The sequence below is a fragment of the Coptis chinensis genome, chromosome 6 (genome assembly GCF_015680905.1).
Source record: "Coptis chinensis isolate HL-2020 chromosome 6, ASM1568090v1, whole genome shotgun sequence".
NCBI classification, from domain to species: Eukaryota; Viridiplantae; Streptophyta; class Magnoliopsida; order Ranunculales; family Ranunculaceae; genus Coptis; species Coptis chinensis.
The window spans coordinates 636261-742488 of record NC_141461.1 but is presented as its reverse complement, the minus strand read 5'-3'; the positions used below and the strand labels follow the sequence as shown (position 1 = coordinate 742488).

Sequence of the window (106228 nt, the reverse complement as noted above, 5' to 3'; positions counted from 1 at the left end):
CTTTTTATGCTCGGTAGAAAACTGTAAACTCGTATATATCGAAATTAACACCCCGATACGTTCCGATATGATTTGCAGTGCATATCGACATATCAATTGATTTCAGAAGTCGATATGCTCTCATTTAATTAACTTTTGTTATTTTTCATATATTTTAATATTGTTACGAAATAGGTTATCTCTTGCAAATCACTGCCCATCTGGATATGTTTGATATGAGGAAGAGAGCAGCTGATCGTTCACTTATATACATCCCCAACATAATAGTTTGTTTAGTTGGAAGGAATAAAAAAGATATATAATTTTATGTGATTGGTTATATAATTGATTAAACAATAAAACCAATGACATTATCTACTGTATCAATGTTTCCAACAAGTTTAATTTTTTAAATCTTAACTTCATTATCAGCGAAAATAAATTTTGATTGCTTTTGTTATTTTATATTAGTCTTGTTTCAAGTTCATTCACTATTTGAAAACCTTTGATCACATAAACAAATATATATTTTATTGGCAAAATTTAAAATTTCATAGCTGATAATACAAGCAAAATCCTTTATGTCTACGAGGCAAATTCATCATAATTTTATTTTTAGTATGATCGTAAAACCTCCTGATTTCGTCTACCTCCGAGCTTAAAAATGAGAGATAGACATCACATCTTCTTGAATATCTTGTTTTTTTTAAATATTATTTCAACTTACTAATAGGTTGATTAGGTTCTACTTGTTTTGAAACAACTCCTCTCACATATCTAACTATATAATTTTATTTTATTTTTTAAAGTAGATATTTTTATTACTACTAAGGGCATCTCCAATGGGGGTGAGACTCCACGTTTTAGGATTTTACACTACTAAAAATTGTATGTTAAATATCCACACTCTATTCCAATGGAAGAGTGAGTCGACGCCCCTCTTTAATTTAGTGGCGTCCGAAGTTAAAAAAATAAAGCTTCAAGCGTGTGTTGAAGTGGCGTCCGAAGTTTTTTAAGTTAAGCAGGCGTTATTTTAATGGCGTCCGGGTTTTTTATTAACTAAAAAATTCCCACATCTCTATTAGCTATCTACACTATTACCTACGGTTTAGCACTCCCATTGGAGAGTTTTTTATATTTGGGGTGTAAAATTTCCACTCTATACGGTTTACACCCCCCATTGGAGATGCCCTAAAAATGTTTTGATTAGAGGGTGATATCGAATATTGAAAAAAAAAAAAAAAAAAAAACCTACATTCCACAAAATTAGAATTGTTGCAGTGAGCCGGGGGCGAGGGTACACCTTGGCGTACCCTCACTTTCCATAAAAATATATAAACTTTTCATACATACTAAATACTATTCACTTGCACCCAAAAACTAAAGACAAATAGGGAAAGTCAAAAAAAAAAAAGATAAACCAACCAAAAACAAAAACCTTCTCCAAAAATAAAATAAAGTATCCTAAAATATTCTCATACCCTCTCTCCCACAAATATTCCACACTATTCTCTCTCCTTTCTACTCAAAATGTAAAAATGAAAATTGGAAAAAAGATATTCCAAGTAGAACTAGTGTAAAGAACTTAAATCACGACTTGTATTCAGTTTTCCTCACTTATTTACTCTAACACATGGCATGTTCATGATAATCTCATTACTTGCTAATTCTAGGCAATGTACCTAGATCCCGAGTTCTCGCGAAAGATTGGGCAAATTGTTCTTCTTATTTATTTATTTTGTTGTTTTTAAATCCAAAACCCAAAACCCTCACGTACTATCTTGGTCTCTACCTTTTTAGTCTCTACTTCTTCACTATTTTTTTTTCCAAACAAAAAAAAAAAAATCTTCAAACTTAAGTAATCACTCTACCCTATAGTCAATACTACAATACAAGATTTATTGTAGACACTTAGTAAGTTTCAAGTAAATTTTCTAAACCATTGGCTTATTTTATTTTTATTTATACTTTTTGGATTCTCTTATTCTTTTTCCTAATACACTTATTGCAATCGTTTTGTACGCTTTTTGACGTTCATTTTATACATGTGTTATGTGATCGGGTTTCAAATATTAGTTAAACTCAATTTGTTATTTTTTGTTTTTATTTTAATGGTTGGGCTCACTCTCACTCAATTTCCTGGCTCCGCCAGTTATAATCTTATAAGCAATTTTGTACTCTAAATAATTACCATACCAAATTGAAACAAAAAGATACATAATGAGATTAAGAATAAGAATACTTTAGAATTAGCTATGCATGGTTCTAAAGTCAAAATGGTTGCAAATATCCATCCAATTTCCTTCTTAAGGTGCAAATATCAATAAATATCACGAGAACTTAAACTTTAAATAAAAAAAAATTTCCCTTCTCTCTCAGTTGTGTGTGAAATTTAGGGTTGTCTCAATTTCTCGATCAAATTCTCTTTCTCCGGTAATTTCACTACTCTCGATTTATTAATGTTTCGAAATATATCGCAATTCAAAGTATTGTTCATATATGTTATAACTTCAAATTTGAAAATGATGTATTGTGTAAAAAAAAAAAAAAATGACTGAACCTTCCAAAGTTATTCACATTCGAAACGTTGGCCATGAGATATCCGAGGTACTTAATATAGTTTAAAAAAGATAGTTTTTTTATTGTTTTAGTTACTTGATACAATGTATGTGACCATGTTGTTGTATTTGTAGAATGATTTACTTCAATTGGTTCAGTCGTTTGGTGTTGTTACTAAGCTCGTAATGTTACGTGCCAAAAACCAGGTTGGAGTTATGAGGATTGGTTTTGTTTATGTTGTATTGGCCCCATATGATGTTTGTAGTTATGATGGTTTGTATGCTTTATATATATAGGCTCTTCTTCAGATGCATGATTTGAATTCTGCGGTTAGTGCAATGCAATACTACACGAGTGTTCAACCGAGTGTTAGGTACAATTTTACAGCTTGCTTCTCTGTTTGGATATAAAACGAGATATTAAAAAGCAGGGTTGTGTGTATCGAAAGTGTTCCTTTGCAATATCTAATTTGGGGAAGGTGGGAAGTTGAGTTTCGTTTTCTAATTGATATCTCAACAATCATCTCCCCCACATTCTGATTTGTTCCGATTATAACAACTTTTAAGTCAGTCTTGTTGCGTGGATTAAACTTGTGATTTTGCTCTTTCAGAGGAAGGAATGTTTATATTCAATTCTCTTCGCATCAAGAGCTTACAACAATGGATCAAAATACTCCAGGGCGCAATGGCGGAGACCAGGTTGGTACCCTTGTTTTGTTAAATGTTTTAACGCATTTGGTTTTGGTAGTTGCAGACACGCCTGTTTTAAATGATATAATATCAAAAAAGAAAACAATATGTTTGGCGATTTGTATATAGTGTTGGTATACTTAATTAAAATACGCATCTGAACCTGTTTGTTACTGGCGTATGGAGGTTGTTGTTAAAAGCTTAATATCACTAGTACCACTTGATTGACCTCCTTTCTGGTCAAGATATTACTTGTATGGGTACACATGGAGTGGGATAGAGTTCCCTCAAACTATATCTGGGTTCACTTGCTTTTAATCTATAGACACTAACTCAAAAAAGTTGCAATGCCAAGATAGAATGTACGGAAAATAAGGAGGCTAAAATATCTGGCGTGTTTATTTTACAGTTACAGTAGCAAAAAATGAACTAGAAGTCTATAAGGTAAAAGTTATTAGAAAAGCAAATTATGAATCGATAGTTGGATTATGTCGATGCGTGTACGACTTAATGGCAAACTGTTACGATGATATTCATAGTATAGAAAGTGTTTGTTGTAGTAAGTAAAGAATTTTGCATAAGTAAGTTATGGAGAGATGATTAGATCATGGTGATGCCAGCTTGACCAAATGAAATAAAATTCTAGTAAGGATATGTCATTGAAGAAGATCTATGTAGTATATGTTGAAGACTGAAGAGAAACGTTGTCTTATACTTACTTTCTTAAACAGTCTGATTCACTCCGGTCTTCAGTGGAGTGCCTAAAATACTACTGCCAGTTTTGGAAAGAAAGTAACTATATCGAATATTTTACTAGACACCAAATCTTATATTTGCATTGGAAGGAAACTAGAAGAAAAAAATCGGTAAAAAGGAGGACAAAGAAACCAATTGCTAGATTGAACAAATATGTTTCATTTTGGTACTTTTGTTAGAATATAGGCCTGCCATGAAGCTTGCTTATCATAGAAAAAAGTTTAAAAGTGGTAGCTCTATTTGATTGTGATTTTGTCAGTTTGGGGACGGTGGGATTCTGTTGGTTTTATATTAATATATGTCTATTAATTTATTTTTTAATTTTTTACATTGACAACTCTATGTAATTCATAGATTCCACTCATTCCGTCACAGGTAATAATACTGTATAGGAGCGGCTTATAGAGATTAGGTTATATCTAATTTTATATGAATGCTTGCCTACACTGTAGTTCAAAAGTATTAGATGGTGACAAATGAATTTTTGCATGGCTTCATTTGCCTTTGAGTTGACCTATGGAAACCATGTGTGGATCTGTTGAGTATGCAATATGGATTTAAACTTTAGATGCTTTACTGAATTGTTATGTTGTTATGTCAATAATATGTCTTATTGTCGATCCTTCTTTTTTTCCTGTACTTCTTTCTCCTTTCTCTATATATTCTTTTCTATTCATTCTTCTCTCTCTCTTTCTCTCCTGTTTCTATGCTGTTTGCTGTCGGGCGCTCTCAGGATACACAGCCCAATCGAATCTTGTTAGTTACAATACATCACCTGCTCTATCCTATAACAGTGGAAGTGCTGCATCAAGTGTTTTCTCCTCATGGGTTTGTGGAGAAGATCGTCACCTTTCAGAAGTCAGCTGGTCAGCTTCTTCAAGTCTTCTCTTTCTTTTTCCCTCTTTTCTGTACATATAGTTGAAAAAGTCCTAAATATTTATTCCTTTTTGTGAATATGAGTTCTCATTTATTTTACAATTTACCTTTTGGGATGATAAGGTTATTTCAATTTTCTGGAGGACTTCATCCAAATCTTTCCGAGTCCTTTCTGATTGCTCTAGAACCTGATCCTTCTGAAGCTGTGGACTCCTTCTCTTTTCATTTTCTTATTTGGTGCTAACTTTGTAGGTTTTCAAGCACTTGTACAATACCAAACACGCCAGAGTGCTGTTACAGCAAGAACTTCTCTTCAGGTATATATCATAGTTCTTTGTGAAAAATGAGTGCTGTTTGAGTGTTCACACTTAGTGGTAGATCTTAAAACTTAGAAGAACTCAACACATAGTGATTCGTTGCAGGGACGTAATATATATGATGGTTGTTGTCAACTAGACATCCAGTTCTCGAAGTAAGTATTCCGTTTAGTATTTTCTAGGTTATGTTTTTTCCCTCGATGTTTTGAAATAGTCTAATGTGTTTTTTCCTCTCAATCTGCTTCTGACTTCAGTCTAACCGAACTACAAGTGAACTACAATAATGAGCGGTCCAGGTGTGTCTATTGCGTCTTGTCCTCTTTGGATTTAATCTTAAAAGTGTAAATTGTTTATTGCCCCTGGTCTTGTTATGTCATCCCGACTATGCTGTTGAACTGTTTCTTTCTATTTGCAGGGATTTTACAAACCCCTCTTTACCGTCAGAACAAAAAGGCAGATCCTCGCAAGTATGTTACCTTAAACCTGCACCTGGCATTTGATTGCTTGCCATACCTGAGAACTTCCTGTATTGTTTTCATTTTTAACTTTTGTGGAATTAAGTTCAATTTTTTACCTTTCTGGTTTGTTTGCTGAATATGTTTCATTTTCCGTTACTTTTTGCTGAAAGCCTGGGTACGGTGATGCTGGGAGCCTGTACCCACTTCAACCTGCTGGTGCCAGAGGTGCATACTCTTACTCCATCTTATAATTGTTTTTACTTTCATTTTTCCAATACCTCAAGGCTCAAGCGCTGTATTTTTATTACTACTCAAATTTTGCTGATGGAAATATTGTTTCTTCTCTGTTTCAGTTGCTTTTCCACAGGTGGGTTCAAGCTCTATTCAGGTTAATTTAATTTTGCTTCTTTTCTGTCATCCAGTTTAAAATTTATTCCTTTAGGAATAGATAATCAAGATGTCCTTCATTCTGATGCCTCCTTCAGGGTTGGGGCTTATCATTCCACATGATCCACCACTGATTTTGTTTTTTAAAATTCATTAACTGGAAGTGTGGATCACTAGTGGGGTTTAATTGTAGGCATAAAGCTTGATAAAGAGTTGAGTGGATGAATGCCATTCAGTCAGCTGGACTTACAACATTGAATAACATTGATGTGGACAGTAGTGAGCGGTCTTAATTTTACTGATCACCTATGTTGATTTTGGAGACCTTTGGGTAGGCTTAGATAATCTTCCATGTGCTCCATACTGGATGTAGCTAGTAAGGAACCAGGTAGGGATAGTAAGGAACCAGGTAGGGAACACTTGTACACTCCTTGATTAGGGTATTCGTATAAAATATTTAGTGTATTCCTTTCTTCATTTTGCTTTCCTTAGAAATTGCTCTCTTTATGTATCGATGAATAACAAGATCAGTCAATGGAAATATTGTCTGAGACGTGCATATGAAGTGAAATTGTGTTTTTCATTCTCTAGATGGGCAATGCTGCAGCTGTGGCAGCTGCATTTAGTGGAGGATTGCCTCCCGGGATAAGTGGTACTAACGAAAAATGCACCGTTCTGGTCTCAAATCTTAATGAGGATGTAAGTTGTCTTTTGTATATTGGATGCTTCATCTTATCATCTCCGTGTCAGTTCATGCCTACATGGTTTAATGGCCCTGCTTTCTTTTCAGAGAATTGACGAGGATAAGCTTTTTAACCTATTCTCTATTTATGGGAATATTGTGAGAGTGAAACTTCTCCGCAACAAACCAGATCATGCACTCGTTCAGATGGGAGATGGATTCCAAGCTGAGTTGGCGGTACACTTCTTAAAGGTTTGATATACTCTGAAGCTGTTTCAACTTTTCAGGCTTGGTGGTTTTCAATTGTTTGGTAGTTTCATGGATGTAATTCTGGTGTCTGCTGAGGAGTGCTTATGAAAAAAAGGGTCTGAACTTGTTTAATTACGATGGTCTAGTTCATCTTGGTCAGATAGAGATTTCAATCCCAGGTGTAAAATTGTAGTAAACATCTCGATGAAATGATGGAATGGCTTTTTAAGTTTTGGGCACTTATTGCTATATTTTTTTCCGTGACATAGGGAGCGATGCTGTTTGGGAAGAAACTAGAGGTGAACTTCTCAAAGCATCTCAGCATTACAGCAGGAGCGGACACACATGAATACATAAATTCAAATCTCAACCGTTTCAATCGGAATGCCTCAAAGAACTACCGTTATTGCTGTTCACCAACAAAGATGATCCACTTGTCCAGCCTCCCTCAGGATGTCACCGAGGAAGAGATTGTTACCCTGCTGGAGGAGCATGGCAGTATAGTCAACACGAAACTTTTTGAGGTGAATGCCAAGAAGCAGGCCCTAATTCTGTTTGAGACCGAGGAACAGGCTACTGAGGCCCTTGTCTGCAAGCATGCCACTACAATTGACAGATCAGTGATCCGAATCTCCTTCTCTCAATTGCAATCCATCTAAAGAAGACTGTTTAGCAAAATATTGTTGTTGCTGGCAGCAGATTTGTATTATTCTCCTTCTTTTGCTTGTACTGGTTGTGTAGCCTTAGTGGGTTGCTGTGGGATACTGTTTCCTTATTCTGATGTTTATTTTCTTTTTATGTTCAACAAATTGAGCACAAGATTTCGTACTATCTGGGAAATGAACGGTCTACTATCTGGGAAATTAACGGTTCTTGTGATTCTGGTTTTCGCATCACTATTAGGGCAATATTAAGCGTTAGAACTGTTGGCATCTGATGTCCTATGGCAGTCTGATTTATGTAGTGCTTGCTGAGTTCTACCATTGATACGAGTTGGTAAACATTGAACTATTGATACGACTTGCTAAATCATGCTTGCATTGTCAGCTACTCAGCTCTAGTGGAAACATCAAACTATTTTCATTTTTCTTTAAAAACTATTGCCATGGGGAAACATCAAACATCAAATTTGCAGTATATAAATCATCAAACTGGCCCTTCTTATACATGAAAGAATGCATCATGCGACAATGTCCCAACTCATGTGACAACCATTGTTAACTTACTCTGCATAAATTTACACCTCCGAGTCCCACAGGTGACACCAATCAAGAGTGATTCTTTGAAGGAAACATCTTTATCCAGTTTGTGGACTAAAAATATTATTAGACGTGTATATAGTTCAAGATGGGTTCCATTTGAGATATTACAAAACCAAATAATGACTGAGAACAGGCCACCTAAGATGTATACCTACTGATAATGGAAAGGCTTAATCGAGTTCAAATACAAACATGCTAGGCAGAATCCCCTTCCGACTGGTCCTCACTATCTCTAAATGGTGTTACTCAGAATACAACACTCCACTCGTAAACCTAGCTCTCCAGCAAATTCTCATCTCTTTCACAACAACATCAAGCACAATGCACTAGCCATATGCATTTGGTATGGTGTCCATCAAACAACCTGCCTTCTCTCTCTCTGCGATCACATTGCATTTGGCGTACCTTTGAATAATGTAATACTGCAAAAGAAAATATTGTTTAGCACCGAATTAATAAGATTAATAGTAATAATAATAATTAAAAATAATGGCAATAAATTGCTTCAGTGAAATGGAGATAGTCATTGCATTACCTGACATGCCTATGTAATCTGTACTATACTATTCGGTTTAGAGGAATTCGGTCACCCTGACGAGGAATCCTTTCTTGAGGAGAAATTAGCTGTGGCATCGTCATACCCCCAGATACAATGATCTCTGATCATTCACATAAAGACCAAAATAAGATGTTTGTTTTTAGCTGCTGTACCATGAGAGCTTCAGTTTGCATTCGATGATAAGTTCATTAATTTGCAAAACAATGATTAAAATTAAAATTCTTAGATGTATGCAGGCTTTGTTTTACAACACTCAGATCCAGAGATTGGCAACAATAATTGGAGTTGCAAGTGACAATTCTAACAGGTCTCCACAGCAGAAAGTGCAACACAGGTATGAAAAAGACATCTTATTAAGATAGGACAAATTCTTTCATAGGCAATTTACAAAGCGCCTGATGTAGTAGACACTCAGGCTTTTAATTCGCATATTTTCGCTTTCAAAGCAAACTGGTGCTTAAAACGCGCTTTCCAATGTCACACTACACACACTCCTTAAATTTCACCATATTTTGTAAGTTTCTAAGACCAAACTACATAACAACACGTTTTTTATTTGACATTGTCAATTACTTTCTAATGTATAAAACTGAAAAGTCAGTAGAACATAAATTTTCTCAGGTCACCTCAACTATTCAATATAAGTTAACTTTTATAGTTTACTTTGTTATAAAACTTCACTTTTAGAAAGATGATTTATTTGGATAGTTCATAGTTGGCTCTTTCAGGATGCTGGTCCTTGCTACAAGCCTATAACAGGAAAATGGAAAACCAATAAATCTTGTGCAATGCTTTGGTCCTTTTTTTTGGACTGACAAACCTGTTTTAAATGAGACCAGTAACTCTTTGATGCTGGTGGGGTTCGAGCCCCAGACCTTTGGTATCATCACCCAAAGGTTTTACCAACTTTGCTAGTCGGCACCTGCTGCTTTGGTCTTTTTTATCATTGTATTATTAAAATTTTAAATAATAACATTATTGTATTATATTACTGTATAAAATATTGTTAATACACGCTCTAGAGGCGCTTTTAATAGAGGTCATTCTTAAGATTGACACTTTGGCGTTCAGGCTTTCAGTCTCGCTCTACGCTTTGGTTGCTAACGTATAACACCTAAAAACCTTTTAGAATGGAAGGATGCTTCTCTGGTTCGCACATAGAAAAGGGAAGGGAGAAGGGATAATAAAAAGGTCGGGAAAATGTACACTATAAAGGTCGGGAAACTACTGGGATTTAAGAACTACGCAAGGAACAACCAAATATAGTTAAGAGAAAAGATAAAAACAAACCTATGCCTTCTCGGATGGACAGATTTGGTCTTATGATTTCCTCAGAACTAACCAGAAAAATGTCACCAATGTATAGATGGTTTGTGGGGACATACACACTGCATAACTCTTCATCACCATGATCTCTCTGCAACCAAACAATGTTCAAGAAGCAATTAGTCAAATGAAAATTATGGCATGCTATGGGGTAGTAGCTGCCAACCAAAGGCCATCTTAACATCGCATAACCAGACAAGCATCGCTTCATCTGATGCTATATCACCTGGGACCCCAAGGACAGGACTTGTATATTGCACTAATATGGGTTTACCCCTTAGAGTTATTCAAATTGGACACCACTTCAATCATTAACAAAGCACCGAAGCAACGGCCTCACAGATCTGGGTGATCTGGTAATACTAGAGAGCATGTCATAGAAGCATATAGAACTAATTACATGGAGGACGTATCTATGACATCCTTCTACACACTCGATCCCCATGCAGCCCCCTCTCATCTGAATCAACCTTACATCAAATAAAGTGCATATCTCCAGTGTGTAGACTAACCTTTGAAAAATTATCTCCCGTACCAATTTTATTATATGCACAACTCAGAACTTCAATTATAGAACCACGACCTAACAACGTAACTCACATTACATTACTATAATCAATCCTACAGCTTGCTCCAAATTCAAGTAGTCCAACTCAATTTCCCTCAATAGTGACTCTCATACTGATAGTAAAAATACTCAGCAACAACTAAGTTTACACAGCTGTTCAGGTGATAGATATAAACATGTTCACATTACAAGCTCCTTTTAACAAGACACGCCCCTATTGAGAGATTACCTGGAGGACAACTGATGACGTGATAAATCCGAAGGCATATTCACCAACACGTGGATGACGGATTATTGCGACTTCTTTAAAAGCCATGGTATTCTGGTCTGCAAAGTACAAAAGTAAAAGTTAAAACAGGTCATTTCAGGTAAGTAGGTAACAAAGTAAAATACTAGCACGAGAAGTCCATTTTTTTTCCTTTAGTTCTCTTAGCACATACGATAAGGAGAGTACAAAATGCACTGTTGTTGGGAAAAAGAAAAAGAAACAAGTAATCTGTAATATACAATGTTCAGTTTAGAATTTTCACAACACACTACCTGGAGAAATAGCAGAACTGATCTGTTTGGAAGCTGAATATATGTGCTTTACAAAAGGCATTCGTTTTATAAACCATTCTCCAATCCAGATAACAGTGGATCCCACCCATGATGAAACAAATATACCAACAAAAAACACAAACACCAACGACGTAATGAATCCAAGACCTGCAGAAAGATATAATGTCTTGAGATATGCAATCACTGAAATATTTAAGCATGACATGCAAGAAAATAAACCATTAAATGAGCAGATTCTTCTGAATGTTTCGTTATCAACAGTCAAACCCCATTATCAATCAGTACAATTTTGAAGATACAACCTACCTACAAATGCTGAACTTGTATTATAATGCTTTTAAAAAAACACAAGGCTCGTGCTGCTGAGAATTCAAGTAACCTAGTAATTGAAAGGAAGAATGCTTTTTTAACTTATTTGAAGGTGCTTTAAAATTTCAAATTTAATGACAGCCTCAAAAACTGCAAAAACACTTCATCTTCATGGCGTGCAACCGAAACACAATTAAAATTGGTATGCTTCCCTAATTCAATTCCTGAGAAGTTTAATCCTGAGCACGGCTTCAGTTTAAGACGCAATACTGTGAAAGTTGTACAACTTTCAAAAGAATAGCAAGAGATGTTTCAACTTTGTAAAACATCCAATCACATCAAGAAATCATGCAACACAGTTGGTAAATATGTGACACAAAACTTTACAAACTTACCAAATATGTTGATGCCAAGCCTAGCGTATATTGGACTAAAGAAACCATCCACGAACTGGATAAACCACCACGTAATAAAAAATGTCACCGCAACAGGAAAAAGAACTACACTGCAACATTAAACTTACAAGTTAGATTTCACTATAATGTTTGTGACATGGTAAAAGAGGGTAATATCTGAAGCAAAAGTGAACTTCTTACCACCCAGTCATAAACTTCTTGGAAACCCAACTTTGGAGAACAACATAGCAAGCCTGGAAAAATGCAAGAAAAAAAAATGTAATGTGCCTAGACACTTAGTTGAGTTCAAGCCCATAGTTCGAGTCCATTAGTTAGTTAGACACATGTCGTGTTTCTATTGGTTTATGTTTTCTAGGTTTACTTTAAATAACGGGCTTGTAGTTAGGATTTCAGTAGTTGAGTTTATGTGTGTGATTTGTGATCGAGAGTCTTTTAATTGTGTTTCAATTAAATTGAAGCTTCCGCCAGTAAGATCTACATTAGTTACCTTATTAATTCGAACCCACCACTCACGCCCCCACTGCTCCCTCTACATGTTATGAGTCCATTAGTTAGTTAGACACATGTCGTGTTCCTATTGGTTTATGTTTTCTAAGTTTACTTTAAATAACGGGCTTGTAGTTAGGGTTTCAGTAGTTGTGTTTATTATGTTTCAATTAAAATATAGATTCAATTAAATTAAAGCTTCCGCCAGTAAGATCTACATTAGCCTCCACTCACGGCCCCACTGCTCACAATTATCTTATAAACTAAATTTGTCATCCTTAAACTTAGCAGTAGTGATTTAATAAGTAAAACTAAAACACAGATCAATCTTAAATTAAGCACGTGATAGAAAATGATAATTAAGATCCGTAAAAAAGAAGACAGACCTTACGAGTGGGAGAATTAGGTGGAGATTTAACTGGATCTTCGGCTTCATCATGAACACGATCACCATTGTTAGTTTGACTACTTTTTAATGGTGTTGTTGATGTTGACGTTGTTGTTGATGACGTGGACTCCTTTTCTTCCGCCATTTCTTCCCACAGCAGCCACAATCTAAAAAGTCAAAACTTTTTCTCTCTCTTCAGACAATTGAAAACATTTACTTTTGGGCCAAGCCCAACCCGAATTCAATTTCCATGGGCTAATTTGTTTTGCCGTCGAGCATGGATTGGTGTGGAAAATTTGAGCTGCCCATCAAGGTAGTGTTATAAAAAACGCTAGGGTGGTAGTCGCGGGGGGGGGGAAGAAATGAAGAAAATTATTTACTATAATTCAAAAAATAAACACAAATAAATATACTTATTATAGAAATGCGTAATAGTTGAAGAATATTGACTTCATATAAAAATATATTATTTGTTATAGTGACATATAATTTACATTAGATAACCAAACCACATTTTGGGCCTCACTTGATAAAAGAAAGCAAATATTGAAAAGATTCATCAACAACTTTCTAATTGTGGACAATATCTATACCTAAAACCCGTCAACACAATTAATAATCACAGTTGATCATAGGAAAAACGAAAGTAAATGGGTTTTGAAGATTAACATACCTTATTTTGCAGAGGTTGAAAACTCGGGATTGAGGATGCTCGTCGATTTGTTCTTCAACAATAGCCGTGATATTACAAAGTTTCGACAAACTGAAATGTTGGATTCACTTTTACACTGCTTTGTCGGCATACGATATTTCGGAAGTTTCTATATTTCAGGAAAAATGGTCAAATCTTAACTCTACACGGACCTTTAATTTTCGACATTTAATTATTAAAAAAAAATGATTGGACCGCCTAGAGGCCGCCTAATCGGTCCGCCTAGTCAATCCACCAATTTTTTAAACGATTTGGGCCTAAGGGAGTCAGTTGGGGACCACCTAGCACCTAGAGACCGCTATAGACCGATTTTTAGAACAGTGAATCAGGGTATGTTTTTGTAGTTGGGACTATAGACGAAACGTTTCAAATCCATGCCAAGACAATTTGGACGTCAGCTTGGGGTTTTATGTTCACCAGATTTAGCTCAAGAGCTTTCAAACGTACTTCTGTATGTTATGTTTTGTTTTTCTATCCACTGTCCTAACTCTTCACCAGGGCAAAATTACCTAGTTGGCACGTACATTTCAGTTCATGGATTATTGAGTCTCATGTCCAACACCTTTGTGGTCTTCCCCCATGGATTAAATTTGATGTCCGACGGTGTCATATTTTTATGAAGTGATTATAAATCTTTGTTGCCACCCTCCCGTCTCTCTCTCCAACTAATCAGTGTTTGAGTGCCTACTGACTAGTGTTGGCCGATGACTTGGTTCGGGGCATGATCGATATGCAATTGAATTGGTGAATGAAAATGAGCTGCAAACTCGCAATACTGATCTAAAGCTTTATTAGTTTGTACTAGTGTCTGTACTAGTGTCACTACTCACTAGTGCTTGTACCGCCCCTATCTGCACTTATACAGTGAATACAGGTTCATATCCGGTATTTTCTACTACGTCTGAAGCTTGTTCTGTTGTTTCCTATAATGCTTTGATACAGATTTCGCGGAAAGGGGATTGGAGTTTTTTAAATTAAGAGTGGGAGACGAATTTACTTTGGCGGATTGTGGTTCATTGTAGAGCAATCAAGCTTGGATTAGATTCCACTTCTTTTGTTGCATTGGCAATGTGATTTTGACTATGTACTCAAAATGTTGTCTGGTTGAAGGAATGGAGAAGGCATTCGGAGCAATTGAAGAGAATGATGGTATTTCGTGGAATACTGGAATACCAAAATATCTGTGCATGCTCTCTTTCTGGGGATTATGCGATGGGATTGAAACAATTTGAAGAGACGACGATGTATAAAGGAATTGGCGTAAGACTTGATGATTTCAAGTTTGCAATTGCCCTCGATCGCTTCTTGTGTAGGGTCATCGTACGTGGAGAGCTGATTCATGGTCCTATAATGAAGATGCGGCTGAATTTGGACGTTGAGGTTGACAGTGCCATTTGGCGCATGTATGCTAAATGCGGCAGCATTGGGTATGCATGCTATTACCATTTTTGGTCGAATGATCGATGCACCACACTCTTGTATCATGGAAGTATGGAACACTAACATAGCGATGACACTTGGAATTGAAATCACAGATTGGGCAGAAGAGCACTTAATATCTTTGAGCAGATGAGAACACTGGGACTTGAGAGCCAGATTCTTTTACATTTATTGGACTATTAGCCATTGTAATCATGCATGCAGGTCTGGTGAGGAGGGAGAAGCCTGCTACAATGCAATTGAGGAGCTTTATATGGTATTTCCCCTGAAACTGAACATTCATCTTGCCTAAGTGATCTGCTGGGGAAAGCTGGGAGATGAAGCAAAGCTCTAGAGCACGTACTTAGAGAAATCTTATTTTGGGAACTACGCTTTCTTACTAGGAAGCTTAGGATTTCTGCTTCTAGTAGGCTGCATGGGAATGTTGTAGTTAGTGTGAATGGGTGACTCACTGGCTTTTGGAGCTTCTACTTGTTACTAGCTCACCTTATGTCATGTTGTCATGTTATTGAACTTATTGTTGGGAATATACAATTTAATTGTATTTACTCTTTACCAATTACCAAACTATACAAATTTTTTTTTTTTACGTGTTTTGTACTTCTTAATTAAATCCGAGCCTAGTGTAGATACACTATGTCCTTAAGACAGATTTTTCTCCTTACGGTGTTTGAAGATTGATGGGAAACTATCTCCCAAGATAGAACGAGTTTCCTTCTATAGAAAGCTAGCACTTCAATTCTATAGAATCAGCGAACACAACATAATATTTGACTAAGAACAGAGGGAGAAGAGAAATATCAGAACTCTGTGTGATCTGGTGTGTCTTTTTCTCTAAATTCATCTACTATTTATAGGTGAGTGTTGTCTCTTCAAAACAACACAGTAACTCTTGGAAAAAAGTAAGTAACTCTTTGAAAAGTCTCATGTTTCGAAAAGACACACTATTTCAACATAAAGTACTGTTTTGAACCAGTGCCTATTTTGAAAGACCACACTTTTTCGGCATGATGCACTCTTTCAAACAAGTATACATTTCGAAAGGTCGCACCTTTTCGGCATAATGCACTGTTTCGAACCAGTGCACCATTTCGGAAAAGTTTTTCTTACTTGACGTACTGTTTCAAAATAAACCTATTTCATCTCAATGTGGGATAACTTGGAAGACAAATTACTATTTATATCTCAATGGATTTTTGCAAATCCATTTTTCTAACACTTATATTATCCTTTAAGTGGGAAGTGGAATGGTATTGCAGATGCAAGGAAGATGTTGAAAAGCTAGCTCCTTCGCAAGTAATATTTTTCACTCGTGTTGTTTTACCCTTTGGTTAGGGCTGGTCATCAGGCTCGATGCTCGTGAGCAACTCGGTGCTCGACTCGTTTTGGGCTTGGCTCGAGCTCGCTCATTTTAAAATATGAGTCAAATATGAGCACGTTTTACAGCTCGAGCTCAAAATCAAGTAGCTCGCGAGCTACTCGAAACTATTCGTATTTTAGATAATTTTGTTAAAACACAAGATAATTGTTATAATAGTGTGTTGAATTTTAATAACTTATCACATATTGATTGCAACAATAATGTGTTCACCTTATAATACTTGTTAGATAGAGGTTCATTGTTATTTCAGTGAATTGTAATCACACTCTCGTATATCGTGAGATTGTCTCTGTATATTATTTTGATATTTAGTAAGTATTATATATCTATTTTTGCTCACTTGTATCTAGAATATGTTCGAATTCAAACTTATGAACAAAACAAATCAAATAAATATTGAAAACTTGTGATGGAGTTCGAACATATAGCTCTAAACCGTCAAGATCCAGACTCGAGAGCTACTCGGATACTTGATGAGCCAACTCGAGCTCGGCTCGAAAGAATTTGAGCTCGACTTGAGCTCGCCTCGATAGACAGTTAGACACACGTGCTCGACTCGAACTCGCTAAATCTCCACTCGACTCGCTCGATGACCAGCCCTACCTTTGGTAGTGTTGGCTTTTGAGAGGTATGGTGTAACTCTATTTTGAGTATTTTCTTAAAGTATGTGGTTTATATAATTGTATTGATTTAGTGCCCTGTGAAAAATTTCACCAAACAACTGAATAAAGATATATCTGAGACATTATATATATGCTACCATGCTTTGAAAGCTTCTTAGAATGTTTTCTTCAGTAATTAGTTTAGTGATTTAGTCACATTTATTTACTTAAATAAGTTTAATTTAATCCTACTCAAGATCGGATTAATTACATATAATGAGTCAACCCATATTTCAGCGCGCATATATGTAACTGCGCTGTAAAGTTTCTCTATAATGTGCAGGGAATTCTTCAACCAGACGTGCATGGGTGTCACCCCATCGGAGGAGTGGGATTGGGCTGCTTTTAAGGAAATAATCTCCAACATAGTATATCTATGTACTTGTTTTACTTGTCTTTTGTAGGGGTTTCACATTTCTATAAACAGAGCCCTATAAATGAGTTTACTGTGTGATATGATGTTATATCAATCGATCTGTATTGTAAGGACAAGCGTTTGTTATTGTCTTTGCAAAGATACATGGATTTGCAGTGTCTTATAATTAAACGGTTTGTTCCTAGGTGATGTGAACTAGCATATGGCTCTTCAGACGAGGGATCACTTATGTTGACTCGGGTGATCTCTCCTCAGCCATATCCTAATTCGTATGTGTGGAGATGTTTCCATTTACGTTGTTTGGCTTGGTTCTAGTCATTGAAAACTAGTCTTGCCCTAAGCTCAACATTTATTACATATATTTTAATAAATTTTTTTACAATATATTTCATTTTGCTTAAAAATCATGGCTGTAGAGTTCTTAGATTTTATTATTTTTAACTAATAGTTTTAAATTTATTTTAGGAATCAATTTATTGTTAATTTAAGTCGCAAGGAAAGATGTCTTCAAAACTAGCACAAATTTGTCGGGATCTTGTTTTAAATAAACTATCGTGAGTTCAAAGTCAATTATTTGAAGAAGACTTCTAAATTCATCTATTTCATTTTCAGTTTATTCTCTTTTTTTGTTGCTTTATAAATTTCTGGATTAAGTAGTATTAACCCCACCCCACCCCCTAGATGAGCCAATTAGGATTTCTGTTAACCATGTATCATGTAAGCGACGCAAACAAAGCCACACACGCGCGTGCAATTCAGACTTCTGGTTCTATCAGCTTGCACCCTAGCTGGAAGTTTTGTATTTGATATATTTCATGTGGATTACCATTATTAGTTGTCAACTAGACCTTTACCTATTGATGTTGATTTACATAATTGAATTGAGAAGACCACAAACTTGTTTCCCAACTCTTTGGCTTGTTTGGCATATTGGATAACCTGTTAAGTTTTAAGTAATTTTTCTTAGGGTAGGAGTGTCTAGACTTTCTAGTTTCAAGTTTCTACTTTCTACTACGTGCTACAAAATAGCATTCCAAACAATTATGTTCAGAATTCCTATTCTGTTAATCACTTTAAGGCTTAAATTTATTTACAGTCGCAATACCAAAGATTATATTAAAGCAGCTTCATCTTTTGTAACTAACTTTTATTATACAAAAGCCATTAACATCCTGCCTGATCTCTTCTGGTTCAAACCTGCAAACGAGCTTGAACTTTTTATTACCCAAGTATTTTCAAGTTTTCGAATCTAAGCTGCTGGGGCCATATTTACTCAAGCCTGAAGGCCTCTGTACTATAATTGAGCACTACAACTCTACAAAGGATTTGTGTGGGACTATCCAACCTTTGATCCGTTGGTAGCTGGTTGACTATCAACAAATTGGTCATGGAATCAAATCGTGGTGACTAAACAAAAAGAAAAACAAAATGAAAAATGAAAAAAGTTCAACCTTCTGTTCACCCTTGTACTATTACGTGTCACTCTCTTTGCATTGCTACATTTGTAGAAAGTCATACATACTGTTTTTCAGAATGTGAATAATGATCTTCTTTTTTATATTTTTTTGGCGAATGTGAAAAATGATCTGCACTTTTACTTTGCAAATTTAAATGATAAGCAATCATACTACTTATCACTGGTTTCTTTTAGAAAGTAAAATCGTTCACTAAGTCACTTTCTATTTTTCTTCGTTCTTGCATTTCTCTTTAATCTTTTTTGACAATTTTGAGTACTTCCAAAACTATTGTCAAAATATGACTTGGACAATATACTATGGTCTTTGTCTAGCTTAGGAATTTGGATATTTACTATTAAGTATTGTGCACGCTTGTTATTCCATCCAAAATCTCTGTGCGCTGATGGCTGCAGCCCGATAGGGCTCGCACAAGCTGTTCTCAGAAATAGAACTCATGGCCTCCATGTCACAATGGGGCCACCTTACCATTGCATCAAGGATTGATCATGTCTCATGATTTTCTTGCAAGCAAAAGAAGCTTAATTACACATTTTGTGATTTTATATCTTCATGTACTAAGTGTTATTGGAGCACTAATTAAGCTTGCAGGATTCAGGTGCTCATCATCTTTTTGTGAAGCTCCCTCAAGATACACGACAACACATGAGGTACACTCTCAAAGTAAACTGAACGGGTTAATGTGGCTGAGCCGCTTCGTGTCACAGCCAATAAACGAACTCCTTGTGAGGCTAGGCAATTCACAATTGCCCTCAATCGGTTGTCATTTAGTAGTTAAATGATATGTTTTGTCGTAACATTACATACATAGCAGAACATTTTGTCTGCACAAAGTCACAATATTAACTGTCCAACGGGAGGGTCAGATGAAATTCAAAAGTCTACTAACTGAAGTGCAAGTATCAAACGCTTTCACAATATGGATCAACAAGAAGCTCAAAATTGTCAAAAGGTACATTGGAATATGATGCAGCCCCAGGTATGTACCCCTTTTACGTGTTCTTTATAAAAACCATTCTTTTCGCCACTTAAAAGTTTCCTAGTTTCATGACTTTCATGTTTCATCTTCCACGGGTACACAGTAGTCAGTACCCTCCATTTCAACTGTTCTTTCAAAACCCACAAGTCTTCTCTTTATCCATTTTTTTTAGCCCATTGGGCTAAAACTTTGACTTGGACTGGGGATGTTTAGTTCTGACTTTGACTTTCTGCTAGGCCACTACCAAGCACCAAGTACTCAACTGGCCCGTGAAATATAAATCTTTAACCTTGTTTTTTTGAGGTCTATTATTTTTTTCGATAAAATAAATCTTTAACCTGAGTAGATGGTGGCTGAGATTTACTCGACCACAAGCTGTAAATTCCAACTGTTAGGATGCATATAACACTCAATAAGTACATCATGTAGTTCTTTCTCATTACTCGTATATATTCTGGTTCCCTGGTGCCATTGCTGCCTGCTTGCCTACTCAGGCAGCAGCTAAGTTGGGACTTTCATGTTGCTCAAGGGAAAAAAGAAAATAAAAAATGTATTGGGTGTTAAGCCTAAATTACTGTTCACTTTATTCTTAAAAATTGACTCGTACTCTTGAGAGTAGAGTCTTGATGTGAGATCAAGAAGAGGAGTGTTTTGACCAACTAAACCTTTGGCTAAATCAATTTCTCCTTTGACAATAAATCCATACTAAAACCCATTACTCCCTAAAAACAATCTTTTAAAAAAGAAAAGATTAGAAAAGACCATGTTTTATGATTTAAAACGGTCAGTGAACGAAAAAGAAGCACAATATGATAAAAAACGTGTTATAAGCGCACAACAACAACATGAAAGTTATGCATACCGTCCATATCTATGAAAATATATTCATCTGGGACCCAAGAAATTTTGTTCCTCTCAACTGGATCATGTTGTTATGCTTGAAGAACCTTTTTCTGGTACTTCAAAATTCTGCGTACAGGGAGTTAATGGACCACGCCGAAATGACAATGTCTTATCGTGCTCAACTTTTTGAAATAAAATATATCTCCTTCTTTCCATTTTTTAAGTAGAAAAAAAAATGATTGAAAGAGAATTTGAGAACTGGAGGTGGTTTGAGGTTAATAGTAATCAAGTAACACTGAGCAAGCTTCTACCCTTTAACTGCACTTGAGATTAAAATTTTATTACTATAAACTCAGTAAAATCTTATAAGTCATAACAAATAACATAACAACTGGAAAATTGGTTTCTGGCTTTCTGCCACTACAATATCTGCCTCCACAAGGAAAAGATAAAACCAAACAAAAAAAGGCAAAAAAAAAAACACCGTAATTTGTACCTATCAGATAAGTCAAAGATAAAATCCTAATACCACTCCTCGTTATGCATTGCAATCTGTGTAGATGAGCACAAAACTAGGGCTATCAATGGATAAATTTGGATTGGATTTTGGAAAATCTAAACCCGAACCGATATAAAAAATTTGGAAAACACGAAACCAAACTATTTAGAAAATTGAGAACCTAAAACAACCGATATATTACAAATTAAAACCGAACTAACCTGAACCGAAAACTATAAAATCAATTAATTTCAGCTACACAATTGATAAATATATACAAAATTACTCATAAATATTACTAAAATGTCATTTTATTGGTTCAGATTCATATTGGTTCGGTAGAGGATAAATCCAAAACCATACCAATATTTTATCGGTTCGGTTTCAGATCGGTGAAGGTTAAAACCAAATTACCAAAACCCAAACCAATTTTTATCGATTTAGTTCGGGTCGGTTTCAAGTTATCGAAACCAAGGCCTACCACAAGGCACCTCAATTGTCTCTATCAATTACCTATAATAGAAACAATGCTACTTGACAAATGACAACTACCTATTGACAAATACTACTTTGCTTCTTTCTGTTTTTAGTAAACTACTAGGCTACTGAGCATCTCTAGTTGTTCAGCTCCTCATAATTTCATGTATCAAACCAGTGTTTGTGATTCCGAACGAAACTTCGAAATTCCATCCAATATTTTGGTTTTTAAAAAAATTGGAATTCCAAATATAGAGTTGAAATATTTGAAATTCTGAAATCATTTGAAATTCCAAATGTGATAAGGTCGAAATTTAATGAATTTCAATTTTTGGATTTATCGAAATTCCGAGAATTCTGAAATCCCAAACTAAGTTGAATGAAATGTCTAAAAAGGGCACTAGTATTTAACCCAAAGTGTAATTCGAGGAGGAAAAGGGAGCTAGTCACGCTTCTGTTTGATTGCAAGAGAACGTACTAGGACAAATCAACAATAACCGGCCACCAATAGGCTTCTCTGCGAGAATTGCTAGTAGGAAGAAGACATGACTAGCCCCTTTTTTCTTAATGTGTAAATACAACTAAGTAATTGAATTTGAGGGTGCGGTATGGTAATAGAACTTCTCTACATAACTTGAGGATGTGAAAATGTGAATTCTTAGAGTTTGACCATTTTCTAGCAAATTACTAATACGTAAAATAATACATGGGATATGTAACTTTTCTAAATCTTTGGAATGCGCCCCTAGTTCCATTTTAGGTTTGGCGGTGATGGTTAACTACTTAGGCCAAGTCCAATGGCTCTGTACTCTGCATCTCTATCTCTCCAAAAAACAGTGTTATACAATAGAGAGGAGATTTCGCTGAATCAATGGTCTGAACAATCTACGCCACTTGAACTGGCGCGGTTTGAAACCCATGTGTTTTTCAACGCCACTTCGACCAGCACCGTATGTATTTCAAAATCGATTTTGTGGGGACACTTCACAAACCACTCAACTTCAAATGGCGCCGTATCAAATTGTTTTTACATTCCACGCCACCTTTAAGTGGCGCCATTTAAATTTTTACAAACCACGTCATTTCAACTCAAGTAGAATGCACTTTCCATTCCTCGATAATATTCTCAATATATAGATAGTTAAATGTGGATAAAGAGAGAAAACCATCACAACTCCCACCGATTTTGAGAGAATAGAAAGCCATTACACCCAGCCTTAACTCTTGATTCTTATACTGTTTTTAGGCTATTTCTAGCATACAACGAAGTGATTCATATATTTAAAAATCACTTTATCAATAGCATAAAATAGTTGCAAAAAAAAAGTTCCTATAATGATCTCGAATCCTCTATACCAAGAAGATCGTCGTCATAAAAAAACAAGTCTTAGACAACCTTACCAATTTGGCAATTTCCCCACAATTGCCAATAGTTTTAAGCATTTTTTAACTAATATAAAAGAGGATAAAATAAGTTCAAGGGCATTCTTGTTAGCACAAGTCACTATACTAGAGCGGTAGGTCCTACCTGGATACATAACCTACCTCATATAAAAACAACTTCTGGAAGGTTGACTACAGTCCACCTTTGCCATCAAAACTCCATCTTGTCGTAATCACTTTCATCAAACGACCCGTCACCATTGCAAATCATATCGTACCACGTCAACTTACAAAACGACAAGCCCCACCGAATCATGAAAGGTTAACATCGATCTTGAAAATGAGGCAAACGTGTTGAAAATTTGATCGTACTGAAAACTAAGTCGGCACACTTGGACTGGGCCTGGAATTGGGCAGTAAGACATATTGGAGGAACATTTCAAATGCACGTTAACTCAGTATAACGAATTGAACATCGACTTGTTCAACAAATGTTCTATTCTTAATTTCTTATAATAGAAAAAAGGAAATAAAATAATAATAATGTACAAAACATGTTTTGACAATATATGTAATATATTGTTATAATTGTTAGAAAAATAAATTTACACAAATTTATTGAGATATGAATAAGTAATTTGTCTCTTAAGTTATTCCATTTGAGATGAAATGAGTTTATCTTGAAACAGTACGTAAAGTGAGAAAAATATTTTCAAAGCGATGTATTATCTTAGAAAAAAATATGATTTTTCGAAAATGCCATTTGGTCAAAAAAGATATATCATCGAAAATGTGTAACCTTTCGAAATAGACACTAGTTTAAAACAGTGATTTATACCTCAAAACATATGACTTTTTAAATAGTTGTTTACTTTTTTTCCAAGAGTCACTGTGTTGTTTCGAAGATGCATCACTCACTTATAAATATTGGATTAATTTGGAGAAAAAGACATACCAAATCATGCAGAGTTATGATTTTTCTCTTATCCTTTTGTTCTTAGTCAAATACTATGTTGTGTTCGTTGATTCTATAGAATTGAAGTGCTAGTTTTCTATAGAAAGAAATCCATTATATCTTGGAAAACAGTTTTCCAACAACCTTTAAGCACTGTGAGGGAAAAAATTTGTCTTAAAAATATAGTACATCTACACTAAACTCGAATTTAACTAAAAAGTACAAAACACTTACAAGACAAAAAATTTATATAATTTAATAATTGGTAAATAGTAATTATAATTAAATTATATATTCTTAACAATAATAATTTATCAAACATGGAAAATGACATGGAAAATATGTGAACTATTGAAGAATGCTTCTACGCAAATGTTAGTTCTTCGAGGACTTAGTCAGTGGGCGAACTTTGTTTTCTTTTGGTCGGAGAATTTTAAAATGCAATTGTGGTTAGGCATTTCTAAAATAAATTATCAAAGGAAAATTTTACTCCTTTATGCAATACAAATAATTAATCAAACTTGTCCAGGATATTGTATGACTGCAAGAAATGTTTGGTGTCCATTAGCCGACAAACTAGAAAATTACATTAGAATTTTGAACTATGCTAAAGGCAGTGTTTGAATAACGTGTATTCTCTCTATCCATTAAAAGGAAAATTCGCATGCATGCAAAAATATATTTATATTTCTCAATTAATAAGCTTTTTCAGTTGAAGTATTCTCTCGGCAGATGCAGATTCTACTAATTCTCACTTTTTTTTTTTTTTTTGACTATTTTTGGAGTTAAAGGGGCTACAGTTATTGTCAGCGGACCTCCGCCGATTTATGTATTCCAATTAAGAGGGAATATTGAACGATTCTATACCTAGCACGTGTACATGACAATTGAAAATTGTTGTCAATTATAGACAACGTGATGGCGGTCACAGTGCAATGAGACTGAATAATGTAAACTCAATGCTTTGTGAAGGATAATAATGTTTGTTGACATTTTGTTGTAAACTTGTAACATCACCATGTCTGACGAAATGGTATTGACTATAAGAGAAAAAATAAGGTTAATTTGATGATTCGTGATCGTTAAAGAACAATTGCGTTTGGGAGAGGTGTAAGGTTAATGCCATTTTTTTATTTGGTCAGGAAAAATGATTAATAGACTTATGATTTAATCAGTGCAGCGCAATATAATATACCAGTTCCTGGTTCACACACACCAATTTCCACTTTTTTATTACTATTATTATTTCTTTTTTATACACGTGTGTTGGAGGGCAGGTACATTTTAGGCCACTCTGCATACTACGTAATTCTGATGGAACAGCACGATGCTTAAAGTGCCAAATTGTACATTGGTTGGTAACACAGTAACATTTTGCTGCAGTGAAAACTAACCCATGGCCCAGCACAAAAAAAACCTCGTAAATCAATTCTGATTGGTGTATTGAATTAAAATAAAGAGTTAAATTCTCTCTCCTCTCTCCTCACCAGCCAATCACAGCTGACTTCTGAAGTTTTTTTTTTTGTGCTGGATTATGTTTGAATTAAAATAAAGAGTTAAATTCTCTCTCCTCTCTCCTCACCAGCCAATTACAGCTGATTTATGAATTTTTTTTTTGTGCTCCCAACACAAAAAAAAACCTTATAAATTAACTCTGATTGGTGTATTGAATTAAAATAAAGAGTTAAATTCTCTCTCCTCTCCAGCCATGACTTCTGAAGTCTTTTTTTGTGCTGGGATATGTTTGACAGTGGCGCCCAAATTTTTAACCAAACCAAACACCAAACAAAAAAAAAAACACCAACTAACTTTAAGAGAAATATCAAATATTCGACATCAAATGATTAGTTTGAATAAACCACCCATATTATCTACACAAATCAAAACTTTATTAAACCTTTTTCTTAAAAGCCTTTCCCACTCTCAAGACGGTTTCGCAAAACCGTGTGATTAAAACTCACATTCTAGCCCAAGCCCATACGGTATTAAAAAAACTGCGAGAGAGATTTGATACAACACCAAAGTTGAAACCAAATTTTAGCCAATTTGGGGTTTTGTTTAGTGTTTTTATCAACATGTGTCTCTCATGGAATTAAAAAAACACAAAATTATTAAAATTTGGTGTTTGATGTTAGAATAGTATCTCACCTAAAGATGCTTTAAAAAGAAGAATCTAGTTAAGTAAGCCCCAAATAAGCCCTAAAACGAAGAAACAAAATAACCCAATGGGCCCTTGTCGGCAGAACTCAAGTCATATGAAAACTCTCTTTCTTTTGTGAATCTAAATCTTTGCTTCAAAGGCACCGACTCATGTAATTGAACAGAGACCACTCCTAGAAATCAAGAATCCAGTCAAAATCTTGGTGTGAACAAAACCCCAAGTTGGCATTTCGTATGTATCTTCTTATCTAATAACACTATTAAAAATCTATAGAATTAGAAAACATATTAAATAAATAGAGATAAAATAGGAAGCACTTTTTATCACATATACGTCCATAATATATAATAAGGTGGCAAAAAGTTACTATGTCAATGGCGGCGTAGCACGTTTGAATTCCAACTTGTTTATATAGAAGTTACTACTCAGCAAGTTTTTGAAGTTTGAAGTCGGGTACGTTTGTTGGAGTTGTGATAAATTATACCAAGTTGTGCTACTTGTGTTTTCATGTGTGTGTTAAAGGTGGCGAACCAAGGAGATAAAACTGACCAGTTTGGTAGGTGTAGTGTTGAAGATGAAGAAAAAAATGAAGAAGCATCTCAAAGTCAAGAACAATTTCTAGCGCCTCAACAACAACCAAGTATGTTTACAAGTTATGATCAAAATAGGAGTAGAGAGATGTCTGCAATGGTATCAGCTCTAACTCATGTTGTATCGGGTGAGGGAAGTGGAAATGAATGGGGGTATGGCGGCTTTGATTTTGGTGGTTCTGTTTCAAGGACTAGTTCTGTTTCTTTGTCTTCACCGTCTTCCAGTTCTTTTTCTTTGCCTTCACCGTCTTCCAGTTCTTATTCAACTTCTTCTTCTTCATGGGGTGGACAGAAGAGAGGTAGGGAAGAAGAAAGTGGTGGTCAATTAAATGAATCAGTTTTGAGGATGTATAGAAACTTTGGTGATTTTAGAACTTCACATGGGGAATCATCTTCTGGTATTCCAGGTTAGTCATTTTGATTCATTCATTAACATTAATGATCTAGCTTTCAAATTTTCATATTGAATATCTTCAATGGAACAGTATTGTTAGTCACAAGGGGAGAAAAAAACATATAAAATTATAGAACATCGTCATTCATAATTATCCTAATAATTTTTTGGTACTTGTATATCAGTTCAACTCTATCTGAACTAAATATAGGAAAAGTTAAAAGATGAGAGTCTCTAGGACATCTGAACATTACCTCATAGGTTTGTCAGCATCATTATCCTTTCATTATTGATATTATTTCTCAAATGGATATCAAAGTCTAATACTAAACAATAATAGTGTCCTTTTTATTATTCCTGTCTCATTTTCAATTATTTGCTTCATTTAAATTTTCCTATGAAACATTTCTTTAACATACTTTTACAACACTGTTGGTGAACTAATACTATTTCATCTTTATGGAACAGTACTATTTCTCCTAATATATATATTCACTTCCAAGTAAAAATTAGGCCACCTCATTTGAGGGAATCAGGTGTTTGTTTTGACTTTATTTCCTCTTTCTCTATACAGTAAAACAAGAAGGTGGAAGCATTACATCAACTACAATAACTACCACAGCTGAAACTCAAGTAGCAACTCCAAAAGAAGAAACCACTACTTACAATGCAGGAGGCCGAGAAGGAAGTGCTGCTGTTGTTAGTGGTGGTGGTGGAGAAAGTAGGAGAAGATATAGAGGAGTAAGACAAAGGCCCTGGGGAAAATGGGCAGCAGAAATAAGAGATCCACACAAAGCAGCTAGAGTTTGGTTAGGTACATTTGATACAGCTGAAGCAGCTGCGAGAGCTTATGATGAAGCTGCACTCAGGTTCAGAGGAAGCAGAGCAAAACTAAATTTCCCCGAAAACGTTAGGCTTCTACCGCCTTTACCCGTTTCTCCAGCGACTCATTTCATTACTTCTGATTCTCCAGCAACCCTTTTGCCAGTTTCTCAAGCAGCACAACCTTTCTTACAATCTCATCATCAAGATCTTCAGCATCAACAACAACAACAGCTACAGAGTTCTGATATAACTAGAGACTATATTCAGTATTCCCAGTTGTTACAAAGTTCTAGTGATTTTCAGAGACAACCTACTTCTCTATTAGAACAAATGTTTTATTCTTCTTCTTCTTCTCTTTCTTCATCTTCAATGTTCTCTTCTTCTTCTTCTTCTTCTACCTCGTTTCCTCTGCTTTATTCAGATCAACAGTTCATGACTTACTTTCCTGCACCTGAAAACATTGATCAGAGTAGAGAAACAGGCTTGCCGTCGCCATCTTGGACAGATTCCGCACGAGATCCTCCTAGTTCATCAGGTTGAATGAAAAGCAGAAATGTTGTTTTGGTTGAAAATATTCTTTAGCCTTCCTCTTGTTTTTTATGTTCTTTTGAGTTTGTTTTTTCATTAGTGAATTTAATGTGTTCTTTGATGAACTACAAGACCTGTTTCAAATTTCATACTGAAAATAAGATAAACAAGAATGATTTTGGTAGGTTGACGCTGATATTTTACATTTGTGTTTTTTATCAGGCTGTCTTGTATGAGCTCTGAAGTTGGGGGTCTACACTACAGTTAAATTTTTTCTGATGGTTCAGCTAGAAACTGGTTCTATGTCTCTTCATTGCAAGCCATTTCTCTATACAAAAGAAAATTTTCATGGCAGTCCAATATTGTCATACTTACCATTCATGTGTCAGCTAAAGCAGTTACAAAGAAATCTAGAATGAAACATTTGTGGCCTCATATTTTTTTGTTTTATTAGTTACATTAGCAATTGTCTTAATTTTGAGCAACAATAAGAAAAAGCAACACGCCTACAATCGTTTTAACCCACAAACTAACCACTATATCATTGTACCCTGGCCTAGAAGTGCTCCTCAGTACAACTGGTTTTTCGGAATAAGAACACGCCATCTCCCCATATAAACGAAAACTTCCATCCGAGTCCAATGTCGCTCTGTACACAGGGTACTAATGCCATTGAGCCATCGAGGTCCATAATCTCCTCCTGCTGGTAATACACGTTCTAGATGACAAAGTAATTCCAATCAACAAGCCTCAATTAACCCTTTGAATCAAGATTCAAAGAAACAGGGTTCTGTGTAAAATCACCTCCCAGAACATGATTGTATTTCTTACTCACTATGTCGTAGATCTGAAGTGCACCGTCTTGTTGCATCACCAATATGTAACGTCCAGTAATAATATAAGGAACTCTAGAGTCGCCATATGATTTGAGAATCCGAATCATATAAAGTGAAATTGTCATTGCCAAGCATTAATGCATATTGATGCCGGGGATGAAATCATGTTTCCAAGCAAAGGTTTCTTGTTACCTACTTGAACAATGAACAAGCCATCTTGATCAAATACAATAAATGCAAGATAACACCACTAAGCTTCCAGCTGCATCAGGATGTTTAGCTTGTACCAATACGTATGGCCAGAGCGTGCAAAACTAGAAAGAACAGTAGGTAACACAAAATATTACAGAACTATTTCATAAAACTGACAGTAAAAGATTTACACAAAAGAATTAAGCCAGAACTAAGATTCAAAAACTGAGTGTAAAAATCACATATCAGTTGACCCAAATGGTACTGAGAAAAATTGGAATATATGGTGATCTTCAACAACTAAAGACTCCAAATGGCTTCCAAGGGGTACATTTTGCATCCCCAAGAGGATGATATTCGGTTTCAGAACAGATCTCAAATGCTTCCCAGGGGCACTCAGGTCCATTTCTATGTGATCCTGTTAAGCAAAACCATGATAAACCATCTGGATCAGCATCAAAATGATTAAGGTTACTTTGAACCACCTGCTTTCACGTGCATGATCAGAGTAACAACCACGTTACTGATTGTTGTCGTTTCTGCTCTTCAGAACTGCTGGGTCCATTGCATGACTGTCCTGCATAATGTCCCAGCTCCCACTCCTGCCCCGACTTGAGTAGTGAGCCTCTTGCCGATTCAAACCCAAAGCAAACTCTGCTTCAGATGAATCGCGCTGCTGTTTTCCATTGCTGCCTCTGCTGCGCAGATCTACATTTTCATCAACTTCTTCAAAGTTACGGCGCTGAGAAATAGCCAACAGATCTCCACCAATCTCTAGATCATCTTCTACCTTCGAACGAGGGTTCCCACCGGCATCATCTACTTCTGGTTCCTGAGTATGGACAACGGGAGGCATTTGTACCTCCTCTTGCACAGATGCACGGAAGTTGTTTCTGGAATGTTTTGTTCTTGCACAGAATACTTCGAAAAAGTTACTGAAGCAACCACGGTTGAAAACATTTAGCCGACTGTCAGCTCTGTACCGGAAATTCTCATATGTGGTCTGAAATATTACAGAAGTAGTAAATTTTCAGAAAATTAAAATTACAGAATGGTGACCATTGTAGGTTGGAGAGAAGTTAAGTCCAAACCACTAAAGCAAACAAGAAAAATGGTAAATGAAAGTTGAAAATGTAGTTTAAGATGATACGTTGGGGACAATGACCACATTAGGTCATTAAATTGCTTAGAATAAATCAATTTTCAGGCATATAGACAACGTCTCGTGGAATGTCTACCAGTTTCTTCTAACACTCCTAACCCCTCACGTCCTCACCCCTAAGAAGAAACAAAACGCCTCCAGTTTGAATAGATTTTGGAATACCAAACACACATAAAAGCAAATGAAGATATGGGAGTACACTTTTCAACAGATAGAGGTTTTTCTATCCTAGAGATAGCCAGACAGACATCAACTTCAACGACAACAGACGACATGCTTATCAAGTTATATCCCATGCATGAAATACTTCCATGACAATACACAAAAAGAACTGGCCGGCATGACCTAAAACTATAAGAAACTCAAGGAGGGATGCAACCACTGCTAACAAAGTTTTCAGCTGATGTAATATTTTAAACTCTATAGTAGAGGAAGATGTAATTACAACCTATTTGAGATATTAATACAGGTGGGGGTCTGCCAAACTTCAGCATCATTTCAAAAAAAAAAAAAAAAGTTTTCAGCTGATGGAAGAATAAACTTCACAACCTGCAACCTCTAAAGTGAACCAATCGACGAAAAGAAAATAATACCGTCAAGTCTGCACTGTTTCCTTTTTTTTGGTAAAACAAAATCCCAATGATGATAAACATCAAAGAGAGGGGGTACGTAAGCACCCCAGCCTCTTGCTTCCTTAACAAGTCTTCCACTAAGTTAAGATCAAGACTTGCATACTTAAACACCACTCAAAAATTGCATTTAGTGAAGGCAATTAACCAAACATGGACATTTACCATTAACTTCGAGCCTTTCAGCAGAAGAAAAGAAAAAGAATATCAAATTAATTATACTTGAAGCCAAAATCGTAACTGTAATTAAGGTTCCTAACTAATAGAGAAGTTGCAGAATCCATGCAGGAGAGAGAGACTGACCTGGTTGGTGCCAATAAGGTACGAATGAAAGCCTGTGAGGCCACCAACAAACCACAAGGAAATGAAACAATAAGCCATGAGTACCACTGATGCAGGAGAATCTCTCATTGCCGCCCAAACTGTGCCATGACTGTTATTCATGAGAACCTTGATGTACAATGCTGACATGGAAAATATGTAGACACAAAGTATAGTTGAAGAAGAAACGAATAGAAAGAAGTAGCGGTAATTGCGCTGCACATAAATGGAGGTAATTAGACATCCAGAATTACCAAAAAGATGACTTTAGCTACAATGAAAATGGAACTAATAACAGACACAAACGCATAAGTGAATACATTTAAGCCAACAAAGCAGAAAGAATTTGAAGAGCAAGGCTCAAGTAATAAAACTTCTGAGGTGGGTGTTGAAGGAAATACCAGTCCAATGCATTGGCCAACCCAAGGGCAATGGTGATCAAAACGCTCTATACAATTATTGCAGATGGAGCAATGAGAGCAACGGGGAGGACGATAGAGCATGCATGTTTCACAATATTTGACCCTCACAGCCACGCCATTCACCATAACTTCTTTTGTGCGAGGGAATTGTAGGCTTGGTGTGCGCCTTCCACCAACCTCAACAGATGCTGAGGATTCATAATGGAACTCTTCCTCTGGTGGATGGGAAGCGCGTGGAATTATACCTGGATCGCGGGCTGAGGTAACAAGAAGAAGGACCAATACCTGCTAGGACCAATGTACAGCATGAGAACAATTACTACAAAACCACTCAAAATGGGGAGAAAATGCAAAAGAAAATATAAGATGGAGCACGAAAACAACTATAGCAAAGGAAGAAGGAGACTAACATAGATAGTAAATGCAATAGCGACAACTATAATGGCGTATCCTGCATTATAAGCTCGAAACTTCGTGGCGAAGATGCCTGGCAACAAGTGCACAAAAGACAATAACAGGCACAAGGATAAGCAATAAGGTGACGAGCAACGACCTAGCATCAGGTCCAAATATCAACCTCCCTCCGAAGAAAAATTTCTGCAGAAACAGACATAAAAATGAAGTTATAAAACATACAAGTGCTAGAAAATAAGAAAGAAGGGTAACATAATTAAGTTATATCTGACTTAGAATGGAAAACAAAGAGTCCCCAGAACTTCAAGAGCCCATAAACAAGTTACTGCAAACAAATTGACGAGATGAGGTAACTTACATTGCAAACTATCATAGTACAAGTTTGTATTACAATATGTACCATCAGTATATCATCTATCTATGGTATATCTACTTGTCTCTCAATAAACCAATAATGATTTGTATCATTTTTAAAAATACAAAAAACAAAAAAAAACAGTTGGGATTTGTTCTCATCTCCATCTCCAAATTTCTGCTGTCATCAATGCATATAGAGAAACAACGGACACGGCCTTAAATAGTTTCGGCCTCATATCACTTCAATATATATATATGAAAATAGAAGGGTCTTACCAAAAATGCAGCCCAATCCTTAAATCCCCTCGGGAGATGTCCTCTTAAAACTCTAACACATATTTAAAAACCCGCTAAAACAGGATAAAAAGAGATATTACTTAAAAAACAGGTTCAGATTTTTTAACTATAATTTAATGTAAACACCAAGCAAAGAATTTGAACTTTTGCTCGCAATTGTTCCCCGCTGGACTGTGCTTCATATAAACCGAAAGATTGCCAAAAGATTAAATAGTTAAGGGTTTCTACTCTTAAGGTGTGATTATATCTTTGTAACACCTACCAAGACTCTCCCTCAATACACTTATCCTCTTCTCTACTCTATGTCCCTATATTTTGCCTGGAATGCAATCCCCATAAAATAGTCAGTGGTGTACCAAGAATGAGTGAATGAAGCTCATTGCAATCTCATCTCAATTGGGGATATCAGTAATATTAACCAAGAAATCAAGAAACAACATTTCTTAAACCCCAAAGTGCAACAATCAATCTAATCAACTAGCAAACCAACCCAATCCCAATAACCAATCAAATTTCTAACTCAGTAACTTCAACTCAAAAAAAAAAAAAAAAAAAACACACAATTCAATTCAAAAACATGAAAGCCCATCACTTTATACTTCAATTAAGCTTATTAAAACAAGATAAATGATGAAATACAATGAAATGAAGAGTAAAAACTTACATTGTTTCCTTTCCAGACTTGATAAACACGCTTGGCCATTAGAACTCAACTCTTTACTACTACTACTACTACTCGGGAAGTGAATCAAATATTTCAAACTTGTTTCTGTTCATCATCATCTTCTTCTACTACTACTACTACTTCAAAACTCGTGAAAAATGTGCGTTCTTTAAGTTTGGAAAAAAAAAAAGGAGCATTTGATTGGTCAGTTTTTTTGGTGTTGGTGTGCTGCTTGTTCAACAAAAAATTTCTTTGCTTTGAAAAAAAACAAAAATAAAACTGATGTAATACAACCGGTTGTAGCTATTCATCTTTTGAAACTGTTTTTTTCTTTGCTTCCACTGGTTTTGATACAATGTACAAATTAAGTATAATAATCATCATTCCACACCTCGCCAATCTATTGTATTCATTCCACAACTAAACAATCCACTCATCCATTCAACACGCATTCATTCAAATAAACAAAGTCTATTAATTAAATATATGCAATTCAACTCGTTTATTAAAAAATTATAAACTAACTTTGGTTTGAACTCTTGCTAGGTTGTCTCTTATTCAATTTACTCCCTCTTGTGATTTTCGCAATGTCATTTCTATCAAATGCGCTTCTAACTCCGCGACTCTATCTCGCGACTTTTTATTTTCTTCTCGGTTCGGACAACTAAATAATAATAGTACTCATCGGTTGTAGCCATAAATGAGTCACGCATCCCATGCATCACTAGATGTGATTTGGCATATCACACTCTAAATGTAGTCCACAAAAAAATCAATAACTTTAAGAAAAATTATCGCTATAAACCAAACATATATAATTCGAGTTTCAAAATAAACCAAATATTAACCTCATCTAGAGTGTCAAAATTCAAGACAAAGTTTGGAATAGAATTTTGATTAACGTGAGGTATAGGTATGGCGACATACATTCCCTGAGATGTAACCATGTCATAACTCTATAAATTATCTAGATCGGAATGAGGTGGAGCAAAAGTTTCGTAAGGACCTTGAGATGAAAAGTAGGGCTCAACGAGGTGTTAGATACGCAAATCACTTCAAATAGCCTTGTGTCCCACAAAGTCTATGTTAGCAGCTCTATACATGTTAGTAGGCAATATAGGAACTCTTGAGATATGATCATAGTAATTGTATTAGTCACCATTCAAATCTAAACAAAGTGAAGTCTATGTGACCACAAGTCTCTATTATTTTAAGGTAGAACCTCTGCTGACTAACTCTTCCCAATGGGCATATATTATCCGGAAGAGAGTGAAAGATGAAAGGTGTCCCAACGATTTGGTGCCAACACCTATTGCCCCATGTACTACACGATGATATCTACAAACTCAAAAATGACTTGGCGTATTGTAAGATCATATAAACGACATACGCGATGATGTTGCACTAAGAAATACCATTACAACATCAATGTTGCACTATGAAAACCACTGCAACATCAATGTTGCACAAAAAATAAGATTGCAACGTCAATGTTGCACCGAGAAATACCACTGCAATATCAATGTTGTGCCATGAAAACTATTATAGCATTAATGTTGTACCATGAAAATTAAAATCAATGGAATGAATGGTTTGTTATGAAGAAAATATGATAATGGAAATAGAAAAAATATTTTAAGTGAGAGAAAAAATATTTTTGACTTTTGTTATCCTAATAATTCTACACTGACACAGAGAATTTGACATAGTTGACCGACACAGTGACGTGGCACTACAACATCAATGTTGCAATATAAAAAACCATCACTGCAACATCAATGTTGCATCGAGAAATACCACTACAATATTAATGTTACACCATGAAAACCACTGCAACGTCAATGTTGCACAAACAAATATCATTGCAACACCAATGTTGCACCACTTGCACAATGAAAACTACTGCAACCTCAATGTTGCACTATGAAAAATCAATGAAATAGATGGTTTGTTATGAAAAAAACATAAAAATGACAAAAAAGGCAGAGGTATTGATAGAGAAACAAAAACATCGCAACTGTCCTTCAAAACCTTTCAAAATATTCATGAGGTAGTCAAACAACATCAAAACATAAGAGTACGTCATTTTCTATTCTCTCAGCATCCAACCAAGCATCAATCAACACTAACTAACAACCATAAAAACTTTATATACATCTAAGTATCTAACTAACACAGTACATTTATAACCCCATAAAACACATACATATACACATTCGTCGAGAGGCGCTAGTACAAAAAAGGGTTTTTATAACTGTTGTTTTCGAAACGATCACAAATAGCAAAAAATGATTTTTGTGACTGTTTTAAAATATTTTTTGTGAGAATAGTTTTCGAAACGGTCACAAACGTTTTTTTTATAGGAAAGATGGTACATGTGTGGCGTATTATTTGTGACCAGACCATATTTAAGGTCCAAGTCATATTCGGATTCAGGCTTCGGGCCTAGCTCGGCCCATTAACAGCCTTATTGAGGATACTGGATAGCAATCAACTAGACAGAACAGGAGAAGAAGGAGGGCATGTAACCATGGAGAAGGTAAGTGATGAAACTCATATGCAATGGCATTAATTTGGTCTAATGCTAACAAATGATGTATATTCTTGTAGGCTCAACATACTGATGGATTACCAGAATACATACACATCCAACAAAATGATTTCTTGCATCGAAAGTGCGTTTTTTTTTTTTTTTTTTTTACTCTTCTTATTTCATATATATGCTCTTGTGCTACAACAATGTTATGATCGTGTGTTGCCAGGCACAAGAAGCAGAAAGAAGAAGACATTGCTACGTGTGACTGCATATATGATGTTCGTTACCCCGATAGTGCCTGTGGGGAGCGGTGCTTTAATTTTTTAACCAGCACAGAGTGTACACCTTATTGTTGTCCCTGTGGTAGTTTTTGTAAAAATCAGGTATAAAGAATGGATATTTAAGGTTCTCAGTCTACTGCTATAGAATCTTTGTATTTGACTAAGCTCACATTTGCTTGACAGAGATTCCAGAAATGTGAATATGCTAAGTCAAAGTTGTTTAAAACTGAAGGACGTGGGTGGGGCCTTTTGGCTGATGAGCATATTAAGGTTGGTATTTTTCAAGAGCTTCCATTAGTTTTTGAGATCATTTTCACGGCCCCTTGGATATACGTTCGCCTTTTGTAATTGTAACTCCAAATACTTCTCACTGTGACGAGATACATGGTAGGAGATATAGCACTAACTAAGATTTAGGGGAAAATATGTCTTAAGTAGAATTCATCTAAAGTGTCTGGTTTTTTCGTACCCATAGGAGGATATGATCTCAAACCTTTTGTTATTTCGGTGTGTTTAGATCCCATGGCGTGATTACCATATTTTCTTTATATCTTTGGATTCACATTATTATTCTCACTAAAATTTATCGAAATCCAGGCTGGACAGTTTGTTATCGAGTACTGTGGAGAAGTTATATCTTGCAAAGAAGCAAAACTGAGAGCACAGGCTTATGAAAAACAAGGTAATGTACTTGTTTACAGTCATTTGTTATATTTATTCATTTTATATAAATGTATCTCCTATACTTATTGAAAGTTTGTTGCAGGTCTGGTGGATGCTTATATCATATCACTTAATGGATCTGAGTCAATTGATGCAACTAAAAAAGGAAGCCATGCTAGGTTCATAAACCATTCATGGTAAGTTATCTCAACTAGAAATAACAAGCTACAAAAGAGTGATGTATTAGGTACTATCCTGAAACGTGAACAATCTGAATTGCTTGGCCGTCTATATATATTGGAGAAGTCAAGTGCAGGAGCAGATACTGGCAATGTAGGAGAAAACTAACTTGCCTTAGTTGACTCTATGTATATTGCTCACTACTTCGTTTATGCAGTAGGTCTTACACAAAATGTATTTGTCACGTTAAATTAGGCTCTAACTAGGGAGCATTTTAATAGATATCTTATGGCCCCACTTACTGAATTCTACCTAAATCGTCTGGGCAACCACCACTTGCTACCACTATTTATTATTTATTTAATATTAATATTGTTATTTATAATTTATTTATTTATTTTAACTTAATCAGATGAGCCACTGGCCCCCTTGCTCATCTTTCGAATGCGAAATATAAAAAGAAAAGAATTTATCTAAGAGGCACTCCTATTTAAACTCATGTGGTCATTTCTTGTGTTCTATTTCATACTTTAGATTTTCAGGAATTACTAGAGTAGGTCATTTGGCTCTAGAACACTTGTTTGACTCTCGGTTCATACTTTTTGGAACTTGCAGCCAACCAAATTGTGAAACAAGGAAGTGGAATGTGTTGGGGGAAGTTAGAGTTGGGATATTTGCCAAACAAGATATACCTGCTGGAACTGAATTTTCCTATGATTATAACTTTGAATGGTATGGTGGTGCTAAAGTTCGCTGCCTATGTGGTGCCCCTTTCTGTTCTGGTTTTCTCGGGGCAAAGTCTCGCGGTTTCCAGGTGAGTCTTTTAAAAGAGTCAATCAATGCAATCTTGCTGTTGCAGATTATAAGCTGCTTAATGCATATCTGGTTTTGTTGCATGGGCGTGGCAAAACTATATTGCTAATTAGCACAATACTGTCAATACGATTTGGTTCACATGGAAACTTTTGGTGTTATTTCTGTATGCAAATGCTAAGTTGATTTGCGGTTATCTTTTTTGACATTGTATTTGTGATACTGGAATCCAGGAAGTGTTGTATGTGTTTCAGTCTTGTGCTCAAGACAATTAGAGCAATCCACAAGCGCAAATCTTTGACCATGATTTGTTCCATTACCAATGAATTCATTTTGAGCAATAGTTTGAAACTATTGTACTTTTAAGGCCTTGATGTATTTGATATTGAAAGACAACTTCTGATTGTGGTTGTTGTTACTGTTGTCATTCTGTTAAAGGGTTTACCTATACTGCTAGTTTTCTTTTGCTTTTTTTGTTTTCTTTATTATTATTAGTATTATTTTTATGGTTTGTCTGACAACTGAATCTGTTCATTAGGAAGATACATATCTATGGGAAGATGACGACGACAGGTAACTGATTTTTTGTCATTTGTGAATATGCTTTTTCAATATCATTCACAATGCGTTATGTTTACTATTTTGTTTATGTGTGTCAACATCGAGACTCAATAAACTATTGCTTTGCATTTTTACATGCATTTGGAATTAGGATTTTATCAATCTACTTTTTGTTATTATTATTAATTTTTTTTATTGGCATCCATTTAATGTATATGCATGTTGATGTACCTGTTATTGTATAGTTAATACTACAGTCTAATACCATCTCAAGATAAGGCTTACGGAGAATTTTACAATTGTGTTGACCGAATTTCAAGCCTTAATTATTTTATCATCCTTGAGTAAATTTTGTTTTTAATATTTTTATATATTTTCTTTTTTCTGGAAATAATGTAGAGAATGCATGTAAATCAGTTACCTGTCCTTAGTGTGACATATACGAAAATTAAGGTTGTAACCCTCTCGGTGGTTGATTTTATACATTCTCCACATGTTTGTCAGTGGAAATTCTTTTTGTGAAGGACAAATTACCACAATGATGGATGGTCCAGCTCAGATGCTTCTTAAGGAGTAACTGATGGAAGGGGCAGGGAGGAGTAAAATTTAGATTAGAATGCATGCAATTACTCAAGACCAACTTAAGGAATCCTTGCAGTGGAAATGCACATCCACTATTATATTTTTAAGACAACAGGCCAAACATAGAAGGATGACCTTTAAGAAAGATACAACAGAAACTGATGGATGTACCATATTGCTGCATGCTGTGCATCACATTTAGTTTTCTCTTGATACGAATAACATTTTCCTCTTAACTTGGTTGATGTATGGCAGATACTCAGTTGAGAATGTCCCTCTTTATGATTCTGACGAAGATGTGCCTACTTCAAAGCACCTTAAGACAATGGAATCTATAAAATTTGATTCAAATATCACTGAAAATCATATCTCTGTGAAGGTGGATCACATTATGGAGTCCGAGCAGCATTTGCAGTCAAAAGCTTTTGTCGTAGAGTCACTCAACTCAGCAGTTCCAGTGGATGCTGTAGTAATGCATGAAACAAAAACCGAGGTCAACGAAGAGAAAACATTGCAGCTGCAAGATATTAGTCAGGCTTTTGGGCAGAAAAATGAGATGGTATCTCGTATCAGAAGTAATTATTTTGTCCAAACAAGTCCTTTAAAAACCAAAAAACAAGTGAGCTACAATGGAAGATCGAAAAACCATGCTCAGAAGGAAGTTGATGCCAAACGTGTTGGTCAACTCTTAGCATCAAAGGAAGCTCAAGAAGAGGTTTACACTTACGAGGTACAGTATATAATCTAACTTCGTCGACCATCAATCAAACTTAAACTGGCCTGTCACGTTGTTTTGCCACTTAATTTCCATTCTGTTTCAGTAAGGCGCAGGTAATGTTTGTTTAAGTTTGTTCCATGTAGTGTGTTAAAGGTTTTTTACTGTATGCAGGAAATTAAGAAGCAGACCACGTCAGAACTGGATTCTTTATATAATGAAGTAAGGCCAGCAATTGAAGAACATGAGAGGGACAACCAGGATAATGTCTCTACAAGTGTAGCGGAGAGATGGATTGAAGCCAGCTGCTCAAAACTCAAAGCAGAATTTGATCTTTATTCATCGATCATCAAGAATGTCGCATGCACTCCTCGTAGGGCTCGGTCCGAAACAAATTCCGCTAAAGGAGACATAGAAAATGATGTGAAATTCTTGACAAACTAATTTCATCAAACAAGCATCTCATTGCTGGGAAGTTTTGTCAATCTCTTAATTCCTAGGGAACTTAAGCATTTTTCATTGGATAAGTAGACATTATTAGAAAGGAAGTTCAAAGCCCAGGTACTAATAGTGTCCCCATATATTCCTTGTACAATTCTTTGCAGACAATTTATATTAGACACGGTTCCTTCGCTCTCATTTGCTCTGGGCATTCAATTTGGTCAAGTATTTAATCCCGTAGACCGTTTGTTTATCTGGCAGTTTTTCTTGGCTATGGATTAGGGAAACAAACATATATTGAAAGTTTGTATGTATGCATAGTATCTTTGCTCATTCGAAGCACATCGATAACAACAAACCGGAATTATTTTTGAGTTCGGGGATGTGATACTTAAATTTTCACGCCCAGAGATTAGAATAGGGTCTACACATACACACTAGTATATCCAATTTGGATTCAGAACACGGAGCAAGACTCTTCTTGTTTGTCCCACACCGACTCGATCATGTTGGGTCTGGTTAGTGGTGCGAATGCACGAACCGACAAATAATTTGTAAGAGCAAGTCCAATGGGGATATAGGCCTTTTAGTTTGCCCAGCCAAATTTGACACCCAAAATCAAAAAACCAATCCAATCATGTTTTATGTTTTGAAGTACTAAATGATACGGACGTCACAGTTTCTGCTGTCCGTCCATTATTTTGTAATATAAGTTAAATTTTTTTTTGGACGGACGGCACAGTTTTTGTCGTTCGTCGAAATTTAACACACGTAGCCATCCGTCTCCCGAACTTATTATAGCAACTACTAGCAAAGGTCTTAACTTTGGCTGAGTTTTTGACTCATTTCAAATTTAAGACCCTTTTAGAAGTTGTATTAGAATGACATTTTTGTGGTTGGACGTTGGAGTGCTATATTTGCTTTTAGCAGCCCATATAGCCCCCATTTAGGGCTAGTCATTGAGTCAAGCTATTCGTGAGTAACTCGAGCTCGGCTCGACTCAAACTTGTCCGCACAAAAGTATGAGTCGAATTTGAACTTAATTTAAAATTCATTCTAAATAGCGAGTAGTTCAAGTAGCTCGCGAGCTACTCGTTTTATAAGCCTAGTATATAATTTATAATTTATACGTCATTTTATACTTTATACCCAACTATAATTTACAATTTATACTAGTTTTAATGTTTTATATACATTTTTTTTCAAGTTTGAGCTTGAGTTCGAGTTCGAGTTCGAGTTCAAATGAGCATAACTGAACTCGAGCTATTAGTAAAACTAGACGAGCAATATTAAGCTCGAATGCGAATTTGAGTTGAGCTTCTACATTTGCGATTCAAGCTCCTGTATAACAAAACTCAACTCAGGTAACTCGATGACCAACCCTACCCCCATTGTACTTGCTCTAACTAAGCCTCTAAGTGGTCCCGGGCGAAAATGGTGAAATATCTAGTAGTCTCGTACCGGAATACCGAAAAAAAAAAAAAAAAGCTGACGTGGCAAGAAAAAAAAAAAAAAAAAAAAAACACAAAAATGAGACACCACCTCACCACCATCAGCAACAAAACCAGTTTCCAGAAAAAGAGTTTGAGAAAATCTAATAAATAAACCCCTCCTTTTTTTCTCTCTCTCTCTCTCCACTTCATCTCCGGATCTAAAAACCAGCACCTTCCTCAAAGTTCAAACAAATTTTCTCCAAACCCGTTGCTTCAAAGACCTCGCCTTTGTTCTTCAGCTCAGGTTTCGTTTCAAGAATCATTTTTTTTTTTTCTTTTTATGAATGTTATGTTAGCTGTAACCTTATTTGATTGAATTTTGTTTGTTAAAGTTCTAGGGTTTTGATTTTTTGGCTAGCTTATATTTGCATTTTGTATCTAATCACTCACAACTACTTCTATCAGCGTTGTTAGTTTAAACAAATCTTTGTAGATAAGTAAATAAGAAAAAAGCATCCTCCTTTTTATTATTTCAATTGTTAATGTTGTTTAGCACCTTGTAGGCTCAAATTTGTGAGACACTTATTCTAAAAATTCACCATACATTATGTTAGCTGTTTGTGAGAAGTAGTAGGTTAACTCCCCCTCCCCACCCAACACCAACATCGTCATTTTAAGTCTATGATTGTCTATCCTGTGTTGCATGGGTACGGGACGGAGTGTCTGGTTTGGACACGGGTACGAAGATTTGGACACGGCGAGATCTGAGAATTAGGGTACTGTTTTGCTTGTGTCCGGGTGTCCGTGTCCGTACAGGACACATGTACGCGATACAGAGGAAATTAGGGCGTACCCATGCAACAGAGAGTCTATCCTATTTATCTTGCATGTTTGCTCAAGTATGTATTATAAACATGGGATATTATACAGTATTTGGTTTTCGTATGAGTTTGACTCAGTTGGTTTTTTGGAGAACCTGTTTTGTTTTTGAGGCATCTAGATATAATGAATGATAGTGTTTAAAGTAATGACCTTGCACGTTCTTATTCAACAATAGATGTATTTTATTTTATTTATTTATTTATTGTTTTAAGCAGGTACGAGGTGATGAGATAAGTAGTTTTTGACGTAAGCATGGCCTCGAAGGGTCCTCGGTCTAAACTAGACCATGAAACAAGAGCTAGACGCCAGAAGGTATTTATTTTATTTTATTTTTCCTTGTATGCTTTGCAAATGTTTTATATTCGTGACTCATAGTTAATCAAGTTAGACCACATAACATTCTTCTGGGAGCTGTTACTGTTGGCTGATAAATTTTTTTGTTCATCGTTTTCTTAAAAAGATACTCTGCGATTTCAAATGGTGTATGAATGCTATGTTTGTTTAACAAGATATTAAAAGCCTAGATATCTTAAATATGTCCCTTTACAATCCTTTTCTATCCACTCTGTACAACAAAACATTATACAACTTTCTCTTGTTCTGAGAGAGATTGAACGCGACCTAACAGCATGCGAGATTATTTCTCGCTTGGCATCACACCGATGCTAAATCTTGTTTGGACGCCTCTTCATTGTAGATCAAATTGGTCATCCTGACTGTGTCAAGTAACTGCTTGTGGTACTTGCTAGTTAATAATATAAACTTTGTAGGACTTTAGCATCCTGGGTGATGATCACTGGATCAGTTGATTTTTTCAAGATTAATTCATCAACTTCGCAACCTCAAATTATCTAACAGTTATTTTATCGTGATTTATCTATTGTAGGCACTTGAAGCTCCTAGAGATCGTCGGCCAAAAGCACATTGGGATCATGTTCTGGAGGAGATGCTTTGGTTGTCAAAGGTAGTTTACTAGGTTGATTGATGCCATCTAAGTCTCAAATGGAAAGCATTAATTAGGAACTTTTGATTTGTATCGACTATTGTGTTGGTGCAAACATGATGTTGGGTGCTTAATGATGGTTTTGTAACTTGGTGGGTCGTTGTTTGCAGGATTTTGAGGCAGAAAGAAAATGGAAACTTGCTCTGGCGAAGAAGGTTGCTATCAGAGCCAGCAAGAACGCGCTGGACCCAGCTACAAGAGGGGAAAAGAAAGTGAAGGTTTGAGTCTCTCGTGAAACTTAATAAGAAAAAGACTAATGTTTGAATGCTTCATTCGTGTCATTGTTTAATCATGTGTTATGGGGGATTCAGGAAGAAGAACAGCGTTTGAGAAAAGTTGCACTGAACATTTCGAAGGACGTTAAGAAATTTTGGATAAAGATAGAGAAGCTGGTAAGTTTCTTGTGATAAGCTTGAGCTCACTCAAACTTAGGTCTCTAGTATGATTGCTCAAGTTTTTTTTGTTAAATAAAATCTCTTTACTGGACAAATTATTGTTGCAGGTACTGTACAAGCATCAACTTGAGGTTGAGGAAAAAAAGAAGAAAGCACTTGATAAGCAGCTTGATTTTCTTTTAGGACAGACTGAGAGGTAGAAAACTTACCCTATATTATTTTGTTTTAGTGGTCTGAGCACATAGTTTGAAAGTCACTGGCGTGGAATCTTGGAAGACTTCTTTTTGTTTCAGGTACTCAACAATGCTGGCTGAAAATCTTGTTGACATGCCATATCCTTGTACACCAATATGTCCAGATTCTGCCGTGGACCAACCAAATGGTGAACATATTGAAGATGGAACAGAGCTCGTGGAAAGCCCAGAACATTGTGGTAAGAAAGAGATTCTTATTTTTGCTGTGCTGCTTGCATTTGCTTAACATTCCCGAGAGGCTGACAAACTTTGTGCACATATTTCTTCAGAAAATATGGATATTGATGGTGACTATGATATACAATCTGAGGATGAATCGGTGAGCTTTCATCTCTCATCCATTGGAATCTCATTTTTCTTTACCCTAAGTAGCATAGAATCTGTTGACAATATTCAAATTGTAGTCTAGATGTTAACTTGGAACAACGGAGAGCAAGCTTTTGTTGAAGCTGTGATATATTACAATCCAAGACTCAGAGTTGTATATATATAATATAACGTTTAGGGGAGGGATCCACATACACAACATTTTTAATACAACAGTTTATATAACACCCTTTTATAAGTTGAACCTATGAAGCACGGATACTTCTATATAGGTGAAGTATCCGTGTCCGATACGTATCCGACACGGATACGCCTGGATACGCCTCGGATACGTGTCGGATACGCAATTTGGAGTATCTGATTTTTTAATTAATTTTTTATTTTCCGATACGTGGGGGATACGCGGGGGATACGTGGGGGATACGTGGGGGATACGTGGCGGATACGCGGGAATAGTAATCTCACAAATTTTTTTTGGAACTTCAACAAAAAAAAAAAAGTGAAATAAAATCCAAGATAAGAAGAGATGCAAGAGAATAAAGATGAAGTGAATTAAGATGTAGAAAATGACTTAGTTGAAGTTGGACAACTTGATTGACAAATCCATTGTATTGTTTTGAACTTTTTTGTTGGCATTTGCTTGCAGTGTTATACACTTATACAAAGTTGCTGCTTAATGTGTTTGAATTGGTCATTTTATGAAGTAGAATTGCCATTTTAATTTGAATTTGGTGAAATATATATATATATATATATATATATATATATATATATATATATATATATATATATATATATATATATTATTCAAACGTATCCATGACGTATCCGTATCCTATATTTTTGAAAAATGTCGTGTCCGCGTATCCGTGTCGTGTCGTATCCGTGTCGCGTATCCGTATCCGTGCTTCCTAGAGTTGAACTAAGGGCTAATACTTTGTGGTTTTGATCTTACCACTATAAAAATCATATCCACAAAATTTCAGATCATTTCAAAATCTCTACCCCTTTCAAAAGTTGATTTGAAAATGTGAGTTTGTTTTAACGTCCAGGATTTAAAACTTTGCAACCCTCTTTTGGCTTCTTTAGAAATTTTCAAATGAGTCCATTTTTTATAGGGATGTTTTCCATGGTGGGAAGATGACATTCAATAAAAAATCAAGTCGTAAGTAAATTTGTAGAGTAAGATGGAGGCCATTGTATAAACTGTTGTATAAAAAGTGTTGTACATTGATTCTGTCCCTAACATTTTTATTTAACTTTATGAAATTATGCCTATAACATTTTTATTTGGTTTTTTCCTTTTAATATTTTTAGCTATCCGCTATCTGGATTAGGTAGTTGAATGAGTCTTATTTATGAGTAATGAGGAAAAGTGGATCATTATTAGTCAATTATAAAGTTTATAGGTGTTTATTGATACTATAGGGTAAGTGCTTTCCACGGTACTTGCTCTATTGCACTTTTATTTGCAGATTGGGAGTTAGTACAACACTAGAGTTTTAAGGCACTTGACTTAACATCATTATTTTAGAGGTTGTTCTCAATTATCATTAGCGTGGACCTTATGTTATAGATAGTAGGAACTTTTTAAGAAACATTGTTGACATATTAAGGAATGATTGAAAAGATTTCCCGAAGATATAAATGCTTTTGGAGTTTTGGTACTCATTAATCACGGGGAACCAAAGGGGAACTAGGTATCTGCTTATTGCATACATAAAATTTTATATATTTCATTTAATTTTTTTGGAAACGAAAACATATAACAGGGCTATTTTCAATTTGGAAGAAATCCTTTTGAGTCCTTTCATGTTCAATGCTATGTATAGGAGCTGCTAAATCCCATTTTGTTACTGGATAGAATATCTTACAAATTACAAATATGCAATATATGGTTACTTTTGCATCTTGTGATCTTCTATATCGATTAATGTGATGTTTTCTATGCGAACTTATGAATTAATGTAGGAATCAGAACTCAATGCGATCAACAAAGACTTTTATAACTTCACTAAATTCGTTTTTGTAAACTCTTTTTAGATTTTCAAATTGAGGCAGACACCAAACATGGTTTAGACATGGAAGCAATATCATGGAACGTGCATAAACTTTTTGAATCCTTTTTCGAAGAAGAAATCTATTTACTTATTTTAAAAAAAATATATATTTATTTTCTTATGTACTACATATTTCTTTGTGGTGAAACAAAAAGAATAGTGTAGGCTTGGAAAAATTCTTCTTTGTTGAGACATCAAAGCAATCCCAAGTATCCTACTCTGTTGCAGGAAGACGATGAGCATACTATTGAGGAAGATGAGGCTCTTATCACTGCAGATGAGAGGCAAGAAGAATTGGAAGCTTTGCACAATGAAATAGATATTCCACTTGAGGAGTTGCTCAAGCGTTACAATTCAGATAAAGGTATCCATGTTTTAATTGGGTTTTCACAGTTATTTCAAGCCAATTGTTCACCATTGTTATGGTGATTAGTTTGATAACAACGATGTGAACTGTGATCAATGATTTTTTTTTTCAGTTAGCATGGAAGAAAGTCCATTAAACGGTGAAAATGTAGCTGAACCGATCCAAGTTGAAGAAAATCTTGGTAAGAGTTAGAGACTATAGCTATTGTTCTCCATTGAGAAACTATCTGATTTTCACAAATACCGGGATTTGATAAACTTACAAAACGAGTAATTTTACTGTTTAATATTGTACACTATTCTTTTTCAGGCAAGGGAAACCATTGTTTTGGTGGAGGCGAGACTGACACTAGCAATTCATGCATAATCGGTCATCATTCTGTAAGTTTGTGACTTTTCATGATTTATTGCAGAAGATTCTATATAGGAAAGAAGGCTGAATATCTTTTTTCACTGTAGGGAGTAAGTAATGGTGAGATCTCCCTTTTGGAGACCGATAAGGTTGAAGTTGATACAAGTCAATCTAAAAATCAGTTGAAAGGTTGTGAAAAATTAGAGAAGCAACTTCTGGTATCTTGTAGTGATGAGCAGGTGATTACCCCCCCTAATATTTCAATTTTTTAACTTGGTTTTGATATGTCATGAATGACTTTTGCTGTGTGTCTGTAACTGGTTAGTGCAGCTTTACTTAAGGAGATATTTCCAACACTTTTCATCTCCGTGTTTTGGTCTCACATGAACTATTTTTTCATTTAAAAAGAGCAAGCTAGGGTTGTGCTGATGGATAGCTTTACCATATAGTCAAAAGTGGGTTGCAGATTACAAATTTTCTGAATTACATAGATTCAACAAGAGAATTAGATGAGATCATTGGGTTCTCTGCACGGCTCCATATTTTGTTAAGGTTTTTAAACAGACTCTTCGAAGCTGTTGATGTGTTGAATTACTCTCATGGACTCCTATGCTATGACAATTTTTTGTATTCATACCTCCCTTAGTGACTTGCTAAAAAATATATATGGGTTACTTGCACCTGAATTTCCACATTAGTGAAATCGTTTAATCAATCATTAGAAAACAAATAAAGCTACACTTAAGGTAAAAGAAAAAGAGAGAAAATCATCATAGCATATTATGACTGAGGATTTGCCTTGAGGAAGTTTGCGTTCCCTGTGTACATCTGTCTCTTTGATTGATGTGTAGCCTTTTGATGGAGAAGAGCCTTGCTTCAAGTGTTGCACATGCCTTAATCCAAAGTGGGCCTCATGGTGCTGATATAATTGGTTGTATCTTGGTGGAAATAATTATCTCCTTCCTATTTATGCTGTTTTCCTACTTGGGTTTGGTGGAAAAATGCTACTAGTTACATGAATAATATTCAGATTTTCAGTCTACTATTGGCTTGGTCGTAGACTGTGTTGGCCAGAAATTAGTGTTGTTAAGGATGCATAATAGTAGGACATGTTCTTACATCTGTTTATGCCATACCAACACGTGTCCACTTATATATGTGTATACAGTAAAAGGGTCAGTCTCCATGTCATTTCGTAGCTTATCAGCATCCTTTTGATAGTTTGCTCTGTATTTACTGTTTCACTTTTACAGGAGGATGGGGATTATATTCTTGCAGCTGACGAAGAAAAGGTATAAATCATTAAAATGCTATAGCTTTATCTTTCTTACTCTGGTTGATTCATTCCCTTCTTATAGTTCGTTTTTCTTGTGGTAAGTTTTGATAACATTGCATGCAATATTTTGTTGTAATTGAAATGTTAAAGGGATTCAATTTCCCTGCAAGAAGGCTGAGAGAGTATATCTGTTCCTTTGCTGTGTAACTCCAGCTCTAACTTTTAAGGGGAGAACGCTTCATTCAAATAACATTTTGACTCTGCATTTCAATATTTTGAATTGCTGGACCTCACAAAATTGTAATGTGTTAGAACTTAGAAGAATCTCAGGAGACTCTGCTATGAGCACAAATATGGGAAATTCAAACTTTTCACTTATCACATCTCTTGGAGTGATGTTATGTGCACTTGTTTCACTGCGTTCCTTTGTTTTTTCTTCCCCTCCTGTGGCTCTGCCAAACACTCATTTACTTTTTCCTTCGCTGTCAGTGGATTTGGATAAATCTCAGTGTCTACATTTTATTTTATTTTTTTGTTTTTGATTAGGATGAATGGGATACAAATGTGTGAGAGAAAATCATTAATAGGGTGCGACTAGTTATACTCTGGAGGACCAGACGCCTCCCAAGTCCTAATGCCCGTTTTAAAGAACTTAAATGCAAATATGCCCTATGACGACCCAAGTAAAAGCTCCCAACTAACTATGTTTTGAATGTTCAACTAGAGATACTGATTTTCTACCCAAACGCTAGCAAATATGAATCAATAGCGATACATTCAGTTAGTCTACATGATCAATTTCATGTTCCCTCTCTACAATAGGCTGATTATTGTTCCAACCAAACCCCATAGTTTACATTGGTAACATGGAGTATGATTCCTTTTGCGGTTTTGTGGCTTCTTTGGAGGAAGTAATCATGTCAATTAAAGGCCTCTTATTCTTCTGGGCCAAAGTTCATAAGGAAATTAGTAACATTCCTTTGAGCACTTTGTGTGTAGATGGGAAGACATTCTGACTTGAGAACGTTGTGTTCTGTTTCTTGTGTCCATCTGATGTTGTTCTTTCTTTCAGCTGTTTTCGTTGTAAGGATACCTCATCCTACTATTTCTATGTATTTTATATGTTTATATCAATGAAATATCTATTTACCGATAAAAAAAACAAACATTGGTAACATGCATCTGGATTTTATGTATGTTTGCATGTATGGAAACTGTGGGAAATGCTTGGAGTATGCTTATCAGTTTGAATTGACCATTATTTATTTATTTTTGCGTGAAAACAGTTCTTTTTTCTGTCTATGTAATGCTGATCAACTGTCCAACGCAAAATAAGTGTATTTGTCTTACGAGTAGAAATTTAGGCATGTAACATTTGATGTGTGTAGGCTGTCGCTTATTTATTCCCCAGTGTATAGTATATTGAGATATATTTACAGTGACTAGTATTTAAATATGGTAATTTTTCTTTTACGTTGAATTAAGGGTTGTGTGGTTATGTGATCTGATATCTGTGTTCTCTCTAATCTGAATTTGAATAAGGATGATGAAACAACCATGTCAGAGGAGGAAGAGTTGGCAAAGACAGAAGAAAACAACCCCTTAAATGAGGTAAAGAGATTGTAGGATTTGGTTACAACCAAAGTTTTGCTATCTGTCTCGTTTGCAGTCAGTTCTCTTATTTGTCCCTTTAGCTCATCCGATAGAAGCTGCTACTTTGCAGATTGAACTATTGCAAAAAGAGAGTGAAATATCTGTAGAAGAACTGCTTGCCAGGTATAAAAAGGTAGGTTGTAAGAAAGAACACTGCAATTTTGCATAATAAATTGCAACTGTGATTTTCATCTATGATTGACCTCTGTTTGTCAGGACTTTAACTCTGATGAGGATGCTGACGAAGAACCTGGATATACATCAACCAGTTCAGAGGATTTGATGGATCCTCAAGCAATGCGGGAAAGACAGGTTTCTCCTATCCCTGAAGTTGTAGCCGAACAGGATGGACCTGGTGAGTTCAAGCAAATTTCCGAGCCAGATGCAAAAATGGATGAAGTAGAACATGAGATGAAATCTGATGAAGGTAAAGAGAGTGAAGATAGAATTGCCGATGCGGCTGCTGCAGCTAGATCAGCGCAGCCAACAGGAAACACTTTCTCAACCATGAAAGTTCGTACAGCGTCCCCTTTCCTTCTTAAGCACTGTCTTCGTGAGTATCAACATATTGGCTTGGATTGGCTTGTGACTATGTATGAGAAGAGACTGAATGGGATTTTAGCTGATGAAATGGGCCTTGGGAAGACGATTATGACCATCTCTCTCCTGGCACACCTCGCTTGTGAAAAGGGAATATGGGGCCCTCATCTCATTGTTGTACCAACCAGTGTCATGCTTAATTGGGAGACTGAGTTTCTTAAATGGTGTCCAGCTTTTAAAATTCTGACTTATTTTGGAAGTGCCAAAGAACGCAAGTTCAAGAGACAAGGTTGGATGAAGCCAAACTTTTTCCATGTGTGCATAACAACTTACAGACTTGTTATACAGGACTCGAAAGCTTTTAAGCGGAAAAAGTGGAAGTACTTGATTCTTGATGAAGCTCATCTTATAAAGAATTGGAAATCACAGAGATGGCAAACTCTTTTGAATTTCAATTCAAAAAGGCGTATCCTACTGACAGGTACACCTCTGCAGAATGACCTCATGGAACTCTGGTCTCTTATGCATTTCTTGATGCCTCATATTTTTCAATCACACCAAGAGTTTAAGGATTGGTTCAGTAATCCTATTTCAGTCATGGTAGAAGGACAAGAGAGTGTAAACAAAGAAGTTATTGATCGTTTGCATAATGTTCTCCGTCCATTCATACTTCGAAGGTTAAAAAGGGATGTAGAGAAACAACTTCCAGGGAAATTTGAACATGTAATTTACTGCAGACTTTCAAGGAGGCAGCGGAATTTGTATGAAGATTTTATCGCCAGTTCTGAGACGCAGGCGACTCTGGCAAGTACCAATTTCTTTGGGATGATAAGTGTTATTATGCAACTTCGTAAAGTTTGTAACCACCCAGACCTATTTGAGGGTCGTCCGATTATTAGTTCATTCGACATGGGTGGCATTGATATGCAGTTGAGTTCTTCCATTTGCAACATGCTATTTTCTGGTCCGTTATCTACAGTTGATCTCAGCAGTTTGGGGTTTCTGTTTACTCATCTTGAGTTCAGCATGTCTTCTTGGGAGAGTGATGAAGTGCAAATAATTAGCACACCATCGAGTTCAATTAAGGAACGCGCCAGCCTAGAAAATGTAGTAAGAGTTGGACCTCGACTGAGTCCGTTTGATCACAGGAAAAGAACACATGGATCTGGTATATTGAAGAGATTCAGAAAGCCCTTTGGGGACGAAAAAGAAGAAAAGAAGCAAAAACAAGAGCAGCATCCATTGCATGGTGGAATTCCTTGCAATGCAGAAAAAGAAACCCATGTATGGGACTAATCTGATAGAAGTTGCTACAATAAAGCATCCAATTTTCGATATCCATTGTCAAAAGAGTAACCCTTCATGCTACATGAATTTCTCTTCAAAGCTGGCAGATATCGTACTCTCACCTGTTGAAAGGTTTAACAGGATTATTAAGCTGGTTGAATGTTTCATGTTCGCAATCCCAGCAGCACGGGCTCCATCACCTGCATGTTGGTGCAGTAAAACTGAAGCCCCAGTGTTTCTTCACCCATCTTATAAGACTAAATGTACAGAAATCGTTGGACCCCTTCTGTCACCAGTTAGACCTGCCATTGTACGTCGGCAAGTATATTTCCCTGACAGGCGGCTCATACAGTTTGACTGTGGTAAGCTTCAGGAGCTTGCAGTTTTGCTTAGAAGGTTGAAATCTGAAGGCCACCGCGCTTTAATATTCACACAAATGACAAAGATGCTTGATCTCTTGGAGGCCTTCATTAATTTGTATGGATATACGTACATGCGTTTAGATGGATCTACTCAGCCGGAAGAGAGACAGACTTTAATGCAGCGGTTTAACACGAACCCAAAAATCTTTCTTTTCATTTTGTCTACTCGTAGTGGAGGTGTTGGGATCAACTTAGTTGGGGCAGATACTGTTATCTTCTACGACAGTGACTGGAATCCTGCTATGGACCAACAAGCTCAGGATCGGTGCCATCGTATTGGTCAAACACGTGAAGTGCATATATATCGCCTAATCAGTGAAAGCACCATTGAAGAGAACATATTAAAGAAAGCCAACCAGAAGCGGACACTTGATGATTTGGTTATACAGAGCGGAGATTACAATACTGATTTCTTTAAAAAACTTGACCCAATGGAATTATTCTCAGGTCACAAAGAAATATCAGCCAAGAGTGTGCAGAAGGAGAAGAACCCTGGCCATGGGGCGGATATTCTCCTATCGAATGCAGATGTAGAAGCTGCTTTGAAGCATGCAGAGGATGAAGCAGATTATATGGCTTTGAAAAAAGTTGAACAAGAAGAGGCTGTGGACAACCAGGAATTCACAGATGAGGCAATTGTGAGATTGGAAGATGACGAGTTTGGAAATGAAGATGATATGAAGTTTGATGAGAAGATCTCTGGTGATCAGAGTGGCTGGATTACTGTTGTGGATAAAGATGTTGGGACCAGTTTGAATGGAAGTGATCAAAATGGAGGGAAGACTCTCACTTTATCTAAAGAAGATGATTGTGACATGCTAGCTGATGTCAAGCAGTTGGCAGCAGCTGCAGCAGCAGCAGGACAAGCTAGTTCCTCCTTTGATTATCAGCTTCGGCCTATTGATCGATATGCGATGCGTTTTCTGGATTTGTGGGACCCTGTAATTGACAGATCAGCTATAGATTCTCAAATTAGCTTTGAGGAGAGAGAGTGGGAGTTGGACCGCATTGAGAAGTTCAAGGAAGATATGGAAGCTGATATCGACGATGACGAGGAACCTTTGGTATATGAGCGTAAGTACCGTCTACTTATAATGAGAAAAAGTACATTTAGAACGTGGAAACATTGAAATGTCAAGATGAGAAAAAGTAATTTTAGAATATGGAAACATCAATATTCCTTGGGAGTATTAGTGGGTTAATATTCATCTAATTTTCGTTTTCATACTCAATTTTGTATTAAAGTAAGAACGTGTGTGTGAGAGAGAGTACATACTATACTTATATGTTTCTATCTTCTGCGATTCACTCATAAGTAATTGTTAAGAGACACTGTTGCACTTTATATTAGGAGTTTGTTAGTGGTCATGCACTCATGCAGTGTATACTGTCTGATGTAGTACATTCGTTGCTGACATAACCAAACATATTTGAAATGTTGATCCAGTGGTTGAATATTTGTATTGGGATTTATCTGTTAGTTTTGAAACTTATGAAATAATGGTGGGTGATTCCAGGATGGGATGCTGAATTTGCTACTAAGGCATATAAGGATGAAGTTGAGGCGTTGGCACAGCGTCAGGTTTGTGATATGATGTTATTTATGGGTTTTACTGATATTTAGGACTACTTTATATGTTTATTGTATATGATGTTTCACAGTTGTTAGAGGATCTAGAATATGAAGCGAGAGAGGCTGAAGAGGCAGCAGAAGGAAACTCTGAGTCTGCAAGGTAAGAAAATAAAGTCCCTAATACGAAATTTCATTGTTATGAAGTTTTGGTTGGAAATCGAAAGGATTTTCGCATTTGTTTGGTATATTTGGAGACCTTGATACATAATAAAAAAAAATTTAAGAGGTTTTGTATTTATATTATCTGATGATTCATGATTCAGCTCAGATTCCTTATTTTCTTACTCAATCAAATAAAGAAGTTACCATTTCTTCGAGAAAATAAAGATTCTCATTGAGAAAGAGCCTACTGTTTCCTTTAAGATCTTGAATGACTTATTTCAAGTCTCAATGTTTCTACCACAGTCCTTATTTTAGTGATTTGGTTAGTTTGGGTGAAGTTTATAAGTTCAGTAACGTAAGTGGTGCTTGATTCAAAATAGCACAGGTTATGTTATGCTTTTCTAGTGGTAGTTGAAATTAACGTTTGGAAAATAATTAGAGGGACTAATTGAAATCTTCAGCTTTCCTATCTCCAGGCAATGATCCTGTGATGAAGGAAGAAGAATGCTAGATAAGTAGTTTTTGCCTCTTTAAAATTCAAACAGAAACTAACTAGTCTGTTCTTTTAAAGCAGGAAGGAGATACTAACAGAGCGTAAACCGAAATCAAAAAAGAAAGCCAAGAAAACAAAGTTCAAGTCTCTGAAGAAAGGAGGTCTAGCATTCGAACGAAGAGCAGCACATGAGGATCCGCCATCAGAGACCATGTCCATTGACTATGATGATATGTACTCTGAGATGGCTGACTATTCAGACTCAGTTTTATCACATTCACCTGTTCAGAAAAAACGAAAGAAGGTTCACGAAGAAAAACTTCACGGGAAAAACTCCAAAAGAACCAAGAAAGGTAAAAGCAGTTATTTCGGTTTGTACTCCAACATGGACAACCAGCATGGATCGAAAGAAGGTGACTATGTGGTCACTGATGTTGATCACAAGCCAGTTAACCGGAGCAAGATGGGAGGCAAAGTATACATCACTGTCATGCCGGTAAAGCGGATTCTGGTGATCAAACCAGAAAAGCTTAAAAAGAAAGGAAATATTTGGTCAAGAGATTGTAATGCATCACCTGATTCCTGGATGTCGCAGGAGGATGTGATACTTTGTGCTGTTGTGCATGAGTATGGTTCAAATTGGAGTTTAGTGAGTGACATACTTTATGGGATGACTGCTGGTGGTTTTTACCGTGGAAGGTTTCACCACCCTGTCCATTGTTGTGAGAGGTTCAGGGAGCTTTTTCAAAGATATGTTTTATCTACAGTTGAAAACCCAAATAATGAGAAGGCCGGCAACGCTGGCCCAGGAAAGGCTATCTTCAAAGTCACAGAGGTAATGCTAGATGCATTCATTTTACCTCTCTTTAAAGATAAATTAGTAGAAATTTCATATTTTACATTTGATTTTGATTTCACTGAACCACAATAGAGTTTTTTGTGTGTTTTGACTTCACTTCTTTTTAAAATCTGCCTTTAATAAACAATCTGCATTTACAGATTAAATTTTTGTTTCTTAATAAGTATGAGAAAATTTGTTGCTTCATTAAGATCTGCATTTAATGAAGAAAATAAAAACTTATATTGCTTCTTACTCAGGGAAGAGGTGATTTACTGCGGGCAATCATTCTTCCTTACAGGATAGTGTTCGGACCTTATTAGATGTGGCCAGTGAGCTACCAGATAATGAGCTACTACTTCAGAAACATTTCACTGCTGTAATGTCTTCAGTTTGGAGAGCAAGGTCCCGAGTAGACCGCTGGCAGAGCGTGTCATCTTCTCTGCAGAACAACTATTTTAGGAAATCCATTCAGCCACCACGAAAATTCAATTTTGCAGTTTCAGGTCAAAGCAGCAAGTTAGTTTCTGCTGCTCTACGTGATGTTAACACCAAGGAACAAGATGCAGTATTTCCGCCTAGACAAAATACAAAGGAAGCTTTGACTGAAGTTGATAAGTTGGAGGTTACACTGGAATTGCTGGCCGACAAAGAAGATTTTGGAACTCCTTTGCCATCCACCGTCAACCTGTCAATTTTTGGCTCAGATCCACCCCTACCAACCAATTCAAATGGGGGAGTACTGCTTCTGGACTCTTCTTGGAATGCTGCTGAGAACCGTTTCAGGTATTTAACCATGTTAGAAACTACTGCTGTTGATACTACTACAACTTATTACAAATCGTCTGTATGCTTTGTTCTTTTATCTTCTTCTGTTCTTATCTTTTAAATTACGTTATATTCAAGTTTTAACTTTGGTGGGTATCTTGTTAAGAGTCAGTTGCCATAACTTGAGTATGCTGAATTCTACTATCCTCAATGCCATAATTTTCCATTTTATTGATGCTACTTATCTATTTACTTTTATCTTGAGTTAGACTAGGTATATTGTGTCCTTCCGGGTGAATTGGATTTTGATTATATAGGGCTGAACCGAGTAACTTTTAATTTTAAATAAACTTGTATTTTATCCAAAAGTACAATTAGTGATATAGCTCATACTGACTAGTTGTTTATGTTTCATCTTTCATATATATCGTATTGAAAATTGCCATCTCTCCCCTCGCTTCTGTTTTCTTGTCTCTCCTCAAAGAAGATAAGTGTTTATGGTTTGTGCTAACAAAACGGATAGTTCTTTTTCATACTGCATTATCTTTGACATTGGTTTTGTTCCTCAAATTTGCAACTCCATATCATAAATTTCAGGAATATTAAGCTTATTTATTTCCTGGGCCAATCAGCTTAGTTTTGTTTGTTGAATGTTATTTAGCTTTTCACCGGATAATTTTATCTCGATTGGCATTAAGTTTGATATTATCTACAAAGTAACTAACCATCAGAAATGCGTAAATACATTTTTACTTTCTAGAAAAAGGGTTACCATGTTTGAAGTTGAGGTGCAAGTGCCTTCAAAAGCCCACTTGCTGTTTGCATTGCTTAATTTTCATCTTTGTCTCTAATTAGTAATTACACTATTTAACTCCCAGGGTGGCTTCTAATGCTTGTTTTGATGGCCAAAGTCTGGATTGGGCTTCATCAGCTTTTTCATCGGGTGATTTTATAAGATCTCGATCTGTATCCAAGCAGCAATCGTTAGGGAAAAACAAGGCCCCTATGTCAGATCCAGTAAAGTCTTCCAAAATCAAGCTTCTGAGGATTGGCACACAGCCTAGTGAGGAACAACACCCAATCTGTAAATTAACATTTCCATCACCAAAACAACTGGGTCCAACTGATGCAATCGTCAAATTTGATCGCTCGCTTCTCAACGGACTTGTACTTGGTGGTACTGATGACAAGGGCAGCAGCAAGCACCACGAGAGGATGAGTGAAGGCTTTATGCCGGATATGGATATTTTTGAAGCAGTTCCTCATCATTATGACCCCGACTTCATTTGTGGTCTTGAAGATTGTACAATACTGCCAGATTTTACTGACATTGGATGATTTAGATCCCCCACCCAAGTTTTGACTTAATTTTGGGAAAAATCCGCACAATGAGCACCTAGGTGCAGTTCATTTTTTTGACCAGGACATGATGTCAGAGTGTGGATTGATGAGTTCAAGGGCCAGGATTGTGCGGTTATTCCATGGTGGTTTTATATGGGCCTAACACGAGGATGAGTGGAGAAGAATGATGGTAGCATGGGTTGATGTATAGTAGAGCGGGTCGATGGAAGGAATGTAAATTATAGCCAATTGGTTTTGTAATTTTATAACCAGAGGATAAGTCTCTTATTTTGTAGGCATATATCCCCCCTTCAGCAAGAATGGAAATTTAACATAGAAAGGTGATTTTCAGTTTCTTCTGCCCGTCGTTTAATTATGGGTTGCTTAAAACTAAACTTCGGTTACGATGGATGTTTTCCCTCACATTCAGGTAAACTCCACAAGAAGAAGAAACAGTTTTTAAGAATGGCCCGTGTAAGATTTTAATGGCCATTCCATGGCCTTCTTCAATGGCCATTTCTAAAGCGGCCAAGTTGGGAGCTTTACCCAAGTATCTAAAGGTCAATCCATGATTGCATCACGAAATTTTCGCACCCTTTATGTCTTTCTCTGCAATTTAATCTACCAAGGCAGGATATATTTGTGCTCAATCCTATAGGTTCCAATATATAGTCCGGCCGATGGTGTTTTTTTACTTAAAAGTTTGAAGTCAGTTGGATGCCTAAACCTATTGTTGGACACAAATCCAGTATTTTTTTTTAAAAAATAATGGTTATGGGGTTGAGACAGACCCCTAACTGTTGATGAAACTTCAAAGAGTTACGTATCTCCCCAAGAGTATGATCATTAGAGGGAGAATCATGACTACAATAATAATAAGCTTGAAGCCTTACAATCATGAGAAACTCATGAAAATAATCCACTTGGGTACATACACAAAGACTTAATAACATAAAAACATCTAATGTCTGCTGCCCAAACAGAAATTTATCCCTTGAGACCGGGTGATAATTCCTTAGGTGATATTCACCGTATGTTAGACCAAGAGTATCATTCGAATTTTTTTTGATATATCCATCAAAGTTTTTACCTTTATATCTTACTTTGGAAACTTGCTTAATCATAGCTAAGGTAGGACTAATTTCACCAGCTAAACGCCCCCTGACCACACAAGGAGAGGGTTTCTTGTTAGTTCTATTGACTTTACCCTAGTCCATTCCTCATCAGCTCGAGTTTCTCTATGTACTCTCGACCTTGTACTAGGTGGAGAGATAGATTGTGCTTTATATCTCGTTTGCTGTTCCATGGGAGCACAAGACCGCTCACTAATCAAGAGGTTATAGGAATCATTTGTACCTACAACAGCATCCACATGTACTGTAGCATAATCCACTTGAACCATAACATCCAAGTCTACACTACAAATTTCAGAATTCATTTGTACAAGAGCAACATCTTGATGAGGTGGCTGAGGTGGCTCATTCTCATGCTGTTGAACTTGTACCTCCACATGTTGTTGCTTATCTGCTACGACAATTGGAGTCACCTCACGATCCCCGTCTCCACGATTAATTTCCTGAGTACAAATTGATGGATGATCTGTAAGAGCAGTACCAAGATTCCCTGCTTTATGAAATGGTTTATTTCTGCTCTTGTACACCGGCTTAGTGTTGACCGTGGACAGTAGACCATTAGACGGACTTAATTCTCGAGGAAGTTGCAAAAAATGGCACAGTAGGTGCAATTTTTTGAATGCTTTGCTTAATGCTTATTAGCTCAAAGGAGTTGGATTCTTTGTTTGCAGTATATTAATCTGACGAGTAAGTGAAGTAACCTACTCTATGTTAGCAACTATACACGAATACTCATTGTACAATTCAATGGCAATATATAATGGTATTAGTGCAAGGTGAAATGAGGATGATGGCTTCATTTTTCCTCCTTCAAAATTGAATCATAAATTTTCTAATGTCAAGACTTTAGTAGGTGAATACATCTCCCATTTGTATAAATGTCGTTGTGATTTATTTTCGCTAACTTTGTCAATTTTTAAATCTGGACTGTTTGAACTTTGAACTGATAATTTTTTTTTTTTTTTTGAAAGATTAAGCTGGGTTAAGGCAGACCCCCACCTATTAAATTGCAAAAAGTTAAACCTTACAAATCCTCCCTAAGAGTTAGGTCATTAAAAGGAGGTACACAAAGACAACAATAAGTACAGGCTTCAAGCCTAACATACTTAAGATGTACACTGACCATGCTACATTCAAAGCTAAAAAAGTAGAGATAGTAGTCCTACTTCCTAGTCTATCAGCTTCAAAGTTCTTGGTTCAGTCTATCAGCTTAACTGTGTTTCTTGTGGAGTACACGATCTCGATGCATAAAGATCTAGACATGCCAGGAGACGAGACGTTGTTCCTAGTTCCTACAGAGATGAAGCCTTGAAGTCTGTTCGAGAAAGCCAAGGGAAGTTGCTTGGTCCACAAGATTTAGTACTACAGGGATTATTACTATTAAGTTATAACCAGTCCACTAAGTAAATAAAAACATATCAAGGCAGCATCGTACCAATATAGAGCAAGAGTCCCCTACGGTGATGATCTATTGGTTGTTTCTCTCACGTTATAAGTCCCTTGCTGGTGTCTATCTATAAATGGAGGTTGAAGAGATCTCGTTTTTTACTAATCCATACACAGACTCTCAAGTCTCAACATGGACCATACGTTGTTACACAGTCCAACAAAACTAGAATAGGCTGCCTAAAATTAACATAAATGTGTCGGATCTGTTGGAATGCTTAATTACACCATACAATGATCTTAATGAATTACAAAACTCCACAAACTACCTTCTATTTTGTCGTGTTTATTCTCTCTTATTGCCATCAGTTTTTAACTAACATAACTAACATTTCACCTCCTTTTGGTTTGTTTTTCCTTATATAAGTGTCACAAAAACAATTCATAAACAAAGTATACGAGGAGCTAGTAAAGCTCTAGCAATCTTTCTTTCTTCTTCTACAAGGGGTCATTCTGCCTGGTAGAGATTCTTAATTCTCTACCACTATAGGCATAAAATAAAGCTACATACTTCATAAATAACAAAATGCAGGGGTATGGGCATGCAACGGGTGATTCCCACAAAAAGAAGAAGAGAATCGCTATTATTACCGTCTCTTCTTTGATTCTTGTTGCCATGGTCGTCGCTGTGGCCGTTGGTGTTAAAGGTACAAGTAAAGCTAGCACCGAGAGTGCTGGTCAGCCTAGCGGGGATATAAAGGCTTCTCAGAAGGCAATTGAGGCCATTTGCAAACCTACAGATTACAAGGAAACCTGTATTAAGAGCCTTTCCGGTGTAGCTGGAAACACCTCTGATCCCAAAGAACTCATTAAGGCATCGTTTACTGTTGCCATGGATAACATAAAGGTTGCTCTTAAGAACTCCAACACTATGAAAGAATTGGAAAAAGATAAAGGCGCCAAAGATGCTCTAAGGATTTGTCAAGAGCTTATGGAATTTGCAATTGATGACCTCAAGCGCTCTTTTGATGAATCGGGTAAATTTGATCTCACTCACATGGATAAATTTGTCGATGACCTCAAGGTGTGGCTAGGTGCTTCGCTCACTTTCCAGGAGACGTGCTTGGAAGGCTTTGAAAACACAACAGGTAATGCAGGTGAAGCCATGAGGAAAGCCTTGAAATCATCCAATGAACTCACTCGAAATGGCATTGCTATCGTTGACAAGATCACTTCTATCATCTCCTCCTTTGGTTTCCAATTCAAACGTCGACTCCTTTCGGAGACAGAAGCGAACGTAGATGGTTTTCCTTCTTGGGTCACCCCTCAAAAGCGAAGACTTCTTCAAGCTAACGTTATTAAGGCCAATGTGGTCGTTGCTCAGGATGGAACAGGAAAATATAAAACTATCACCGAGGCTCTTAACGAAGTCCCCAATAAGAGCGCTCAGCCTTTTGTGATACACATCAAGCAAGGAGTTTATGTCGAGACAGTACGTGTCCTCAAGACTATGACCAATGTGGTATTCATAGGTGATGGCCCCCTGAAGACAAAGGTCACAGGCAAAAGAAGCTTCGGTGGTGGTTATAAAACCATTGACACTGCAACAGTTGGTATGTAACAATCTATTGTTGTCCGCCTCTTTAATTCGTCTAGATTGTTTTATGTTTTCGATAGAGATTATACTAATTTTAAAACTTTACGTCATGCAGCGGTAATGGGAGATGGTTTCATCGCCAAGAACATAGGATTTGAAAATTCCGCCGGTGCAGTGAACCATCAAGCTGTTGCATTGCGGGTACAATCTGATAGGTCAGTCTTTTTCAACTGCCAAATGGATGGGTACCAAGACACACTCTATGTTCATACTTACCGCCAGTTTTACCGTGACTGCACTGTCTCCGGCACCATTGATTTTATCTTCGGAAATGCCCAAGCTGTTCTCCAGAACTGCAGATTAGTTGTGAGGAAGCCATTGGACAACCAACTAAATGCCGTAACTGCACAAGGCAGGAATGAACGTCACGAAACTTCCGCAATAGTTCTCCAAGGCTGCAGCATTGTCGCAGATCCCTTGTATTTCCCTGTAAGGCATACGATTAAAACCTACCTTGGTCGCCCATGGAAGGCTTATTCCAGAACAATTATCATGCATACTCAATTGGATGACTTCATTCAGCCAGCGGGTTGGCATGAATGGAATGGTCCCTTGTACCTCGATACGTGCTTCTACAGCGAGTATCAAAACAAAGGCCCTGGTTCAAACTTAGCTGGGAGAGTGAAATGGCCTTGCATCAAGACAATCACCCCTAATGAAGCTCTAGAATTTACTCCAGCAAAATATTTCACTGGTGATGAATGGATCAAGCAAGCTGCAGTACCCTATATACCTGGCATGTTGCGATAAAAGAGGAAGAATCTGTACTCAGTGAAAACTGTTTGTTAAGAAAGATTGCCATATTGATATTGATGTCGTATATGGAACTTCAATATAATTATTAGCATCTTATTCAAAATTGTTTGGATCAATAGTAAAACTATAGACCAAAGTAGGAAGAGAGACGAAAAACACTATGCCCCTCCTCGATCAATATATTGAAATTTTGTTTTTATGGTCCCTATAGCTATAGAAAATGTTTGAACCCGCAAAAGACATCAAGATTATTTAAGCAGGAATCATGAGAGCGTTTGATACTTAGGTCTAAAAAATAGTGTTACGTGTGCGTCTAGATAAATCAGAAGATAGAATATAAGTATATAACAAAAGACTTAGATTTTAGAGGTCAAACGTGCAACAAATTGCACTGCACGCCCCCTTCCTTTTTTCTAAAGAATATACTTTATTTGAATAAAAATAAATCATTCAAAGAATTTAGGGGTTAGGCGCCCTACAAATTGCACTGAAAACCCCTTTTTATATAGCCCAAAATCAATCTTCCTAAACACATATTTATTGGAACCACCCGTCATCACATTACTATCCAATACTTTATGCAACCTCCTAAACATACTATCTCTACTTTCTTAAGTTCGATTCGATTAGTGTGTTATTACGTCTGTTAGGTTTGAAGCCTGTGGTATAGAGTCTTTGTGTTTCTCCTTTTAATGATCTAACTTTTAGGGAGACATGTAAGGTTTAACTTTTTGCAATAATAACAGTTGGAGTCTGTCTTAATCCCAGCTCAATCTTTAAAAAAAAAAAAAAACCTCCTAAACATACAACTCATCAAACTGAAAAATATCATCACAGTACACTACCGCCTTTAACTCGATCCTGGTTTACATTGTCTTCTATCACCAAAGATTAATCAGCAATATTTTTGTTACGAAAAATACAAGATGGTGTAACAAAATTTATTTTTTAATTAAAACACATAAATTACGAATATAAGAGCATCATCAACGCATTGTTATAATGTGTTTCCAATGTGACAGTTGACAATTTATTTAGCAATTTTCATCACCAACGCGCTGTTAAATCGTCGTTTTGATTTTAAGAATTGTCAAAACTGGAGTCAAATTGGTGAAGAATATAGAAATGGTGTGCACGGGACAACTTGACCCGTCCAAGAGTGGGACGGGACTACTTTAGCCGTCCGACATTTTTTTGTTTTTTGTTAATAAAAAAATAAAACTTTTGAATTTTGTATGTGGGGTCCAAGATGTTGGACGGGATAAGTTTAGCCGTCTAGAAATTTTTCAATTTTTTTTAATAAAAAATTAAAATTGACAAATTAAAATGGGCTATATTTTTTTGGGCCCAACATATTAGACGGGACAACTATTCCCGTCCGAAATAGAAATCCCAAATTTGTCAAAAATGCTTTGGTACTTGACACGAAAATAGAAATTTTGATCGACGAAAAAAGCTGACGTGTCACAATTTTTTTTAACAACGCGTTGATGATGCTATAAGGTGTTGAGTTACAGATCCATATTTTTCTACTAAAAACATGGATTGATCCTGTTCCAAAACCATGTGTATATAATTAAACGGGTAATTAAAGCATGGTCCCAGAGTATCCAGTATTCAGTGAATTGATGTCCTCTTTAATTCAAAGTCTCTTGCCACTTTTTCTGTGGTGACTTTGTCAGGCTACAACTGGGTCACTGGTTGTGAAGGTAGCTAGCGCCAAAATTTAGTCCTGCACGTCGGTTATGTAGCTGTTCTAAATCATGTTTGTAATGACTTACCAGGCCAAAGTATCAGCATAAGCCTGAGGACTAGGGACAAAATCCGCATAACGTAACAGATATGAGATACCACACCTTATAAATGAAGTTCTTACAAACATACCAGATAGTCGGATACTCTACCCCTTCAGAAAATGAAGTTTACAAGGAAACAATAAGTGGACAAAGAAAAAGCAATATATTAGCATATTCGTTTTCGGTACAAAATCTCGTCCATCTTCTAGAAAGAGAACATTATGGTGCAACTCCTTATAATGGCGCTTTAGGGACAGGGAAGCTCATCTCCAGATGCTTTGCAATAAGATGTATATAATTTACAACATGGGCGGCTTGACTCCTTTGTAACAGTAAAATATCTAGGAAAAGAAAAAGTCCCTCAAGTAGGACTTAATTAAGCTAGTAGTGGGAAGGCTTAACATTGAAGTTGTAGAAATAAGCTGTCTCAATTAGGCCTTGTACGTACGTTGAACTGGATTCAAGACTTCAAGGTAGCTTACTCCATGGCCAGAATAGATGTAGCTTACTTTGAAGTTTGAAGTTTGAGCTTATTTGTAGGCCGGTGTTCGAATAAAAAGATCCACTTTAATTTGTATGCGATTTGTTTTTCCAATGCAAGCTCATTTAGTGAAAAAAATAGTTACAATAAGATCAAATTAGAGCAGACAGTATATCTAGCAACAACTAACCACGTACTGTCCCTGAATACTTTTGTAGAGTATGTTGCAGTTAGACGGTATTTGAATCTAATCAGAAACTTTAGAAAGAGTACGGCCACAACGCAGCAATCGATACTTTAGTCTCTTTCGCCATTATGAGACTTCCATTTTTTTTTTTCCCACTACGGATCGGAATTCTTTTCACCTACTATTGATATCATATGGAAACCAAATATGTCCCTTGTGTGCTTATAAATGTACCACTCCTTCCATCTTTTTACTATAGCAAGAAAGCAACAAGCAGTACCATGAACTCCTCTGCTTCATTCATCTCATTTCTCTTACTTACTTCTGCTCTGCTTGGATCCCATTTGTTGCTATCAAGAGCACAACCTACACCACCTATTGTAAGGGGACTTTCATGGACTTTCTATAGGTCTAACTGTCCAAGGTTGGAAACAATTGTTAGAGACTACCTTAGGCAGGTTTTCAGGAATGATATTGGTCAAGCTGCTGGCTTACTTCGTGTCCATTTCCACGACTGCTTCGTTCAGGTACTTGCTAATGTTCTTCTATAACGAAAATATGTTGGTAAATCCCCACATCATCATCATGTGTCTAAAAGCTTTTTTGTTGGAATCATTAATTTTCAAGGCTGTTCTGTCCAAAGATCTAGTCCAAGCTCCTATAAGGAGCAAATTTTAGTTCCATTTTCTACCACTAATGCTGCTCTATGAGTTATTCAATTCATGAGCCGGATGGTGATCGTTTTCGCAGTTTTTGTCTAACTCGATCGGATTAGTAGTCCATGATCCAGAACTTTTAAACACCATTAGTCTGATTTCAAGTCATGTAAAGTTAGAATTGGATTGAAAACTCTATCCTGGGACTTACTAATCATTTGAATTTACGCTTGCAAGATACTAGTTTGAAGTGTTACATGAAATGAATTGTTCTGTAGGGATGTGATGGTTCGGTGCTGCTGGATGGGTCAGCAAGTGGCCCGAGCGAAAAGGATGCACCGCCAAACTTGACACTTAGACCGGAAGTATTTAGGATCATTAATGAACTCCGCAACCGCATCCAGAGAGCTTGTGGTCAAGTCGTTTCTTGCTCCGACATAACTGCTTTAGCTGCTCGTGATGCTGTTTTCCTGGTAATCCCTTGCATAGTATCTACCTATACATCTCTATCAACTTTTCAGTTATGGACCATATTTCTTCCCCCCTAGACCCTAGTTATGTTTAATTTGATTTGGATGTGATGCAGTCTGGAGGTCCAGATTACCGAGTTCCACTGGGAAGGCGCGATGGGCTAACTTTTGCAACTAGAGAAGCAACACTAGACAACCTTCCATTTTTTGGTTCAACTGCAAGAGAGCTCATTGCTAATGTAGCCAGAAAGGGCTTGGATGCGACGGATCTTGTGGCAATCTCTGGTGGACACACCATAGGCCGGGGCAATTGTGCATCGTTTACTGAACGCTTGTATCCTAACCAAGACCCAAATATGGACCAAAAATATGCGAACAATCTTAAGCGCATTTGCCCCACGACTACTTCAACTGGCACTACTGTGTTAGACATTCGAACCCCTAATGTTTTTGACAACAGATACTATGTTGATCTCATGAATCGACAAGGTCTCCTTATGTCCGACCAAGATTTGTTCACTGATAGGACTACAAGACCGATTGTGACAAGCTTTGCTACTAATGAAACTTTGTTCTTCGAAAGGTTTGCGTTTTCCATGATTAAGATAGGTATGCTGAATGTGGTTACTGGGACACAGGGTGAAATACGTGCCAATTGCTCGCGACGCAATCCTACTAGGTCGTATTTGACAACTTTGGTGGAAGATTTGGAGAATGTATCATTTTGAAATTACTATTGATGTACTTCAAAAGGTTTATATATGACAGATGAGTGTTGTTGTTCTTCTCCTTTTTTTAATCGGGTTTTGTGTTTGTCCTCAAAATAATAAGGTATTCTTTGGCACATTATTCCACCATATTTATGCAAATATGCAATACTAAACAAAAACCTTTGGAATTGGAATTGAAAATATTATTTCAAGATTTAAAATTTTTAATAGTTAGAATTTCTAAATATATGGAAATCTCAAGTTTCTGTCTCTATAGAAACTTACAATTACTTAATTTTTAGGATTTGAAGATTCCATTCCAATACAGAAAATGTTGTCATTCCTTAATTTTTGGAAATATATTTTGAATTTCACCTTAAAATTCTGGTTGCCCAAACTTGTGGAATTTTGAAGTACAAAAATAGTTTTTGGGGCCTAAAACGTAGATGGGACTGGGGGTCCACATATTCCATGCTTCCGGGAGACCACAACTACTATGGAGAAGCTTGGAAATGGTGCAGCACTTAGTTTCCTATGAATGAATTCCTTTGGCTTTCATTTTTTTAAAAAAAATGGTAAAAAATCTATCACTCGCCTGTATAGCTGTATGTAAGACTGTAAGTATATCTATTGCTTTGTTATTTCCTTTTCTATTAAGAGTTATTATTACTCGTCATTTCATTTGAATTGATCATAAACACATTTGGATAAACTTTTGAGGGGGATCATATTAGAACAAGAATTATCCTTTTTAGTGGAGAGATGGATTGCTATTTACTTAGATTATTCATTCATTCTTTACTAATGGTAGCGCACCAAGTCACCAACACATGCATGTCTAATCTATAAGAACACACTTAATTACACACATACAGTGTTGCTTTCAAAATATTCATGATGCTATAACTAATTGAGCAAGTATGATTAAAGTTTTTCATTTTGGGTAGTTCATGATTAAAAAGGGATTAAGTCGTGGATCTCCAAATGCCAAATCTTAGTAGTAGGTGAATATATGCCTTACTTGTCTATCAACATCATCCCCTCAAAACTTGAGTTGTTTGAAAGCATTATTAAAAATTTCAATTGTTCCTTTTCGTGGACTGGATAAGACATGTTGGGTTAGGTAGACTATAGTTCCAAAAAAATATAAATAAAATAATAATAATAATAATAATAATAATCTACTATCTATATACTAAAGTAGAGACCTCTAAGAGTGATTTTTCTCTCTCCTAAGTGACACTCTAATATTAAAGCTTTTGAGTCTACTATGCCACGTGTAATTAAAGTTTTTGAGTCTAATTAAAACTCTTCCGATGTGTATATCCACCTCTCTCTATATCTCTGAATTCTAATATTATACAACCTGAACTGTGCACTTATTAAATTGTTTGAAATTTCCTAATGTTCTACTATCTATATACTAAAGTAGAGACCTCTAAGAGTGATTTTTCTTTCTCCTAAGTGGCACTCTAATATTAAAGTTTTTGAGTATATTATGCCACGTGTAATTAAAGTTTTTGAATCTAATTAAAACGTACTCTTCGGATGTGTATATCCACCTCTCTCTATATCTCTGAATTCTAATATTATACAACCTGAACTGTGCACTTATTAAATTATTTAAAGTTTCCTAATGCAATTTGAACTATACAAACAAATCACTGAGATATCAAATTGGAATATCGGATACGAAAAACAAGGAAACATCGTAGGAAGCAATATAACCACAAAATTCAATCAATTAGGTAACTCGATCAATGTTTCCATGAAATAAACTCGGGCTCTCACCCCTTTCCTTCTCACCGTTGCCACCCATAATGTGATACGGGGTATGATTGTAGACCCATGTGGGTTTCACCTATGTGCGAAAAAATTAATGGAAGCGACAACAATTATGGGTGCATTGAGAATCTATAGAGATTGATCTTCTAATATTAGTAGCCATGCACATGGAACCTAGGAACATATCGTTGAAGTGGAAAGCTAAGTTCAAATGACAAATTGGAGTAAATAAATACATGAGTACGTGGCCTATGTACATGAGTCGTGATTTCTGCGAAGCTTCTATCTATATGTCTTTGCCATGAATCCATGACTATCTAAGTGCGTCATGTAATCAGAAAATTGATAATAACTTTTGGCATTATGGAACGCATGTACATGTCTAGATTGTAAGTAAGGTTGGTTGAGACATATATAATTCAGGTAGTAGTAATTGCAAATCATAATTTAGATGTAAAGAGGGGATCAAAATTTTGACATGAGTAAACTTAAGTCAGTGATGATTGTCTTTGCTTAGGCATGAGCTAAAATTAATCACATCCCGAAGTTTCTAAATTTTTGGTGTAGAGTATGACCACAAAGTTCTTCCTTCCCCATGTAATGAAGTACTTAAAGTAGTTGTCAAGCAGTTTGAAGCCGAATAGTTATTAACTGAACATCCCCAAGCGTTGCTATTAGTACGTGAAAGGATTTTAATATTTTGTTGGATGATGTGGCGATAACTCATTTGTCATATGGGGTGGAGTTTTCTATTATATTGTTGTGGAACATAAACAAGTTGTGCAGCAGCCAGTAGGAAGCGAAGAGGTCTAAGTTTGTGGTGGCGAAAGCAGAGCAACAACTATTAGAGCTGACACTACACCATAACAGGCTATTTGCAACGGCAAAAAAGCGTTGCTAATAATTTTCGCAACGCTTTTTAAGCGTTGCAAATATGGCGTCGGTAAAGTGTTGGAAATATTTGCAACGCTTAAAAAGCGTTGCAAACAGAAATTTCCAACGCTTAAAAAGCGTTGCAAAAACTTTCCAACGCTTATTATAACTATTGCGTATACATATTTAAAACCTTTGCAACGCTTTTTAAGCGTTGGTAATTTGTTAAAATTTTTACCAACGGTTTTTAACCGTTGCAAAGTTGTTAGTTAATTTAAAAAAAATAATTTAAAATTCGTTTGTAACGGTTATAAACCGTTGCTGATGGGTTGCTAATAAAAAAAATAATAATTTCTCATATTTTGTAGCGAGACCAGCTAAACCATTACATCTCATAATTTCTCATATTTTGATGGGGCTGTTTTGTTCACAACACATTACATCTCAAATAAATAAAAGTGGTAGCAAGAGAGGCCATACATAGCAGGATATTTTTCACTGTGATACTTCGCCTACTTGATTATTCATTTATGATGTTTGTCATACTGAACAGCTTTAACTGTAAGTAACCAATAAAAGTACACAGCACAGCACTTGGCAACTTTCTCTGGTGTGACATATAACAGCTTGTATTTACAATTCTCTGAACTCAGTTCCCTAAAAATTTCCTGATGTTCACTCCATTCCATATTGGCACTCAAGTAAGCAGCAGGTATATTTGCCTACATTTGTAATTTGTAAGATTCAAACGTCAAAAAGCAAGACACAAGTTAAATGAATAATAAGATGAGGTACAGATAATCAAAGGCACCTTAGCAAATAAAAAAAATCTAAACTTTAATATTACCTGCAACAAATGCATTATTTGATCCTGAATGAGTGAGACAAGAGGAGAAATCACTAAAGTTATTCCACCACAGATTAGGGCAGGAAGCTGCAAATAAAGGCGATAGGTTAATATTTATAAAGCTATGCGAAGTTCCACATAATTCTCACGTTCAAAGCAAAGAAAAACCAAACTAATAACAGTGGAGGACTCATACAGTGATATCTTCAAGAAATAAAGCTGGTAGCATCTGAATTTGGAGAGATCTTCAGTATATGATATATATTTAGTAGTTCACTGTTATAAACTCAAAAACACCATATCTAACAGATAAAGAAAATGGATAAAGCAACCCATATAGTGAAAAATAGAATTAGCTATTATAGAGCTTTCCTCAGAATACTAAAATAGAAATTGGACTGGAAGACAAAAAAAATATTAAGGTATACCTTACAACCATGATTGCATTGTGTACACAATTCAGGTGGAATATTTGCTTCATCTGGGATTTCAATATTATTCTTTCCAATAACTGGAGTGGAAGCTCGAAGCTCAGATGAAGTCCACCTCTGTGCACCTCTGCGACCTGCACATGACCCCAGAACCAATGTAAGAACAGCATACATATTTCTCGCATACATATTTCTCTCCACCATGCCCCTACTCCTTTTTTGGGTGTTAATAGGAAACAGACAGCAGAAAAATTATACAGTACACTATTATTAACACTGAAGAGAAGTCTGAAAAATTTATTGGAAAATTTAAGCTGAAAAATTCAAGTATTGCACGGGAAAGGGACTCACCAAACAGAGAAGTCTGAGCTCCAAAGTGAGATGGAGTCTAACACCATCCTATTCCTCAGGCATTATCAGCTCAGCTTGATGCTGGACAGAACATATCTAAATCTTATACCCAAGCAGTGAAACATCATGAATGGAGAGAGCTGTGGTACAAGAGTTTAGTGTGTTCAACACGTACTGTGCTACATGGACTACTGTTCCTTGCACAGAATTCTGGCCTGGGGTTATGTAGGGCATTAAACCATTAAATTAAACAAGCTGAGCACAGATGAAAAGCACACAAAACTTCCTGGAAATATGCAAGGATGTCATTGCTGACATCATGAAAGTTACACTGCAAAGGAAAATTCATTAGTAAGTCTTGGATCAAGAAAATTTATGCATGAGTTGTCCGAAAAACAGTGTCATTGTACTTGGCACTTACATTAAGAGGTTTCCTACCATGGACTTCCTCGGCTATTGTCCATCCAAGAAGGTCAATGTTAGATTATATATACTAGTTAATGCTAGCTAATAAATGAGTGTATGTGAGGCGAGCGCATGCATGAATTGGTAACAAAAATCACATGGTATAAAAAAACACCGTACCATTCACAAACATGCTCCAATACCTATCTCTCACGCAGTATATAATCTATCCATCCTGAAATTTCAAGATTTAATTTCATATCCTACTTAATAGTAGCTAGCTATGATATTTATTACACAAAAGAGCTAGTGGACAGAATTTTGCTTGAAATGATTAATAGGCCAGTTTCTGAGTTCCATAGCATAGTAAATTAGTAATGTCTCAAATATCAAAGAAAATCCCATCAGCAATAACCAAGCATTTATCATAAGTCAATTAGAACATCCAGCAATTTATTCATTAAAAAACAAAGTTTGGATTTAATATGCAGATCTATACCAAACTGTGATGAGAGAAACTTACTTTCTCAGACAAAATCTTACAACCAGTGGAATTAATCTGCAGAAAAAAATCCAAAAATTACTTGAAGATTAACATTGTGAATAACGAAGTTCATTCAAAAACAATAAACATTACCTTGAAGTTAGCAGAAACAATCGAGATATCATCAAAATGCCCAGATTTCACAAACAGAGATTCTGTTTCCAAAAACAAGAAGCACAACTAAGAAAAAACAGTAATAAACACAAAATCTCTTCAAAATCAGTAAATCTTACCTTGATCTTTAATCTACAATAATATGGCTTCTTTAGCAAGCTATACTTCCAAATTTTATTTTCTGTTTTCCAACAAACCTCCACATAAGGAGGGTTTGGGCGTTTGGCAGAGTGCCAGTTTATTAAATCCAATAAAATTGATAGTACACTTATTATACTCATTAGTGCAACAAAAGCAGCCTATCACTTAACTAAACTAACCATAGGGTGGGTAGGGGCAGCTAAGGTGAATTTGAATGTAATCTACTTGAGAATAATGCATAGTTCAGAAACCCTCTGCTCCCGGAAAACAGGATTAAACACCTACTATAGCCCAATAAAGTTGAATTCCTAGAATACAAAAAAGGCAGCTCATAGTCTCATACAACATTAAAACAATAATGGCCTTATCACTAAAAGACATACTTGCAGTAAACTGAAGATGACTGTAAGAGTAAAAAGGCTGCTCATACATCGAAAAAAAGAAAGCATTCTAATCACATGGGACGACATATTTCATATTACGCTGTCGAAGTTCAAACACTTAATGTATACTCAAAAAGGATGCTTATACTAATCAGTTAGTAGAGTAACTGCCATTTCTGTATGCAGGGTAAAACATAAACACTAGCGCTTCTTACAAAATGCTGCTTCAAGGAATGACATACCAACTGCCTAAGAGTTCTCAGCTAATGCTTTGTCAATTGCATCCATATGTTTCCGGAGATTCTTCCACTTTACAACAAAATGAGCAAAAATAGGTGAGCAAAAATTTCAAGAGACAACTGCAACTGCAAAGGAGGATGCATTACAAAAGAAAATAAACAAACCTGATCCATGCTTAATGAAATACCTAAAAGAAAGAAAATGTAACTATCAGTGCTTGAAGTATTTGAATGCTCAAATTAGCCAGTCAATTTACAGAGCAGAAACTATGCACATATTATAATGTAAAACAAGTGGACAGACCATTGTGTCCACAGAATTGCAATCTTTTTAGGTTTTATTGCTTAACTTCTATCATAATCGCGATCATGCAAACTTGGCTCCAGCCTCCTCAATAAACTGAAATGAAAACAGAGGATGTTCATCAATGAGTAATCGTTAACACACAAGATTTATTTAGATCACACAATTACAGGTGTTCAGATACCTGATCAGCTCCACCACGAAGAACAATTGTTGCTGTCCTACCTGATGGACGCCAACCAACGTGAAAGCATAACCAAGAGAACTGTCCACCACTCTCCCTCCTCCTTTATCCGGGCTTGGGCCTTGGTTTCCCCACCCCGCAGTTTTCTGGCGGAGAATTAATTCACCTATTTTTCCAAGAGCTGTAATTTGCAGGCTGAACAGTCAGAACAACGCCAGCCCTTAATTTGTGTGCGCAAAAGCCTTATCGCTGTGGTTCAAGTGTGATACTTGCTCGGGTCTTATATAGAGTGAAATATCAGTATAATATTCATTTAAGTGAGTAGACCACATTGTAATTCAAATAAAGCAATGTAATGCCAACATTGACCTGATCAAATCCTTTCTTCTTGGCAGATTCTAGAAAAGTGAGCAGAAACTGTTAAGAGAGACAGTCATCAGGAGAGAAGCCTAGCAAGTCAAAGGCATATACAGATTTCCTGCTAGTATTCTAAATAACATACTAGAATAAATGCCAACAAATCAAACCTAATCTACATATTCGAGCACCACGAGAGAAATTATCATATCAAAACCAGAAGGCCACAACTAGTAGCAAACCACCATGTTCAATTTTACACCAACCACCGGATCAAAGAAGAGGAATTAGATACCAAGTAAAGCTGCAACTTGAGACAAAATATGGGCTGTGGACACTAACTAAAACAACCACTAGCTAAACATCCATTTCTAAGACACTAACTAAACTAACTAAAACAACCACTAGCACACCATTTATGCCCCCCCTGCCCCTTATAGATGATCACGTCTTACTTAGGGGTTTGCTATTATCTGCATTGTTTACTGCTTTTACCAACAAGAGTCGCTCAATATCTAAGCAGCTTTTGCACAATCACTGATGACCTTCTGGTCGAAAATATTGTGGTGAGAGGACACTATGCAAACCACATTCCACATTCTCAATGTACTAGACAAATTTCAAAAGCGAACAAACAGAACATTCCCAAATGATTATTGATAAACAGGCCAACAGTATATATATGAATGATGGTAATGGGTAACAACTCAAGTTCATACAAAGCAGAGCTATGAGACAGCCATCAATTTACAGTAAAGGTCACAAAATCAAACATATAACAGCCATGTTACAAGTATGAACAACAACACACTTCACACACATGATTTACAGATAATATTACATAAACAGAACATACATATTATTAAAAACAGATCCATGGCAGTAAATCAAGTTTTGCAAGTGGGTAAAACAGTCGTTCATTTCAGAGCTACAAGACAACCATCTTTTACATTTGAAAACGTGGAAATCAAACAAGCAAGCAAATCAAAGAGAACCGGACACGGTACATTTTTCTTTTTACTAAAAGTAGAAAGAAAAACCCAACCCAAAAACAACTCATCATCACAAACTAGTACTGTTTATAAACACAAGAAGACTAGTACTGGAACTCGAAGAGATGATTTCATGAGAGTTTCTATTAATAGTAAAAAAAAAACGTAAACTAGTACACAGAAAAAGTTTCAAGAGAAAATGAAACGGTGGTTAAATCAAGAAAGGAATGAAAAAAACTAGAAAGAAAATGAAAGATTATTACCTTGTTTTCTTCTTCTTCTTCTTCTTCTTCTTCTTCTTTCTTTGATTGAATCTGAATCTGAAAATTAGGTTTTGAGGAGTGCGAAAATAATGGGGCGGTGAGAGAGAGAGGAGAGAAAAAAAAAGTTATGTTTTATATTTCGATTTTTTTTCGTTTTCCTCTGTTTGCGAAATTTTTAAGTTTGTAACACTTCTCCAACGCTTTCTAAGCGTTAGCAATTAATTAGGAAATTCATCCAAATAAAAGCAACGCTTTACAACATTGCCAACGCTTATTTAACGTTAGAAAATTACTAACGCTAAATAAGCGTTGCAAATCAAAAAAGGTGCATGTTGCAAATATCCTATTATGGTGTAGTGTGAATGTGAAAGCTGCTTAGTTGATTTATGGTGCAACTTCAGAGTTTGGTATGGGACTAATTCAGATTAGTATACTTGAAGCCGCAAAGGAGAATGCTGCTACATTGGCCAACTCTAATGATGTTATTTATCTTCCTAAGGGAATGAATGTGTTTATTGGGCTTAATCCTGGACAAGGGCGTTGGTAGAGGTAATTATTTCTATCTCTCTTTTCTGTGTTGGTGAATTTTGTTTTTCTCCTTGGAAATTATGATGCCACTATATAGTTATTTAGATTGGGGATAACATTATGTGAGTATGGTTATAGTGTTTATCAATTTGTCTGGTAAATTTAATTTTCTGGACTGCTCCTAATATTTAAGAAACTCTGATAGTCTAGGTATACAATAATTATTAACTTTATTCACACTATTAGAGGAGGGTGCATTATTGTTCATGTCTACCCTCTTTAGAAAATACTCGGGTTAGACCTTATGCTTGGGGTTGCAGGATTTTGTATGAGGAGTTCTTGGAATTCGCTCTAAACAATTGTTTCACCAAAAAGAGCATTTCAGAAGGGTAGAAGTACATTTGAACTTGGAGTAGTTCAACAACGACTCTATTGGATATGCAAGAGTTGGTGCATGTGGAAGGTACTTATACACTTGAGACATGTAAGGTGAACTCTTTGAGAGGCTACTAGATCGCACGAATCAGTTGAATGTGTGATTTTATTATGCCCAATTTGAGGCAATTGATGTTATGGAGGCAGTGACATGCTAAAAAAGAATGATCGTTTTCTAAACAATTCTAAATAGTGGAAATCAATGAAAGGGAATATTACCTAATCAAGTAAGGTTATAATTTTTTACAAACAGCTTTATCGCTATGTAATATTTTCTATATATACTGTGTTTTCAAATATTGGAAACTGGAGAATAAGTAACGTTATGATACCATATAATTACAATTACACCTTCAGGTGAAAATTCAAGATGCAATGGACAAATGGTGTGCGACAAATCTTATCAGCTTCCGGTTCAAAAGGAAAGTAGTTGAATTAGCTTACAAGTAAACTTAGTTTTGGAGTCTTACTTATAAGAGAACTTTTGGAAGAGTTATATATTGTTTTTTTTATACTAAAAGGGTTTTAGTGTGTAAAATATCTAAAAGAATATGGGCATATGCCCGGGTCCAAAATCTAGTATATATATATACTAACAACTATGCACGGCGTTAGCAATGCATCTTTAAAATCACAAAGGCACACGTGTTTTTCTTTCTCAAAATATGGGCGGGTCTTTGATGTGATAGTTCTTTCTGGAACTTATAAATTTGCTTCGTGACATACCCTATTCACACATCCGCCATGGACAAATTATTGTTCTGCCCACAAAAAAATAAATGTAAAATTTGAAAGATTATCATTTTACCACTTCCAAAAGTAAAAAAATAATAAAAATTGCAAAATTAAGAAATTGCCACCGCTAAATCACAAAATAACGATTCTACTACCGTACACAAAATAGTAGATTTATGTCCGTTACAAAGACAGAAATGTCATTTCTCACTTTTAAAAAGCATTTTATGACATTTGTCAATCATTGGTGATCTATTTTTGACAAAAGTAATAAAATATTAAACAAAATTACTTATTTATCCCTGTGACACAAAAACACAATTAATCACACCTCATATTTTTCTAATATAGTAATATTATAAACATGCCGATGCCATAGGCACATTTGTGAACTTGAGGTTCTTTGTCTATGAATTTTTCGTCTTACATATAAAAGTTTAAGGAACTCTTTAATCAGAACACACAAGTTAGCTATTGAAATTTCCCTAAGAAATTAAAAGAAAGAAAAAGAAGACAAGTACGTTATTGAAAGAATTTGATCTCATTCTGATCGAAACTGGTGTAAAACCATTTGGCCGATTATTCATTGAACTGATTAACATTGCAAATGTGTATTATTCTTTAAACTTTGTTAAGATGATGATTCTAGGTCTGTTGCATTCTTAATGAGTTGCTTATTATTGCATGAATGAAATGTATAGGCATTTTCCCACTTCATGATTGTGAGAATCGACTAAGATAATTGACAAACAAATTGGACGATACTCTAATAATAGATAGTTTGGTACTTTGGTGAGTAAGTATTTAAAATGTGTTGGTCGATTTCGTTGCTAGTGCATATGTCTCTCAGTTGCGTTGACAAAGGCATATACCCAATAGGAGGGTTTGACACAATCTCAATAAATCCGTGTGCCTCCAAGTATAGGAAAAAAAAAAGTTATCTGTTAATTAGGGGACAACGCCATAATGGAATTAAGTGATTTGGGGCGAAATTCTTTGAATACACCAGAATACCAGATGATAGAGCCCTCAGCCACCATCCATTTTACCTCCTAAAGATGCACGAAAACCAAGTTACATTTAGCATTTAATTTTCTCTATTTGTTGTGTTGTCGGCATGGAAAGACCATCACCTTGTAAGTACTTTGAATGTGTTTAGAATAGTAATTGGACCAAATCCTATTCCTGGATGCCTCATATGGAAACGTGGGCGGCCGCACACAAATCCAAGTTGGTGAATCCAATTTCAAGGTAGTAGCTAGAAAACCAACAGTGAAAGTTGGGAAAACTGTGCACCCTTCTTAATGAAGCTTACGTTCAGTATGATTTATTGTGACTAAATTTGAGGGCCTTTTTGTACTCATGTCTATTGGATTCGTCATCAAAATTTCAAACTAGCATCCATGTTCCTTGATTGCGGTAGAAAATGAAGAAACGTTCTGGCATGCATCTTGTAAATTAAAATGCAAAAGAGAAAAAGAAGTATTTGACAGTTGGAGTATTAGAAATCTCATGAGATATTTTAGCATTTTACTATTGATAATTTGACTATTGCATGTTAGCATGTTTCTTTTTACTCATAGTTCTTACAATTCACTTGTTTTCACAGAATGTTTGGATGAGGATTGTTACTACTTTGTTGATATGATGTAGTGCCATTCATAGTTTGTGATTCCGAACGAAACTTCGGAATTCCGTTCGAAATTTTAGTTTTTTAAAAAATTGAAATTTCAAATATAGTGTCGAAATAATTGAAATTCCGAATAAATTCGAAATTCCAAATTCTATAGGGTCGAAATTTACTGAATTTCAGTTTTTAGAATTACCGGAATTCCGAAAATTCCAAAATCCCGAACTATAATTCCAAATTCCGAAATTTACTGCCATTGCAAGACATATAATTCTAACACGAGACCTATCTTTTGACACACCGAGACCTTTTCTTTTGGTACCCTTTTACCTTTTGGCATTGTGGTTCATTTTATCACGGACAGATGGACAGTAGATGTGAAAATTTAAAGTGTATACCTAGAAAATAAACATGTATGACGTGGACATTTTCCAAGTTCCTAAGAAAACAGCCATTTGGCCCGAAAAAGATAAGAGAAAACCTGTTTTTCTATATCTTCATTTTCCATGCTTTATGTTCTTCGTGTGACAATGTAATATAATACAAAGTGTGTTAGTTCACGAACAATGAAGTGCGTTAGTTCACGAACAATCAAATAATCATTCTTTAACAAAAAAACGATGAAATAAATTTTATAAAATCTCAGAATGATCATATTACAATTTTCCTAAGACTTTAAATACGCGTTATAACCCTAAACAAACAAATGGTTCACCAAACCAATCCTACATACAACAAACGAAACAAAAAACTGTTTTCATAAAAGCCTAAAGAAAAGCCTAGAGCGCATGCCCGCCTGTCAGAAAGATAAACTGAGCGGGTACTCTCGCACTTTCACTAACAGCACGCACTCCCAGATTTTCACGACACCATCACGCGCATCTAGGTATTTTTCAACATGAACATGTTATTATATAGTGCATCACGTGCTCAAAATGTCCAATGCAATTTATGACGTGATGTACTGAAGTGTCTTAGCCATGAGACCAGTTGATGCTGGTTTTCTCGAATCCGAATCTTAGAAAGTGAGTATTTGGGGATGTGTCCATCACGTGGCCTATAGTATTTTAGTTTTCACCCATCATTCTTTCGTCCTTTTTTTATCCACCAACTTCATTTCCTATGATCAAAATACGGAAGACTTTTTGACTTTTCCAAGTTGAACAACTGATTTATCTATTAAGTTCTGATTAGTTAATATATATCTACTTTATGTGCTTCTCTGCCTATAAATTTACCACATCTTCTGTTTAGCTTGGCAACATATGCACCGGCCAGCAGTTGTAATGGCTTCTTTTTCTTCATTCATCTCCATTCTCTTGGTTTCCTCTATTGTGCTTGGTTCCCATTTATCTCTCTCGAGTGCACAAACAACACCACCTTTGGTTGGGGGACTTTCATGGTCGTTCTACAAATCTAATTGTCCTAGAGTGGAGAAAATAGTTAGAGATGAGCTCAAAAAGGCTTTCAAGAAGGATATTGGTCTAGCTGCAGGCTTACTTCGTATCCACTTCCATGACTGCTTTGTTCAGGTATTAGCTCTTGTTCACTATATATCATTCATTCTACACTACTTAACCTTGCTATGTATAGTATGTCTAACAATTTGGCTATCGATTCTCTGCGTCTATCAGAAAGAATGCTAAGCTAGCACCTAGTGAGTGAGAGTTGCATAGAAGCAACTCATTGAAAAACATTTTTAGCATCCCAGGAATACTGCATGTTTCTTTGTAGTGAGTAGCTTTATCATGTAACTGCGCGCAAGGCCGGTACTTTACCTGCTAAGAATCCTCCTTTTCTGTCTCCTGGAGTCCTGGCCCATTGGTGTGGTTCACCGATATTCTAAAATCAGTGGACCATGCTCCAAAATCATGATAAATTGGAAAGGTTGGCCACACTCCAAAATCTACTATGGTTATTTTGGATCAAAGTTAGCTAAGCGAATTTATGATCTATGATGAAGTACGAAAACATTTTGTTGTCTGGATTTCATTGAGAAAAAAACGAGAGTAATGTTGGTGCTGCTAATGAAAAAGGAGTGACATTGAATTGGTGTTGCTAATGTGTAGGGATGCGATGGTTCAGTGCTGCTGGATGGGTCAGCAAGTGGTCCAAGCGAAAAAAATGCACCACCAAACTTGACACTAAGACCAGGAGCATTCAAAATCATCAATGACATTCGTGAGCGCATTCATAAAGCTTGTGGTCAAGTTGTGTCTTGTTCTGACATCACTGCTCTAGCTGCTCGTGATGCAGTTTTCCTGGTAAATCCTTGCAAGTTGCAAAACTACTCTTCCATATTTTATTCTTCTTGCTCAATTGAATTTATCTGCTAGAGTTAAAAAAAACTTATGATAGAAATAGTACTACGTGATATTATTAATGCCACTCGCTAGTCATGTAAGTGCTACTGCGCTAGTTTTTTTAGTAACCGTGTTTTTAACCCCAACCTATGTTGATTTACGTTATGTAATGTAGTCTGGAGGACCAGATTACCAAGTTCCCCTTGGAAGACGTGATGGACTCAAATTTGCAACTATACAAGAAACTCTGGACAACCTTCCATTTTTCGGTTCAAGTGCAAGGGAACTCATAGCTTTTGTACGCAATAAGAGCATGGATGCCACCGATCTTGTGGCAATATCTGGAGGTCATACCATTGGCATAGCACATTGCGGGTCGTTCACTGGGCGGTTGTTCCCTAACCAAGACTCAACCATGGACCAAACGTTAGCAAGGAACCTCAAGCGTGTTTGTCCAACTGCTACTTCAACTGAAGGCACCGCTGTGCAAGATATTCGAACTCCAGACTTGTTCGACAATAAATACTATGTCAATCTAATGAATCGACAAGGTCTCTTTACATCCGACCAAGACTTGTACACGGATAAGACTACTAGACCGATTGTCCAAAGTTTTGCTGTGAACCAAAGTTTGTTTTTTGAGAAATATGTGTTTTCCATGATCAAGTTGAGCCAGATGAACGTTCTAACTGGTAGACAAGGTGAGATACGTGCCAACTGCTCTCGCCAAAACTCTGCCAGAACTTATTTGGCAACAGTGGTTGATGGAGAAGGGGAGAATGCAGCAATTTGAGGTTGCTAATGTAACGCGTGGAAGTTGTTATATGATCACTCTTACTTTTTGACTTTTGGTGCTGTGCTATTGTCTTCAAGTAAGAGACGTGACCGTGTGCCTTCCCTTTGTTCACCTTGAAACCTTGGTCGCATGTGAATAAAACTACAAAAGTGCTAATCAAGGAATCTCAGAAATTTTCTCTACTGGTAACTTTGGCACGTTTTTTATTGTACGAAAATTATAACTTGAAGATCCTCATTGTCAATCACTCTATCCCAAGTTTTAAAGATCTTTTAAAGATCCTGGAGAAACGCCATGTGTCTGTAACTTTGGCACGTTTTTTCTCTTTTTTTAAAACAAAAATATTTAGAGAGTTAAGGCATCCATACTGGTTACATTGAAGGACTTTAGTCCAAAGGTTTACATTGCTTAAAGGCTTATCAACCCCAGAGGAACCTAGCCCAAACTTCGGAGGAACCTAGCCTGAAGGCTCTTGCTGATACACCATTTTGAACAAACCCACGAAGACTTGCTTTCGTTTCTTAGTCCACCTATTATAGGTGGCACCTGTTTTTAGCCTGAAAACTCCCTTTGACCCAAAAGCTCACAAGAAAGAAATCCCAACCAACATTAGGTGGGATTCGAACGTGTAACTTCTCCTATGAGAAGAGAGGTACACAACCTATTGAGCTAGAAACTCGTGTTGTAGATCCACTTTACGAACCTTTTGGATGATTTATGACTTGCGAGCACACACAAACATACTTATTCGGCAATTTACAAATGTAACTTTCTTTGCTTGCTAGGACTGAATAATAACTTTTATTCCTTAAGGTGACCATTCAATTTACAGAAGGAATACTCGCAAGTCACGACATTGATTACAAAACAAAAAGCCAACCCGCTATACAAAAAAGTAAAACATTTCTTACAATCTCTAGTGTCAGTGTTGGCTTGCAACGCTCAGGATGGCTAGCTCCTGAAGAAGTCAGCGCCAAGTTCAACATCGTCAGTTTTGATGTTTCCATTTTGAGCCATCAGTATCCTGTAAATTCGCTTTGAACAGATTTCTCCAACTCTCCTATCTTCATTACCAAGCAGCCCCTCTGTTGGTATATCCTTGAGCAGAAATTCTTTCTCGTGAACCTGTTTTTCATTACATGTCATTTAGCCATTTAGGTAAGCTTTTCATTTCCCAGTTCCTGCTAAGAGTGTGTAAGGCTTCATTTTAAAGCTGGGAAGTTGGTTTGTCCATTTAGGTGAACTTTTCATTTTTCCAGTTCCCTGAAGAGTGTAAGGCTTCATTTTTAATCTGGGAAATTGGGTTGTCTTTGTAAACACATGCATAGAACCTTGCCTTAATATATAGTATGTAGTATGGCCATTCTTCTCAAGCCTCCTGTTTTGAGAACAAGCAACCTAATCGATATACTTACTATGCTAATATAATGATCTACATACTTACGATATATTAAACTATTCACAGTAAAGTAAATGAGGCATCATATAGCTATCACATGCAAAATCACCAACAACTAAAAACAGATCTTCAGTGTGTAGAGAGTAGATACTGCCCTAATTGACAATTAATTGCGGTAGTAATTTCATGCAAAATTATACAGGAAAAAGAATAATAGAAACAACGGAAAAGTTAAAGTTGTAGTAAAATATAGCTCTTAACAACTCATACCGATTTACTTGTATCCATGTAAGCACTCAAAAGGGATTTCATAGTTGGGTACTTCTTCCAAATGGCAACAGCACATCGTGGTTGAACCTTCGGGATTGCTACCAGAGCTTTCATCCTAAAAAATAGAAGGAAATTTTAGTAACATCAGTTACGTCCCATCTACATCAGTCTCTATGGCCCAAAATGAATTCTATCATATTTAAATCAACAGTTATTCTGATAACTGAAAATGACATGTATAGAAATCAGCAATCATCCAACAACTTCAATATGTGAAGCACTGTAAATCTTGCATGTGTTCTGTTACTCAACAAACTATAGCGACATTTATGGAGTACTATACCAATTTAGCCTCGGTAAGAATAACTCCACATCGTGGAGAAACAGGTCATCAAATAAATCACGCATTCCTACTTCCTAGCATAACAGAAGAACAAATTTCATCTTTAACTTCACGTCAAGATTAACCAGGATGTACTTCAACTGTACATGTTAAGATCGAATAAGATTAACAATTTGTAACATGTGAAGATATTCATTTTGGAAGACTTGGGTACTTAGCAAACACGTTATTTTGATATAAAAAATGGGAAAAGATTTTTGTACACATTTATATCACCAATGTCACATCCTAAACGTATACTCTTTTAAAGTAACATAGCTTAAATATACTCTTCTAGGAGTCTAGACAGTACATAGAATTCGTCCCAACTGTCAGAGCAAAAGTTTAAGTTTCAAGTAACTGAAATGTTTCAGATCGCCTGCACAAAGTATCATGACATATATCATCAGGGTGACTAGGTGATACATTAGAAAGCTATTTTACGCACATCAGTATGAAACAAAAATTTCATTGTGCAGCTAATATAGGTACAACTTTATGTTTAGTGCCTGTTTAAAACACTGAAAAATATAAAAACGATAATAATAGACAAAAGACGATACAATGTCTGCTTTACGAGAAAAAACCAATACTTTTACTAACAAAATGTGCAAAACAACATACCAAACATTCTTTTTAATTAAATCTCTGTCAATGAAATCCTTGGGAACACTGGCTCCGTTGGCATTTATAGATAACCGTGTCAGCTTCTTCCTGAAAAACATAAAGCAACAGTGTAAGCCTTTCAGCCTCCAAGATGACTGCAAATAAACAAGCATATCTGCAGAACAACAGTTTCTGGACTTGTTATCTCCACTTTTATGCATGGATTGATGGATTCCCCAACTTAAAAGGGTATGTGACAACTCAGAAGTCACCAAGTCATAATCAGGCCAAAACAACACACAAAAATGAACAAAACATAAGAAGTTGTGTCAACAAGAATCACTACATGCTTATCATTGCAAGTATATCTTTCAAATTTACCACAAGGGTAAGAGTCCCATGATGGGTTTTTATCAAATTAATTTGCTTGTATTCAATATTTTATTTTGTGTGTAGCACGAGGGTGCAGGATACACGTATATACCTTGTCGTACTCCAGCTTTCTACTACTCAAAGCCCAAATACTCACAGAACATGTCAAATCCTGATGCATGATATGCATGCCTTGATACTTGAAAGAAAATAGTTACAAATTTCACTATGATAGGTTTACGAGGAAAGTTAGCATTTCACTATGATAACTAAAACCACCAATCCTGGTACATGACAATGACAGTCGACAACAAGAATAAAAATAATGTTCTTTTACAAAGCATGATTAAAGGTGATAACATATCCCATAAGAAGTATAAACTACCTGAATTGGCAATTAGCAAGAGAACAAGTTAAACCAACAACATGATCAGCTAACTCCGCTTCATCTCTACATTGTCTTGAATGTACCCTAGCAAAACTAGTCGTTAACTTTGACAGCACCTGTAAGAATGACATGTTACAAGCAAATTTGAAAAGCAATAACTCGAATATATGTACAAAGTAGTGATTGTATCTAACCTCCTCCACAGGTGGGCGTTTCCAATTATTAGCATTCGCTTGGTTTTTGTACTGACCTTGTTCCCTTAAAATATAGAATGGCTTTTAGAGACCCTCATGAGCGGCACAATAAACAGATATGGCAAACAACAATAAGAAGTTTCAAATACCAGATAACCAAGGAGGAAGTATCAATTCAATCACATTAGAAGATACAACTTAAGTTAACAGAGCATGCAAGCATTCTAGATTTTGACATTATTCCCAGAGAAGTCGTGGTTCAAGTTTTAGTAGATCAACAGCTGCCGGAACTCCAGAAGAGATGTTGGTTGTATGTCCACCATGTGGTTTTTAATCATGTGTTAATCCCATATTAGACCAGTGGTCCCATTAATTGCATGGTGACATCTTTCTTTGTCAGCTTGGGCTTTTGTGCTAAAATATGTTGCTCTATCCATTTCGATTACAGTCTAATTTTGGAGATCTTTTCAACAATTTTCAATCCAGATATGAATTCGTTAATTTATGCATATATAATATGTTATAGTCTTATAGGACAATAAGGTGAATACAAATTTGATCTTTCCCTACTACAGGCATATTTTGACTTGGAAAAGCAACACACGAATGCCAAGATAGTGCTACTCAATGGAGTTCTGGCTAGAGAAAATTAAAGCAGCAAGCCTTGCAGTCTATTTGCATTCTAAAACAGGTGCTCCAATGATTTCCAAAGATCCAATATGGCAATGCAGAAACAGTTCTATCTGATCTTAACATCTCACTTCTTTAGCTAAGTATCACCTTAAGTGGGGGGACCAAAAAAAAAAGAAAAAGACAGCCATGTATCCCTTCTTTTGCAGCATCACTGTGGCATTCAATCTCACCAATCAAGAATTACAAATTGATACACAATGGAACAATTAACTTACCACCGAAAAGAAATCTACATCAATTTTAAGCTGTCTACAACAATTTTCAGTTTTGTACCACAGTATCACATGGAAACTAGTTAAGTATTCATCAAGTAAATAGATTTTTTTTCTTCTAATATGGGCATGGATACAATTGGCAAATTCAATTTCTTATTCTCCATCGCTCCTGATCATCTTCACTAGGAAATTATAGGATATGTGAAGGGTAACACCAAATTTGTTGACAACTTCCAAACACAAGTTTAAAGACCTTAATTCGATTTCTTATTCTCCATCGCTCCTGATCATCTTCACTAGGAAATTATAGGATATATGTGAAGGGTAACACCAAACTTGTTGACAACTTCCACACACAAGTTTAAAGACCTTAAGAGCCAAATGCCCACTAACTATCTAGCTATTCTGGCTACAAAGTTCTATCCAAACCAGTGATTAAATCATAGAGGGAGAAAAAGGAGTAGAAATAACATATTTGACAGTAGGAAAACAGAAATTCATAAAATACTTATATTTGGGTAAATTCAAATAATAAAGCACATGAAACAACATGAAGTTATATATAAGTATATAACACAAAGTTATATATATAACATGAAGTTCTAAATAATTCGAAAACGGATTTGCACAAAAATTACTTACCTCTTATTAATATAAGACATTAACTTATTCGTGAGGTAGCAAACAGTGTAAGATGAATAGCGACTTTGAACTCCAGAAACATGGCTCATCAGAGATTCATTGATGACAAGATTACAAAATTCATCTGCTTCATATACAAGCAACACATACGCAATTTCCATTTGCTGGGAAGATAACTGCAATAAATAGACAATATTAATTTCTTTAAAGTCAATGTCTGTGAAAGTTGCTACTGAGTTGTAAGTATCGAAAAATAAAAAATCCTTAAAAACGTTTACACGGAAACTAAGGTTATTTAACTTTAGGTTTTACCTCTGAAAAACTTTTAATTAGTGGTAAACAATCAGTGTTAAATCATACAAAACGAAGAAAAATTACGTGTGTGAAAAAGAATGCACACAATAACCAACTCTAAGCCACCCAAAAACTTATACTAGTGGTAGGCACCTTAGAACTTGCGAAGACATGGAAGGCTACATTCCACACTAAGAACTTTCATTCTTATAAACTATTGCCAGGATACTTTCAGCAAGTTTTTAAATTTTTATGTCGTAATAAAAAGAGAAACAGCACAGAGAGCAACACAAAGAAAACAACAATGCAGCACAATACATATTTTTCATATAGTAGTACACATCACGGTCCAACAATTTTGTGATTAACTCATAGTCTCATACAAACTTAGTTGAAATTTCTTACTCTCCATGCAGATGCCTATTCAATATTCACCCTGTTTGGCACTTTAGAATCTGCTTTATAAAACTTCATTTTACCGATTTAAAAAAAAAGAATAAAAAAATATAATCAACTCTTCAAAGTATTACCTCTGAGACTTCATCTGGAACAGAAAGTGTCCACACTATTGATCTCTCAATCGGATTTGATGTTATCCGATAACTGACACCTTTGTCAGCAAACCTAGTAAGGAGATGTCCTACAGTGACAATGTGAAGTAGTTGCTCACCACATGGATAGGAGGGATAGCTAAAAAATTATAGAAACAAGTAACAGGCCCAAGAGCAATGTGACATACCTCCAATAGACCCAAGTTCAACAACTTTAGTATCAATTTCAGCTACTATGGATTTCAAAGCAAACTTCCCTTTTTCCCACTTTTGTTGTTCTTTCTGCAATTTCTTTGCCTCTGCTGCTTCAGCTTTCAGAGCTTCCTTTTGCAACTTCTCTTGCTGTATAATGAACTCTTGAGGGAAACATTGTACCTTACAATTAAAAAATCCATAATACAGAAATACGCTTAGAAAAGCTTACCTCCCTCTTTTTTTTTTTTTTTTCTTCAGCTGTTTAATTTTTCTTCTTTTCTTTTTGTCTTTTTGGCCATTGCTTCATCCTTCCGGATATTTTTTCCTTCATCAGCTTCAACAAGTTTATTAGGTGCCTGCTTCATAGCATTACCCACTTGCTCTGTTGGAACATTTTCTTCTTCATTATTGCCACATACCTGTGCACAAAATCATAAAATCATTGACATCTTTACATGTATATGTATACCAGAGTCAATACATGTATCAGTTGTGTAGATAGTGTATACCTATACAAAACTATTTAATCAAATACAAGTACTAGAGTAGTGACTAATCTCATGGATCAGTCTACCAATGCGAAAAACAAATAGACCCCTTTGCTGCAGACGCTTTGTAGTTTCATGTTTTAATAGAAATTCACTTTTATCAATAAAAAAATTGCAAAACAAAACCTTTTACTTTTCCAATGTTATTGTTGTTTCATATCAAACATATTACTGAATTAAATATAACAAAACACACATTATTAAAACGACAAAACTTAGACTGAAATTTGTTATTTAATGTGATAAATTAATCAAATGACAACTTAAAACTGTGAAATCTGCTTCAATAGCCAATGGTTTTGCACATTGTTTGTCTTGACCTCGAACAAACAAAACCAAGTTCAACAAACATAGACGACAAGGTTGCAAAAAAGACTCAAGCAAACAGCTCGAACTATTGGGCCTGCCAAAATCTAAACCACTGTAGCTAACAACCTATATTAATTGGTCAAACTATAAAATACTATTCTCAGTATTATATCATAAGAAATAGCATATGCCAGTTCACAGTGTTATTAAAAGAAGGAAAAATGTCATAATCCTAGGCTCCATTTGATACATGAAAAATAGTGTTGGAGAAAATAACAACAATGAAAACGTTTACAAGGAGTGTTTGATTGGGCGTGGTAAATGAAACTTTATAACACAGTTGTTTGGTGGACACCATTTTCTAAAAAAAACGTCTAAAAACGTGGAAAACTACTTTCCTAGTTTCATCCCATAGTGACAAAACTATTTGCACTAACTTTTGAGGTGTGGTTGGTTTTCACCCCATACTTGTGTTAATTTTCATCCAACCAAACACATGGAAAACAATCTTCATGTTTTCTTGCAACCACCCAAACAGAGAGCAATTTTCATTAAAATGTTTTTCAATGAAAACAAATCACAATGGAAACCATTTAATTGAAAATTATTTACGACCTATCAAACACAGCATATAACATGCATTGTTAATGCCCATACTTTACGCTAAAATATAAGAAAAAATACATTGTTCCCACAACCACAATCAGATACCTCACTTATTTCATTTTCACTGAAGCGTTCACTGAGCACAGCATCATCTCCAAAACCTGTTGATAACGAGCCAAACCCTGAAAAACATTGATCGATAGCTTCAGTTAAGACCATGAAAATACAATCCATAGGCATATATAATCACAGGACTGTAATACAATTTTGTGTTTTCAGCACAGAAATAACTGAACGCCAATATTATTTTTCAAAGATCTTACCAGGTACCAAAAAAGACTAACAAAAGTTTATCTCTGGGGTAACATACCAAAATCAGAAGAAATGTTTTCACTCTCCTTTGAAAATTTCCTCTGGCCACCATCTTCAGACTCGTTGTCAGACTCCAAACAAATCAAACCACTGACCCCTGTCAAAAAAGAGGAAGACAAATATAATATCAGTGACAACTAAACTCATGGTGTTACTTGTCATGTCTGTTTACGTGTAATCGTATATATAGATCAACAGAACAGAGAAGCAGTCTATTCTACGATGGAAGAAATCATACAACAGCATTTAAATCCTGAAACTAATGCAAGAGTGCAAATCGACAATATATTCATTCTATCTATCATGAATACAACCTTATTCTTTTCGTAATATGATCACGCAAGAAACAGGGAATCATGCTAAATATAATAAGTACCATTTTGTGCATCCTCTATATTTCACTATACATAATGAGAGTATAAATAACATCAACTACGAAAGTTCCCATACAACAAACACCATGTTCCCATAAATTAAAGTGAATGAAACAACTAAACAAGAAATTACCTGCCGCAGTTTTCTCTTGGTTGAAATCAAAAGTAGGCAAAGAAGACATTGGGGTGTCAAGAACAAAAGAAGGAGTGGAGGATGTTGGACTGGGCTTTTTCGGCGTCGGGTCATCATTAAGAACCACAAAGCTGGAATCATAGGCGTCTACTGTATACAATGTATGCAAATCGACAATATATTCATTCTATCTATCATGAATACAACCTTATTCTTTTCGTAATATGATCACGCAAGAAACAGGGCATCATGCTAAATATAATGACTACCATTTTGTGCATCCTCTATATTTCACTATACATAATGAGAGTATAAATAACATCAACTACGAAAGTTCCCATACAACAAACACCATGTTCCCATAAATTAAAGTGAATGAAACAACTAAACAAGAAATTACCTGCCGCAGTTTTCTCTTGGTTGAAATCAAAAGTAGGCAAAGAAGACATTGGGGTGTCAAGAACAAAAGAAGGAGTGGAGGATGTTGGACTGGGCTTTTTTCGGGCCGGTCGTCATTAAGAACCACAAAGCTGGAATCATAGGCGTCTACTGTATACAATGTATGCAAATCGACAATATATTCATTCTATCTATCATGAATACAACCTTATTCTTTTCAAGAATATGATCACATAAAAAACAGGGCATCATGCTAAATATAATGAGTACCATTTTGTGCATCCTCTATATTTCACTATACATAATGAGAGTATAAATAACATCAACTACAAAAGTTCCCATACAACAAACACCATGTTGATGGTAATCCAGCATGTACTAGAAACAACTAAACAAGAAATTACCTGCTGCAGTTCTTGACACCCCAATGTTGTAGTTAGACATTGGGGTGTCAAGAACAAAAGAAGGAGTGGAGGAGGTTGGACTGGGCTTTTTAGGCGTTGGGTCGTCATTGACAACCACAAAGCTGGAATCATAGGCGTCTACTGTATACAATATATAAAATCAATCAAAATTCATAACAAGGATACACCTAACATTTAATCAAAACACTAAACAACTTCTAAAGATCTTATCTTTACAATGTTAAAAGTAAAATTCATAACAAGGATACACCTAACATTTAATCAAAACACTAAAAACTTGGAAAGATCTTATCTTTACAATGTTAAAAGTAAAATTCATAACAAGGATACACCTAACATTTAATCAAAACACTAAAAAACTTCAAAAGATCTTATCTTTACAATGTTAAAAGTAAAATTGAAGAAAGCAATGTAAGAAATGATTACCATAAGGCCTTTTAAGTTGTTTGTCAGAAGTGCATTTGGCAATTGAAGAGAGTGGTTTTTTAATAGGGGTAGGATCGTCATCAACAAGAATTACGATATTATTATTAAATGATGATGATGACGCGTCTAATTTTCTTCTCTTTGTGAATGTAGGAGGAGGAGGAGAAGGAGAAAATGGGAAAGTTAATTGTTGGTCTTCTTCGTCGGAGAGAATTTCTACTAGTTGAGACATGGTTTGAAAACTGGAAAAAATAACATTCGAAGCGGGATATAAAATGGCCCAACCTAAACCCGGGCTTTACTAGCCCGCCTCAGTTTTTCAATCAACTGATACCATATTACTAGTATTCTTGTTAGTAATTTTGGGATACTAGAAATTGGGCTCTAAACACTTTTTTTAGTGTGTTTTTTGTCTAGAGAAAGACCAATATTATCTTTTGATTCTATTCCAATTTTGATAACACCTCACTTTTTTGGTATATTAGCTGTTTTTAAAACTTATTATTTCTCCTTTTTACCCTTTTATTTGTAACTGCCAATTTCTTCCACAAATAAATAATACAAAAATCTAATGTGCACAGGCTGTAGGTATGTGTGTCAATCGAGGCCACTCATCGCAAAAGATGGTGTGTATTGCTTCAAGATGTACTGCAATCAAATAATACAATTGTCTTTAAAAAAAAAACCATTTGTCATTTATAATTTCACAATTTGAATTAGATCGTTTTTAAACATGCTATTCAAAATTATCAGAGATGTATTTTAAATTGTTAAAGTTGTATTGAAATTAGTTGTAATCAACATACATTTTTTCCGTTTTTGAAGTTGATGTTTTCCACATTGTTTTGGTCTCTCCAGAAATTTATCTCACTTTTAATTGGAATTTTGTAGATTTCGGATGAATTTTAGTTATTTTGATTAACCCACTACTCTTTTGATAACTAATTTAGTTTGTAGTTTTTTTTTGCAGAAAATTGGGTATAGGTACACATACGCAAATTTCGTCAGTTTAAAGGAAATAGCAAACCTTTTTTTTGTTTTTCCTCCATAAAAACTGAAATTTGACATCTGTCTCAAATTTCATACTGACTTTTACAATTTTGACCTCTTTTATTAGTCCCAACTAAATAAGCCAACTAGAAGCCAACTACTAACAAAAAAACATAGCTACGAACTAAATTAGTTACCAAAAGAGTAGTGGGTTAATCAAAATAACTAAAATTCATTCGAAATCTACAAAATTCCAATTAAAAGTGAGATGAATTTCTAGAGAGACCAAAACAATGTGGAAAACATCAACTTCAAAAATGGAAAAAATGTATGTTGATTACAACTAATTTCAATACAGCTTTAACAATTTAAAATGCATCTCTGATAATTTTGAATAACATGTTTAAGCTTTGTTTGATGTAATTCAAATTGTGAAAGAACAAATAGTTTTTTTTATAAGACAATTGTATTATTTGATTGCAATACGTCTTGGAGTAATACACACGCACCTTTGTCTGATGAGTGGCCTCGATTGACACACACACCTACAGCCTCGGCACATTAGATTTTAGTATTATTTATTTGTGGAAGAAATTGGCAGTTACAAATAAAAGGGTAAAAAAGAGAAATAATAAATTTTAAAAACAGTTAATACACCCAAAAAGTAACGTGTTGTTAAAATGTGAGTAGAATCAAAAGATAATATTGGTCTTTTCTCTAGACGAAAAATACACTAAAGAAAGTGTTTGGAGCCCAATTTCTAGGTTTTGCTACTGTTTCGTGAAAAGTCTACAGAATTTTAGTGGAGAGATAATCTATGCAACAATTTTAGTAGATCCATGTGGGAGAGTTCTGTTATAAGAAATTGCCATCTAGGATAGTGTTTGTCCACATCAGCTGTACTCTGCTTTAATATAGAGAGAGGCGATAGTAGACTAATCGTAGAAAAATGCAGTATATGCCGGGAGGTGGAGACCTAGTGTAAACCTTCGAATATGAAATCTCAATTCAACCCTACCATCTTCACCTACACTACAATACTTACCAATGAAAAAGTAAAAAATAATGGTTTCAGTTAAAATTTGTCTTTAGTGTCTTTGTTTTGTAGTTTGCCTCGCTTAGTTTTGGCTAAAGACATTGAATACATATCTCGTTGAAGCTCCTAAAAACAAATAATGTCTGGTTCTCATAAGAGTCACACTAATAATATTAGATTATGATAAAACTTTGTTTGATCCCAAAGAGATTATGTTGCGATCTTGTTATCGCATAAAGATGTTTGAGCTAATATAGTTAAAACTCTACAGTATCGGTACCAACTTCCGATTCATTGGAATTCACTGCCAGCCTCTGCTAGCTATACATGCTAATCTCATTACATTGTCCTGTCAATGATAACGTGATGAAAAATGAATTAAGATTACAGACTTAGCTTTATCATGCGTGTTGCGTGCACAAGACTGACGTGAGTGTTGAAAATTGGAATACAAATTTGAAAATAACAAAGGATCATATACTAATCAAGCCTCTATTTGTTTTACACAAATGATCTAAGCATGCTAAAAAGTGAATATGCCCATTTTCATCCCTAATCATCATACCATCCCTAATTTCATCCAAGGTCGACCACTAATCAAGTACTTGGAATATGGCCATTAACTCAACACGGCCCCCCACATTACCAACCATAGATTATAAAGAAAAATGCAGATCCATTGCTTTTTGTAAAGTGAGATTGGTCCATGTCACAGTTCCATTTATATGAGTAGACATAGTTGGGCGTCGTTGGCAGTGCACTTATATGTTTTGCTGCATTTCGCTTGCCAAGGGACATGAACTTATCCTTTCCAGACACACTAGGGTGCAACAGCCCCCACCACCAACACCCCACTTGAGGTGGGACCTCAAAACCACGTGAACCCCATTGGCCTCCTTATTTCTCACCTAGGCCTACAAATAAACATCAGCATCATCAATATCCTATATGATTGCATGGCCAAAAGCAAAATCCTCCCTTCCTTGGCTCACCTGCAACTGACGCTTATCGACTTGGTAGAACCTTGAGTCGGCTAGTCGTGCAATTTTGTTTAAAAAGTGTATAAATTCTATAGTAATCATAATCGATACATAAACAAAATATATAGTAGCGGACATAAAGACCATTTTCGTGCAATTGTCGCCAACCCTAGCTACAGATACGCATTTGAGAATTTCCCAGTTATTGCACTCATCATCATGTATCAATGGTCTGTTACATGCACTGGACATAAATTGATATGATGGTCACATAAATCGTATAGGAAAACGAGTTTGCAGTGTATACAGATACAGTATACACTCAACTAAGCCGAGAGCCGAGATAACTCGTATGACTTGTTAAACTTTGGAACAACATGATTCCCCACCACCAATTTATGATGAAATTATTCACCTCCCCGCATGCCTATCTCAAGGTATGTTTGCTATTAAATTAGTTCATGAATGTGCAGGTTTACGTGTCTTTGATGTTAATATGTAAACCAAAAGGTCCTACACTTGACATATATATATAGGGAGATAAAGAGAAGGGATAGCTGTTCCTCCTTTGAGGATTCTAGTTCATTGTATTGTCCATGGAGAAGAGCAGATCATTTCCTGAGTACTCCGCATCATACTCAGGAGGCGAGTTTGGATTTGAAGATCGGTCTAATAGTAATAATTCATATAGCTTCAACGGGCCAAAGGAGACTGATCCCGAGCTTAAGAGGAAAAAGCGTGTTGCATCGTATAATGTTTTTACTACAGAAGGTAAAGTGAAATCGTCTGTAAGGAACAGTTTCAAATGGATCAAGACCAAGTTTACTGAAATCCGCCATGGAATGTGAACCTTGTATATAGTTGATGTTTATCAAATTCTCAAGTGTTTTCTGTGTGTGTGATATGCATAAGTAAGAAGTTCTGATTTTCTGTAGTCTTTTAGTATATGCTTAAGCATCATAGAAGGCAAAATTAAACTTTACAGGATTATATGTTACCGCAAACTAATTTTCATTTTTTTTCATAGGGTTTTTAGTTCATTGCTCAAATCTACTAAGCTCAAGGCAACAAAAGATTTGTAAGACTTGCAAACAAAATTTGTACTTGTCTCTAGGAACTAGGACGGTGTTCAATTCAACAATTAACCTTGCGGCTTATTTAGCTTATTTAGCGAAAAAATTAGAGTATATACATTAGACGTTTCTACATATGCTCATGGAATAACGATTAGGTCTATGAAAATCTGCAATTGGTAGCAAATCCAGTCCTCTACTTTTGAAGTGTTCTCTTCTCCTTGTGATGATATTTCTAGTTGAAGTTGAGGCCGAATCCTCAAACATAACCACCGGTTCTGTTATTTCAACTTCACCAAACCATATAAGTTCTTGGCTCTCACCATCGACCAATTTTTCTTTTGGTTTCTACCCTTTATCTAGTGAAAATAAACAACACGTCATAGGCATATGGTTGACTAGTACCTGAGTATGGTCTCTTAGTCGCCAATGATCCTCCCTTATCAGTGTAGGGGAGTGATATTCTCTATCCAGCACGTGCCTAACATAGTGGAAATAACGCATCGACCTATGGATCCAGGTCGCACCCACAAGCTAATAGAACGCTACAGTCAGTTCGCAGTATCACGCGAACTACGTTAGGAGGTGACTCAGATACCCCTTCCAGAAGCAATCATGACTAAGAGTACTTGCACAAATCTTGTCCGTCAGCCACTGACTACTGCCGCAAGCTACTTGTCCAGACTGCCACTCATCATCATCACAGCAGACCTATGAGGACAGTTCTCACATGCTCTCCTGATCTCCACCCCATGTTTGTGACACCCTTTACACGTGGTAGGCAAGGATATACTCTCAACATCTATAAATACCTCTCCTATGAACTACGCCAGACTTGATTCTCCGCTCTCCCATAAAACAAAGAGCAAGATACGTAGGTAGTTCGCTCCCAAGACGAACTCGGTCCATCCAATAACCCATTTCAGTCCCCAATCGACTGTGTGTAAGGGAAAACTGAATCACACATTTACATTGGCGCCGTCTGTGGTCTCGATTACTTGAGAAACCAAACCACTTCCAAACAAATCAGTAACCAAAACTCTCAAGCCCACGAAGCATGGCAAGCCTCGAAGCTCAACTCCAAATTTTATATTAGCAGGACAATTAGGGACAGTAAACGAGCAAATAGCTCAACTCAGGCAGGAGAACGTCACACTACGCGCACAAGTGGACACACATAACCCACTAGGTGCCACCGCAGAAGACGACGTCATCAACGTCAGTCAACAGATCAACGAGCTGAGCCAGAGGCTCGACAAAAATGCGGTAAAGAAGGACTCCACCCAGATCGTGCAAAAGATGCTGAAAACCTACCGCGCATCTCCATTTGCTACTGAGCTACTCAGCAAAATTTCTCCTCCAGATTTCATCCAACCACGGTTCCCAATGTACGATGGCCGCACATGCCCAGGTCAGCATAATTTTAGGTTGACTAACTGCATAGATGATGTTTTCTTGATTGCACACTATAGTTATTTGCTCATCTATCGATGTGGCAGCATAATATTTCTGCCAATGAGGCATATTTTATGTATTTCACTGGTTTATTTTCAGTTCGATGACATAAATGTAAGTGGGTTAAGCGGTTTCACTGGGAACATTTTGTATTTTAGTCAATTATTCGTTAACTCTTAGTAATAAACCAAACTTAGATTTCAGTAAGAAACATATATTGTTTATTTACTGAAAGACTCAGATTTGAATAGAACTATAGATTTCCTTTGAAAATATGCGTATTGGTTTTGCGTCATTACAAGCCAAAGAGTATGTACTGCTAACATGGAGGAATAGTTTGTTTACAACTGAAAAAATGAAGAAGTTTCCCAACTTAATTCTCCTAATGTTCTCATTATTAATAATTTCGATCTTTGTTAAAGATTGATGAAATTTAGCTCATAGCTTTTTTTAAAAGAAAATTCTTAAGATTTATTTGTTGAGGCAAGATTTTTCAAATTTTCTTTTCCCTTCATGACTTGGAAGTCATTTCATAAATGAATTCAAGCATTCTACCAAATGCACATCCAATACAAAAGCATTTGCACATGTTAATATGTGTCAGGCACAAGGAGTGGACTAATAAAAGATATGCAAGCTAGCAGTGTCCTTTGGGGTAACGTTGAAACAGTAGGAAACGTGATTTCAAAATGAGGCATTAATTTATATCTTAGCGGTTAATAGAGGAATTTGAATCTTCTTAAAACATGATTTAGGTACAGTTGGTTGGTCGTTTAAAGCTTTTCATTAGTGAGTATAGCCCTTAAATGCCTTAATGTATGGATTTTTTTTCACTATTGTTGGTAAATTTTTAGGTGCGACTTTGGACCCCTCTTGGAAGTTTTATTTTATTTGTCATTTGAATACCTTAGGATTATAGTTAGAATACATGTACAGTTTCAATCCTTTTGTATATTGGATGATAGATCTTGAAATAATTGTATTGGAATAAAGAAAAGCATTTACATTAAAATGTTTGTAAGGTGTTGCTAATTGCTGATTATTTACATTAAAGCATTTATGGGTATTATAGAGTGCCTTGCTTCTGTAATTGGTCTCTGCTTTGTCCGTCTATTCTTTCCAAGACAGATGATTCATTTACATAGTCATAACGTTTTTTTTCAATGAAGCATTTCTAGATGTTGGATCGGAACATTTGTACTCAATATTTAGTTTTTCAAAAAGTTTGATTTAAGTTGCGGATAACTTTACCATGTTACGTTGCAAATGCCGCAGGTGGGTCTTAGGCATAGGCGGGATCATTGGGATTAGACATCAGGCTAAACTTTGCATTGGGTGTCAGTTTGTTTCTAATTGCCGGTATCATTACCTAACCTCTCTTAGATCACCTTATTTCTTTAAGTATCATAATTAATCAAGACGGCAATGCCAGCATCTCTGAAGTTGTTGTACATCAGCTTTTCTTATAACACCACCACTGAAGACAACAAAAAAGACTCTTGAAGCTAAGTAACTATAACTCAAGGGAATTCTCTCAAAGGTGCCACGTGTATAGATTTGTTGTAATTTTGAGAGGGCAGATTACAATGTTTGGACGAAGATATTACAATCTGTGGTATGTGAGGAATGGACATTATATCCGAAGTAATTGATTTTGTAGTACTGAGTTAAACGGAGATCGAAGAAGAGATGGTCACTTTCCTTCAATTCCCGTTGAATTGGAAGTTTGGAAACAAGTTTTATTGTAAGTTTTATTTAAGTATTTTGTCTTCTTTATTTGGCTAAGTTATTCACATAGGATTATCTTTCAATGTAAAAATTATATTTCTTTTATATGTTGTGGAAAAAAAAATATCTTTTATTCGAAGAGTATACTACAAAAAAAAAAACCAAATAAATAAATATATAAATATATATAAACAACAACAACAATAACAACAACAACAACAACATTTTCTTTTATTCGAAGAGTATATTAAAAAAATTAAAAACAAAAAAAAAAAAAAAAAAAACAACAACAACAATGGACCAACATTTTCTTTTTATTCAAGAGTATATACTACAAAAAAAAACCAACATTTTCTTTTATTCGAAGAGTATATACTACAAAAAAAAAAAGCAGCGAAGTTCCATGAACTCGCTCAGCTTTCAGAATATATCATTCGGAGCAACCTTAAAACTATTTGGCTTATTTCAAAACCCTGGCTTAGTTGTGTGGGTTTTTTCTTTTAGATTTTGATGTGTGGGTTTTGCAATCATGTATATAATATCATTGTTTCAGCGAAGCTTCACTTTTGATTGTGAGAGCATAATTAAAGATTGTATATATTAAATTTTATCAAAGCCATGTAACTTCACATTGCTGGTGACATCTCACGCACTCTTGGAAGGCCTCCTTTTAATTCACATATTTGATTTTTTTGGTAGACCAGAATACTTGATTCTCACCACATCAAGAAGAAACATGTTAATGTTTGGCAGTTGTTTAGTTTAATTATTGATATAGTTGGTAACTTATTGTGTGTGAACAAAAATGTGTAGTGTACTTTTATTATGCTGTTAGGATCTCCGTAGATACATATTAGTATTGCTAGCTATCGACTTGAGAAGTTGAGTGACACAGGCTTAAAACCAATAACTAGAATAAAAAGATTTGACTTATCCTAATTTTACTACTATTTTATTTATTTTATTTATTTTTTTCGACCAATTTAAATATTGTTTCAGAAATAACTTCAATAGCACTTCGTGCCTTCGATAATACATAGAGTGTAAATATTGAACATGCAAGTTTTGAACATAGGCCACACATACAACAACGTATAGTACCACTTCAAAATAAAATGTCTACAAATTCCCACATAGTCTATACATTTGAAAATATTTAGGTGTACCAAGATTAATACCACAAACAACATAATAAACACCTCATAACAAACCATGTAGTAGGCACGGTAATACCTATATATATATATATATATATATATATATATATATATATATATATATATATATATATATATATATATATATAACATAATAGTATAATAGTTAATGTGTGTTATTAAATGCATGTTTTATAATATTACATTAAACACGTGTATTATAAATGTTAATAATAATGTCAACGTCCACACGTATACTATGAATTAGCTAATACAATGTATATATTAACTAATACGCATGTACGTGTTTGATATATTACATGTACGTGTATATATAGGATAATAAATACGAGTAATGCTAACTAACGATATAATTGTGACATATGTATTTATTATATATATGACGCATGTACGTATAGTAGTATAGTATAATGTACATGTGTTCGTGAAATACACGTGTACGTACAATTTATTATATATACTTAAATTTTTTTTGAACCCTTTGAAAAACTATTGAATTTAGGGTCATTACTTCCTTTGAGAGGACAAAAATATCGGTGACAAATATTATTATCGCACTAAAAACCAAATTTAATATCGATTACACAAGTAAAAAATTAATTTTAGCAATAATAATGATGTATAACCCAAGAAGGAACCGAAACCCGAACCGAAACCGACTTAATTAATGGGTATGAATTCGGGTTTTCTAAATATAAGAAAAACACCGAAAGACCCAAACCTGGTAGGAATCGTTAAAAATAGAACTGAAACTGAAACCGGTAAGAATCAAATCGGAACTGACCCATAAACACCCCTAGGTTTTGAGACTAAACCGACGATCGAATTGACCCTATTGGTTTTCACATATACTTAACCGAGCAGAACCGACTAATAAACATAACCAACCTGAAATACACCAGTTCGGTTCGGTTTTGTCGGTTCGATCGGTTTTATGCACACCCTAGTTGCAAATTCTCTGTCTAAGAGCATTCCCAATGTAATCAACAACTTGTTACATCCACATATAACTATTTCCGATCCCCTCATTTTTACTCTCTTGGTGAGAAGCTGCTAGGATCGAGTTGCGCAATGCAGAGATGATTTTAAACTTTTGACGGGATGTTTCATTCTGTCTAAACGTAAAAAAACGTTTCAGACGAAATAAAACATCTCATCCAAAAGAGGGGAAAAAATTCAAAAAAACACTCAAGACAGAATGAAAGGTTCCGTCTAAAGATCACAATTTTGCAACTATTATCTGAGTAACAAGTGCTACTTTCATTGTAATTTAGTGAAAAACTACTCTCATTGTCACCCTTGCATTACGCCATTGTTTTTGGCTCAATAATAAGGGTGACAAGTTGTTATTTCCCCTCAAAGTGACTTGTATTGGGAATGCTCTAAGAAAACTCTTATATTTTGTGTAAATGAGGAAATCCATTAGCTTGATGTTGAGTTAAATCAGATTCTGACTGCTAACATAATGGGGGAGGGCTTGCCCCAGATATATAAAGCCCCTAGTGTTTTTCTTAATAGAAATTAGTGTTTTATCAAAAAAAAAAAAAAAAAAAAAAAAAAAAAAGCATTTTGGTTAATATTTCACTTTTCACTTAGACAACAACTGAACTATATAAATATAAATATAAATATATCATCAATTGTTTAAGTAGTTTTGATGGTATGGTTTTGCACCATTTCAATAAATTAACTATTGTTAGTTTGATTTACCTTCGGAACTGCATGACCTACTTATTAAGTCGTGATGTGTTGCAAGGAGCCGATGATTATCTCGGGCATTATGAATACCATCTCGCCGTATAACTCCTATAGCCTAATTTTGATTAGCTTATAGTTTTATATGAGCAATAAATTGGTCCCAATCCCCATTTGTGAGTGAAAATCACTCACAGAACCAATGTTTTTTTTTTTAAAATCACTCTCAAGGATAATTTTTGGGTGTAAATAACCTAGAAAACCAATTTTCGAGTGAAAATAACTCGTAAAGACAAATAGCCCGGATTTGAAATAAATATTTTTCAATTTTACTCTTTCAGTTGTTTTGCTATGAATAATGAGTGTTCATATCTTATGTTGATGCATGAATATTGATTATTCATACCCAAATATGTGAATGTACCTCATACGTACAATATGTTGAGGTATGAATAATGATTGTTCATAGTTCATGTTGAGGTATAAACAATGATTATTTATACTCCAATAGATGTTTTTACTTATTATACATTATGTTGAGATATGAACATTGATTGTTCACACCCCAAATAGGTATGAACAATGATTGTTCATAGCTCATGCTGATGTATTAACAATAATTGTTCATGCTCCAATAAGTGTTATTACTGATCGTACATTATGCCGAGGTATGACTATGAACATGATTGTTTATACCCCAAATAGGTATAAACAATCATTGTTCATAGCTCATGTTGAAGTATGAACATTGATTGTTTATAACCCAAATAGGTATGAATAGTATGAACATTAATTGTTCATAGCTCATGTTGAGGTATGAACAGTGATTATTCATACCTCAAATAAGCATGAACAATGAGTGTTCATACTCCAATAGGTGTTCTTACTGATCATATGATAACCCGTAAAAACTCAATTAGATTACTCTAACCTTATTCTTACGATATCAATATTTTATTTCCTACTCTCACATATAGATTCATGCAATATATATAGAGTCAGGATTCGTTCCACTCTTAACTCTCAAGACTTAAACAAATTCAATTGAACAAATACAAAGAACAATGGTGAGAGTAATGTGTTATGTGAAATTTCTATTCTACGATTATACTACGGATTCAATTTATACTAACAAGATACGATAATTCAACTACAGAAATACTACGTTGATTCTATGATAAGGAATTAGGGGGGATTTGATTCCACCTTAACTCAACTTAACTTGCTAACGACGAATCGTCGTAATCCGAATTGAACTGCTTCGCAGAACAATTGGTTCTTCCTAATCCCTAATTACACATGGCATTTCTACCAATTATAACTAGCATGTGAACGATTAAACCCATTCTCATGGTGACTAATCATTTCTAGAGTGGAAAAGAATTACGACTATTCTACGCTAACACAAATCAAGCTTTCATCAAGGCTTCATGACCCCTCTAATGGAGGTTTAGTGAGAATCATTCCAATCATTTCCATATGAATCTAAACTAAACATAATATCAAGATTCCAACTTTACTAATTTAACAAACAATAATTGAAATCTAATTAATAATTAAGAAATGATATCAACAAGAATTTAAACTAGATCTATAAATGTAATGACAAAAAATGAATTGAATAATAATAAACTATTTTATTAATCTAATCAAATGAATAACAATAATGTAATACTGAAATTGAACAAGAATTAACTAATGAATTAATGTAAAACTAAATCTAGATCTAAATTATTCTAATCTAACCCTAGCTATCTACCATTACAAGGAACTAGTTTTCTAAATAAAACTAGATAACTTAAGAACTAAGCTTTTCTTTGTTTTTATATGTTTCAGATCCAAAATCGTGCATGGGCTTGGAGCCATGTTTTGGGCCAGAGAATCAGGCCCAAAACCCAATTCTTTCAGTCCAAAAAGGCCTCTTCAGCTGGAGTTGGCTTTGACAAACTTTTCGTCCACTTTTACTCCTCCGATTGGGTCAAGGCTTAGACCATTGGAATGCTCTTTTCGAGCCGGCCGTTTTGTCGTAAGGTAGGCCCAATTCCGAGATCTGAGTCCAAAGATATGGTCTTCGGAAGTTCTGCTGACTTTGTGCACTATTTCTGCCCGCGTGGACTTTGACTTTTCATCTTTTGACCGGCTTTACAGAGGCTTTGTCTTCTTGAAAATTGGCCTTTAATCACGCGGGACTCCTTAAGAACCGACCTTTGCTCCTTTATCTCGCTAAAGTGGCACATTTCTGCACATAATGGACTTTGAAGCCTGAAATGCATAAAAACACGTAATCAGTATTAACTCTTATTTATTATTCACATAATTGGTCTAAAAATACGATTGTTAAGGGGTTAAAACTACAGTTTTTGGCTCTTATCATCATACATTATATTGAGGTATGAATATTGATTGATTATTCATATCCCAGATAGGTATGAACAATAAGTGTTTATAGCTCATGTTAAGGTATGAACAATAATTGTTTATACTCCAATAGTTATTCTCACTGATCATATATTATGTTGAGGTATGAACAATAATGGTTTATACGAACAGTGATTGTTCATACCCTAAATAGGTATGAACAGTGATTGTTCATATCTCATGTTAAGGTATAATGATTATTCATACGAACAGTAATTGTTCATAGCTCATGTTGAGGTATGTACAATGATTGTTCATACTATATACACTGGGTCGTTTCGGTTGAGCCGGGCCGTTTATTATTTCGAGTGAGGGGTATACTTGACCTTTTATCTAGCCGAGCCGTTTTTAATTTTGCGTCAAGGGTATACTTGACCTTTCATCTATCTGGTCCTTGCGAGTGATTAAAAAAAAAAGGTGTCATTGAGAGTTACTTTTTCCACGGATTAGTCCTTGAGAGTTTCTCTTCTGTTATATGAGAGTATAGTGTTTACTGGCCGTGTCATATTTTCAACTAGATGAGGGTCGCCTTTTGAGAAGTGGCCGTGTGGTTTGTTCTTCATGTGATTTCTTTGGATAGTAAGATAGATAGTATGATGTCAATAGGTCGTAAAGAGCCTCATATATCGGGTAGACAAGTACTAACATGGAGAAAACTGGCATTACTTTCCCAATATGTTTTCCACAGACAGCTAACCATAAGGCTATGTATATTAGTACAAAATGAACTGCGCAGGAAAGTATTTCTAAGACTCCCTTGATAGAGGAGGTTTGGATGCATGAGTGATATGGAATACACGATTACCACAGCTAGGCTTGCTTGGCCAACGTATAACCTCGGGATTAACCTTGGGTTTTTATTCTCATAATCCTGGGTAAATATTTCTCCAACAAACGCTGCTACGTGTAATATAAGTGAGATGACGCAGAGAATGCGATGGCCTTGACGGCACAGCCAGTTGGTCATTGTCCTGAAATTTATAAAAAAACTTTTATGATTAGGTAATTTTGATAAAAGTAATACTTACACAGTTTATCAACAAGCTAATTAAAGAACAAACTTACTAAAAAATGAAAATTGAATCAAAAGAAACTGAAAAAACAAATAAAAGAACGAAAAAACAAATTTAAGCATAAGGGGGTGTTTGGATCCTATTTATTTATTGCTAAAAAGTGTTTATTAGTGAAAAAACATTTTTTGAAAAAATAAATGTGTTTGGTTTCTATTTAAAAAAAAAATAGTTTTTCATCCAAAAAACACTTTTTGGTCCCAAAAACTTGTTTTATGATAATTAGGTAAAACTTGTTTTTTAAGTTAAAAAACTATTTTTCTTTGAAGGAAACACTTTTGGAGCTAAAGGCAAATGAACTCCCCGGATGTTTTAGACTTTAGTGATTTATGCCACGATATGCCAAAATATATCGAGAAACATAGTGTGAAATCTGATTTGATAAAATAGCTTTTAAGAAAAGTCACAACCAAACATGTTTATTGAAAAACTGTTTTTAGAATAAATACTTTTTCATAAAAGTGTTTTTTAAGAAAAAATACTTTTTTGAAAAAATGAGAACCAAACACCCACTAAGAATTAACATGATAATTATCAAGTACTTATACAGGTCTCAGAACTATTGTGCAAATGAAATTTAAAGAAAAAACAAGGAAAAAAACTTGAAGGACAAGATCGAATTAAAGTAAAGTGACATATCACAGAGTAAGGCTCAGAATGTGAAAATATAACTTAATTAAATTTATGATTTAGTTCAACACCATATCGACAATGAACGCAAGAAAACCAACATAGAAAATTTTTCTGCACTCATGGTAAAAAGGTTTTTAGATTTGGGTAAGTATTCAGAAAAAACTACTAGAAACAATGTACATGTTCTTAAACAAGTTGTTGTTTAGAACATGAGAGATAGTAGTCGATCGCTACGCTCAAATCTTGATTAAGAAAGATATAGGAAAAGAATGTAACATGAACACGCTCAAATCTTGATAAAAAAAGATA

The 106228-nt window shown here is 35.6% G+C and overlaps 10 protein-coding genes, 1 non-coding gene and 1 pseudogene across 16 annotated transcripts; 8 read left to right on the top strand and 4 right to left on the bottom strand.

The window, feature by feature from the left end:
• Window positions 1-2343: 2343 nt before the first annotated feature.
• Window positions 2344-7834, top strand: PTB3 (polypyrimidine tract-binding protein 3). 2 transcript variants are annotated; one of them, XM_086569186.1, is made up of 15 exons: window positions 2344-2416; window positions 2517-2586; window positions 2673-2744; window positions 2835-2911; window positions 3149-3236; window positions 4717-4849; window positions 5112-5176; window positions 5282-5331; window positions 5431-5472; window positions 5592-5643; window positions 5805-5859; window positions 5988-6001; window positions 6613-6720; window positions 6812-6955; window positions 7222-7834. In XM_086569186.1, the coding sequence occupies exons 2-15, from the start codon at window positions 2530-2532 to the stop codon at window positions 7609-7611; spliced, it is 1347 nt and encodes a 448-aa protein (XP_086425312.1). In that variant the 5' UTR covers window positions 2344-2416; window positions 2517-2529; the 3' UTR covers window positions 7612-7834. The 2 variants fall into 2 exon arrangements, with proteins under 2 accessions (XP_086425312.1, XP_086425310.1); XM_086569184.1 differs by having other exon boundaries at window positions 2354-2416; window positions 2516-2586; window positions 5988-6022.
• LOC147490486 (small nucleolar RNA snoR135) lies at window positions 2962-3074 on the top strand. Its single transcript, XR_015200502.1, has one exon. It is a non-coding gene; the product is annotated as a small nucleolar RNA snoR135 (small nucleolar RNA).
• A 399-nt stretch (window positions 7835-8233) lies between the features above and the next one.
• On the bottom strand, window positions 8234-13074 carry LOC147490484 (protein LIKE COV 2-like). The gene is made up of 8 exons (XM_086569187.1): window positions 12826-13074; window positions 12134-12186; window positions 11933-12042; window positions 11208-11375; window positions 10897-10994; window positions 10064-10190; window positions 8750-8873; window positions 8234-8636 (listed from the first exon to the last, which is right to left on the bottom strand). Exons 1-7 carry the CDS (start codon window positions 12970-12972, stop codon window positions 8773-8775), a joined length of 804 nt encoding a protein of 267 aa, XP_086425313.1. The 5' UTR covers window positions 12973-13074; the 3' UTR covers window positions 8234-8636; window positions 8750-8772.
• Window positions 13075-26519: 13445 nt separating this feature from the next.
• On the top strand, window positions 26520-28942 carry LOC147490483 (uncharacterized). Its single transcript, XM_086569451.1, has 3 exons — window positions 26520-27167; window positions 27729-28514; window positions 28730-28942. The coding sequence occupies exons 1-3, from the start codon at window positions 26678-26680 to the stop codon at window positions 28741-28743; spliced, it is 1290 nt and encodes a 429-aa protein (XP_086425577.1). The 5' UTR covers window positions 26520-26677; the 3' UTR covers window positions 28744-28942.
• Window positions 28943-29676: 734 nt separating this feature from the next.
• On the bottom strand, window positions 29677-33980 carry LOC147490482 (protein S-acyltransferase 8-like). The gene is given in 6 exon segments (XM_086569450.1): window positions 29677-30538; window positions 31630-31863; window positions 32049-32354; window positions 32480-32533; window positions 32535-32666; window positions 33802-33980. Coding segments are annotated over 6 exon segments (1248 nt in total). The 5' UTR covers window positions 33841-33980; the 3' UTR covers window positions 29677-30055.
• Window positions 33981-36213: 2233 nt separating this feature from the next.
• Window positions 36214-40771, top strand: ASHH1 (SET domain group 26). The gene is made up of 10 exons (XM_086566983.1): window positions 36214-36340; window positions 36412-36476; window positions 36564-36720; window positions 36802-36888; window positions 37216-37300; window positions 37385-37478; window positions 38077-38275; window positions 38813-38847; window positions 39673-40147; window positions 40307-40771. Exons 1-10 carry the CDS (start codon window positions 36332-36334, stop codon window positions 40574-40576), a joined length of 1476 nt encoding a protein of 491 aa, XP_086423109.1. The 5' UTR covers window positions 36214-36331; the 3' UTR covers window positions 40577-40771.
• A 1361-nt stretch (window positions 40772-42132) lies between these two features.
• Window positions 42133-58353, top strand: LOC147490480 (protein PHOTOPERIOD-INDEPENDENT EARLY FLOWERING 1-like). The gene is given in 23 exon segments (XM_086569459.1): window positions 42133-42310; window positions 43104-43200; window positions 43775-43852; window positions 44002-44109; window positions 44203-44283; window positions 44394-44482; window positions 44580-44719; window positions 44810-44859; window positions 47156-47291; window positions 47407-47475; window positions 47604-47674; window positions 47753-47884; window positions 48899-48937; window positions 50464-50532; window positions 50645-50707; window positions 50791-52285; window positions 52288-52385; window positions 52388-53897; window positions 54341-54405; window positions 54486-54556; window positions 55133-55886; window positions 56191-56675; window positions 57536-58353. Coding segments are annotated over 22 exon segments (6123 nt in total). The 5' UTR covers window positions 42133-42310; window positions 43104-43140; the 3' UTR covers window positions 57996-58353.
• Window positions 58354-61103: 2750 nt separating this feature from the next.
• On the top strand, window positions 61104-62959 carry LOC147490479 (putative pectinesterase/pectinesterase inhibitor 21 pseudogene; annotated as a pseudogene). Its single transcript, XR_015198266.1, has 2 exons — window positions 61104-62130; window positions 62230-62959. The product of XR_015198266.1 is annotated as a putative pectinesterase/pectinesterase inhibitor 21 pseudogene (transcript).
• A 2648-nt stretch (window positions 62960-65607) lies between these two features.
• Window positions 65608-67364, top strand: LOC147490478 (peroxidase 12-like). Its single transcript, XM_086569460.1, has 3 exons — window positions 65608-65921; window positions 66329-66523; window positions 66637-67364. The coding sequence occupies exons 1-3, from the start codon at window positions 65676-65678 to the stop codon at window positions 67246-67248; spliced, it is 1053 nt and encodes a 350-aa protein (XP_086425586.1). The 5' UTR covers window positions 65608-65675; the 3' UTR covers window positions 67249-67364.
• A 2902-nt stretch (window positions 67365-70266) lies between these two features.
• Window positions 70267-75595, bottom strand: LOC147490477 (ATP-dependent DNA helicase Q-like 4A). 4 transcript variants are annotated; one of them, XM_086565167.1, is made up of 15 exons: window positions 75444-75595; window positions 74201-74248; window positions 73832-74110; window positions 73648-73743; window positions 73509-73531; window positions 73347-73413; window positions 72560-72621; window positions 72446-72481; window positions 72103-72157; window positions 71939-71970; window positions 71518-71848; window positions 71164-71300; window positions 70932-71037; window positions 70736-70822; window positions 70267-70610 (listed from the first exon to the last, which is right to left on the bottom strand). In XM_086565167.1, exons 13-15 carry the CDS (start codon window positions 70962-70964, stop codon window positions 70413-70415), a joined length of 318 nt encoding a protein of 105 aa, XP_086421293.1. In that variant the 5' UTR covers window positions 70965-71037; window positions 71164-71300; window positions 71518-71848; window positions 71939-71970; window positions 72103-72157; window positions 72446-72481; window positions 72560-72621; window positions 73347-73413; window positions 73509-73531; window positions 73648-73743; window positions 73832-74110; window positions 74201-74248; window positions 75444-75595; the 3' UTR covers window positions 70267-70412. The 4 variants fall into 4 exon arrangements, 2 of the variants coding, with proteins under 2 accessions (XP_086421293.1, XP_086421294.1); XR_015198170.1 differs by lacking the exons at window positions 70932-71037; window positions 71939-71970; window positions 72103-72157; ... (1 more) ...; window positions 74201-74248; window positions 75444-75595 and having other exon boundaries at window positions 73509-73702; XM_086565168.1 differs by lacking the exons at window positions 71939-71970; window positions 72446-72481; window positions 72560-72621; ... (4 more) ...; window positions 74201-74248; window positions 75444-75595 and having other exon boundaries at window positions 72103-72429.
• Window positions 75596-79967: 4372 nt separating this feature from the next.
• Window positions 79968-82059, top strand: LOC147490476 (peroxidase 12-like). The gene is made up of 3 exons (XM_086568627.1): window positions 79968-80303; window positions 80841-81035; window positions 81250-82059. The coding sequence occupies exons 1-3, from the start codon at window positions 80037-80039 to the stop codon at window positions 81865-81867; spliced, it is 1080 nt and encodes a 359-aa protein (XP_086424753.1). The 5' UTR covers window positions 79968-80036; the 3' UTR covers window positions 81868-82059.
• A 525-nt stretch (window positions 82060-82584) lies between these two features.
• Window positions 82585-92058, bottom strand: LOC147490475 (crossover junction endonuclease EME1-like). The gene is made up of 14 exons (XM_086565339.1): window positions 91664-92058; window positions 91217-91357; window positions 90414-90560; window positions 89905-90003; window positions 89640-89716; window positions 88348-88490; window positions 88065-88285; window positions 87856-87965; window positions 87032-87207; window positions 85482-85545; window positions 85285-85403; window positions 84546-84635; window positions 83540-83654; window positions 82585-82995 (listed from the first exon to the last, which is right to left on the bottom strand). Exons 1-14 carry the CDS (start codon window positions 91893-91895, stop codon window positions 82822-82824), a joined length of 1908 nt encoding a protein of 635 aa, XP_086421465.1. The 5' UTR covers window positions 91896-92058; the 3' UTR covers window positions 82585-82821.
• Window positions 92059-106228: the final 14170 nt, after the last annotated feature.

Coding starts and splice junctions, on each gene's coding strand:
- PTB3 (XM_086569184.1), top strand. CDS start 2,530: ATGACTGAACCTTCCAAAGTTATTCACATTCGAAACGTTGGCCATGAG. Junction 4,850..5,111: donor CACCTTTCAGAAGTCAGCTG/GTCAGCTTCTTC, acceptor CTAACTTTGTAG/GTTTTCAAGCACTTGTACAA. Junction 5,332..5,430: donor CTAGACATCCAGTTCTCGAA/GTAAGTATTCCG, acceptor TTCTGACTTCAG/TCTAACCGAACTACAAGTGA.
- LOC147490484 (XM_086569187.1), bottom strand. CDS start 12,972: ATGGCGGAAGAAAAGGAGTCCACGTCATCAACAACAACGTCAACATCA. Junction 10,191..10,896: donor CGTCATCAGTTGTCCTCCAG/GTAATCTCTCAA, acceptor GTTTGGTTGCAG/AGAGATCATGGTGATGAAGA. Junction 8,874..10,063: donor GTCCATCCGAGAAGGCATAG/GTTTGTTTTTAT, acceptor GTGAATGATCAG/AGATCATTGTATCTGGGGGT.
- LOC147490483 (XM_086569451.1), top strand. CDS start 26,678: ATGTGTGTGTTAAAGGTGGCGAACCAAGGAGATAAAACTGACCAGTTT. Junction 27,168..27,728: donor ATCATCTTCTGGTATTCCAG/GTTAGTCATTTT, acceptor TTCTCTATACAG/TAAAACAAGAAGGTGGAAGC.
- ASHH1 (XM_086566983.1), top strand. Junction 38,848..39,672: donor TGGGAAGATGACGACGACAG/GTAACTGATTTT, acceptor GATGTATGGCAG/ATACTCAGTTGAGAATGTCC. Junction 40,148..40,306: donor AAGAGGTTTACACTTACGAG/GTACAGTATATA, acceptor TACTGTATGCAG/GAAATTAAGAAGCAGACCAC.
- LOC147490478 (XM_086569460.1), top strand. CDS start 65,676: ATGAACTCCTCTGCTTCATTCATCTCATTTCTCTTACTTACTTCTGCT. Junction 65,922..66,328: donor TCCACGACTGCTTCGTTCAG/GTACTTGCTAAT, acceptor ATTGTTCTGTAG/GGATGTGATGGTTCGGTGCT. Junction 66,524..66,636: donor CTCGTGATGCTGTTTTCCTG/GTAATCCCTTGC, acceptor GATGTGATGCAG/TCTGGAGGTCCAGATTACCG.
- LOC147490477 (XM_086565167.1), bottom strand. CDS start 70,964: ATGCTACCAGCTTTATTTCTTGAAGATATCACT. Junction 70,823..70,931: donor TATTTCTTGAAGATATCACT/GTATGAGTCCTC, acceptor CTTTATTTGCAG/CTTCCTGCCCTAATCTGTGG. Junction 70,611..70,735: donor AAATAATGCATTTGTTGCAG/GTAATATTAAAG, acceptor TTACAAATGTAG/GCAAATATACCTGCTGCTTA.
- LOC147490476 (XM_086568627.1), top strand. CDS start 80,037: ATGCACCGGCCAGCAGTTGTAATGGCTTCTTTTTCTTCATTCATCTCC. Junction 80,304..80,840: donor TCCATGACTGCTTTGTTCAG/GTATTAGCTCTT, acceptor GCTAATGTGTAG/GGATGCGATGGTTCAGTGCT. Junction 81,036..81,249: donor CTCGTGATGCAGTTTTCCTG/GTAAATCCTTGC, acceptor TATGTAATGTAG/TCTGGAGGACCAGATTACCA.
- LOC147490475 (XM_086565339.1), bottom strand. CDS start 91,895: ATGTCTCAACTAGTAGAAATTCTCTCCGACGAAGAAGACCAACAATTA. Junction 88,286..88,347: donor GCCAAAAAGACAAAAAGAAA/AGAAGAAAAATT, acceptor AGCTTTTCTAAG/CGTATTTCTGTATTATGGAT. Junction 83,655..84,545: donor TTAATTAAAAAGAATGTTTG/GTATGTTGTTTT, acceptor TCTATTTTTTAG/GATGAAAGCTCTGGTAGCAA.